Here is a 144179-nt window from a genome sequence, read left to right as displayed (position 1 = left end):
GTGCCAAAAACTTGCGACACATGCGATGAACACTGACAAAATTGGTATCATTTGAAAAGTCAGTCTCTCGGACGACAAATATCCAAAAATTGGCCAAAAGATTAATTCTTTGACCATCAACTGGGCCCTTTTTTACACCTTTTTTTTTTTTTTCACCTTTTCCTCCTTCGCATTACAGGTTCAAGCCAGCCTGTCTGCCTGCCTACTATTTTTTTTTTTTCACACCTCTCTCCACCTGGGTTGCCAACTGCATCCAATTTTTTTTTTTTTTTTTTTTTCAATATCCTTACTACACCACCTCTCCACACCCAGGCAATGCCAGGTACCCCCGCTAGTAGATAATAAACTTCTTCCCAACCAACAGTATGGATTTAGGTAAGCTTATTCTACTGCAGATAATAATCTTTGAACGTATATACAACACATTAAATAAGGCAGGGGAGGCTATGGAAGTAGCCCTAAATATATCTAAAGCCTTTGACAGGGTTTGGCATGAATGTCTTCTCATAAAAATGAAATCATATGGTATTACTGGACGAATACTTAATATAATCAAATCCTTCTTAGACAAGAGAAATATTCCAGGTTGTTTTCGATGGTCATATGTTAAAACAAAAATGTGGGTGTGCCGCAAGGTTCAATCCTTGAACCTTTATTATTCCTGGTATACATAAATAATCTTAGATAAAGTTGTCTCAGAGATGGGTATATTTGCTGATGACACCACACTCTATAACAGACATGAATAGAAAAGGAATGTATACATATCTAAGGCAATGGTTGAAACCTTAGAGAAAGGTTTCCAATCCGTAGTAGAATGGGAATGTAAATGGATATTTAATGCTGCTAAGACTAAACTCCTTTCCTTTAACAATTACCTTCTCAACCACTGATTACCATGACTAATAATACACTATCTGAAAGTTCTTCGTTCAAAAATTGAATGCGTGCATGTAAAAAACAAACATGGCACCCAGTGAAAACAATATAGAATACAGATCCGAATACCCTTAGAAATCAACTTTTTAAAAGGTATATTCTAGCGCACACTGACCATTAATTAGATTGATAAATGAAAAATCCTTTAAAAAAGGTGTACTTGTTCTCGTTGAGTGGTTCCAATATAAGGGGATCGATTTATTATATTAGAAATTGCGCACACACGCAAGTATACCAAAGATTTTTTTCGTGTTAATTTTAAAATTAACAAAGTCAGGTGACCAAACTTGAAGATAACCATCGGCCAGAACAAATCTTCAGCAGAGACATTTCATAGTAATCAGTTTTCAACATGTATGCGTATGATGTACATGCAAGCTTACATCATAATTTGCCCATCTGCACACATGCAATAAAGGAACTATGTTACGTTTCACGCAGTGATACAACAAATAGTTTGAAATGTTCTAGAACACAGGTATATAAGCTTTTGCTTGCAAAAATCAAATCAGTCCAGGATTCAGTTCTATGAGTAAACATCAACGCTGCTCGACTCCATCTTATGGGACGTTAAATCACCAACATGACTTCGCGTGTGTCATGCACCTTAAATTCTCAGCATGGAAAGTTACCATATCGAGCGAGAATTAATTTTTTTTCAACAAGTTATTTCAAACTGTTGTTTCCATATGTAATGAACAGACACATACACACACGCAAGCCGTATTTTAATGCCCATTTTCTTTTCCCTCCAGAAAATAACCATAAGAATAATGTCCCTTTGTTCATAAAAATCCATAATCATAAACTTTTTGCCTTTTCTATAGGACATTTATTAGCAAAGACTTTCTAATGAACATTTGTGGCAAAATCTCTTAATGTTAAAATGATTTGAATTACTGTTTCTTAAACTTGTTAATAAATGTTATTTCATAGTACAGCGATCTCGAGTCTTTTGTCGAATGTCGTTATTTTTCCGAAGTTATTCACACCTTTTTAATTAACGTGGATGTGGACGTGACTGAAATCCTTCTGTAAATCGGAGATCTTGTTAAATTAAATTGTTAAATTTAATGGTCCCAGTGATACTCTACCATTTTCAACTTCTAAATATTCCTGCATCTACAACTTTGATCTCTAAAAACGGCAGATTCCGATTATGAATTGAACAGACTTGAACCATATATCCTATAAGTAGTGACTCCACTGGAAGTCCTATAGGGTATATCTCAAGCGAAATTTTAAAAATGGTTAAATTCCTGAAATTTGGCTTAAAATGTCACGTGATCTAAAATGGGTGATCGATTTACTAAAACGTTGCATTAGAAACTGAGCACTCACAACAAATATTAAAACATTGGGTGCTTCTACACAATTAGGACAAAATTCCGGGAATTGTAATACTGAATTTAACATGAACACAATGATATCTACGTATTCTTTGTATTTTTAAGATGATTATATCCAAAAATTAGGAAAATCGATAAGGTAGAAAATTATTTATCAAAGAAAATAAAAATAGAATTTGGAGAAAACGATCGTAAAACACAAGAGAGTTCAAAAGGGAGGAAATTTTCCGTTTGAATTTAAGCAAGATGGCCACAATTTTTCATCTGCTAACATGATTAGTTTTTTTTTTAATAATTCAGTAATATTCAGATAATTTCAGCTGCATAATTTGAAAGCTAACATTGTAATTTATTAGAATTGACAAAAAAAAATCAGTAGAAACCATTGTTTTTTATCTGAAAACTCCATTTATTGACTACAATATTTTGTTCTGATAGTGTAGAAGTGCTAAATATTGACTTTTCCATTTTTGTTTTGTTGAGAATCTGAGATTAATGTCCATTCGATAATAATCCTCTGAAAAAAAAAAAAAAAAAAAAAATAGGGAAGGGATACCGCTCATACACGTGCACCATGATAAATAATGATTGCCCAAAAATAATTAAAATTTTTAAATTCCAAAATTTATCATTGATAATTCCAAAACTCGTTTCAATTTAAATAATTTAAGCAACTTAAATTAACCAACTCGAACTTTAGTGTCACCCATAATTCCATGATATTTACTAATAAATTAAAAAAAGTGAAAACCTTGGCCGACTCGCCCCACCTCACGGCGGCTTGAGCAGCTAGCTGTGATGTTCTTGTTACATAACATAAGGTCATTACTGCGTTGAAGCAGGTTGGCTGCAACAAGTCCCCGGGGCTTGATGGTCTATCCTACTAATTCTACTTGAAGCTGTCGCCCATGTTGATCCCTATTCTGAAGGATGTATTCAACCATTGGTTTGCTCAGGGTTCCATCCCTGGACAGGTGACTAAAGGAGTGATCACATTGCTGAAGAAAGGTCAACGGCATGGTGGGGCAGAAAACTTTGATGATTTTAGGCCCTTGACTCTGCTAAACACAGAGTTAAAGATTTTGGCAAAAATTCTTGCAAATCACTTGCAGGTTGTCGTCACTGACTTTATCAAACCGGACCAGAGCTATGCTGTGAAGGCGAGATAGATTCAAGACAATTTTCATCTGATCTGCACGATCATAGAGGGAATAGAAGAAAACACTGGAGCCGCGCTGATCAGTTTAGATCAGTCCAAGGCATTTGATAGAGTCGACCATCGGTTCCTGGGATCTGTGCTAGAGGTCGCCAGTTTTAATCCAGACTCTCGTAAGTGAATCTTTGTCCTGTATGACAGGCCGACGGTAGCGGTGCAGATTAACGGTAAGCTGTCGGAATCATTCGCCGTCTCTTGGTCGGTGCGTCAGGATTGTCCACTGTCGCCTCTTTTGTATATCCTGGCGTTGGAACCCCTCCTTCACAAGCTCAGGGACGAGGTGGCTACACCAGACCTGCGCGAAATTGCTTTACCTGAAGGCACACGAGCCAGGGTTTCCGTGTTCGCTGATGACGTCACCATGTTTGTGTCTTGCCCCACGGACATTCAAGCGGTGACCGAGGCGCTCGCCCGATACGAATAAGTAACAGCAACCACAGCAAGTCTGTCGGCCTGTGGTTGGGGACCTGGATCAGAGTAAATTCGCTTCCAGGCATCTTCAGCTGGACTGATGGTCCAGTCTGTATTCCTGGTGTCTGGTTTGGATCGGGATTTCAGCTGGAGAAAAATTGGTTGGAAGTACAGAGAAAGGTCAAATCTATGACCTTCACCTTCACCGAGGTGAACGATTTATATGACTTTCACCGAGGTGCGCGACTTGACACACAAAAATAAACCGCCTCTTAATCACCTGCTAACGCACGCGTCACTGTAACGTCCAATGACAACAACAACAACCTTCTCACTCGACCTGCCTTTATACCACTATCTCAATCCCTTCTCTTGCGCATGCGCCTGTAGATTTCTGACAACCTCGAGACTTCCGCTTATAAAAACCCAACTTTTGTTGTCGCGCATGCCTATACAAGGCACAAACACGAGGGCGTTTGTTGTGTTGGTAAGTACTACACTCCCCCCTGATCTGATGATCACATAGAGTGCACTCCGGGGGTGGCCTCTTAGTTCGTTGGCTTCTGCGAAGGGTGGTATTTACACTCTCGGATTCAGGTTCTGGTTCTGGTTCTGTGTGAGGTTCTGGTTCTGGTTCTGATCCTGCCTGATCAGACGAACTACAACTACCACTCTCTTGCTCAGTGACCTCACTCATTAGCAACTCATCATCTGATGATTCATCGCTCTCTGTAGTTGTGGGATGTACTTCACTAGCCGGGCGAAGATCGCGCACATGGCATGGGGTTCCATCAACAAGGACCGACTGCTGGCTGACCACTCCAGATATTCGTCCTCGCTTGAACTTGGTGGTGCACCGGTTTCCAGGGGGTCTAACCCAAACTGGATCCCCTACCTTGTATTTGTTATGACTCTCCTCGTCGATTGGTTGGACAGTGTCAATGCCCTTTATCCTAACACGGTATTTGTGTATGGCATTGGCCGGTGCTGTTGTTAGTGTCTTCCCATCCTTTGGTGTGATGTTATACCAATACGTGGCCTCCGTAATGGTGCATTGCTTTCTGGCAGCAATTCTCTTGATGCTGCGATGGCTCCTCTCAGCAATGCCATTCCCTGATGGCACATGAGCACATCGCAGTCGTAGTCGGACACCCCACTCATTCAACAACTGCCGAACTTGGTGGCTACAAAAAGCAGCATCGTTGTCCGTCAATATCTCTTCCGGCGCACCTCGCTCAGAAAAGATAGATGACAGTTGGCGGACAACATTCGCTGAGTCCTGCCTGGTCATTTGCCGCAACACCGCAAAACGAGTGGGTCCACAGTCGATAAGTGTTAGAAAGGGCTTACCACTGTAAATGGGTAATATCCATCGCTAATCATTGCCACACATGCTCAACTTCCAATCGCCCCTTCTGCCATTGCTCAGGTGCAGGATCGATAGACTGGCATGCCTCACAGTGCTTGATGATCTGCCTGACATCCGCCCTTGTCACTGCCTGGTCCACACGCCTCGCAAAATACAAAGTTCTTTTGATACCTGGATGTCCACTCTGCACATGAATTCTTTGTATTTGGCATGAGCTAATCGTGCCAACTGCGCAAGATCGAGCAGTGAACTCTACGCCTGTCTTCACAGCTTCATACCATTTGTGAGGCACACGCGTTAGTTGGTCTGCACGATTACAGTGTGATGCCACGAGCGTTACACTCACCGACAGGTCATATTCTGATATCAGACTCTTCAGGGTGTTTCGCCTCCGCCGGATTAACATCTCACTGGCTGCCTTAGTACAGACTCTTGTTCGTCCCGAGAGAGTGTCGGACACCCAGTGGTAGACGCAGAGAGAATCCGTGTACAAGTGTAACTTCTTCGACTGCCATTGCAGTGCCAGATTTAAACCCTTCACAACAGCACCCAGTTCCGCCAGGTTGATGTGTTGAGCATCATTCACGGGTCGCAGCCAGCATGCATCTTCAATTACATTTCCACGTTGCTCCAATAACACTCCCAATGCCAAAGAACTAGCGTCAACCCACACATTCACAGTGTCCCCATCGACACACCATTCTCCACGGGCAGGATCCTCCTTGTTAACTCTCTCTAGGGTTTCTGTCGTCATCAGAGTTAGAAGAGCATCATCAGATACATCATCCCAACCTGTAGTTACTAAACTTGCCCTGCGTTTGATGACGCCCACAGCTGCTCGGAGCCAGCCACACGCTGGTAAGTGACCAATAAGTTCCCCACACAAGGAAAAAATAGTCCGCCGCGTAATAACATCAGGGATGGTTGGAATCTCACTGCCACGCCTCCATCGTAAGGTACCGTCTTTCCTGCAAACGTCCAATCCTAATACCCGTGCTCCATCCCTCAGACGTTCGGGATCCTTGCACTCCAACCCGAATTGAGCTAACTTTTCTCTGACGTGCGACGCAGATTGTACGTCTTCATTGACATACACATCATCAATATAGGCCTATGTTGCGTCCTCAGTGGTCTTTTCCTGGGACAACACTGCATTTACGATGGTCTTCATGATTTGCGGTGCCACATTCAGCCCAAAGCCAAGCCGAGTAAGGCAGTATCTCTGACCCCGGAACCACACTGTCTGGAACGGCCACAATGTCTCATCCACACGCACCTGCAAATAAGCCTTCCGCAAGTCTACTATAGACACATTGGAGCCCTTCTGGTGCCATTCTCTCAGCTTGCTGGCGCACACGTCAGCATCGGCAGTGTACATCTCAATGTATCTATTGAGTTCACGACAGTCCAGCACCGGACGAACTTTTGATTTCTTATGCTGGACTACAGCCATTAAGGGAATCAGACTCTTGGGTGGTCCCAGCTTGTTGGGGTAGGGGATAAGCCATCCATCCTGGATCCATGCCTCAAGTTCCTTCTCATAATCATTACGGGCCTCGTCGGGTATCGAGTACTCTGCAATGCTATTCTTAAGTTCGGTTGGCGCCCTTCCTTCTGTCCACTTCCACGATGCAATCCATGCTTTTTGGTGAGGGTCGTAGTCCACCTTAAAATCAGGCCGATCAATGTGAACTGCAGCACACACTGGGGTTTCCAAAAATCGCACAGTCCCATCTCTTCCGATAACCACTCCCCCCAGTGCCTTAATAGCATCATATCCCAACAGTACATCGAACCCCAGCAAATCCCCTCGCATCACCAGCACATTAATGTTTGCGGCCACACCAGAGTCTGTGTGGACTTTGACGGTTCCGGCTCCACAGCAAACTTGCGTATTGCCACCTATTGTGGTTACTTTGATGTTCTGCTTTGTCCAGTTTCGACACAACTTGGCACTCATGATGGTGTGTGAGCACCCGGAGTCGAGAATAGCTGAACAAAGCACTTGGTCCACGTACACATTTATTGTCGGTTGCGCCTCAATTAAATCTTGTCCGGGGAACAGGGTGGCGCTGACGTCCTGCCCCCTGATGCATTTCCCACACAATTTTGGGATAAATGTCCATAGCTACCACATTGGAAACAGCGCGGGCGCCCCCGCCCCTTGTTAGTACAATTTCTTGCGATATGGCCTCGCTGGCCACAGCAGAAACATCTCCCATTGGTCGTGGGTCTCAAACTGGGACTCTTTTCAGCATTAGTCTTGGCTGCCTGCACCATCATTACAACCGGTTCCCTCAGGTCCTCCTCATCTCTGATAATGGCTCGAGCGCGTTCTAACAAATGTTCCATGGGCATTACAGATATGCTGGTGGAAGCCCTCAACAGTTGCTTAACATGGGTGGGAAGGCCGGCCACAAACGCATACGCCAGTGTTTGCTCTGACACTCCATTGCTAAATAGAACTGCAAGTTTCTTCAGCTCCGCGAAGAAGACGTCCACGGTTTCTCCTGGCATGAGCTTCCTAGTGGCAAATGTTTCGTAGGCCGTACAGGGATCCATGGCAAATGCCTTGTATAAAGCATTTTTTATACAGGTAATATCAGCCTTCTCCACAGCACTCAATTACTGATATACACTTAGGGCGCCTCCAGCCAATCTTAGGGGAATCACGGTATGCACCCCCTTTACTTCACAGAGGTTGCAGTCGACAACAGAAGTGGATCCGTCGAATTCGGGTATCAGTTTTAAATCAAACTTTGCCCCAGCCATAGTTGTCCAGGAAAAGAGACAAAATGAAATAGCCGAAATAGCTTATGACCTTCACCTTCACCGAGGTGAACGATTTATATGACCTTCACTGAGGTGTGCGACTTGACACACAAAAATAAACCGCCTCTTAATCACCTGCTAAAGCATGCGTCACTGTAACGTCCAATGACAACAACAACCTTCTCACTCGACCTGCCTTTGTACCACTATCTCAATCCCTTCTCTTGCGCATGCAGATTCCTGACAACCTCGAGACTTCCGCTTATAAAAACCCAAGTTTTGTTGTCGCGCATGCCTATACAAGGCACAAACGCGAGGGCGTTTGTTGTGTTGGTAAGTACTACAAAATCGTCAGTTAAGACTTGGATTAGAAGGAAATTGTCCTTGAACAGTCAGGAGGAGGCGTGTGCTACATACATCTTTCCGCTCATCCTTTACCGATTGTCTGTACTTCCTTTCCCTGCAGGACGCCTAACCCGTTTACAAAAGCATCTCGACTCACTTCTGTGGGACAAGGGTAAGCACTATGTCTGCAGAGAGGTCTGTGTTCAGAGTCCGAGTGAGAGAGGCCTGGGACTCCCTAGTCTCTTGTGTCATAAAAACGCTGAGAGATTGGCCTTCTTGGGTCGTTTGCTAGAGGAGAACGCTCCTTTGGTCCCTGCGGTTGAGAACTCGTTTCCCCAATTTCAAACCCGATCCTTCGGTAGAAGGTCATCATAGACCGAAGGGGGAGCACAAGATCTTTGCCGAATACCAAGCTGCACTTAGAGCTTTGCCGGGGACCAGTGTCCTCGAACAGCCTAGCAAGAGACTTTACCAGGAGTTAGTGGATGGCAACGTGAAGGATTCTTTTAGGAGGCAGATGGGATGGTCGAGGGAGGAGATCCGCTCTCAGTGGAATTGGGCGCCGGGACGCGATTTTCTGACTAATTCGGAATTTTCCCTTACCTGGCGACTGGTCTGGAATGCACTGCCCCTTTTTGACGAATTCAACATGTACAAAGAAGAAACACAGGTATGGTATCGTCACTGCAACGAACGCAAGGTCAAATCGGTCGGCCATGCCTTTTTTCATTGCAGCCGACTTCAGATCCTACTAGAGTACGTCAGAGAGGTAACAGCTCGCATTGACATCTGTTCCAGATCAGGATTTGATCATTTACTTTAAACATCTGCTTAAAGTAAAGATCAGATGCGATTGAAGAGGGTTGCTTAGAGTGGACTTTAATAAGAGGTGGGTGTACAACACTAGTTTGTGCATCCGTCGAGGAGCCAAGTTCGAATATGTGTTCCCTCCTTGAGCATGGCACAGGCGGTGCTGGGTCCTTCGAAACCCATCCCTTAGAAAATTAAAGAGACTCTTGACTGGTGGTATAAATGAGATCCTGACCCTGTTTTTGTTTTTTGGTGTTAGAGAACCAATCCCTTGCACCACTTGTTTATCTTTGCTATCCCCAGTCATCCTCAACTCGGTGGTTACCTTCTAATCCCTCCCTCCCCCACATTGTTTTCACTCCCCAACTCCCATAGCTCCCCAATTAGAGATTTTCCTGCTTGTTTTCGGTACCCCGGAAAACAGTGGGAAATCTCTTACATAAATTTACTAACACACCCCACTAGGCTGTTTTACTTTCATTTCTGTACAGGAACATTTTCTTAGATTTACCCAATACCAACCACAAACTTTTGTACATAGCTACACTAAATTTAAGACTCTTTATTAAATGAAATTGAACTTTTTTTATCTTTACACACACACACACTTTATTTCTTTATAAAAAAAATTTTTTTAAATGCATGCACACACACATAAAAACAAATTACTTTTACAATCTTTTTTTTACAAATGTATAGTTTTACAAAAACGCTAGGGAATCAAGTAGGGATGACTCCACAGAGTGAATGAACGAGGTATTATGGTAAATGTTGCCAGTCAAGAAGAGTAAGTCTCCAAAGACTTCATTATAATTTTAGTTACTGTAGTCACAAAAGACCCTGCACCCTCCCCCTCTCTATTTCTTAGAGGGTCTTGTGCTTAAATTTGTTGCATATTTTTTTTATTTTTTGGAATTTTTCAAATTGTAAAATTTACTGCAATAAAATATATATCTAAGTACATTACATAAAGTAAAAGTAGGATCTGGCCTTCGTGCTAAGATCACAATGTAGTATCTGTTCTGATGCTAATTTGTCCTTAGTCAATGGAGGAGTAGTTACCCCCCCCGCCTTGTTCTATATTGACCATTTTTATTTTTGCCTACTTACAGAGCGGCCCTTTTTGAGGTAGCTGCCCCTCCACACACACACATTAAAACGACCGTGTGTCACATTCTGCTTTCGTGGGGAAATGGGTTTATATTACTATGTAGATGTACGAAAAAGTTGTCAAAAAAAAAAAAAAACAAACAAACAAACAAATACATAACAAATGTTAAAGGCAAGAATAAATAACTAGATAAGTTTTTAGTGTTTTTATTTAATATAAAACGTTGGTTATTCAGTTCTAAAAATGAGTAACGGTAAGTAAATAAATACTAAAAACAAACAAACTTGTCGAACTGAAGTAATAAATTTTCTTTGTAAGTTTTAACTTTTTAAGATTAAAGTGTAGACATTTTCAAAACAGCCGTTACAGTTTCTCCGGGACCATAAGATTTGATTTTCACGTTTTCGTAATTTTTACCAGTATCGTTCTGAAAACAAACGGTCTTCAGCACAAAATAAACGAGATTCGAAAATAAACATTTTAAATTAACACACACAAAAAAAATAAACAAATAGTATGTCGACAAAGATTAGTTAACTTTCAAAACTGCCGCAACTAATTTGCGTCGCTAATATTTTACTTTTTAAGTTAATAAATATTCTACTTTAACATAGAATTTTTAAAATTACTTCAGAGTGAAATAAAACTCAAACGTAGGAAGTTATTAAACTTGAACACTTTTTTTTTTTTTTTTGTAAGTTTGCTTTACTGTTTTTTAACTTTAACGTAAACGAGTCTTAAGCTTAAAACCGCGTTTAAAAATTGATTACAAACAAAAATAAAACATAAAAATGATCCTACCGTAAATTTGTTACATGTTAATTGTGCCGTGGTGGAGTGTGACTCATTCAAAATAAAAAAAAGAAGTTTTTTCTTTATTTTTTTCTTTTCCTTTTTACCGAAAATTGTAAATTAGCGCGGCTGCGAGTTGGTGTATCACGTGACAATGACAAGTACCTGCCAAAACCAGGTCGCGATTCATTTGAAAATTGTCGAATCGTTAACTAAATAAATAAATAAATAAATAAATATAAAAAGAAAAGAAAATACAAACAGCTAGAAAATATCGATAGACGAATCCAAAATAACTTAACTTTCCCGGGTATATATAAATAAATGAATAAATAAATAATCAAATAAATAAATGATATTTCATTATCTGGTTCCTCCTCCTAGCCCCCCCCCCCAAAAAAAAAGCGACTTACAAAATAAGAAAATGTAAAATGTTCACTTGTGTCTGCAACTGCTAAATTTGTCCTTTTAGCAAGGTCCAACAGACCTTAAGTAACTATAAAAAAAAAAAAAAAAAAAAACATTAGAGAGCATCATCCAGACCGCCACTGGAAGAGCGTGGAGAGTACTCAAACTCAGGCACTAAAATTCCCGAGAAAAAAAAAAAAAAAAAAGTAAACGGATGTTATTAACGAGAACCTAATGGTAAACGGCAGTTAAGTAAAACAAGGCGTTGAGTACTCGAAATACGGGGAGACTTGTTCTCACTCAGATTCTAAGTGATCACTATGCAGAAACTTTGCCGCTATGTATAAACGACGGTTATCCCGCGGATCATAGTTACCAAGGTACTAAAAAAAATGTAACAATAAAAACAAGAAAGAAGCAAGAAACGACTGCCTAGAAGACAAAATAATTTATTGAGAAAAAGAAAGTAAAAAAAATGACTTACAAAATAAGAAAATGTAAAATGTTCACTTGTGTCTGCAACTCCTAAATTTGTCCTTTTAGCAAGGTCCAACAGACCTTAAGTAACTATAAAAAAAAAAAAAAAAAACATTAGAGAGAGAGTGAGGAATAGAAGAAGAGAAGAAAATGAGATAGATGGAAAGAAGTCACTGAAACGCTTTTTACAATGGATGACCATATCATCTTTTTACGAAAATAAGTCAACATAAGTTACTTCTTAATCGTCGCAATATCGCTTTTTTACTTTGGGTAAATAAATCCATGTTAGTTCTTTGTAGATGACAAAAATAAAATCACGAATGTTCAAAGTTCATTAGGTAATTCCCGTAATTTTGTCTCTTCAGCAGCTCAGTTTCCACTACCTTGCTCGGCAGAATTTCCTTTCTTATCCTGCACATCAAAGTTGACTTTCCATTTGTAATCTGGCTAAACTTAGCCCCGCAGCATTTCGACCTCATGTATACTATTAAACAACTTTTCCATTCCTAGAAGAAATATTCTGTCTTTTACCCTCTGATGCATGAATGTTACTGATTTTAATGTCTTTCCTAACATGTCTTCTTCGACTTTTTATAGTCTAGTCACAACATCTGAATAAACATAACCTTCACTTCATTAACTTATTTCCAAACTTTCTTGATTTCTAATTGTTTTAAAGCCCAGTAAAGACTATTTCTAATTTTTACGTTTTTTTTAATGTAGACAAAGTTCACACGTCCTACACCAGTGGACGCTAAAACCTCAACGGGCAAAATAACGTAAATCTTCAAAAAACAAGCTGGAACTTCCCAAGTCAATCAGTGAGTACAATTCAGTCACATGATACAATCATCATCATCATCACATCAGAAACAGATTAAAAAAAAGTAAGAAAGAAGAGGAAAAAGAGAGGAATAAAGATTAAATAGGAATAAAATTCCAACACCGAGTGAATAAGAAATAATAATAATAATTTTTGCGATAATAATATATAATAATGTGGTTTAAAAATACAAAGACATTAATTTGCATATGAGAGGAATATTAAGAAGGATAAATTGTGGGGGACCAGGAGCCAAGTGTTTGGCAGCTGGGAGAATACATCAAAGTTAATAGTTTGTACGAATTACCAAGTCAATTTCTCTTTAGATTACAAGCTATTTCGGCTAGAGAATAATGTTGATGCAATTTGAGAATCGGATTTTCTAAAAATTGTAGTCATCATATTATGGAGAAAGAATTGTTAAGTACAATTCAAAAGTTAGACTATTTGAAAGTTGGCATCGGCATGTTATGGAGAATTGTTAATTATGATTTGAAAGTTAGACTTTTTGACATTGTGTTTTTGTGTTTGGAAATCAACATGAATATGAAAGGCTAATTATGCCTGGCCATGTCTGAACAGCTAGTTGTGTCTTATCCTATATGGAAGGGTAGTTATGTCTGACCGTGTACAGAGGGCCAGTTGTGTATGGTTGTGTATGGCGGGCTAGTTGTGTGTACTGAGTTTTTTGTGTTTGGAAGTTAACAAGAATATAAAAGGCTAGTTATGTCTGACCGTGTACAGAGGGTTAGTTATGTCTGGCCGTGTACAGTGAACTAGTTGTGCCTGGTTGTGTATGGAGGGTTAGTTGTGTATGAAGGGCTAGTTGTATCTAGCCATGTAATGAGGGCTAGTTGTATCTGACCTTGTAATGAGGACTACTTAAGTGTGGCTGTGTATTATATAGCTGGTGTGTGTGTGTAAAACAATATTGTCAGTGTATATATAATGAACCTCTTAACTTATAAGTGTTAAACGATTCGTGACGTGATTCATCTAATGTATATTTCTAACGGTACATATAACATTTATGATCATCTTAACCGTGTTGTGATATGTGGATTGTTTAGTGTTTTCTCTTGTGCGTTGATGTGTGTATACATATATTAAAAGTTTATCAACAGGGTTTAAATAAAAGACGAACATTATTGTTGGTGTGAACACCAGCAAAAGACACATTCCGTCAGTCTTCCTTTCATATGTCCTAAAATCAAAAGTGCTTTTTTTCCGAGAAGTGAAAATGCCAAGGCCAGAATTATATATGGATATTTCATTTATTCCTACTGGATTCCTTTTCAGAGTTGGCACACTTCATACAGGATTACATTTTGCTGTCCCCTATTTTGACTTCCATGGGCGTCAAAATCCAAAACCCTTGTCTGTCCGCTAAAGCGTCGTGTATCAAACTGATCTCCCTCATAACTAAACTGTCATATCTCAAATTTGTCTTTTCCATTATGTCAACCTTGTCGGGTTTTTGTCACTTATCTTTGGTTTATATTATCGTTAGCTTAAATTCCATCTATCAAGTTAACATAAAGTTAATATTCCTGGGAACTATTAAATGTAAATAAATATTTATTCTAAATATTTTTATTATTCTAAAACATATTTTAGCTGACAAAATTTTTTGCCTTGAATTGAATTAATTATCGACCAGCACACCTTTCGACATGGTCAATATCCAACATGTATGAAGCACTAGAGATGTAAGTGCCGATCTGGGCATGTATTTATGTGATGTGAAATGACCTTTAAGATCATGAGGCATGTTGTTTAAAAATATAAATGCATTAATTTGCATATGAGAGGAGTAGCTATGTAAGAAGAACGAATTGTGGAAGATGACAAGCCAAGTGTTTGGCAGCTGAGGGAACACATCAAAGTTAAGAGTTGGTACAAATTGCCGTGTCAGTGAAAAGGAGTACTGTCAGGAATCTGCACAGAATCCGTGACGTAACAGCTAAAGTATTTGGTGAATTCAGTTGTAAGTCACATTCTTCTGGAGGTTGAATTTCAATCCTCAGTGCAGGTGCTACTCAAAATACAATTACAAATTACTTGGGTCTTTACTCGGTCATGCCTCACGGAACAAGAGCATGCTAACCCACGTTGATTGAATAAATAATCCCATTCGAAATTTCATGCAGCTTTCCGAGTTCAGTAAGATACACCTGAAGAAAATGGAATGCTAGAACAGAGCCTGAAACGTTGTGAAAATAACACTCAAGATGAGAATAGTACTCCAAATAATCCAAATATTGACTTTAACTGAGGTATCCAATCAGAGAGGGAAATAAGATAGTGATTTTTAAGTTTCAGTAATGATAAATCACTTTTAGAAAACTCACCATATTACAGAAGCATTGAGTAGTTTTTTTTTATCCCTTTAACATGTTGTAACCTTTCCCACCAGTAGAAAAATAGTGCCCCCCCCCCTCTACATATATATGTATGATATACATGGTGCATCCAGTAAAAGAAATAGCAGCTGTTCATTCCTGCATTTCTTCAAGCTATTACTTGTCTTTTCTTCAGAGTCTTTGTGCATCCGGATCAGTCTTTTAACTACTCATAGATTTTTTGTTTTGTTTTGTATTGGGGAGGGGTGATATTTAATTTATTTGAAGTTTCATCCATGTCTACATATTCAAATTATCTTTTTTATAATATTTCTTAGAATTAGAACTTTTTTTCTTTTCCTTGGGGGAGGGGGTCACCGTTTATCAGGGCTCAGAGACCATTCTAGAATAAGGGTTAATGAGTGTCAAGTAGAGGGTGAGAAAACACCATAATGATCAGTAATGGTTGAACTTGGGCAGGGTTTTATTATGTAAGAGGATAAGATGTGTACGAGCGTTGCATGTTTGCCATTAGGTCAGGAGTCACCAAAATCTTGAATAAAAAGACATGAAATCTCATTCTAACGTTTAATAAACAACTTTATTGATTATCTTCGTTAGTAAGGTATAGAGAGAAACAGGTTAGTTGTTAAAAGAGTTTCTGTTGATGATTATGCAGGTCTGTTGGAAGAGAAAAATGTTCAGTGGATACATGTTGAAGTTGATAGTCGAAGCATGTGTCCATGTATGAACTGGAACAAAAGATTAGAGAGTACTGTGATAAAGAGAGAGTATGTGTGTGTACCACATGTTAGTTTGTTTGTATACCTTCATAGTCAAACTCTGAGCCCGTAGGCCAAGTGTTGGCTTGTTGAGTCCCAAGAGAGAAATTGGGGCAGCAGGTCTGTTCCACGTAGAGTTGTTGTCAGTTTGCGATATGGGAAGAAATAGAGAGAGTGTGTTGCCAGCTTAATGTTTTATAAACACGATCATGTGACTGAGAGCTGTCTTCTGATTGGACAAGCCAGGAAGGAAGTATGTTCGAAATCTCCAGCTGCGAAAATTCACTCCTGCTTATGTTTGTTGCAATCATGTCTTACCAGCTATTTTTTACCAGCTAACGACCAAATCGAATTTGTTTCACAGGTCAAAATTCCCTATATATCAATTTTCAAGTGTGTGGACCAAAAATTGATGAAAGAGTTTGGTAGAGACTGTTCCTCAGACAGACAGTGTCACTTATATATATATATATATATATATATATATATATATATATATATATATAATATAAACCTGAATGTGTATGTGTGTGTGTGTGTGTGTGTGTGTGGCCACAAATAGGCTCCTATATGGTTGACTATTTTAAAAAACTGATTACATATAATGATAGGAGATGTATCAAGTCACAGGAATGGATATGTTTGATCTGGCAGAACAGTGATTCATTAAAATTGTGGGGTCTGCGTTCGCACCTGGTTCACAAGGTATGGAAATAAAAAATTTTAAAATTAAAAAAAAAAACGTTTACAAGTGTTTTTGATATAGATGTACATAAGAATACTTTGATAAGTATGTTTTAACTTAAATAGGGATGGTATAATAAAATTGTGGGGTCTGCGTGCGTGCCTGGCCTCCATAGAATGGAAATAGGCACAAACTTTAATAAAGACTTTTCATATCTATAGTATACTTTGATAATTATGTTTCAGTTTGAAGAAATATAGTATAATAAAATTATGGGGTGTTCGTTCATGCCTGACCTCCATAGAATGGAAATATGTCACAGGTTTAACAAGGTTTTTTAATATAAATCCACAGAATATTGTGATAAGTGTTTCAGTGTGACCAGGTATGGTATAATAAATTATGGGGTTTATCTATTTTATTTTTACTTTCATCATATTTTGCTTTGGTTTTGATACCCCCAAATTTGAAGCTATCTCTTTACAACCCTTTCTTTTCATAACCTATCATACTTTCATAAATCAGAGTCCATTTTCTGTGGGCTGTTTTTGAACCCAGTCAACGACAGGTACTTTTGCTAGTATATATATATATATGATGATTGCAACGTCTTGTCAGACGAGTGCCACTCCCTCAGACATTTAAAATCCGTGAGCCCAAATGCCTGAGGGAGTATCTATACAAATATGATGTTACAGAGTCTTAGCTTTGTACGACAGCTAAGTCTCTCTCTCAGTTCAAAATGTTGAGATCCAGCAACAAGCAAGAGCAAGATAGCCAGCAACAAATTAAACTGCAGACCAGCTTAATGCGGGTAATGGTCTTCCGCTTTATGGTTTTTTAAATCAAAGATTTGCTTCTCCTAGAAAGGTTGCCTTCACCACGGCTTACAGGAGCCCTCTCCACCCCAATACACATACACACACACACACAAATATACACAGTTGGCCGTTGACCCAGAAAAAGAGTTCATTCGCCCTTTTTTTTTATATGTCAGGTCATGTCATGTGCTACTGGTACCATGTAACCCAGTACTACCTGCCTCATGGTCGGGTTACCGGCGACTAAACTGGTTCCCCCACCAGACTTGTTTGGTGAGGAGGGCGGCTAGTCTCCCTGAAGGATTAAAAACAAGACCTTCAAAAGGGCGAATGAAATATATATATATATATATATATATATATATATATATGTTGTTTGGTTTGGTTTTAGTGATATGTTCTGAATTAATTCAATTATTTACGAAAGTGCATTTTTACCTAAATGGGAGTTGGGAATAATTTTCCCTTTAACCAATTTTGTACCCCCACATGGGGAGCGGTATATTATTTTTAAAATATAATTATTCACTTATATATATATATATATATATATATATATATATATATATATATATATATATATATATATATATATACATTATCCACATACAGTTTTGTTTCGCTGTATCACAGCTCATCAGTGCGACTAGGCAAGCAACTACCTTAAGCCAGGTTTGAAACTCAACTGCTTCGACGATGAATATATATATATATATATATATATATATATATATATATATATATATATAACGTTGGTTTAAATTCGACAGCCATAAATCATAAAATTTTCTGATTACTAATCTATTTTAAACATTTATAATTCATAACTTAATAACTATTATTATTATTATTATTATTATTATTATTATTATTATTATTATTATTATTATTATTTTTAGTATTATTATTTTATTATTTTTTTACTTGGTATTTTATTACCATTATTTTCTATTTTTTATTTTATTATCTATTTTATTTTAAATTTATATGTATTTTTTATTAATATTAGTACTATAACTATTATAATTAGTATTATAAATATTATTATTTAATTACTACTACAAAGATTAATAGTATAACTATTATGGACTTTATTAATCTTACTATGTTTAACCCATTACAATAAATAAATAATTCACTTTATAAATACTTAATGGTTATCTCCCTTTTACCGATAAGGTTTTTTTTTTTATTTGAATGTAATTTTTCAAAAAAAATGGCAGTTATCTCCCTTTCTAAATTAATTATAATTTTAAATTCAAATATAGCGATAATAAACTGGCAATAATACATTTATCAGCGTTTCCTTTAAAGTAATATGAATAATCATTTCAACCATTCAGAGACAAATTTTAACAACATTCCAAGGAATAGATGGACTGAAATAATGACAAACTTTAAAAGTAGGCGGAAAAAAGGTAAACATTTTTTATGAGAAATATTAAAAATATTTTCTCTTAACCTTACTTTTCACCCTATTTTTATTTTATTCATCAACATGATTTTTTAAATATTTCCAGGAATATCGGCCTTACTACAAAAATGCTAGTTTTATTTTATTTTATTTTGGTGTCTTTAAACCTCCACCCCACATTTTTGCTGGTGAGGAGACTTTGTTTAAAAAAAATCTTTTTATCAAATTATTGTTCAAGACCTTTTGTCTATTTCAAGAAAAACATAATTTCTGAAACGAACATACAATCTATTGATTTTGTTGTTTTTCCTTTTGAAACTGATTTTTAATTCAAAAATATATATGGCGATTAAGCTACACTGAATATTCGGCGTTTCATCCACTCTAGGACTCCTCAGGCTTATGCGCATAAGCCTGAGGAGTCCTAGAGTGGATGACATGCCAAATATTCAGTGTAGCTTAATCGCCATATATATTTTATAAATTACTAACTAGCTCTACCTATGTATTGAGCACGTTTGAAGTAAATACTTAAAGTTTACGCATAAATCTATACTTTCGTATATTAATTTTATGTGAATAAATTAAGTAGTTATATATATATATATATATATATATATATATATATATATATATATATTGTTGGAATCTTTTTTGTACCACTACTGGTGCATCCCCCCCCTGTTTTCATTTTTTATTTTTTATCTGGTTCTTATATATGATTTTCTGTATTTCATATCCTTTATGATCTTTAGTTTCATATATTTTGGGTTTGTACGAAACTCCCTTAAATTTAGAAAAAAGAGAAATGCTAGCTCCGTGATGACGTCACGAACCCAGCGCGAGATTCTTCCTCTTTTGAAATTTTGCTGACGTGGAGATTGAACGTGTTGTTCATTGCTCGGCGCTGAAAATGGAATTTTGACAGGCCTCCTTCAAAGAAGAAAACCCGGCAAGAAATTAATACCCGGAAACGTGACGAGACATACTTCTGGAAACTATTTACGTGACTACAGTTTTACACATATTTTAGAAGGAGTGAAATTATTTTAAAGAAAATACCTTTTTACGTGACAAGGAATTTTGGAATCTCCTATCCGGACAAGCGACGCGGTCTTGCTCCTGAAATTCATCTGTGTGTGTCTACGGTTTGCACGCAAACATGGAGGGAGAGAAAATTCTAAAAGGACTTTAAATAAAAAAAAAAGAAAAAGGCACATGCCTGACTGGCTTTCAATTTGTGAGTACGCTCCTAAAATTAATTTCATATGCAAGTGTGATTAGGAGATACTATTTTGAATATTATCATTGTATTTGTTAATGGATACACACATCTTTATAAGAACCAGTGTTATTTTTTTCATAGCATGTTACCTTGGCGTTTCATAAGTTTAATGCCCGCAAAGGGAAAAATTTTCAACTTATTATTGTAAATAAAATATCTTCTTCATTTCAAAGCAAGACATTTATGTTTTATTTTTTACCCCCTCCCCCTCTTTTGTTTCATGCTGTTTTTTTTTTCAGGTTAGTTACTTTAGTGTCGAATTTATCTGGAAGCAAGATAAATTCCGACAATATATGATATTAGATGAAAGATGAGGAACAAAAGTTATATATAACATTATTATATCATTAGAACAATAAGGAAAAGTTGAAGAGAAATTTAAGAAAAAAAAAACGTCTTTAAGTCATGGCATTTCGAAGCTAAATGCTTCTCATCAGAAGAGAAGAAAGGCCAGAATCATGCAAAAATGCAAATATAGAAAAAAAAAACTGGTTTAATGACATTTAGAAATAAAATGTGAATCAAGGAATAGGATAATATGGTAAAAAGTAATTAATGTTTTAATCACCTTTTACCATATTATTCTTTATAGTGTTGAGGTTTTCTAATCTTGATAAGTTTTGCTTTCTTAAAGATTTACTCTTTGATAACATTATTACTACATATATATATATATATATATATATATATATATATATATATATATATATATATATATATATATATATATATATGCCCAGTGTCTATTGTCTCTTCATATGTATATATTGTTATTTAACCTCTACAAACTAACCCAGTAACACTAACTAACCATGTGGGGTCGCAGAAATACCTGGATTAGGACCCAGACGCAAACCCTCTCAGTGTTGACGGACCCAGTAGATCTTCCAAGATCATCCATCTAGGGGAAGGAAAACTCTGAAACTAAACCAAAGGGAGGGAGGCCTCTTCAGTCTTGGATGACAACCTTCCTAGAGCTGGTGACTCAAACAAATTACCGGTTTGCAAACCTAAACTGCTTAAGGAGTAGATAGGCTCTATCTATCACCCGGTTTCCATACTCCTTCTTTGCCTATTAGTAAGGCGCAGAGACGATATCACAGTGATTTGACAGAAACACACAGTGGTAGATCTTGTTTCTTGTCTAGGGCAATGAACGCTGTTTCCCCACTCCCGACACATCCCACCCTTCAAAACTGGGCACTTGGGAGTGCTTGAGTACCACATATGCCTGTGCAATTAGATTGGATTGACTTTCTTCTAATGGGTTGAGGGTACCGGATTGACAGTTCCTGGCTGCTGTTTCCGACTGGTAGTACAGGAGCCGTAACTCTTTGGTAGCGCTTAGACCGGCTGCTCCATCAACAGTTGTATAATATCAGGATGTTTGTAGTGCCATGTCGTGCATGAAAAAGGACCCTGCACTTATCCTCGGTGGGCTTTTCTGAGGCCACAATCCTAGTTGAAGAAAGGTCAGCTGATGGTCTACTTGTGTTGGATGTGTGATACTCTGCATAACCTCCTGTTTAGCTCCCCCTTACCTAAGCTGAAACTCTTTAAAAAATATGATGACAGTACAATCTAAAAATAAGCTTAAACCAGGCTTAGGGTCAAACAAATCCAACTTGCCTCCTCCCTTGAGGCTTGCATTCACGAACATCCGTGGGCTTAGAAATAATTTAGCTGATGTAGAAGCATTTCCCCTAACAAATACCCCGGATATCTTAGCACCAAGTGAGACTAACCTACACCCCTTCATCCCCTCTAACTACTTTAACATGACTGGATATTTCCCACTCTGCCGTAAGGACTCTGACAGACATATGCATGGACTTGGAGTCTACATTCGTAATACCCTCCCCTTGACTAGAGAAACAAACCAAGAATCGGACGATCAAGCCTTTATGTGCTTTAGACTTAACATGCAACACAACATTAGCTACTTTTATTTTCTCTACCGCTCTTCCTCGACCCAGGATTGCACCATAATAAACAAAGTCTCTGACAGCATAGACACAGCACTCTCCCTCGACACTAGCGCACAAGTACATGTATTTGGTGACTTTAATGTCCACCACAAAAACTGGTTGGGATTCTCGACTTACACAGACACAGCGGGCAGCACAACACAGTTTCTCTATATCTCACGCCTTATCACAAATGGTTACATTCCCAACCTGTTTCCCTGACCAGGAAGAACAACACGCATCAATTCTAGATCTGTTTTTGACCACAGTTCCCGATGATTGTATAACAAATGCCCACAGCCCACTTGGGAACGCTGATCATGCAGTGATAATGGTTGAAATCGCCCTAAACTCTAGAGCCAAAACTGAAGAGCCAGTGCTCAAAATGAGATATTATAAAAAGGCTGACTGAGAAGCCATCAGAGATGCCCCATGGGAAAATATTTTTCTCTTCCTGCTGAACAGTACGCAAATGAGACCACTGAATGGTTCAAAACTGCAATTGACGCACATGTCCCCATGCGGAAATTTTATAGCAAGCCCCACTCTCCTCAATGGTTTACTTCGACTTGCGCAACTGCCATTGCTCAAAGGCAGCATGCATACCGCAGATTTAACCGACATAAGTCCAGTTCAAACAGACAGAAGTACATAGAAGCTAGAAGTAACATTAAGAAAGAAATAGCGACAGCTAAAAGAGAATTTACTGAAACCACTAAAAAACGAAGCACAGAAATAAGGAACTCGTGACTTCTGGAAAATCTACAACAGTGTAGTAAATAATGGGCAATCAACAATTCCCCCACTACCCAACAATCACGAGGTTGTTTGCTCAGCAACCGACAAGGCTAACATGCCAGTCGGTTTGCCTCAAACTCCACACTGGACCCTCTCAACCACCTCCTACCTGACTTTCCTATGCGGACAGACGTCACGCTAGACGATCTGAAAATCACCCCTGCTCAGGTGCATGCTATCATAAAAAACCTTGACACTTCAAAACCATGCGGACCTGATCTCATCCCAGCTGTGCTATTAAAAAAGTGCTTAGCTGAAGTAGCTCCAGTTCTCTCCAAACTCTACAACAGATGCCTTAATGAATCTTGCTTTCTGGGCTGTTGGAAAACTGCTTCTGTGGTACCAGTATTCAAGAATTCTGGCGAAAGAATGGACCCATCTAATTATCGCCCCATTAGCCTCCTCCCACTTTTTTCCAAAATATTTGAGACCTTAATTAACCATGCTCTAGTCCATCACCTTACAGATGCTAAACTTCTGACTGACCAACAACATGGATTTAGACAAGCACGTTCCACAGCAGACATCCTAACTGTAATCTCTGAACGTATATACCACTCACTGGACAAAGCCGGGGAGGGCAGAGTGGTAGCTCTAGATATATCTAAGGCTTTTGACAGGGTATGGCATGAGGGTCTCCTCAGGAAAATTAGATCATACGGTATCACTAGTAGAATACTAAACATAATTAAATCCTTCTTAGATAAGAGAAAAATCCAGGTTGTCCTCAACGGTCATACATCTAAACAATATGATATAAATGCGGGAGTGCCCCTTAGACCTCTGTTGTTCCTAATATTCATGAATAACCTCCCTGACAAAATTGCCTCTGAGATGAGTATATATGCTGATGACACCACACTCTATAACAGGCACGACAGGAAAACAAATGAACACATATCTAAAGAATTGGCAAAAACACTAGAGGATGACCTTCAATCTGTAGTGGAATGGGGACCAAAATGGATGGTCACGTTCAATGCCGCCAAGACTAAACTAGTTTCCTTCAATAATTACAAGAAACCTTCTCTACCACCAATAGCAGTGGTCAACAACACTTTATCTGAGAGTACATCTTTCAAACTCCTTGGCCTAATGTTCACAGGAAACATGAGTTGGAACAATTACATTGAAAGCATTGCCAGGGTCACTGCAAAGAAGGTAGGCTCTCTCTACCATGCTAGAAAATTACTAACACCCGAAAGTATCTTGTACCTCTATAAGGCCACCATTCGCCCATGTATGGAGTATTGCTGTCATATTTGGGTTGGTGCATCTGCTACTAGTCTCTCGCTCCTAGACAAGGTTCAAAAGAGAGTCGCCAATCTGATAGGCCCTGGACTGGCATCTAAGCTTCAGCCTCTATCCCATTGATGAAATGTTGCATCCCTCTGCCTGTTCTACAAGTATTTTAATGGAGAATGCTCTGACGAACTGCAAGCACTTGTGCCCCCACGTAAACACCCTTGACAAACCCGACAGGCAGCTAAATCTCACCCCCATACAGTAGAGATCCCTAGATGTAAAAGATCTTTCTACTCCAGTAGTTTCTTCCCCAGAACCGCTAGACTTTGGAATTCCATTCCAGGTCCCTGCTTCCCCAACTGTACTGACATGCAGAAGTTCAAGTGTAACGTGAACAGACATCCCCACATAGTACCCCAGTAGATGTTACCCCTGATAGTAGCCCCCTACACCAAAGTAGCAATGTGCCTTGTTTGGGGTGAAGATGTAATTAAAAAAAAAAAATGATTGTATTGTTACATGGGCCGTATCCTCTTACATGTATATATACTGTTATGTTCAAAGGTGTAACAATTAAAAATATGGACGATATGAAATATGGTTTTCGAAAAATGATATTTTCCTTTATTTTCAACAATAACAAAATAAACAAATAAGGTGATTCACAAATATTTACAACAATAACAAAACAAACGAAAAAAAAGGTCAGTTAACAAAAATACCGTTATTTTGGATTACTACTATCTATCACAAATTAAAATACGGCTTGTTGAAACTCGAGGTCGAAAACTAGAATGACGAAATGGAGCGTTACGAGGGTAAGGAAGAAGAGGAGTCAAATAAGAACTGCTAACCAGCTAGTCTTAACGTGGCTATTCACTATATTAACAACGAAATTCAATGACTCTAAAATTTCTTTTGGTTTTTCTTTTAAAGGTTTAGTCAATGAGAATATTACAAAAATGTATTTACCACTAGTCCAGAGGACTTTTTATGCAACTTTCCGTGGGTCGGAGGGATGTATTTTTTTTTCTTTGTCTGTTTTGGATTCTTTCAGCTGGACGTATCCGTGAATCATAGACCGGAGTTATCTTGACGGGTTCAACTTGATAACTGATTTGTTTCCCTTTCCACTTTTATTTATATGACATCTTAACCCATTCTAGATTATTGCAGAACCCTCTGGGACTTTCCAGATACTTCTAAAACCTTCTACTCTTTCTATTACTATACTCTGGCCTTTAAACTATCTCGTGAATTAAAACTTTTGAGGTTTGATCATTAGGGGTGCCTAGAATACAATAGCACACATTTTAAATGGTTTTATTGATTTTTTTATTATTATTTTATAGAAATGCTCCCTTGTAACAATACATACACCCTTACATGTCTCTGTGCGGTATCTATAAATATACGGATTGTATAGTCTCTAAATGTATGTACAAATGTGCTTGTGTAAACATGTAAGTGTTAGTGTCAATATCATCAAGTGTGTATACAGTGTTCAATAATTTGCGTAACCTACATTGCAAGTGCGTGTGTGCACTGGTTAAACATTAGACATATTCTCATAGACAAAGGACAACATACCTTCTTTTATTGTTTCCTTCTTTTCTGGTGGTTGAAATGCTGTGAACGAAGGTACTTCCCTCCGATGGAAACACCATGACAACAGATTATATTTTATTTCTTTGATGTTCCTTATCTCAGAGTTTTCAAAAATTTCTAAAATACATTCATTAGCATTTACATGGACGTAAAAATGACAACCAATCACCAAGCCTGAAACCTTGGTAAACTAACTGCTTTTCCGAAAACTCTAGATGTAACAAAACTATCATTTCTGTTTACATCCTCCTTACATCAAAAGGTCAATCCTTTTTTATTGTTAGCTGTAAATATTATTCTAACATTATTTTACTGAACCAAATTCTAAACTGTTATTGTTTCAAATATTTCATTTTTATTACAACCACCTTTGTTTATTATAAATATTTTAACTGGCTTTAAAATATTTGAACCACTGCAAATTTAAATTTGCTCTTGTTTCAAATATTTATCTTCTTACATTCTTTCTGCTATTGAAATATTTTATATTTTATACATTAGTTCGATCATACATCGATATCTGCAGTTTCATAGAAAGAGTAGAAATCTAGCCTGTAAGCCTCAAAGACTATCATGCAGAGCTCTAAACCCCATATTTCTATTTTCATTCTTATTTTTTTGATTTCTATAATTTTAAATTTTCAAATCATAAAGAAAAGTAAAACATAATCCTTGTTGGTTATTAATAGGGCTAGGACAACAGCATATTCCTTTCATTGTTTTGACTCTAGAGTTTTTATCTGTTGATATTTTATACGCTTTTATATAGAGTGATGTGGTTCTCGGTTGATTAACTGTGTCGGATATATATACTCGAGAATCAAAACAATGAAAAGAATATGCTGTTGTCACAACCCTAGTTATGGATATTCAGGGAGGTAAGTGTAGTGAAATGAATACTAGCAAAGACTGACGATTGGATGTGCTGTGTTCAAATCCTGTCAGATCCAGAGCATCACTTTCACTATGGATATTGGTAATCTTCATGTGGTCCTTTGTGTGAGTACATGAGTAAAAAAGAAATCAGAAAAACCAATGCCAACAACAGAATGAAGTAGGTTAAAAAAACAACAAAAGAAGAAATAGATTTTCAGCACATACACAGATGCTCCCCATCCAAATATCATTGTAAAAAATTTTAATATAAAATTAGATGCTAGTCCATAACAATCTAAGAAAAAAAAAATCTTTATGATGTACGTGTCCATGACAGAAAGAATTGTACATTATAAATCACATAAATTGATCAAGTAGTTTTATTTTTATGAAAAAATCATTTTTTAGTGAATTTGTTTTTCCAATGGCCCTCTTCCACATGTTAAAAATAGCTTTCTAAAATCTCACAAAAGTTTGAATTATATGTAATGAGATCATCAATTGCTGTTTAGCCATAAAATTTGATTTTCATTTTTTTAAATCAAATTACTTGATCAGTTTACGTGATTTTTGGTGTACAATATTTTCTTTTAGTCACAGATAAGTACACCATGGAGATTTTTCTTTATTTCTTGTATTTTTGGTCTTTTGGAGGAGATGGGTGGAATTGCACCAAAAATTAATACCACTATTGAATTCCTCATAAAAAGTTGTTTGATCTTGATATAGAACTTTTTTCAATTGTGTCCCTGAATGGACAGACAGCCAGAGACACCACAAATATAAGTGTAAATTACTGCACTAATATTTAACATAATTATTTGAAATATATCATCTCTATATAATAATTTTTGCTATGATTATATTTATAGAACTATGATACAAATCAGTCCAAAGGTGGCGTTTTTGCTGTCAGACCGCTATTCTGTTCAGTTCTAGGACGTCCACCCTCTCAGGGTTTAACCATCTCTTTGAGAAAAAGTTAGTTCATTACTAACTTCCTGGAGCACCCCTAACAAGGAATGCCAAAAAAGGCCACTTAGACATTTTTTGTAGGTTAGAGTGTGCTGGATTCTGAAAATCACATTTGATCTTGTGTCTAACTTGCTGGCAAGGAGGTAAATAATAATGTTTTGATGATTAATTGAGAATTGGAAAAATCAGAACTTTTGGAATGCGTATCGGAATCATAAAAATGTGTGCCAATTTTCCAATGCCAAAAATGATACTTTTAATTTTTTGTTTTTGTTTGGTTTTCAATTTTTCGATTGCTGGTACTAATGGTGTGATGATAAATATTTATTAATCTTAAACTACTAGTAAAACTAAAATGTATATATATACGTCCCAACTAATGTAATTTTGAATTTACAAAAATATATGCACATATTATCTGACTGTTTACAATAATCTGAAAATAAAATGAAATAACAAACAAGAACTCTATAGCTAAACATTTAAGGGTTTTAAAAGAATCGGAATCAGTAATTATATTGGAATCAGGAATTTAAAACAGAATCAGTAATTGTATCCAAATCGGAAAAAATATTGGAATCGTTCCATCACTGGTAAATAATACGTCCATTTCTTAAACTTTTATCACTTAGAAGAAGCTGAAAAACGAAACATGTTAGTAGAATAAATTGCTTCAAACAATTTGGATTCTCATCCATTCTCTGACTATTGATCGCATCACTTAATGAATGAAATAAATGATTGTCGATAAAAACAAAGTGGCATTCAAGTGGTGTTTTATTTCCATTTTGAGACTATATAACCACTTCATTAAAATAGAATTAAAAATCTCTGAAAATATGTTGTTGCCTTTTGCATTTTTAAGTTTCTTTGTAAATGTAATCTATGAAAATAATGAATATAAAAGTCCCATTCCATAATGTTCTATAAGAAATAACAGATCTTTTTCATAAAATATATTTTTGTGTTTCTATGTTTTGTTTCCTTCTCAGAATAAAACAAAATCTTTCTGGTTGAGTTTCATATAGCTCACAAACCTGCAAGAATAAAAAAGAAAAACGGATATTTAAGAATCAAAGAAACATTGAATTTAAATGAAACATTTAACTATTGGTTGGCTGAATTAATGGAATCACCAATCAAATGATGAATGAACAACAAAAAAGAAGCACATAATATTATCATTTCTTATTGAAATCTACTCTTGTAATAGATAAGAAATAATATTGAAATTATTATGGAGTCTTTTGTTACATGCCCTGTGATTGGATGAAAAACAACCAATCACGGGCTACCTTTTAGAATCTCCATGGACCCCCACATGAGCGTTTTTTTTTTTTCAAAGTTTCTTCCTTTTTTGCTCTTAATCTGCTGACAAGTAAACATTACTACTGCTACTTCCACTTTCAACACAGTAAGATACATGCGAGGCTTCATATCAGCATCCATAGCAAGGAATTGTGGTGGCTAGTGGTTAACGATACAGACTGATCACCTTGGTGTGCCAAGTTCGAATTCAGTTCATTCAACAGAAACATTTTCACTTGGGGACATTGACAACCTTCACGTGGTCCTTGCCATAAGTACCCAGTATCCTTCTTGAAAGAACTCTTAATAAATATCAGGAAAACGAATGCCAACAAAATCATCATAAATGATTCTCAACAAACAAACAAGCATCTGAAACACAGGGAGACAAGACTTCCTATTTCTATACAACACTGAAACTACCTTAGAGAATTGGAAAATTAAGAACCATTAAAAAGGTGCATCTTCAGAGCTAAGACAATGTATATCAGTTATTTGCAAGATGTTTTCTTCTTTCTTTCCTCTGGCTTTTTCCAATACAAACTTTATTACACTCTCAGCTGTGTTATGTTTCTTTCCTCTCACTGGCATCAGAATATATTTTACACCTTTTATAATTTTGAAAATCAATAATAAATAATGGAAAACAATTTCTAAATTCAGAACTCCAATTGGACAAGCAAATTATGTGATGTGTTTTCATTGAAGTCTGCATAGACAGCCAATATTATCAAACTGACATGTCAGGTGTCATCACCTATGTACACATACAAATTCAAATGATGATCTTGAAAAATAGATTTGAGTTTCTACTCAATAAAATTTCTCCTGCTTAAGTAAAATCAACCAGCATAAAGCCAAATTTCTACTTATATATAAAAGGCACTTTGTCTATGTAGGTGTTTGAGTGTGTGTCTGTGTAAGTTTGTTCCTATGAACTCTGAAATGGCTAAGCTGATTTTTTTTTTTAATTCCATACAAACGTACTTTATGTGTCTGGGAGTGTTCTTAGATAGGTATCGTATCAGAACACCTCCGATAAGTATTGAAAATCGATAATAAAAAAAAACCTGATTAAAACAGAAACACTCCGATTTTGACCAAAGCTAACACCTTAGACAGCCTCACATCATAAGTGCATTTGAGAAGTTTTATTACACACAAGTGGAAAAGCCCAACATATAAAATTAATAGTAAGTTCTTTGATAAGAAAGGGCACATTCAAAATGAATATTTTTGTTAAGAGCACAATTGAGCCATATTCAAGCTATTATATAAAAATAATTTTATAAAATCAACAGTAGGTTCTCTACAGTGCAATGTTGACTACAATGTATTGTTGACTGATCACTAAAGGGATGCATGTGAAGTTTCTTCCCAGTGCATCACAGTGAGTCCTTGACTAGAACAGGCAATCAATCGATTTGTTTGAAAAATGAGCGATTTCACTGATTTCAATGACAATAAAAGTATTGGAAGTGTGAAACATTCACAGATCATCATTTAGTCCTAGGTAACGTCGGGTTTCCCTGCTAGTTATCAATATATAAGATGAAAAATAAAATTTAATTAACAAGAGAACTGAATACAATCATTAGGCAAAATGAAAAGTAACCAACATCATTTCAGATTGGTATGATACCATGGAAATAGTTCTATTGTATATTGAATGATAGAGAAAGTGAGCAAGACTTATATAGATGTGATGTCACAAGTGAGAAGTAAATGCTGGTCTTCTTTTTTTAACTATCTGGTACTTTTTAGGATATCGATATTGGAAAAATTTTTTTGCCTGTTTTCCAATGCCAAAAACGATTATTTTAATTGTTTTTTTTTTTTAAACTTAATTTTCCAATTTTGGTATTACGGTAATAAATATTCATTGATTTTAAACTACCAGTAGAGCTAAAATCTATAGATCAAATATATTTTTACATTTGCAAAAATATATGCACATATTACATGTGTTTTTACAGTAACCCTTCTCCGTCAGACACACAAGAAAAAAACAATAGTTAAATATGTAGAGATTTTAAAAGAATTGGAAAAATATATAAAAAAAAATTCTCTTTAAATTTTGCTTGAGAGAAGAATAAAGATTATGAATTGAACAAATGAGAAAAGAGCCCAGTTACCTCCCTTTAAAAGGAAACCTTGTTGAATTATTTTCATAGTCGTTAGTCATAGGCCTTAGTCGTTACTATCTAATAAGATTTTAGTTGTCTTTTTATATGGCAATTAAATTCGCTCTTCTTTATTCTGTTAAATTATATTTGTTATGTCATGTTCTGTTATTAAAATGTGTCAACAACATTGTATAATGAACATATTAGGAAGTGAAGTGAAGATGTTAGAAGTGTTGTGGGTACTTTTGATATCATTCATAATGTTGTTAGCACATCGTCACACCATATATATATATCTATCTATCTATATCTATATATATATATATATATATATATATATATATATATATATATATATATATATATATATATACAGAGAGAGAGAGAGAGAGAGAGAGAGAGGTAAATTGTTTTGAATTTTTAATGGAAATATTTTTATTTTAAGACCAAATCAATTTACACACACACACACACACACACACATTACAATAGAAAAATGTGAGTATGAAAAGTAATATGGCTAAGCTTAAACATGGAAAAGTAAAGGACTAGTTGTTAAAACTTGAAAAGAAAAATATAAAATATTCTAGTAAAAAATATAAATTTATAACTTAAAATATTGCAGCATTAAGAATTGATTATATAATATTATAAATTGAATTAAAAAAAAAATTCTTAATGCTGCAATATTTTAAGTTATGAATTTAATTTATTTTTTACTAGAATATCTTGTCCTTTTCTTTTCCAGTTTTAACAACTAGTCTTTTATTTTTCCATGTTTAAGCTTAACCATATTACTTTTCATGCTCGCATTTTTCTATTTTAATCCATGATTTTTCCAGGCTTCTAATAAATTCACTTGTTTAATTTCAGTCTTATATTTTTGCCCTCATAAACACATGTAATAACAATGTATGGCACTCGTCTGCTTTCAATAAAATTACCCCCAATTATCTCCCTTTCATTCTTTCATTCTCTCTGTTTCACTTGTTACTTCTCTTTTCGAGACAGCAGTGAATAAGTAGTCACTGAAGTGACGTGGTTGCTATGGAAACCAGTCATAAAAAGCGTCGCTCACCTCCTTACATATTTTTACGATTTTGAACACCAGAAAATTCATCATAACTTTTGGTTTACTGAACGAAAATTGAAAAAGCTTTTTCACAATATAGCTGAGAAGGTGATCTATAAACTGTAATAGTTGTTTGAAATTTGGTCCAAAAATAAGTGAGCAGTGAAGCTTTAAAGCAGTTCTAAATGACTACACTTGCCACTTAACCATACATTCAAACACGGTAGTGTTTGTAATGATATATATAAGTGGCTTATATGTTTATATGCAATTTAACTATTTGGGACTTGGGTTAGTGATTACATATGAATAAATAACATAAAATTCTCATTACATTGGCTGTGAAACTTTTGTAATATTGTTTTATTTCTATGCACTGATGGAGCCCAAGTTGTGCAAAATTATAATTTAATAAACAGTTATATTCCTTTATCCCAATTTTTTTATTTTATTTTACTTTTGTTAGTTTGAAGAGATCAAGGGGCTCCTTCCTGGGGCTAACACTTGATTCTATTATAATTTAAATTTATATCCGAGGGCTCTTTTAAGAATAGACACTGTTCTCTTTATGGCTGCTATCTGTATTTCCTTACAGCTTGGTTTTCCAGGGATTGCTTCTAAGTATTTTTGAAGGTTCTTTTTTATTAGGTCAGTTGCACCTGTCACAACTGGTATGATGTTTATTTCTTTCAGAGACCATGTTGCTTTTAGATCATTTTTAAGGTCCTGATATTTTGTTATCTTTTCCCGTTCTGCTCTATTAAGACCGAAGTCGTTTGGAACTGTGACATCGATAATGAGTGCAGTCCTTTCGGGCTTGTTCCATATTACTATATCTGGCTTGATGGCCTTGTCTTTTATGTATCTGCCTGCCTGTATGTCTTTGTCGTAGAACACTGTCACTTTTCCATTTGATGTTATCGGTGGTGGTTCATGTTCCCAGATGTTTGACGACCTATCTAGTTGCATCTCTCCACAGATCTTCCAATGTAAGTATCCACATACTTTGTTGTGGTGAGCAGTGTAATGACCATCGGCTAGAAGGATCTTGCATCCAGACATTAGGTGGCTTGAGCTTTCAACAGCTGAGTGACAGAATCTGCATTGGTCGGTTTTTTGCAGACCAGCCATTTTCTTAAATCCATTTGTGAGCAAGCCTTGGTCTTGTGCAGCTATAATTAATCGTTCTTCATCAAATGGAAATTTGTCACTTTTAAGCCATTTTAGTCAGGCCTCCTTGTCAATGTAGCTCTGGTTCAGTTCTTCCATGAACCTGCCTGCTCTCTTATGTTGTTGCCATCCTTCTAGTCTTGTCTTCAGTTCCCTTTTAGTATACTCCTTTCTCTTCTTTCGGGCGATTAGGGTTGCTGGGTTATCATATTCTTCTATTGTGTTGTCCAGTGTGTTACCACTGAAATTTTCACCGAGCTTTGTAGTTGACGTCTGCTGGGGCAAACATTTGGTGTGATGTTCATTCACCATTTTTATTTTGGGGTCAGGTACGCAATGTTGTGACCAATAAAAGGACAACTTTCTAAAAATGAGTAAATTCTTGTGTATCTATCCCTATTAACATGATATCTTTAAAAAAATAAAATCTGTGTGTGTGTGTGTGTGTGTGTGTGTGTGTGTGTGTGTGTGTGTGTGTGTGTGTGTGTGTGTGTGTGTGTGCTCTGCTTATTTTTAGAAGGTACAATACATTTAAATAGCAGTATCTCCTCCAGTTTTATGTCTAGCACATTGATTTCCATGGCTAGCAAAAATGGAGTGCTGAATTTAAACTTAATGTCTATTAAAAAAAATTAAGGAGCAATATATACTTAGTCATTTCATTCTCTTTTTGAGGATATCTCTTAACATATGTCCATGGTTCGCTTGTTTGCAATTTGTGGTACCAGCCATAATTCTGAGCACTTGTCACAGGATGTTGATATAATTCCAGAGGCCCTGAAAGACAAAAAAAAAATTTTACTTGTTATAATTCTGAGAAGAGTAATTAATATATAAACAGTTGAGCTGTTCAACATTGTTTGAAATTAATTACATTAATGTTAATATTATATGTCTAATATTTGCATTGTGTGTAATGATATAAGATCCATGTTTAATTTAATAGCAATATTAGATTAAACATTGATCTTATAAATATTGTATATTTAAGCATGGATCTTATATATATTATATATTTAATATTGCTATTAAATCAAACATAGCTCTAATATCATAGCCCATGATGCAAATATTTGTATTTTTTTCAGACTCATGCGATCGTGCCCATTTCTTTTTATTTTCTTAAAAAGTTCCTACTTTTCTGAAGAGTCAGTATGAGAAATATTCAAAATCAACATAATTATATGATTGTTTCCGCACTACGAAATAGATGCTGTCAAGAGTAGACGTTTTGATATGTTGGAAGAAATAAACAGTAATATGAGTAACACGTTGGAATTTGAAATATGTTTTGTTATCTATTTGTATATGCTCTGTAGTTAAATTTAACATACATCGAACTTCATAAATAAAAAGATTGGTATAAATAAAGGGTGAAATATAATTGAAAAAGCATATCTTTCCAATAAACATATATTAAAAATTTGTCTTTTTATAGTATCCCCAAAGTTTCATAAGACAATAGTAGTCGTCACAAGTAACTTTGCTTCGACTCAACATTTTGTTGCGTCTCGCAGTTACTTGCTTGACTAATATATATGTATAATTATTTCCACAATCAGACAAACTGCAGATTACACAAACCACATATTAGGACGACACAAAAATAAAATATAGGGCAAAGTTGCTTCCCTTGTCTCAGTTGAGAACTTAAAATTCTCATAACTTCTCACAAGATTAATGACCGGTGGGGCAAGCAAAAGTGACTATTAAAATGAAAGAATGAACATCATTCCCATCTGTTTAAGCTATAATACTCAGGCTATTTCCTTCATCATGTGCAACACACACACACACACACACACACACACACACACACACACAAAAAGGTTGGATAAACTATGGTAAGATGTTTCACGTTATATTAATGATAACGCTCCTCACTGTATAACAACTGGCTACAAGAAATTGGAAAAAAAAAAAAAAAAAACCAACTAAATAAAAAAAAATGTTTATCTCCAAAGAAGTTCTCAAACAAATTTTGGCCCAGCAACAGGAACAATTTGAGAAAGCACAACTGAATTTAATAACATTAACTCAGAAATTTCAGCACCAATACCTTGGAATTCATCTAGTCTCCAGCTTTTGAACATAATTACAGAATTTGGCTGCACATTCAACTCAGTGTTTACACGATGGAAAAACACTTTTTACCATGAATTCCCTAACAATGATGAAGACTGCAAAAAAAAAAAAAAACGCCTGGTGATACAGAAGTTGGGTACAAAAGACAATGAAAGATTCATAAATTTTATTTTACCCAAACGATCTTCTGATTTGACTATCAGTATCTTTCACTGTGACTATCAGTATCTTACAGACATTTTCGGGGGAACAAGAGTCCCTACTTAATATTCGGTACAACTGTTTTAAGCTTACAAAAAACAGTCAGACGATTTCATCACTTATGCTGGATGTGTGAATCATGAGTGTGAGAGATTCCACCTCCAAATACTAACTGAGGACTAATTTAAATGCATAATTTTTATAGCAGGTCTACAGTAACCAAACGATTCAGAAATACATTCCCGACTGCAGGTAAAGCTTGAAACAGACAAGAAAGTAACCGTCCAGGGTCTGACAGCTAAATGTAACAGGTTGTTAAACTTAAGAAAGGACACAATGTTAGTCTAGCAACAACCCACACTACCTTTACAAATGTCACACATCAGTTCAATTGATAAACTCAAAGGTTTGAAAAAAAAACACCATCTGCATACTGGTCTTGTGGTGAATGACACTATGCACGTTTTTGTCCTTTCAGAAAACACAAGTTCCAAGTGTGTCATAAACATGGTCACAAAGAAAATTTTTGTCACCCTCCTAAGCCCAAATTGATTTCAAATCCTGCAGAAAATACATCAGTGTCAGATTAAACAAGACTCCAGTTCATTTCCAATTCAACACCGCATCAGACATCACTCTTATCTCATGCAAAACATCGACAAAAATTGGCAAACCGAACCTACTAAAAACAAACCACATCTGGAAATGATATTCAGCTTACTGAGGAGGGGAACTAAATTGTTGTTTCCTTCCAAGAGTATTTACTGGAACTTGCTATGTGACAGATGCTGATCGGTTTGGACTGGATTGAAGAACTTGATCTCTTCACAGTCCCATCAGGATCTGTCTTCAACACATTTTCTTTAAAATCAGCTCAGGACACTGAAAAACATTCTACTCAGATGATGAAATCTAAGTTCAGTGATGTTTTTGGAGAGGACAGGATATTGCATGAAAATCAAAACCACTCTCAAGTTGAAAACTAATAGCAAGTCAATATTTAGACGTAAATGTTCTGTCTCTTACGCAGCCCTCAACATAATGGAAAAGGAACTGAATTGCCTCTGAGAATCTGAAGTAATAGACCCAGCAACTACTCCAGATGAGCAGCTCCTATTGCTGTGGTCCAAAAGCAAATGGTAAAGTCCGCATTTGTGCGGGTTATTCCACAGGACTAAATAATACACTAAATGCATGCCAATATCGCTGAAATACCTGAAGACCTTTTTGCAAAGTTAAAAGGTGGAACCTGTTTTGCAAAACTCAATCTTTTTAATGCATCCTTACAAATCGAAGTTGATGAAGACTCCAAGGAACTCCTTACAATCAACATTCACAAGGGATTATTCCGATACAATTGTCTTCCTTTTGGGGTCAAAACTGCCCCATCTATATTCCAGCAGTCGATGGATGCCATGCTGACAGGCATAACAGGTGTGCCACTATTTCTTTGTGCCACTGTTTCTAACACCCTCCGCAGCATGGCCGAGTGGTTATTTGGCCATGTACGTAGAGATACAAAGAAACACCTTCCCATAATTCTCTTTCCTAGAGCTCTCACTCTTTCTGTTCAGGCCGTCATGAGGTGAGCACCATAAATTTTGTCTCTCCGTAAACAAGGAGGGGGGAGCACCCCCTCCCTCAAAACTAGTTAGGGTAGATTAGTTAGCTTTGAAAAGCCTATTGTCCAGTTTTTAAATTGTAAAAGTTTTTATTGTAATATATATTGTATTGTATCTAATGTAAAATAAAATAGTTAGTTATGTTCCATATATATTACAATTGTGTCGCGTGTCGTTTTTCTTGTGTTGGCCATAAATGCCTCCATAAATGCCTTCATTGAACAACGAAGCAGTCCAGAAAATGAAGAAAGAAAATTCCAGTCAGAATGCCACCAAGGGTGAAGAGGTCAAGACGTTTCCTAGGAGAAGAAGGAGCCACACAGCACATCCAACATATCAGGTATTCTTTTCTTCTTATAGACCCTAACGACGACCATCTTCCTATCTTCCTGAGACCACTTTAAGGCATTTGCTATAACACGTCTGTCGGTCGCACGTCAGTGACCGGCTGATTGAGGTATACAGGAGCTACAGCATTTATTGATCACATCGTAATCTCTGGCACATCTCAGGATGGACTCCTACAACATCTGATCGCCATACTTGATAGGACCCAACAATATGGTTTCTATGTACACGCTAAAAAAGGTAAATTTTACCAGACATCAATAAAATGTCTGGCATTCATCTTTGACAAAACAAGCCAGAAACCCAACCCAGAGAACATATCAGTCATCAAAAGCATACCAGCTCCAACAGACATCAAAACTCTACGTTCTTTACTTGGATTAATAAGCCATTACAGCTCATTTTTGCCAGAGTTACACCGCATCTGAACTCTGAATAATGATGAAAAAAACGATTGCATTATTGATGTCTAATGCTGATTGTTAAAATTTCGTGAAAATTCAAAGAAAATACCTCTGAATTTTCATGAATACCATCCACCTCCTTTTTACCCCTTTTGCATAAAATAAATTAAACTAAATATAGCCCGCATTTGGACTCCTTTGCACCTAATAGTTGTGCTTCAAAATTCATAATGATCAGATAATTAGCTTAGTAGTGAATTCTGTACATACAAATATATAAACATACCTACCTTTATGAAGATACATATGCAGTAATCCTGGAAAGTGTTTTGTTCATAGGAATTAATTCCATAAAGCCTTACTGTGTTTATGCAATAGTGCTCAATAACAAGTACAGCAATATATATTTTTAGTATTATATTTTATTTATACAAACATTTTAAGGTATGTATCTGCAGACATGTTTCTGTTATAGGCTTATGTAGATTAAATCTCTTCAAGCCACATCAATAGTGAAGATTAAAAGACAAATGATTTGGATCTTATTGTAATGCTTTGATTTCTTAAACATTCTTTTTGCATGAGCTCATAAACAATAAAAGTCACTATTAGCATGGAGTATTATTGTCACATATGGGCTGGTACATCAATCACTAATCTCAACCTTTTAAGTAAGGTCCAAAAAAGAGTCTCTTAGCTAATAAATCCCACACTCTTTACCAAACTATAACCCTGTTCTATCACTGCACTGTTGCATTCCTGTGTTTGTTATACAAGTACTTCAGTAAAATGTGCTTGCTGTTCTGGTTCCTCCTTTATGCAAATGCACCCGACCAACCCAATAATCAACTAAATCCCATCCATTCACCATGTAGGTCACCAGGACTTTCAACTTTAACAGCTTCTTTCCTTAAACTGCTAGCCTTTGGAATTGACTGTACCAACATCAAGAAATTTAAATGTAATGTAAAATACATCTTGCTGCACAACTCCTCACTTAGAATGCCTTCCTGTAAAGCTGCTCCTCAATTCATAGTAGTCCCTTATGTTTCAGTGGCAATGTGTCTTGTTTGGGACTAAGCTAAAGTTTTTAAAAAAAGTGGTTTGGTTAACATTTAAATTGATTTTTTTTACCCTTGATTTTTGATGTGAAATTCCAACTCTGTCCTTGGTCAAAAAAGAGAAAATCCTTCTTGAGTTAGGAGGGAAGAGTGAGGGGGAGAGAGGGGATAGGAGAGAGAGAGCGATAGAATGACAGACTAGAGAGTGAACTTTTAAAAGTAAAATAGGTTTTGTTCAGAATTCCCCTTATATTAACATACAAAAATAAAGAAAAATCTGTCTGATGTACATACCCATACGTTTAAGTAAGAGAGAAACAACCGTTTCACGTCGTCATCTTGAAAATGATTTTAAGAAACAAGGGAGATAACTTTATAATAGTTCAAACTGGCGAGATTTTTGTTGTAATATCTACAAATTCCCATTAATCGCTTAAAAATGTTTTTCCTTGTAAAAATAATGCTTGATCAATTTACGTGACTTTTGCAATACAATATTTTCTTTCCGTCACAAGGTACATACATCACACAGACTTTTATTTAGTTTTTTGTTTTTTAATAAAGGGGAATTGTGGACAAGCACTGTTTGATTCTTCTATTTTTATTTCTGGTATTTTTTTAAAGAAAATTTTTATCCGTTATATCCCATGGAAGGTAATTCTTCTTAGCTTTATACCTGCAACATTCATACAGAGAAAGAAACATTCAAAGGAGAAAAAATATGAAAAAAAACAAAACAAAACAAATTGAAAGAGTTATCCATCTGGTTTGCAAGTGAAATCCTTGTATCATAACATTTTCAAAAGGGTAGGACAGGGAGAGAGGGAAAGAAAGAGAGAGTGAAAGAGAGAGGGAAGGTAATTCAAAGTTTGTAAAAATCCTTTTTAGAAAGTGTATAAGTTTCTTATTTTACCCAGAGTCTTTTTTAGAAACAATCGTCGCCATCTTTTTGTTTTAAGAGATTTCTGTTCTTCCATTAGACTGCATTAGCTCCTTTAGTCAAAGTTTTTTGCAGGTTGCATTTTTATGCGCGCAATCACAACACTTTCAAATCATCCGAGCCAAGTAACTCTGACCACAAGACGAATGATCCTTTTGCAATCTCTTTCCCAAAGAGAAAAGACAATATAAAGTTCACATTTCAGAGCTGAAATCTGAAACAGGGTTTTGGGTAACTAGAGACTGCCACAACAAATCCTGTGTTTTTCTTTTTCTTCAAATTCGTCGCATATTCCAACTATTTTAATGTCTAGTTAAGACAGAGAAACTGATTCTTTCACAAATTTTCCTGGTCTTAAATTCGCCAGAGACTTATTTCAATATGTCAGGTAACTTTGACATAGAGGTTCTCATCTTACGGAGTGGAATCAGAAAACTTCTTTCCTTTCAACTATTTTAATGTCTACTTAAGACAGAGAAGCTGTTCACTAAGTTTTCTGGTCTCCTTTCCTTGTCCGAGATCTCAACAAAATGTCAGGTAACATACATATTCAACACCACCAAGACGACATGTCAGTAAATTCCTTAATCTATATATATAAAAGGCAAAATGTGTGTGATCATTTTGTGTATGTCTCGCAAAGGCTTTTTTCGCAGACAGTCCCGGGAAGGGGGGGGGGTTACTATCGCTTAGAACTGTTTATATATCCCCTAGATAATAATATCTACGATTTGGGAAAGCGCATAGTGTCTAGATTTACTTACAGCGACTTTTACAAAATTATTGCTATTTCAGCCCGTCTTGTGTTTGTTCAGCTTTTTCGTATAAAAAGCGAAACTAATTCAAAGCTACGGCCCTGTTCCCGGCAATCGCACTGGGAAACGTCCAGAAGCAATCAGCTTTGATCAATGTGGGGCCAAACTCCTTATATCAGACAATTGCTATTCAATCTGGACAATGGAGAGCTGGTTTCCGCCTTCCCAACATCTTGCGGAAAAAGCCAGTCATAGTTGGGTAAACAAACCCAAACGCTGTCCTGCAGCAAAAATTAACTCAGTGACTTCTATTTGACCTCATTAATGAGGTCAAATAGAAGCAGTAGAGTTAACTTTTATTGCGGCTACGTGTCAATTCTGTTTTTAATACTTAAATAAATAAATTCAAACATGTTTCCGTTGTATTTCGTGGTGGTCCAGTGGTTAACGTCGCACATTTTTTTTTTTCACACTTTAATTTCCAACTTTGCCTCAAGGGTTCCAGTTCAATCCTCATACTCACCCATCAAAACTTTTTTTTTTATTTACCCCCCCCCCTCCTGGAGTTTTGATTTGCCCAAAACCACACACACCTCCAAACACCCGGGCAACGCCGGGTACCCCCGCTAGTACTTTCATAAATCAGAGTCCATTTTCTGTTGGCTGTTTTTGAACCCAGTCAACGACGGGTACTTTTGCTAGTGGAATCTAAATAGCAACTCTTTTCTTCTTGGCATCCAAACAGCAGCTGATTGTTTTTTTTCAAAATGTCTCCCAAGGAAGATTTTGGTGGGCAAAGAGAGGCTTGCCCAATCAGCAAGCAGAACGGAATCATGTGACGTAGAAGAGGAGGAGGAAGAATGAAACATAGTGTGAGAAATTCTACAATTATAAGCAAGCCCCTCACTGGCTGATTTGTCACCTACTGTCTTTGTTTAGACCAATCAGATTGGTCGAGATTTTAACCGCTAACTCTTGGTCTTAGCGGGATTTTGAATGCTTTTTACTTTTTAGTTCCAGACAAACAGCCGTAGGAGAAAGATGAGACTCAGCTCTCTTTGGATATGAGCAATTTGGGCACCTCTACCCTTCGTCTCCGTGATACTTTATTTTTAAAGCCTAAATGATTAGTTATTATTATACATGTCTCTAAGAGACTTTTCAAGATCAGAATTATTGACCTGTCTTTAATGATTTTTTCTTCAATTGAACATTCTTTATGAACTTCTGTAATGTCAACTGTAGTCAAGAATTGAATCTTTCATCAGAAGACATCATATCAACTCTTTCAAACACCTGCAATTATTCCGATCTTCAAAGAGTGGTGAACCTGAATTCCAGTTCCTGATGAAGATAAAAAACTATTACCTTTCGAGGTTGTTACCAGCTCTATATAGAGGCAAAATAGGCATTTCTTTTTTTTTTGCAAAGAAGACCGAATAAAATTTGTGCCGAATTTTAAAGGTATACTTTGTTGTAATTGTTAATTTCAACCCCCCCCCCCACTGTCTTGGAGCAATAGCAGGTGAGAAGATAATAGAGAGGGAGAAGGAAGAAGAAAAGAGAAAAAGAAAAGGACAAAATAAAATAGTGGACATATTTTCCACATTTTTTTGCTTTCTTTCCATCACTTACCTTTATTATTCAACTAGCGGGGCTACCCGGCGTTGCTCAGGACCGTATAAACAATAAAAAAATTGAATTTGGTTTTGTAATATATTTATTATTCTTATGAGAGAGGAATTTTGTATGTTTATGTATCATTTGCTATTTCGAGCAAAAGAATATTTTACCTACATAAGACGGGTATTACACATATGAAATAATTGTATCTTACTTAGGGTAGGTAATTTACAGCATGTATATGCAAGGACAGGTAATATGCAACACATTTATCTCATCAAATCCCAAGCGATGTCAGGTATTTTGCTAATATATATTCTCACCTATTTCATTCAATCCCAGGCAACGCTGGGTGTTTTGCTAGTATATATCTCAATCAATCTCATGAAATCCTGGGCGACGCAAGGTATTCTGTTAGTATATATTTCAATCAATCTAATTCAATCCAAGGCAACGCCAAGTATTCTGCTAGTATATATTTGCATCTATCTCATTACATCCCAGGTGACCATGTATTCTGCTTGCATACATTTGCATGTATCTCATTGAATCCAGGGTGACTCCTGGTAATCTGTAAGTATATATGTTGACGTATCTCGTTGAATCCCATAATTCTTGGATTGTTACACATTTCGACAATTTAACCCACATTATCGCTCACCTGTCTAAAATAATAACATAAAGACATTGTCTTGGCTGGTTTTTCATTACAAACACATCATCCAAATAACTCACATTTAATTATTTTTCATAATTTTTTGATATGTTACTAATTTCAACAACCATGTCACATGATTTAACTTACATTATCGCCTCCACTCTTACTAAAATAAAAACTTTGATACATAGGCTATGGTATGTTACTAATTTCTGCTATCGTTTTTTATGAGTAAATCCACATTATCGCCCCCTCCTATCACTATAATAATAACTTTTAGACATTGTATGGCTGGTTATTTCATTACAAACCCACCAACAAAGTAACTCACATCATATCATTTTTCATAATTCTTGGATATGTTACTAATTTCGACGATTATTTTTAATGAAGTAACCCAAATAATCGCCACCTCTTGCTAAAATAATAACTTTCATAAATTGTCTGGTATGTCTACTTCATTATGAATATACCAATCAAATAACTCACATTTCATCATTTTTCATAATTTTTGGATATGTTGCTAATTTCAAACGTCATTTTTTCTGAGTTCAATCACATAATCCCTCTCCTCTTACTAACATAATACCTTTGAGACATTTCTAAGCTGTTTATTCCATTGCAAACACATCAATAAAGTACCTCACATTTCATCATTTTTCATAATTCTTGGATATGTTATGAATTTCGACAATCAAATTTAATGAGTGCGCACATATAATCGCCCAATTCTTATTAAAATCATAAATTTGCTACATTGACTGGGCTGTTTATTTCATTATAAACACACCAATCAAATAACTAAAACTTCATTTTTCATAATTCTTGGATATGTTACTAATTTCGACAATAATTTTTCAAGAGTGAATCCACATTATCGCCACCTCCTATTACTAAAATAATAACTTTCAGACATTGTATGGCTATTTTTTTTTTTCATTACAAACACACCTATCAAGTTACTCACATTTTACCATTTTTCATAATTCTTGGATATGTTACTAATTTTGAGAATTATTTTTAATAAAGTAACCCAAATAATCGCTCCCCCCCCGCTCATTAACCGACACGATCCCGTTCCTCTTACAAAAATAACAACTTTGATACATCTTCTAGCCTGTCTATTTCATTACTAACACACCAATCAAATAACTCACATTTAGTCATTTTTCATAATTCTTGGATATGTTACTAATTTCGACATTGTTTGTGATTTAATCCGCATAATCGACCCCTTTTTACTTAAATACTAACTTTCAGACAATATCTGGGATGTTTATTTCATTATAAACGCACCAATCAAATAACTTACATTTAATAACTTTTCATAATTCTTGGATATTATACTAATTTCGACAATCGTTTTTCATGATTTAACCCACATAATCCCCTCTCCTCTAGCTAAAATAATAACCTTGAGACATTGTCTCTGGTTATTTCATGAAAAAACCCCAATCAAATGACTCACATTTTATTATTTTTCATAATTCTTAGATATGTTACTAATTTTGACAATCTTTTTTCATTATTTAACCCACATAATCCCCTCTCCTCTTGCTAAACAATAACTTTGAGACATTGTCTTGCTGGTTATTTCATTATAAACACACCGATCAAATAACTCACATTTTATCATTTTTCATAATTCTTGGATATGTTACTAATTTCAGAAAATTATTTTTCATGATTTAACACACATAATCGCCCCTCTCTTACTAAAACACCAACCATGCGACAGTCTGGGGTGTCTATTTCATTACAAACACACAAATCAAATAACTAACATTTCATAATTTTTCATAATTCTTGGATATGTTACTAATTTCGACAATCGTTTATAGTGATTTAACCGACACAGTCTCCTTCTTCTTGCTAAAATCATAACTTTGAGTTATTGTCTGGGGTGGTTATTATATTACAAACACACCAATCAAATAATTATTATTCAATGTAATCCATTATGTTTTTATTAGCGATCATGTTTTTCCCAACTGAAAAGTATTAATGTGCAGTGCATTTTGCATGCGTATTACGAAACACCCCCTCCTCCCCATGTTGAAAATGGCGAACGCCACTGACATATATCAAGTAATAAATTGGAAAAAAATGTCTTAATATCCATAAAAAATACTTATGTACGCTAAATTTGAATGTGATATCCGTTTACAGCATACCCGAGAACCTATAAAAGTCGTCATTTTTAAGGTGAGTTTTAAGGCGGAAAGAAAGTAAAAACTTACCTAAATTATTTGTTGTTAGTTGTTTAGAGAAATAAAGCAGATGACGGTTATCGCATACCTTCGGATGATCTGATATGTTTGGTTTTTCGTCGTTTCATTTCTATTAAGGAATCTTGGTGACCTAAATCCGGTTCCTGGAATGGATCTATATCATATACTGCGTGGGGTTTCTCACATTCAGCTTGGGAAGATTTCTTTAGCAGAGGTGGCAGAGCTAAATAACCAAGTTCTCGATGCGAACGCAAAGGATCGTTTTGGGACAGAACAGAAGCATCTTTGAAATAATTTTGCGTTCCTAAAAAGGTTGTCCCCAAGAAAGACATTTCTCTTCTTTTATTTTTCTTGTTTTCAAAGTTTGCACTTTTTGTTGTAGTTCCTGTATTTTTTTTTAATTTTATTATTTTTATTTTTTTTTTTTGAAGAAAGATTTTTTTTCTAAAATGTACGAAAAGGATGAATTGCTGTTTAATGATTAAAAATGAAATTTTCCGTTTTTCTAAACGCTCCAGTTGCTAGGTTACGCGTTTACGACGGCGAGAACTTGCGAGATCTCGAATCAAGCGAAACGAGAATACAAAGCGGCCATATTTACTAAATTGAACGAGGAGCTCGTCGTTCATACTAATCGAATAGGCATTTGTTCCTCGTGTTACAATCACTTCAAAATCCTGCAGCATCTCGATCACATCCTGATCAGTCATGACTGCAACAGGGTCCTTAGCCTTCGATGAATATGGGAGACCATTTATTATCCTCAAAGATCAGGATTCGAAGACACGTCTTAGCGGCATAGAAGCACACAGGGTGAGATTTGCCATTTCATGCTGCTTTCATATATCTTACATTTTTTTCTCTCTTTATTCAAGCAGCGATCGCTCATCTTGATTTCATAAATTATCAATAATAAATATTTTATTTTTCTTTATATTTTTGATAGTTACAATTATTAAAAGTATTCATTATTAAAGACATTATAAACGCGAGAAAAAAAAATATTGCTTAGTAATGTTCTGGTACTTTCCATTGATAGAATTTTTTCCTGTCACGTGTGCACTGCTAATAGAATATATCCTTATTTTAAAAAATCTACGATTAAAATGTACATTTTTAAATTTTAATATAGATATGATGATTTAAGATCTAATTTAAATTTTTAATATAGTGACTGCATTAAGTCGATTTTCAATGGCATGACTTGATAGGGTTTTTTTTTTTTTTTTAATGTCTATGGATTTAATAATTGTAATTTTTTAAAAAAGTTTCAAACTAGACGAAGTTGATGTATAAATTACACAAAAATGAACATTTCAATTTCAAATGATGGGATAATTTTATCCATGTCAAAATGATTGGAATCCTTAAAATACAAAATAAACTTATTGAATTAATAACTTTTTTGGTACTAGTGTAGAGAGAATAACGTTATTTTAAAAGCCATTCTTAACATGGGGAGGGGAGGGTGTTTTTTGTACCTATTCTATACTTCAACCTTACAATTGAATAAAAAATATATCATAAAACTTTAATTAAACTTGGAAATACGATTTAAAAAATAGCGTGGATCACTCTCTGCATTAGCGCCTTTTTTTTCTTTTTTTTTTTTTCTCTCTAAAAATTGTCGGTCATCCGAGAAATAAAATTATTTTCCTCTATAAAATTGTATTCTAGCCAGAAATGACCTTTTCTAGCATTTTAAAGGCTTCCGAATCTCTACAAAAAAAAAATCTTCCCAATCTGCAAACAATTGGAAGAACCGGTGTTTTCATCGTAGTCATTGGAAAGTAATTTCTGGCTAGAATTAAAGCTTATGACGATTGTGTAGAATAGTTAACGACAAAAATGGTAAAACAAAAATAACTTTTAAACGCAATAAAATATAGGTTTCAAAGTAATTACAAAAAAAAAAAAGAGGTTTGTATTACTGTACACATAGATTCGAAAAAGTTGACAAAAAACAAATATATAACTAAGAAATGTTATCAAAGGTAAGATAAGTTACTTTTCTTCCAAACTGGGTATATTTTTCGCGTTTTTATTCAATGTAACATGTTTATTCAGCTCGAAAAACATAGTATTGGAAAATTCAAAATGGCGCCTGACTTTCTCTTTAACACGGTAAGTTTGGGAAAAGGTGTTATAAATAATAAACTAGACAAAATACTATTAAAAACCCACCGAATATATGTCAACCTATGTCACGGTAACATATATTGAGCGAGTTTCTAACAGTATTTTGTCTAGTTTTATATTTATAGCACCTTTTCCCAAACTTACCGTGTTAAAGAGAGAGTCGGCTGCCATTTTGAATTTTCCAACACATATTGGTAAACACAGTATGTTTTTCGAGCTAAATGAACATGTTACATTAAATAAAAACACTGAAAACATATCCAGTTAGGTAGAAAAGTAACTTATCTTGCCTTTGATAACATTTATTTGTTATATATTTGTTTTTTGACGACTTTTTCGAATCTATGTGTACAGTAATACAACCCTCCCCCCCCCCCCAAAAAAAAAAAGAAAAAGAAAACTTAATCCTACTGGCAACCAACTCGGACTTAGGTTTGCACTAAATTTTTTTGAAACCTGAAGTTAGGGAGCAGCTTACAATACATACAAATCGTCACCATTTTGAAATATGATTCGAACGATAGATTAAAAGTGACGATAGGCTAAATCTTACAATCCGTGAAACATATAAAATATTTTCGCATGATTGATATTTATTGGAGTATTTTGTTTAATTTTCGATTTTTTTTTTTTTTTTTTTTTTTTTTTTTTTTTTTTTTTGCTATTTGTTTTATTTATTTATTCTATATATATATATATATATATATATATATATATATATATATACACACCTTTTTCATACCTGTCTGTTGAAAAACAAACCCCAAAACTGGTATTGTTTTTTCGTTTTAACTCAACAGACTTGACACTACATTTGTTTCAAAGCAAATAAACGCTTTAAAATACAAAATAAACTTATCCGGGTAGGCACAAGAGTATCTTGCATTTGATAACATTTAATTGTTATTTATTTTTTTTTTTTTTTGACTTTTGTATATAGTGACCAAAAAGTCAATTTTATTGCGTTTGGTAAAAGTTATTTGTTTTGTTTTAAAGCCATTCTACTCCTTTTTATCATTTTTTAGTCAATTTAAACTTTAAAACAATGTTTTCCATTTTGATAAAAAAATCGTTTTCAATTAGTAAATGGGATATTAGTAATGTAATATGAAAGTGTCAATATTATGTTTCAATGTCTTTTCGATTTTGGGGTTTCTAAATATCAACTACTTATGAACATGCTGAAAACCTTGACTGTGCTAATTTGCATGTGTTAAAATAAACCTCATCAAACTCAGCGATGGGGTGGGGAATAAGGGATCAACTCGCAAATTTATTTTCATTTCTCTCAACCGAAAGTATAATTGCTAATGCAATACCGACTTCAAGCTGCACAATCCTTAGCAATATTTAAAACTGTAAAAAGCACTTTTATCTTCTCTTTCCTGGAGTTGCTGGCTTTGGAAAGTGTTACTGGTTGACCTGCTGATTTTTTGTTTTTGTCTCAATTACTTCTGAAAAATAGATCTTGAAAAGCATAAAAAAAAATATTCTACTTAAGTTTGAGACATTGCTGACAGTTATTAAAAAAAAAAAAAAATTGGTAAATGTTACTTTTAACTGTAATACAACGCCAACCAATCTAATTCGTGATTTTAGGGAGTTTTCGAGGCTCCTGATTACGAATCCAGCATTTAAACCTCTATAACTTCCAACGTAGACTCCCCCCCCCCCCACTACCATGTCTCCTCCCAGATCAGGGGTCTACGTTTCAACCTTCCAGAGGTTGAAACCTAATTACAGGAGACGAAACCAGACCTATTCTTCCTAAGCGACACTGGCATTGGACCGACTATTTCTCTAGATGAGTTCGTAATCAAAAGAATACTCTTATTTAACTTTCAAATCTGACCCCCCCCCCTCCCAGATCAACATGGAATGTGTACCTACATTAAAGATGGCTTTCTATGTGGTAGGGACATCTCCAGAGAAGATCCTAAATTCACTTATATGTGTTTCCGGGTTGCACTTGATCATACTACTGCGTTTATATTTGCTCTCTACCGCCCCCACAACAGCAGAGTTACTATCTTTTAAGAGCATATCTGAGAAAATTGATCACATCCTGTCTGCTCATCCTTTGGCAAACATTCACGTCTGTGGAGACTTCAATGTTCACAATGTGGAATGGTTAACTCACTCAAACAAGACTGATAAGGAAAGGTTCTGTCAAAATTTCTCCATTGCTTATGACCTCCCTCAGATTGTTCACAAGCCCACTCATATGCCCGACACTGACGGTCAGTATGCAAGTCTCCTCGACCTTTTTCTCACAACTTGCCCTGAGCTATGTTCATCTTCCGTTCTGTCTCCACTGGCATCTTCTGACCACTTGGTTGTCTGTTAAGATAAAAACAAAATGTAATAAGTTCTCAGACGTGCCTCTCTATCGTACAGTATATCGATACTCTATGGCTGACTGGGATAGCTTCTATACATTTATATCAAATCTACCTCTGCATTCCATGTTTAAAAAGAATGTGTCCTCTATTGTAAAAGACCTGACGGAATGGTTCATTATAGGTATAAACCACTTTATACCCTCGAAAAAATTCCAGCAAAACTTAACAGGCAGCCGTGGTTCTCTCCAGAATGTGCTGCTGCCATTGCATTCAAAAACCACTTTTTCCATTGCTTCAAATGTAATACATGTACTAAGATTAAAGCCGCTTTCAGGACTGCCAGCAACCACTGTAAAAGAGTAATAAAGAATGCAAAAGTTGTAGTCTCGGTCCGTCAAGTCCAAAGTAGCTGAACAGCGGCTTGGTTCCCACCAGTTTCGCAAACAGCAAATGTGTGCTCTATCCCAACTTTCATCAATGAACCCGAGGTAATCTCGTCAGCATCAGACAAAGCCAAACTCTTTGCCAAGAACTTTGCAACTAATTCTATGCTATGCAACCCCCAATATTTCCTCCTGCATCGGAAAAACATGCTATACGACATACAAATATCTGTGGCTGATGTTGCCAAGCTAATCAAAAACCTTAAATCCAGTAAAGCAACTGGTCCCGACAGCATTCCTATTATAGTGCTAGAAAAAGCTTCAACCAGAACTAGCTCCCATACTTACAAAGCTGTTTAAGCATTGTCTTAAGGAGAATTGTTTCCAAACATCCTGGAAAATCTCATCAGTATACCCTGTATTTAAGAATTCAGGTGATCAGTTGTCTCTCTCTCAGTACAGACCAATAAGTTTCCTGTGCATCATGAGTAAGTTGTTGGAATCTGTTAAATAGAAAAATAGTCAACCACCTCAGCAAAAATAAACTTCTTAGTGACATGTAATATGGTTTCCATTCTGCTAGATCTATATCTCGTAAGATTAGCAAATCTCTCGATGGAGGCTTCCTTTCTAGGGCAATTGCTCTTGACATATCAAAGGCCTTTGATAGAGTAGGACATAAAGGTCTACTTCACAAGATCTCCAGCTAAAGTATAGCTGGAAATATCTTAATTATTAAATCATTTCTCTGATAGATTCATAAGAGTAGTGGTTGATGGGCAGAAATCAGAAGCTCACATCCTGGGCCCAACTCTGTTTCTGGTCTACATCAATGATCTGTTTCTGGTCTACATCAATGATCTTCCAAATCACATCCTTAGATCATTCATAGACATTTATGCTGACTACACTACCATCTATGGCAGCACATCAAAGGCCGTAAATGACAAATTCTGTCTGATTCTCGCTCCTCTGATCTTGAGCATGTGGTAGAATGAGGAAAGAGGTGGCTGGTTATTTTTAATGCATCTAAAACCAAACTTCTATCTTTACATCATCAACGCTCTGATCCCCCATCTGGCATCAATTGAAATGAATAGCTCTTGTCTTGGGGAGGCTTCATGTTTTGACAAGATTCTAGGCTTGATCTGAAATGGAACACGTACATCAAATCTGTTGCCAAGGTCGCTGGTGGAAAAATGGTGGGATCCTTCTACCACTCCAGTAGATATCTCACTGCTGATACAATTCTCTATCTATATAAGAGTCAGATACATGCAAAGATTGAGTACTGTTGTCACATCTTGGCAGGAGCTGCTAGAAAGTTCAAAAGAGACTGTAGCCTAGTAGGAGATGCCCTTTTCTCTTTCCTGCAACCTCTTTCTCACAGAAGAGACGTTGCGAGCCTGTCTCTGCTTTATCGTTATTTTCATGGCAAGTGCTCGGTGGAGCTCCAATCTGTGGTCCCCCTTAGCCAAACTTTTGCGATTCTCGCTTGTCTAGCTGAAAATACTATCAATAATTTCCCCTACTCTTTATCTGTTCCTAAACGTAGATTTCAGAAACAAAGCTTCTTTCTTAAAACTGCACACCTGTGGAACTCTGTCCTGTTTCTCTGCTTTCCAGCTGACTACAGTATGGTCCAACATAAACAAGTTCTTGATGAACTTTTAAGTAATCCAATTTACCAAATTTCTACTACTAGCAATTACTATGAAATTATTCCATTGACTACTGTACACTTATTAATCCTTATCCTCGAGTGGCCTCTGGGCCTTGATAAGTGGTAACTCCAATGTTAAAAAAAAAAAAAAAAAAAAAGCTGTTGTGCATGCGCCCCCTCCCCATCAAAAAACTTCCATGTTGTCAATATCTCTCTCACCACCACATGAGTGCATGACTACAAAAAAGATAAATGTGCAGCATCTTTCCACTCAAAAAAACCCTGAGGATCACTCTTCTATATGTCTTTAATGTAAAATAAACACCCACTTTTTTTTTTTTTTCCTGTTGGGAACGTAAAACGAGTTATTGTGGCCTGGTAGACCAACACAGAACCTACCTTTAAAAACTTTTTTTTTTTTTTTTTTTTTATAGGTGTTTTCGGGTGTGCTGAAAAACGAATATCGCATTTAAATTTTTCACAAATAAGCAGTTTTCCAGATATTTAGCAATGTAATTCTTTGTTATAAGTGGTGGCCATTGGTGCACGTGCATATTTTTGTTGCACACGTGCAACAATGGCCACCACTTATAACAAAGAATTACATTGCTTAATATCTACCAGGCCACAATTACTCATTTTATGTTGACCAACCCTCAAACAAAAAGTGGGTGCTCATTTTATGTTAAATTAATATAAAAAATGATCTCCCACTTTTTGAAAACTATAATTTCTTCATATCTTGGAAACTACTTGTTTGGAATTTTAAACGTTTGGTATTCAGCACCTCCGAAAATCTACAATCGTGGTAATTTTAAATGATTTTTTTGAGGGTGGAAAAATGCTGCACCTTTATCGTTATTTGTTATTTTTTGCATAGTTACCATGGTTGAAAATGTGTATCCACGTGCAATTTTTTTTTTTTCTTTATTCATGCGCTCACGCAGTGCTGGGGGAGGATATTAACAGCATGGCAGTTTTCCGTTTCTGCTTTTGGTGGGGAGAGGGCATGTGCGCAACAGCTACAAAATAACGGTTATCCGTAAGAAAATATTTCCTAGAAACAGGTTTTTAAAACAGCAGAACAGTAAATATGCGACTGGTTTAAATGCCAGATTCGTTTTCAGCAACCACAAAAACACAAACTAGAATGGTCGACGTAACATTTACCAAAAATCAATTACTTTCCCAAGTGGGGCATTATGGGCCACTTTAGATTTTTACTGATGGAGAGGGGGTACTGATTTCAGCTCCCCTGTTAACGAGAATAATCAGTAATTTTAATAGGTTTGTACTCATAAGCTTGTGTTGTGTAAGATTCGTGTGTTTGTACTCATAAGCTTGTGTTGTGTGTGATTCGTGTGTTGAGAGGATATGAAATAAGATAAGGATATGCTGCTTGGAAGCTTGTTGGACATTTTTTGGACTCTATTCTATATTTTGCCTAGTTAGATGTTCTGTATTTTTTTGTTAATGTTGTGGAAGCTATAGGTAAATATTTTTTTTTATATTTTATTTTTTTTTACAAAGGAAATATAAAACTCTCCAAGTACTTGTTGCATGTGGAAACTGCATATCACTTTTTATTTCCACCAAAAATGTTTATTTATTGAAGAGATGGTGGCAGATTGTGCCTTTCCATCTAAAACAATTTTACCAATTTTTATACAGTTAGCCATTATATTTTTGCACAATGTGATACAATTTCAAAAAACAACTCAAAAACAAATTAATTACATGTGTTCTTTTCATAAGTATTAATATGAAATTTTCCTTTCAAATTCTCCCATTATGCCCCACCCACTCAAATCTTTTTCAAAATCGGTTGAACATAAATAAAAATCACAACTTTTCAATGAACATTTAGTCTAATTGGTGTGATTTTTACAGTAACGGTCATCTTCATAGTCCACATTTCAATACTTGCTTCTTCCATACTTATTACATTGCAAATCAAGCATTTTGCCTTCTTTGTCTATGTTTTCTAAACTATCTCACAAACAATACAAGCATCATCTTTGTCACCTATCTCCTTTATAAAATCTCTCTACAACTTTTTGTGCTTGGAATTCTTGGAGTTGCTTCATCTTGCAACCTCTGCAACACAAGGAGCATTATTAGTGCTTTTCTCTTTCTCTCTCACTCTCTCTGGCTAAAACTTGCTTTTACTTTTTTTTTTTTTTCATATCCAGAGTTAGGGTTGTATCTCCTGAAGGTGATGGTGCCATAACATAATTGCTTGCTTTAGAGCCTTTTTGAGATGTCTGGGCATGTCTCAGTTACATCATTAATAATGCATTTCTCAATACTAAGACCAATTTGAAAGGTCAAAGGTTTATCTTTCTGAAATCATTTACCAAATGAACAAACTATATTCGTTCCCTCAGTTTTTTAAGGAGTGCTGGAAAAGAACTTTTTTTCAAGTGCATTCTACTTTCCTATCAGTAAACTCTGGTACTTGGTTGAATACAAATAATGATTGAATTATCCATGGCACATTCAACAATGTGGGCTGGTTACAAACAGAACAAAAGAGTAGTTCCTATTGCTTGCCAGAGAGAATGTCTTTATTTGTCTGTACCATGTAGACGTAGCTAGAATGGCTGTTGCAACCTGTGCATGGCAACCAGCTATAGTGTAAGACCTGAAAAATACATCCCCTTTAGATCGGAGTTGATATGACCTCTGTTGTATTTTCTCTTTGAGTTTTCAACGTCATTGGTGGCAGGGTCCACCAGCTGAAAAGTGCATGCTGCATAAAGAGCGACATGCATTAGACAATATCTGGGCAATAGCACTTCATCACAAATCCACTTTCAGCAGGAAAAGAAACTTGCAAGAATCCCGATTTCACCAGAAAAATGACTGATGTAATCCATAATGGTGGCATTTATTTGTGAAAATGCATAGATTTGTGAGAAATTATTAGTAACCTAAATTACCCTGACTTAACCTATCATTGGTCAAAATTCCAAAATGGTTGTTGCTGACATTGTGGAAATCACTGAAGTCTGATTTCATTTTTTTTTTTTTTTTTTTTTTTTTTTTTTTTTTTTCAATTAGGCAGTAAATTAAATTTTATTTGGAACAGTTATTTGTTGTGTATTTGTATTTTCACACCAAAAGACAAAAACCTATCAATCAAACATTAATAATTTTTGGAAAGCCAGTGGCAGCCATTTTTAAATTATGACTTGAATGATCCAACTTTAACGGTATCCATAATTTGCACAAAATGAAAAAAATAAATACTTTAAAGCATGCACAAAAAAACATACAGATAGGTAGACAAGGAATCTTGTTTTCCTGATTGCTGGAAAAATGCTTCTGTGGTACCAGTTTACAAAAACGGTGGACTAGAGCTTGATTAATTAAGGACTCAAATATTTTGGTGAAAATAGGGAGGAGGCTAATTGGGCGATAATTTAATGGGTCAGTTCTTTCGCCAGGTTTTGGGTTGGAATCGTGGTGTAAGATTTTTTTTTTTTTTTTTTTTCAATTTTTTAAAATTTGAATATTGAAGCAGGGTTATTTAAGCTATTTTTCACGTAACGTTTGTTTTTTTTTTTTTTTTTTTTTTTTACTTCGCTTATCCACCCCCGACTGCACACCCAAAAACACCCGGGTACCCACCGATTAATATCGAAACAGGCTTATTTAAGCCATTTTTTACTTTTTTTCTCTCCAGGTTTTTCTAAAGAAGTTTTAACTTTTGTTTTTCCGATTTTTACATTTAATGTTGTATCCCTCTGCCTGTTTTACAAGTATTTTAATAGTGGCTGCTCTGATGAATTACAAACCCTTGTACTTCTTTGACGAAAATACCCCCAATAAACCCGACAAGCAGCGATGTCCCACCTCTACGCAGTAGAGATCCCTAGATGTAAGAAAGCCTTCTACTCTAATAGCTTCTACCCCAGAACTGCTACACTTCGGAATTCTTTTCTGGGTTCTTGCTTCCCCAACAGTACTGACATGCAAAAGTTCAAGTATAATGTGAACAGACATCTTACTGCTAAACTCTCTACATAGTACCCTTGCAACTTAGGTCCCTGATAGTAGTCACCTACACCAAAGTGGCAATGTTCCTTGTTTGGGGTAAAAATGTAATTAAAAAAGTATATATATATATATTTAACATAATTAAAAAAAATAAAATATTGTAAAATCAGAAAATATTTAAATCTTTCTGGCTTTCAGTTATTTTTGTCACTCCTTTCCTCAGTTACACTATAGCTGTTAGACCTGTTTGCTTTGGTTGCATGTATATTAAAAGAAATTTTTATTTTATTCCAGTCACATATTTTAGCTGCTAAGTCTGTATCCGACATTTTGAAAACATCTTTGGGTCCAAAGGGACTCGATAAAATGTTGGTGAGTGCCGATGGAGAAGTAACAGTAACCAATGATGGTGCTACCATTCTCAACATGATGGATGTGAAGCATCAAATCGCCAAACTGTTAGTCCAGCTTTCAAAATCTCAGGATGATGAAATTGGAGATGGAACAACAGGAGTTGTTGGTAAGTTGTTTATATCTTGAGTATATTGAACATGATTTTTTTTTTTTTTTTTTTTTTTTTTTTTTTTCTCCCAAAAAGTATTTGTTTGGTTGAATAATAATTAGGATTTGTTTAGAATAAGAAAATTGAAAAAAATAAAACAATCTTTTATTTGGCCCACCGAAAAAGGTGGGATTGGACCTAGTAATTTATTTCCATTCACTTGTTCACACTTTTCTCAATAACAAACACCTTAGATGTTTTGAAATTTTGCACGAACATTAGTCATAGTGAAAGTAAATAATTGCCAGAACGGATTTTCTGGGATAACCCTGGTTGCCCCCTAGGGGGTATTATAGGGGTAAAATTGCCTTAGAATCATGTTCGCACTTTTCTCAATCTAGAGAGTAGACAATGCATTCCAGCTGACTACAATTTACACTTTTGGTCAAGATCAAAGTGTAGTGTCTGTTCTTCAGATGCTGCACTTCCATTTCTTGTTCTTTTTCGGTGAAGGAGAAATCCTTCACGACTGAGACAATTTTTATTTTTGTACCTTTTTTCCACGTTAAAAAACGACCCTGGTGTCTAACTCTGTCCCGTGGGGAGGCATAGTAAATAGGTACAATTTGGTTGTCTTCAGGTCCAATATAAACAAATTCCTGATAATCCGTCCCTTTAAGTAATCTAATTTCCACTACTAACGATTACTACGATAGTCCCATTGCCTACTGTACGCTCATTAACACTTGTACTCGAGTGGCTTCTGGGCCTTGATAAGTGGAGACTCCTGTGTGAAAAAAAATTTTTTATAAAAGTCTTGGATTTAAAAAAAAAAAAAAAAATTTGCACAAACATCAGTCATGGTGAAATTTTTCACTCATGGAGTGGGGACTCCACATACTAGTTTTTTTTTTTTTTTTTTTTTTTTTTTTTTTTTTTTTAAGGCAACCTCAGGTGCATTTTATGATGGATAGTTCTGTCAAAAGCAATGCTATGTGCATTTTACATGGTTATATAATAAATACAAAACAGAATGTTTGATTTTTTTTTTTTTTTTTTTTTTTTTTTTTTACATCAACCAGATTCAAAATCCATAGTGTTCAGCAATTTAAATCTAATCCAGTGAAAAATATGAAATATGAATTTTGGCAAATCATTTACATTGTCTTAATCCCCCCCCCCCATCCCCACACAAAAAATAATTATAGACATGTGGGGTTCAATTTTTTTTTTTTTTTTTTTTTTTTAACACAATGGATTAGAAAACCTTTTCAATGGTACTGATCAGATGTCTGCTATAAAGGTGCTAATGCCTACCTCCAAATAAAAAATGCAACAATAGAAATGTTTCCTTAACCATTCCACATAGGAACATAACAGATCTAGGGGATTTTTCTTTATTGTTGTCATGCATACTTATTTGATCTCTATAAGTTTAAAACCGCATTTATCTTTTTGCTGTCTCAGTATATAGTCTATTTACTTTATTTTAAAGTTAATCTGAGATTGTCTTAAACTATCTTTTTTGGACAATTGATATATGTTCATGAATAAAAATGCTTTCTAGTCAGAAATTTTGGATCCAAATAAGAACTTGTTAAAAATAAAATTGTTTGTTTTTATAATTTTTTTTTTTTTTTTTTTTTTTTTCCCTATCCTCAGTCTTGGCTGGATCTCTGTTGGAACATGCTGAAAAACTATTGGACAAAGGTATTCACCCAATCCGTATTGCCGATGGTTACGAAATGGCTGCTAAAGTTGCTGTTGATCATTTGGATGAAATCTCTGAAGTCTTTGAATGTGGAGAATCTAACAAGGAACATTTAATCCAATTAGCAATGACTACCCTAGGTTCAAAAATGTGAGTTTACATCATTATTTTGAAATTAATATAATTAAAATTATAATCTGCCTTATTGTAATATACACGTAATAAGAAATGCTGGCCATTACATGCAATCAAACTTTATTAAACTCTGAAGAAACTTGTAACAAAATGGAGATGATGTGTCCTGCTTACAGAAGCCAAATATATACATGTAAAACTATGCTTGTGTTAAACTTGACTTTTTACTGCTCTCACACTTGTCATATCATTTTTGTATGATTAAATGTACAAATTGAATAGATCTATTGATATCGTGTTTAAGAAAACTTATCAGATGAAATCAATCCAATGTCTTTTTTTGTAAATCATTTTACTTGGTGGTAGCTTTTTCCAAATTACCTAATTTTACAATGCTTACTATATGTTAAAAAAATATATACATGGTATGAATCTTCTTTACCAGCCTCGTAATTAAAAATAGAATATGTTCTATTTAGGATTTCTGATAGAAAATTCATGAAAGCTCTTTAAAATGAATGACTTGTAAAATGGCAGTCTATAGAGATGATGTTTTCTATCCGTGTTTCACCTGAAATCATTTGATTACGACTTTATTTTCTGATCTATTTAAACTGCTTTTTAAAGTCAATTTATTCAATTCATTTATCCGATGAATTCAATTTTTTAGTTAGCTATCTTGCAGAATTGCAATTATGGGTTATCAAAATTTTTAACTAATAGTTTTTCTAAACCTTCAGCATATTTAATAGTTTTTCTAAACCTTCAGCATATTTAATAGTTTTTCTAAACCTTCAGCATATTTAATAGTTTTTCTAAACCTTCAGCATATTTAATAGTTTTTCTAAACCTTCAGCATATTTAATAGTTTTTCTAAACCTTCAGCATATTTAATAGTTTTTCTAAACCTTCAGCATATTTAATAGTTTTTCTAAACCTTCAGCATATTTAATAGTTTTTCTAAACCTTCAGCATATTTAATAGTTTTTCTAAACCTTCAGCATATTTAATAGTTTTTCTAAACCTTCAGCATATTTAATAGTTTTTCTAAACCTTCAGCATATTTAATAGTTTTTCTAAACCTTCAGCATATTTAATAGTTTTTCTAAACCTTCAGCATATTTAATAGTTTTTCTAAACCTTCAGCATATTTAATAGTTTTTCTAAACCTTCAGCATATTTTATTTAAAGTTTAGCTAATTGTAATCCTTTGTCTGGTCTTCCTCTTATGGGGGAAGATTTTGTAATCATATATATTTTTTGGCAATTTTATCAATTTGAAATCTCAGCGACTATTGATCAGATGAAGGCTTGTTGGAAAGCTAATGACCTGAATTGTGTAGTAGGCTATGTGACCTTTTTCCTTAAGGTCGCACATGAAGAGGATTATCCATCATCCAGAGCCTATTTTTTATACTTTTTTTACAGCCATAAAATGTTTCAATCATAGTCATTTGTTTTCCTAATTTTGCATATGAATTACAAAATATCTGATATTTCTAAAAAACCTTTGGCCTTGATGGAGGGAAGACTAAAACTTAATGCTATGGTTTTAAATGATCTGCAATAACAGCAAAGGAAGACTTGATTCAAAATATTTATCATGTTTTATCTCCCCTCTTTGGTTTTCATACATAAAGTAAATTTCACAGTGTATAAGGATTATTTGATACTAGAGATTCATAATTGTACCCTATTTCCAAAAGAGGGGAGATATAACATATGAGAAATATTTGGAATCCAGTCTCTCTTTGCTGTTATTTCAAATCATTTTGCAATCATAACAGCAAATTTTAGTCTCCCCTCGATTAAGGCCAGAAGTTTTGGGGAAATATATATGGATATATCTATATCCGTAGCCAAATTAAATATTCAAATGCTCATATCTTTGATTCTATGGGACAAAACTCCATGAAAATTTGCAGGCTTTATATGGTTAAAATTTTATGAAAATTAGTATTAAAAAAAAACTATATTTTCAAACCAATAAAATATGCTCAAATTTACCTATATTTGTGTGTATATATATGTGTTCTGCAGGCCAGCTTCAGTTTTGCTGCTTCAGTTGTCTCCTCTGTGGACTTGCTAGGCTACTAATAAACTTATAATTTGTATAGTAAATTGTATTTTGAATGTCGCATTGTTCTATTTCAATAAATGGTGTTGTAGTAAACTAATATACATATTTTCTCAGTTTTGACTTTAATTGCAATCTTAATTCTATGGAAGGAAGGAAGAAAAGGAGAAAACTAATCAATAGCTATCTTTCCTATATACCTGCTTTCCCATATAGACTTAGACACAAGGTTGGTTTGTTAGTGCAAGAAAATCCAGTCCTGCATAAACTGGCACTCTTAAATACCTGTATAATCTTTTCAACATTCCCTGACAAATGAGACCATCTTGGGGACGAGCAATAAAGTTACTTGCCTCTGAAAAGGAGGAGACAAGACTTGTACAGCTGGCCTCTGGAGACCAAATAGATGCTATACTTGTATTATAGGCTTAATAAGCAAAATTCTTTTAAACTTTGTTTAGCATGGTACGGAATTCCCTTCTGAATATCACATGTCTGTAAGGATCAGAATCCATGCAAAATCAAATCTTCTTTCTAATACTCATCTCATCACTGGAGTTCATCTTGTGTTTGTTTTGGAAAGAGACATTCAATATACAATTTTTTTTTTTCTAAAATGTTTTGAATTTTAGAACATGGTTGCTGTGAAATGACTTTTACGTTTATTTCAACTAAAAAAAAATAAGTATTTAATCTCATATCTCAATCACCTTGAGAAACTGGCGGCAAATGCTAGCATCCATATTGAATTCTAAAATAAAACTCCATGTAATACACGCTTTTCATTTCTTGTAAGAATTATATTTCAATAATAAAATACAAGTGATTAGGAATTCATTTCCAATTGGTCTGTATGTATTTTTGATGCTTATTTTAAAAGTAAATTTTAGTTGAATTGTTATTTGTCTTCTATTCCCCAAAGGCTAGAACTATTTTTAACACTTTATGCTAGCATGTCTAGTAAAATATAATTATCACTTAATTTATAAATGGTTTGCCGTGAGTCAATATGATCACTATTCTGATAAATAGATTTAAGATTAGGTGGGGGGGTAGCGTTTTAAAACAAATTCTCTTCAGAAAGATAAAATTCAATTTGCAGCTTTTTCTTTTGTTAAGCATGGTACGGAATTCCCTTCTGAATATCACATGTCTGTAAGGATCAGAATCCATGCAAAATCAAATCCTCTTTCCAATACTCATCTCATCACTGGAATCCATCTTGTGTTTGTTTTGGAAAGAAACATTCAATATACAATTTTTTACATTTTTATTTTTTCTAATCTTCTAGTGCACTTGCTGTAGAAATTGATTGTTTTTGCAACTGAAATTCTTTATATATTTTTTCATCTGATCTATTATATACTTGCATTCCCATATGACACAAGGTTGGTTTGTTAATGCAAGAAAATCCAGTTCTCCATAAACTGGCACTCTTAAATACCTTTAGTCTTTTCAACATTCCCTGACAAATGAGGCCATCTTAGGGACTAGCAATAAAGTTACTCACATCTGCCTTATTCCTCAGAAAAGGAGGAGACGAGACCAAATAGATGCTACATTTCGATTATAAGCTTAATAAACAAATTCCTTAAAAGTTTGTTTAGCATGGTACGGAATTTCCTTCTGAATATCACATGTCTGTAAGGATCAGAATCCATGCAAAATCAAATCCTCTTTCCAATACTCATCTCATCACTGGAGTTCATCTTGTGTTTGTTTTGAAAAGAGACATCTATAATATAAATCTCACCTGTCGGTTTAAATGTATGTATGTTGGTATATCTGCCTAAAACTTTTGACAGAGGTGACACATTTTCACAAGATTGATATCATTTTGAAGCTTGACTCTTCAGACGACAAATATCGAAAAATTGACTAAAAACATTAATTCCTTCATCCTCAACTGGGCACTTTTCTACAGGAAGGCGTCTTTTTTCTTTTTCACCCATAGTTTCGAAAGTCATCCCCTCTTTTTGATTGGCTAGCCTTAATTTAAACCTTCACCACTTCCAGTTTGGTGATGGACACTACGGCAAAAACGTCACTCCCCCCCCCCCCTGTTTTCCTTCTTTGCGGTACGGGTTCAAGCCTGCCGGCTTACTACTACTACTTTTTTTTTTTTTTTTTTTTTTTTTTTTCTCAACACACCCATCAAACACCTGGGTACCCAGACTAGTTCAATATGAATTTTTTAGAATTTTTTTTTTTTTTTTTTTTTTTTTTTTTTTTGTTCTAATCTTTTGTGCATATGCTGTAGAAATTAATTTTGTTTTTTCAACTGAAATTCAACTATTTTTACTTTTATCTTATCTATTAAGCCTGCATGTTGTAGAAAAATAATTGTTTAAGCTTAAATTTTCATGGTTTGGTTATGCATACATTCGCTCACTCACTCTTTCTCTCTGAGTCTAGAACAATCATCCAGATAGATGAATTGTTTTTCTCACAGACTGAAGCATTATCGTGGAAAGGGGTACACACAAGCTACTATGGGTGTTTAGCTTGGTTGATACAAGCAGTAAGTCTGCAGTAGGATATATAGAGATAGTCGAAAAAAAAGAATAAAGAAACCTTTTTACACATAAAAAAAAACATTGTTTTACCAGGAACGACTATTCATAGCAATGAATAGAAAGCATATAATACGGTAGACTGATTTGGGATTTTCCCATTACACTGTAAACGATTTACGTTATTTTGTAAAGCCAAACAACCAAGTCCATACACATATAGAAAGCTATTGGAATCGCCATGATTTATTAAATCAATGCTTGATTGTAGATTTCACTTAAATTCATATCTGAAGGAATTCCTGTGGCATGAAAGACACTCAGAAAATACATTTTTCAAATTGTGTGATACCATTTCTGCACAACATCCATTTATTTAAATGTATTTTGTTTAAATGTTTTGTTACATTAAAAACTTGTATTTAATTTGCCTTTGTGGAGAAGTAGGCAAATAGCAAGTTTTTTTAATAAAAAATAAGTTATAAAAAGATTTGTATCTTGTGATACTACGCTTCATCTTTATAAAAATAAATTATAAAAAGATATGTGAATAAAATATATTTTTGTAATTAAAGAAAACGTAGCTGCATCAGATCCCTTATGTATTTGCAAATATATTTAATAGATTTCATAGAATTGCAAAGTTAAACATTTATGTGAGCATTGCATGTCTTTGAAAGTAAGGAAGAGTAAGGAACAATCCACCTATTGTCAACTTCATGCCTGCCAATTATAGTTTTAAAGCTGCCATCTTCAGGTGATCTTCTGTATAGCCATCCTCATTAAACTGAGTTTCAAGTGGAAAGTTTTTAGAATATCTTTTTGTACATTGGCCATCAACCATGCAAAGTGAATTTCTGTAGATATTGCCACAAGGCCCATGCATCCTGTGACTCTTTACATTTTTTTTTTTTTTTTTTCTACAAAGGAGTAATCACTTATCAAGGCTCAGAGGCTACTTGAGGATAAGGGTTGATGAGTGTACAGTGGTCGAAGGGAACATGTTGTAGTAATGGTAAATTGGCTTCCTAAAGGGTATGCTTCATCAAGAATTTGTTCACATTGGACTTAAGACAACCATATTGTATGTAGTCAGATGGAAAGCAAGAAAACAGAACAGTTCCACAGGCATGCAGTTCTAAGAAAGAAGCTTTGTTCATGAATCTACATTTAGGTTTAGGCACAGATAAGGAGTGGGGAAATTATTGATAGTGGTATCAGCTAGACGTGTGTTTTTTTTGTGAAAGTCAGGACAGGGGGAACCATATATTGGAGCTCAGATGAGCACTTGCTATGAAAATAACTATAAAGTAGCAATACATATGAACAAATTTAAATGGCTTAAAATATCTGAATGGCATATATAGAAAGAGCTTGATGCGCTAAGAAAAAATCTTTTTAAATTTTTTTAAATCCGATTAAAATTAAGGAAGTTATGACTATTTTATGCCTTGCATGTTTGGATATTTTCCCCTCTGTAAGACCATATGTGTTTTGTCACATTTTTTTAAGTAGTTTTTCAGTAAAAATGCTATATCTTTGTTAAAACACAACATTAAGCAATGAAATTTGCCATATAAGTGTGTTTTTGTGCTAAGAATCAGAATATGCCACTGAAAATCTCAAGAAATTAATAGTTTTTTAAATAATCTATAGTAAATAAGCATAAATATGCTGCAATTTCTTAATGTCCTCAATTAAAAAAGTTAGAACTCATTTGATTTTATGTACAAGAAACTGAAATCGAAATCTAGGACTATTTAAAAATGAATATATTGCAATATTTCTTGGCCATTGTAGATTAACACTGTCTACCCCCCCCCCATCTGACCATCTCTCCAAAATATGATTCTACCTTTTTAGGCAATTACAGGTGAATAGAAAGATAAACAAAAATTATTTAAGAATTTTATGTAAAATGATTCATTTTGGGCCATTTTAGCATTTTAGGGCAGTTAACCGTTTTTTTCTATGGGAGATAAATCCTTTGTTTTTTATAATGATTGTAGTTTTAAGAGGGTCTTTGTGCAATTATGAAAGGATTCGGAGGCTTGCCACTCTAACTTTGGGTTAAGGGAAATTATGTGAAAATACTGAAAACTTTACAAACAAAACAAACAATTTTAGCAGTTAGAATGAGTTAGTTTCACAATGTAAAATAATTCATCATGTCAGGGCCATTCTAGCGTTTTAGGACAGTTAATCAATTCAGTTTTTTATGAGATAAATTGTGAATTTTTAAGGAAGGATTTTTTTCTTTTTTTGAAGAGGGTGTTTGACACTCATATTTACGGTTAGTGGTTCATAATTATTGGCTTTTGAAAATGTTATGGCTTAGATTTTCAACATCAAATTACTTTTAAATATGCAAACTTAGATAAATGAGGGTGTGAAACTTTACAAGAATTAAGATAAACAGGCAAAAGTTCATTTATATACTTCATGAAATCGACTCCGAGTATGCCAAAGTAAAACTCAATCTACCTCATTATTTAATTCTTTCATTTATTTAATCTTGGCCTTTTGGGTAGGATCAAAGTGTAGTATCTGTTCTGATAGTACATTTCACCTTTTCTTTTCTCAAACATTGGAGAAGAAATCTTTCTAGACTGAGGCAATTTTTTGTTCCTATCCAGAGTGTTTGGAGAGCTGGATTTTTCTCGCATTAAAAACTGACCTTGTGTCTAACTCTGCTCTTATGAGGAGGAACTAAATAGAAATAATAAATGAATTGCCATCTAAAATATAATTCCTTTCCTCCTCCTCCTCCTTTCTTCTTCCCACCCCCGGAAACATAGTTTCAGTAAAATAATTTGTTTGGGAGTATTGTCAAAACCAATTTAGGTGACTGAAATAGGATTTGATCAATATTTTAATACTTCATGATAAAAAAATGGAAGAGTTAAACTAAACACTAGTGTTGTGCCGATGAATCGGAATCGGTTAAATCGGTAATTTTCGGGGAATCGGCATCGGAATCGGAAAAATTTGTGTATAATTTCCGATTCCAAAATCGATTCTTTGAATATTTTTCAAAAGTTAATTTTCAATTGCTTGTACCGATTATAAATATTTATTTCTTTTAAACTATTAGTAAAACTAAACTCTATAGATCTACGTACTCGTTATAGAATGAAGTTCTCATAACAAAATCACGTAATTTCATTAAATAGTTTTTGTTTTACGCTCCCTTGACTAATTATCGCAGTTTTTTTAGGAAGATTCCGAATTTCCCAAATCGTTTTTATGGCATAAAATAAAAACTATTTGATGAAATTACGTGATTTTTTTATGAGAACTTCATTTCATAACGAGTACGTAGAATATATATTTTTTTTTATTTTTCGTTTTTTAACATAGTGTAAACTGCACAAGCACCCTTTTTTAATACGTGAAGACAGTTTAGAGCTTCATCCTAGATCTAAAAATAATTTGGTTTTTAGTGGGTTTACAAATATCGTCCAAAAGTAGAATTTCAATGAGGGGGGACTTTTAAATGTAAATATAATTTCTTTTTCAATCTGAAAAATTTCTAAATGTTTTCTCTTTATCTATTTTATCCAGATTTTGATAAATTCATTGTGAGATATTCATGTATATTTTTAACTTTTCCGAAACCCGAGAAAAATGCGACGGTGTCAGACAATGTGGCTCCAAGAAAATAAAATAAAACTCTATTCGTTTGAAATCTTTTCATATTAAACTCCTTGAGAAATTTGGCAAGTGGGTGTGAAAAAGTATTGTTGTCGAAACCAACGGCATCGAAGGTGTTAATTACCCCATAATACTTTAAACTCAACTTTTGAGTGAGATTGGCGGGCTTCAGCGAAGCCTCCGTGATCACGGAGGCCTCGGCTTCAGACGGCATTGGCGCCGTCGTAGCAATCCTTAAGTATAAACATAAACAATACCGGCAGAATCAAAGAAAATCACACTGGAAGCATATTTCAAATTAAATCAAAGGCCAAGCCTTTTCACAATTTTGCCCATTCCTTGTTGGTCCCCCCGATTTATCGGAGAGGGACTATAGTTTTCAGTGGCGTTCGTCCGGATGATTCCCGGATAACCGTCCATTACTTTTTTCTGAAATTTTGCCACAAGTTGTACTCCAATACGTAGATGTGCACAACATCGAGTTTTTTTTTTAAGAAAACTCTCGTTGCTCCCCCAGGGCTGACAAGGGGTCAAAAATGCCCAAAATGGCAAAAATGACACTTTTGGCCCCATAACTTTTTTCACGTCCATTAGATTTTACTGAAACTTGTCCAAAATGTGAAGGCAATTGTTGCAAATGTAAATTCAGTATCGCTGACCCTGGCAAAACTCTGGTTTGCGCCCCCCCCCCCCCCCCCCCCCCGGGAACTTTTAGGGCTAAAAACCACCCCTTTTTTAGGCTCTTTTTTTCATATTTGTCTAAAATGTGATTATGTATCTCTATTTAGTGTTTTTTTTATGGTGCTGAACTCAAATTTACATGTCTTAAGGCCTGAAACATAGCTGTTTGTCCATTTTTACAAGTAATCAGCTCCCCCATGGGGGCAAAAGAGGTAAAAAAAAATACCTCAAAATGACTCTAAATAGACAAAATTGACATATTTTTCAGAATAACTTTTCATCCATTCATTAGATTTTTCTGAAACTTGGCAAAACCATGGGCATACCTGATATACACCTGATGGAAGTATCACTGACCCTGGGAAAAATCAGAGTCACAAGCCCTGGAGGTTTTAGGGCTAATATTGGGTGTGGAGCAAAAGTTGAACTTATTTTTCTGAAAACTTTTGAAAAAATTTTTTTCACTCAAAATTGTTTTTTTATCAGTTATGTATCACTTTTTTTATCACTTTATTCGATCCCCCCTCCTCACATAGAGGGGGACCATGCATGCACGGCTTATTATATTTGTCAATACCGATTGCCGAGTGAGGGAGCAGCAAACATACCGACAAAACCCAACACTTTTATATTCTACTTTTCATTTAATTAGCAATAATGTTTGATATTATTTTTCTGGGCAAAATATTTCTTTAATTTTAGACAATTCTTTCGCTACTTTGAAAATAAACTGCATTCTTCTAAAGGTTACCTAGCGAATTTTCGCAAAGTTTCAATTTTTGTTTTGTTTATTTTACGCATATAAAATAAGTTTAGATCTTCTTTAGTTTTACTAATAGTTTAAAAGAAAGAAATATTTATAATCGGTACAAACAATTGAAAATGAACTTTTTAAAAATATTAAAAGAATCGATTTGGGAATCGGAAATTAGGCACAGATTTTTCCGATTCCAATACCGATTCCGATACCCCCAAAATTACCGATTTATCCGATTCCCGATTCCGATTAATCGACACAACACTAATATAAAACGATTAGGAATTTAAAATAGACGGTCAGTTTCACAAATAAATATAACGTAACATGAGCTGTAGTGTGTTACCAATTTTAAATTATGTGCGCTTATTGGGGATAGGGTGTCTACTTTTTAAGCGATTACACATGGTTTTACAACGTTGCAAACCGAACTTAATTTAGTGGGAAACACTTTAGTTAATATCCATAAAGAATTAGGATGGCCAGAAATGATGATCATTTTACGTTAAATTTATATTCGAAACTGATCTTACACTCTAAATTCTAAATGATCGCTTTTCTTTCCGCCAATTAAAAAAATGTTCTAACACGTAATCTATAAAAGTAATATTTCATTTTGGAAGAGGGATTTAGCTGCGAGAGAAAGCACAGAAAGCTCACGCAATCTCACGTTAAAAATGGTTTTCATAATAGTAATATTATTATTTAGAAATTCGTTCGTAACAATGAGATGTGGCTTTGCTAAGTGGCGTTGTTAAATATATTGTTCTTACATCGTTTTCTTATTTTGCCTACCAATCTTCGAATATTTTCCACTGTTCATGTAAGTAGCATGTTATACAGTAAATACGAACTGGTACAATATAGCTTTGTTTTAAAATCAAAATAAATGTTTTGTTGTGTTACAATTTTTAATCAATTACAAGGCAAACATTTGAGATAAAATATACGCGGACATTAACCAGGGGTTTATGTAATAATTTGAAAATTTACGAAAAAACAAACAAAAAAAATCTCTAATTAAATATGTATAAATTTTACAAGAATCGGAATCGGATCGGAATCGGAAATTTTGAACGGAATCGGAATCGGGAAAAATTTTGGCATCGTCCCATCACTACTAAACACATTAAGTAACTTTGATATTAAAAAAAAAAATCAGTTACTTGAAAGGGACAAGAACACATACAGAAAATAATATTAAATAGTTTAATCCTTCCATTTTTTTATCATAAATTATTTGAATATTGGTGGAATCCTATTTCGGTCACCTAGTTTCAACATTACTCACAAACTACATATTTTTTTATAAACTATTCTTTAGTTAAAAAAAAAAAAAAAAAAAAATTAAAAGCCATTCTATGAAAGCCAGATAGACCCCATAATTTTATTATAACCACACCTGTTCAAACTGAAACACGCTTATCACAATATTCTTATGTCTGTCTATATTAAAAAAAAAAAACCTTGTTAAACTTTGTAACATATTTCCATTCTATGGAGCTCAGGCACAACGCAGACCCCATAATTTTATACCATATTTTTAAACTGAAACATAATTATCAAAATATACTTGCGCAGATATCAAGTCTTTGTTAAAGTTTGTGGCCTATTTCCAGACCCCACAATTTTATTATACCATCTCTGTTCAAACTGAAACATTTATCAAAGTATTATGTTCATCTCTGTCAAAAACCCTTGTAAAAGTTTTTGTTTTTAGTTTTTATGCTTTGGGGACTGGGCACATGCGAAGACTCTACAATTTTAATAACCACCCCCTATTCAAAAGGTAACATACCTCTTCTATCATTATATGTGGTCAGTTTAGTATAATAGTAAACCATATGGGAGCCTATTCGTGTACACACAAACACATACAGACGTTCAGCTTTATCATAGATTATATATATATATATATATATATACATATATATATACACACACACACACACAGGGCGACCCCAAAAAAAAACAGGGCCCCCAACTCTAATTAGGGCCCGTTTCTTAGTGTTTTGTCTGAATGAAATGAAACTTTGGTCATAACTAGTTTATTGTATTCAAAACATCACATCAAAACACTAGGGTCTTTGGCCTTTTTTTCTCTATTCTACAGCATATATTCTAGATGGCCTCCATTTAGCTCGTTTTTTTTTGGGGGGGGGGTCACCCTATATATATATATATATATATATATATATAAAAACTCATCTCTGTTGTGAATATCATCTATGTTGTTGCAAACTATCTGAAGGCATTTAAGAATCTGATATGAATGGGAAAAGTTAATTTAAGATTTCACAAGATTAAAAAAATCTTACCAGTTATTTTCATCTTATGACTGACTACTTTAAGTGTTCACCTGAAAATACCTATTTGAAAATTATTTTAATTTTAAATAATTTATTTCTATATTAGAGCAATATAAACATTTTATAGCCCTAAAAGTATAAGAATTTTTGTAAGAGAGCAGTCTTAGTGGAAATGATGTTTCCTATCCGTGTTTCACCTGAAATCATTTGATTACAACTTCGTCTTCTGATCTATTTTGACTGCTTTTCATGTCAATGACTTGAATTCATGAAGTAAGTTTTTAAATTAGCTATTTTTTTGGAATTTCAATTACAAATGTTAATATGTATGTTAAAAGAAATAGTTGGTAAAAGCAAATTTTGTAAATAATGTACATTCTTATATGAATTTTTAAATGTAGGTAAACGTAAATTTTGATTTGAATTGTTATTTGTCTTTTATTCCTCAAAAGCTCAAACATTTTTAAGCACATTTTGCTTGTAGGATCTTAAATGCAATTGCTACTTCAAATGTTTTGCAGTGAGCCACTGTTTCTGAATTTTTCATGGGTGCCTAGATGAATTAACTTACATTAAAATAAAAATCCCTTTGGAATGATAAAATCAGATCTGCATCGTTTTTTAATTTATTAGTTTAACATGGTAAGGAATTCCTTTCTGAATATCACATGTCTGTAAGGATCAGATTCCATGCAGGATCAAATCCTAATACTGATCTCATCATTTGAGTTCATCTTATTGGAAAGAAACGTTCAATATTAATTTTTTTTTAACTTGTTTTAAAACTCTTTTCTTAATAAATAAAGAATATTTTTCAATTCATCTTTAAAAAATATATATATGTATCTTTTATCTCATTTTTGTATCCTTTAAAAATTGAAGTTTTCTTTTATCATTATAAATATCTGCTATATTTATCACAGTAATTTAATGTAAAGACTTGTGGTATAAAGTACATAATTTTTGTAATTTAGATTTATATGCAGATAAATTATAGAACTATATCATTTTACAATAAAATGCTTAAATTAAAAAAAATTATTTTAACTATTTTCGTCTTACAATATCTTGCTTAGACTATTGATGAATTATTTTAATTTAAAAATTGTTTTCTCATTCTAGTTGAAATCCAAGTATGGCAATCTAAACATTTTCTACTCCTAAAAATATAAGAAAATTTGAAATAGCAATCTCTAGAGATGTTTTCTATTCATGTTTTACCTGAAATCATTTGATTATAACTTATCTATTTCGTCTATTTTTCAAATCAATTTACTCTCTTTATTAATTCATAAAGTCAGTACTTTATGCTATTTTGCAGAATTCATGAAAACAAATTTGTATACCATGTATGTTAACTAAAATATAGTTTGTGGAAATATCTTAGTTAATTGAGTTTCTTTGGCAGGCATAACATGCCTATAAGAATCAGATTATATGCAAGATCAAATCTTAATTGTTTCTTCACTAGGGTTTATCTTATGTTCGTGTTGGAAAGAAACATTTAATATTTCTTTTAAATTTTTGTTTCTGGTCTTTAGAACATTACTATTTATACTGAACTTTTCATATAACCATGTAAACTTGACCCATTAGTGTCTTGCAAAATCTCTCGTTTAAAGATTTCAATGTGGGGAGTTACTTTTCTATTTAGAAGAAAATCCATTAGCATTTTAACATTTATTTTTAAATTGGTCTAATATGTTAATGCTTCATGAGAATATCCAATACACATTTCAGAAAAAAAAGCTTATGGAATAAACATCACACACATTATAATAATTAAATACCTACAGACACTAGTGTTTCATCCTTTTAGGAATCATCAGTGCAGGATGTCACAATTAACACTAGTCGATAATCGAACCTGGCAACAGAAGCCATCCCTGGCTTCATTTTTTAATTAAAAAGAAAAAAAAATTAATTTGCAAACTATGCCAATTTAAAACTTGTACACCACCGAAATGATTTTAACTAAAGAGCAGTCTATAGAGATGATGTTTTCAATCCGTGTTTCACCTGATATCATTTGATTATTACTTGATTTTCTGATCTATTTGACTGCTGACTTATAATCCTTGACCTTAAATTGCTCTTCAGCTATGTTTTTGTAAACACTTTGATAGTAGCCTTCTATAATTTACATTGTGAATTGCGTTTAGAATGTCACATTGTTACATCTCAATAGATGGCTTTGTGCTAAGCCATTGTATATACTATGTTTTGGAAAATGGGTTTCAAGTTTAATTCAAGGGAGGAGGTACAAAAATCCAATCCAATCACTAGCTATATTTCTTATTAAAGTTAGACATAAGGTCAGTTTTTAATATGAGCAAAATCCAGATCTCTGTAAACCAGCACTCTTAATATGAACAAAATATCTATATAGTCACATTGACTTTTACGACTGAAAAAGGAGAAGGTAATGCTTGAGAGGATGATTCTCTGATACCAGATATTATACTTCATCTTACACTTGATAAGCTGCTTCTTTTAAATTTCTTTTTCTTTCTTTTTTAAACACGGTACTGAATTCCCTTCTGATGTGTGTTTAAATGATCTTATGGTTGCATTGGGGAAAAAACACTTGATTTCTTTCAGACTATTTTGCTATTGGCATTGACTAATGAACATGGTTTGTACTGTAATCAGTATTTCGTTCCAATCTAGATTGTTCAAATAATTTTTACCAAATTATCTTTTCATATGTTGGAATTTATTTGCCAGGATTGAATTTTTGAATTTTTTTATTCTGGTTACATTCAGTCTGTTTTTTAGCACTTTTCTAAAAAGAAAAATTCTTTTTCTTGTTTTCAGTATTAATAAATGCCACAAGCAAATGGCTGAAATTGCTGTTGAAGCTGTTCTTTCAGTTGCTGATTTGGAAAGAAAAGATATCAATTTTGAATTGATCAAAGTTGATGGTAAAGTCGGTGGCAAACTGGAAGATACAATTTTGGTCAAGGGTGTCATTGTTGACAAAGACATGAGTCATCCACAAATGCCTAAGGTAAGATTTAAAATAAGTAATATATATTAATTTCAATTTAAGAAATGTTCATTATCTTTGGTATTGAAACTCTATGCATGGTACGGAATTCCCTTCTGACAGGACATGATTGTAAGGATCAGATTCCATGCAAAATTAAATCCTTTCACTACATATTTCATCACTAGATTTAATCTTGTGTTTGTATTGAATGGAGACATTGAATTAAAATATAACTGCAATGAGAATAACAGTTCAAAATTTAATGATTATAATATTCCTGTTAGAAATTCCTATCATGTTATTCTTTTGAGTCAAGAGAACAACCAATAAGTATATCTAAGTAATTGCAATAACCAACATGTTAGAAATACAATCTTTTATTTACAAAGAAATATACAAAAGCAAATGGCAAAAAATTTTAAATGGGAAATACTGACCATAAAATGTGAAAAAAATTTTTTTTTTTTTTTTTTAATGGAACTTGAAGCATTCTCATGTACTAAAATTAATATCTGAATATGTTTGGTTTACAAATTAAAGAATATTAGTCATCCTTATGTTTTTATTCACTGTTAATGAAGCTGGTTTTAAGTTAAAAACTAATTTTCTTTTTCATAAAATGAATTCTTTCAATGACTGAGTTCTCTATTTTATAAAGAACTATGCATTATCATTAATGCCCACCAAATAAGAGACAAGAGAATTGTCTTTTCCCCTTATTTAAATAACATGAGGGAAAAAATCCCTCATGTTATTTAAATAAGGGATAAAAGTTAAATTAATACTATACCTTGATTTTAGAAATAATCCAGATGAAAGGAGATAATTCTAAGTTGTGCGCAAGAATTGCTCTTCTCAACCTATCTAGGATTCTTATAACTTGGCATTAAGTTACAGAAGATTTAGGAAACTCAGCTAATTTCAAATAGAATATTTTTTCCTAAAGTTTAACAAATTTCTTTCCTTCCTCTTCTCTACCTGTATACTGAATATTTAACTTTTGATCATTTCATCATTTCTCGTAATTGCTGACAATGTGTATGAGATTGATGTGAAGAGTTTAATATCTGCTCAAATGGATGTTCAAATCTAAAAAACATTTATAAAAACATTTAAAAACAAAGCAAAAAAACTTAATCCCCTTTTCTCCTCTTATTTAACTTGGTATTAATGCAATTCTCTTGTATGGCTTCTGTTGGCAGTAATATATTTTTAAAATTAAGTGTGGATAAATCTTAAGAACAGAATGAGTGTTCAGTTCTCTCACCTCCACATGGGGTAGAGAAGTGATTAACTTGATTATATAATAGATTGTAATAAGAATATTTAACTAGACATTAATTTATGACCCAAATAGATAAGGATGTTTAGACCTGTTAAGTGGTTCCATCTACATCACTTAAGAAATTAGCTAGTTAAGATGAATAAAATTTATTTGCAGACTTTTATCCTCATCTTCATAGTTGTTTTTTCACCACGTGGTGAAACAAAGATGAGGATAATCTGCAAATAAATATACAAAAATTACTTATCTCAAAGGACTCCAATTAAAAAAATGAAATAATATAGAATTAAATATAGTTTAACATAAAAATTGGTAATTTCTTCATGAATGCACTTGCCTCCTAGGAGAAGGATCTAAAGAAAATTTTCATCCTTAACTCACAACACTAATGAACAACCAATGGACCAAACTGTCTCTATGATAAAGTATGCTTTGATTAAGCCTTTAGATGGTAAAAATTTTGCAATGCAAATATGAAAGAAATGTCTGAAAATTAAATGGATGCAATATGTCTAAAGAGGGAAATCTCTTGGGATTTGAAAAATGATATGCCACAAAAGAACTAAACTTTATTCTACTTTTAAATCAAATCTGCTTTTAGTTCTTTTCGGTTGTAATTAAACCTACTCCTGATGTTTCAAGAATCTAATAAAACAATGTGTATATTTTATCATCTTTCAGGTTGTTAAGGATGCTAAGATTGGCATCCTGACATGTCCATTTGAACCTCCTAAGCCAAAGACCAAGCATAAGTTGGATATTACATCAGTGGAAGATTATAAGAAATTAAGAGCTTATGAAATGGAAAAATTTGAAGAAATGGTTGATCAGGTCAGTTTTACACACTTCTTTCCGTTTTACCAATGTAAGAAATTTTAATTTGTATAAAGATTAATCTTATACACCTAGACCTCATTGTCACTGCTACTTTAATATTATACTGGACTTGAAACATTTTTATGCCAAATTGGTGACTGAATATGGTTAAATTTGTACCCATTTTTGCATTTAATATTCATCTATTTTCTAATCGTACATTAAACCGATACCATAAGGCTTAGTTTGCTATTAAGTTTCATACAAAATTTCAGCCAGATTGGCTCATTGTCCATTCTACTTTTTCTTGGAAACAGACAGAAATATGAGATTCAGCTATAGTGCCGAAGAGATGAAAAAGGTTTAACGGCTTATTTGGTTAGCTTGTAACTTTGTGTCTGATTTCCATGAATAAATGTTGTCTCCCTTACCACCAACTTTTGTATCCTGCTTAAAATGAAGGAGCCTATGTGAATATTTGATTCAAAACAAATTTCTTGCAATTTTAATTAAGAAATAGCATATCCGTCCATGCATGAGTAATGGGATTGATATGTAAACCAGCCAAGTCTTGAGCAGAAGCACTATATTTAAATGTTTATTAAATGTTACATAAAAGAAATGTTAATTGTGTGTTTGTATCAGTTTTTCATTTATTTCGATTCATATTTTCTAACATATTGAAAATCTTTGTATCAGGTTAAAAGCACTGGCTGTAATCTTGCTATTTGTCAGTGGGGTTTTGATGATGAAGCAAACCATTTATTACTGCAAAAAGAACTCCCTGCTGTCCGTTGGGTTGGAGGACCAGAAATTGAGGTACGTTTTTTTTTTTTTTTGATTTTTTTTTTTTTATGTGTAACAAAAGATTTTGATGGGAGTGCTTGGACCTCTCCTCCGTCCTGATGATTCAATCGGTCACAAATCGTAGGTACAGAAAAATGTAATTAAGATGAATAAATTATTGTATCTTTGTATGTATTACCTACCCACTCACTAAAATGCTCCCGAGACCGCTTACTTTGGCAATTACTGAAATTATAAGACATTTTTCACTAACTTGTAAATGAATATTCAAACATGTTCTTGTTAAATTTACTATTAAATCTCCATATTACTTATTTTAACTTGATTTGATCATTTGCTAATTTGTCAATTGATTTTAGTTTTAAAAATATTTTCTTTCAGCTTATTGCTATTGCAACAGGTGGCCGTATCGTCCCTCGTTTTTCTGAACTGACAGCTGATAAACTAGGAAAAGCAGGAAATGTGAGAGAATTAAGTTTTGGAACAACTAAAGACCGTATGCTGGTGATTGAAGAATGTCAGAATTCAAAGGCTGTCACCATCTTCATTAGAGGTGGAAATAGAATGGTATGATGCCCTGGTTTTGTTTGTTTTATATTTTATTTTTGTATAAAATCTCCATATTTATTGTCAATTTTATAAAAAAAAAAAAAAAAACTTTTTCAGATGCAATTCACATGAAATATTTTAAATTGACATTTGATTTTAATTATTGAAATTACAAATTCTTATTTGTCTTCAATTTTTATTCCAGATCATAGATGAAGCAAAGCGAAGTCTTCATGATGCATTGTGTGTCATCCGTAATATCTTAAAAGATAACAGAATAGTTTATGGAGGTGGTGCTCCAGAAATAGCTTGCTCATTGGCAGTAGAGAAAGTGGCTGACAAGGTAGGAAAAGATCAGATTTTTTTATATTTATAAACAAGTTGATCTCATATTGGAATTGGATAAAATGGATTCATTCAGATTGTTTTTAACAAATGTTTTTTTTTTTTTTTTTTTTTTTTTTTTTTTTTTTTTTTTTTTTTTTTTATCACTACACTAAAAAAATTTCTAAATTGTTTTCAATTTGAAAAGAATAACATTTCCATGTACAAACAGAAGCAAAACTTGTTTCTGGGTCATTTGCATGCCTGCAGTAGGACATTACAACCTTGACTTTTCTAAAGAAGTTGCAATCATTACTTGCATATTGACAGTTCATCTTATTTCAAGGCTTTCAAAAAGATGATTTCAGTTTAGAAAAGCCGTCTATATTTGAAAATACATAAAATGTCTGGTGTGTGTGAAGACAACCCTGTATATGCTTACTAACTCCAAACCTATTTCTGATTTGAATTTCTATAAGTCTTTACTCTTTATGGATAGCTATTACAAACACAAAAACCTATCATATTATACATTTGATCGGAATGAAATAGACATACTGTGACTTTAATGTCATATAGTTTTTTTTTTGGGGGGGGGGGTCTATCTCAAATCTTAGCAAGAATTTGAACACACAAAATTACATTATATCTATAATATATTTTGCATATTACAGCAATAAAAAAATATTTTATCACTTTTTTTTTTTTTTTTTTTTTCAAAACAGCAGTCTCTAGAGATGATGTTTTTATCCGTGTTTCACCTGAAATCATTTGATTATGATTTGATTTTCTGATCTATTTTGACTGCTTTTGAAATCCATTAACTTCAACTATCTTGTAGAATTCTCTTCTGAATATCTCGTGTTTATAAGGATTGTATTCTATACGAGATCAAATTCGTCTTCATTATGGGAGTCCATGTTGTGTAATATGTACCTCTCTTTAGAAAAATAAAATAGTTTGTAGCTTTTTTTTAATAACTTCATTTAGCATCATTCAAAATTCTCTTCTGAATATCACACATTTGTAAGGTTCAGATTCCATGCAAGATCAAACTTTTGTCCTTTAGTACTCAGATTCCATGAGCAATAATTTTACCCAGGGAGAAAATATCTTTTGAGGTTAGCTGTTCTGAGTAGATGTATAGATTTTCAATCCTCTCATAGTATTCATCATTTAGCTGTCGATCTGTCCTTATTTTAATCCTTATCTTTGAGGCTTTTTTCTTTTCTTTGTCCTAAGTGGTGACTCATTAATAAAGAAAAAATTACTTGTAAAATTGGTTGATGTAATTCTTAGTCACCTTGAGAAACTGGCGGCAAATGCTAGCATCCATATTGAATTCTAAAATAAAACTCCATGTAATACACGCTTTTCATTTCTTGTAAGAATTATATTTCAATAATAAAATACAAGTGATTAGGAATTCATTTCCAATTGGTCTGTATGTATTTTTGATGCTTATTTTAAAAGTAAATTTTAGTTGAATTGTTATTTGTCTTCTATTCCCCAAAGGCTAGAACTATTTTTAACACTTTATGCTAGCATGTCTAGTAAAATATAATTATCACTTAATTTATAAATGGTTTGCCGTGAGTCAATATGATCACTATTCTGATAAATAGATTTAAGGAGATTAGGTGGGGGGGGGGGTAGCGTTTTAAAACAAATTCTCTTCAGAAAGATAAAATTCAATTTGCAGCTTTTTCTTTCGTTCAGCATGGTACGGAATTCCCTTCTGAATATCACATGTCTGTAAGGATCAGAATCCATGCAAAATCAAATCCTCTTTCCAATACTCATCTCATCACTGGAATCCATCTTGTGTTTGTTTTGGAAAGAAACATTCAATATACAATTTTTTACATTTTTATTTTTTCTAATCTTCTAGTGCACTTGCTGTAGAAATTGATTGTTTTTGCAACTGAAATTCTTTATATATTTTTTCATCTGATCTATTATATACTTGCATTCCCATATGACACAAGGTTGGTTTGTTAATGCAAGAAAATCCAGTTCTCCATAAACTGGCACTCTTAAATACCTTTAGTCTTTTCAACATTCCCTGACAAATGAGGCCATCTTAGGGACTAGCAATAAAGTTACTCACATCTGCCTTATTCCTCAGAAAAGGAGGAGACGAGACCAAATAGATGCTACATTTCGATTATAAGCTTAATAAACAAATTCCTTAAAAGTTTGTTTAGCATGGTACGGAATTTCCTTCTGAATATCACATGTCTGTAAGGATCAGAATCCATGCAAAATCAAATCCTCTTTCCAATACTCATCTCATCACTGGAATTCATCTTGTGTTTGTTTTGGAAAGAGACATTCAATATACAATTTTTTTTTTTTTTTCTTTTTTTATCTTTAGTGCACTTGCTATAGAAATTTTTTTTTTTTTTTTTTTTTTTTTTTTTTTGCCTACTGAAATTCTTTAACTATATATTTTTTCATCTGCTCTATTATATACCTACATTCCCATATGACACAAGGTTGGCTTGTTAATCCAAGAAAATCCAGTTTTCCATAAACTGGCACTCTTAAATACCTGTATAGTCTTTTTGACATTCCCCGACAAATGAGGCCATCTTAGGGACTAGCAATAGTTACTTATCCCTGCCATATTCCTCAGAAAAAGAGGAAACAAGACTTGTACTGCTGACCTCCCGAGACCAAATAGATGCTACATTTGGATTTTAGGCTTAATAAGCAAAATTCCTTAAATGTTTGTTTAGCATGGTACGGAATTCCCTTCTGACTATCACATGTCTGTAAGGATCAGAATCCATGCAAAATCAAATCCTCTTTCCAATACTCATCTCATCACTGGAGTTCATCTTGTGTTTGTTTTGGAAAGAGACATTCAGTATATAATTGTTTTTTTTTTTTAAATGTTTTGAATTTTAGAACATGGTTGCTGTGGAATGATTTTACCTTCATTTCAACTAAAAAAAATTTATAAGTATTTAATCTACAGAATCTCATAAAATATTTAAATAACTCCAGTTTAACTTAAGAAATATATACTAGTAGAAAAACCTGCTGTTCATAATTGAGGAATTTTAAGCTCTTCATTTACCGGCTTTATAACACCATATATATATATATATATATATATATATATATATATTACACCTTTTTGTAATGTACTATTTTGTGCTCTTTGGGGGTGGGGTGTCTGAAGATGTGCTCAGCATTGATTGGGCGTTATAGAGGTTATAAATAGTGTTTGTTTTTTTTTTTTGTTAATTTTTGTAAAGTTATGGTCTTTAATCTTGTAGTTTCTTAGTGAATGAAGACCTTGTGTAGTTTTTTTTTTTTTTTTTTTTTTTTTTTTAAACCTAAAATTTTTGTTTTGAAATTTTAGGTCTTTCCTTTTAATGGATATCCAATACACTCCATATTATATTCTCTTTGGTCAAAATAAAATCTACTTATCCAATTACTATGGCTTTAGTTTCATATAACTCCAAAAACTTACTAAGAGTTTAAACAGAACTTTAACATTGATCTGCATATTACATTAATTATAAAATGTTTTTTTTCTTTTTTCAAAACGGCAGTCTCTAGAGATGATGTTTTTATCCGTGTTTCACCTGAAATCTTTTGATTATGATTTGATTTTCTGATCTATTTTGACTGCTTTTGAAATCCATTAACTTAAACTATCTTGTAGAATTCTCTTCTGAATATCTTGTGACTGTAAGGATTGTATTCTATATAAGATCAAATTCTTCCAATTCTCTTTTCGTTATGGGAATTCATATTTGTACTGAAAAGACACTTATTGCTTTGTTTTAGAAAATATTTTCTGAACATTAAAACCTGCAAGAGAAATAAATGATACAAATAAGTCACAATGTATCTCTTTGTAATCCTTGTTAATAGATGATTATCAACTAATGTTAAATTAAATATTTAATAATACAGATTCAACAAATCATAGGTGATTTATTTATGTAATGCAAATGGATCCTTCCCTTTTATTTTTTTTTCTTTTCATAAATTTGTGTAATCTAACAATAGAACTTCAGACTAAACCATTCTTGTAATAAGAATGAGTTAAAATTTTAAAAAGAAATTCGTAAAGGTGAAAATTCCTATTTGTGAGTTATTTTAGGTGAAACTTTTTCTCGTATATGTCTATTACAAGAATCCAAACATTTGGTAGCACAAAAGTAGTTTTGTTTTTGTTTTTTGTTTTTTTTATAGATCTATAAAAGTGAACGTGTCTGTATCTGTGTGTACATTTCCTTACGCAATAACTCTCAATTTTAAGTCTACAGACTCAAAATTTGATATACAGGGTACTGGCTGAGATTTGGAAAAAATCTTTGATCGGTTTTCGGCTAGAAATTTGGCTGTTAAGGGGTCAAAGTTCAACGATTTGACCTTTGAGAACTCTACCAAACTCCTCTGCCAATTTTGGGTCTAAACACTTGAAATTTTAGATATAGGTTCCTTAGACATGGATCTAACTTAATAAATTGATTTGAGCCCCAAATAAATGTTAAAGGGTCATAATAAGGGTCAAAGTTGAAGAATTTGACCTCTGCGGTCGCTACCAAATTACTCAGACAATTTCTGGTCTAAACATTTGAAATTTTACATAAAGAGTATTCAGAGAGAGGGCAAGCTTTTTAATTGGTTTGGGTCGAAAATTTTTAGTTACCAATATATAAATGTATGTATGTTTGAATGTCTACCTAAAACTTTCGACAGAGGCAACGGATTTTACCAAGATCACTAGTATGGTTTTGAAGTTCGACTTTTCAGACGACAAATATCAAAAAATTGGCTAAAAACATTATCTTCACCTTCAACTGGGCACTTTTCAACAGGGGGGAGGTCGCTTTTCTCGCCGATATTTTTGAAAGTCATCCTCTCCTTTTGATTGTCTAGCCTTAATTTAAACCTACGTCACTTCCGGTTAGGCGGTGGTCGTAACAGCAAAGACGTCAGGCTTTTTTTCCATTCTTTTCCTCCTTCGCGGTATGGGTTTGAGCCTGCCTTCTTACTACCACTTTTTTTTTTTTTTTTTTTTCTCAACATACACATCCAAACACCCAGGCAACGCCGGGCTCCGACTTTGACCTTAATAGGATTAAAAATCAAGACATTACATGTACATGCAAATTGCAAATGTAATGCGTACAGACTGTAGCACATTATCTGAGGTTTGCTATAGGCCTATTACCTCTACAGTTTCTCGACAATAGTACATTCCTATATTTTTTCCAGTGAGAGTTCACTGCCAAAATCGGTTAGATTCAATGGAAGTTGCAACATCTTTTCTCTCTATTAGATTCCTCCTTTCCCCTCTCCCCATTTGCACCGCAGCGGATGCATTCACAATGAACTGTACGAGGAAACCCACCGGTTTGGAATCGTACAAGGTTACTTATGCCGTTTTGTTTGTTTTTTTTTTGTTGTTGTTTTTTTTGTTTGTTTGTTTTTTTAAATCTTTTTTTCCTGATTTATGCTTTCTGTTTTTCCCATAATAAAATAGAAATTTTCAAAAAATTAAAAAAAAAAAAAATGAAAACGCGATTACTATTTTCTTTTTGGATGCAATCTGCGAGACTAACCGGATTTTACTTCCGGTTTTAACAACTCTAACCGTGAAATCTAATTATGACCTTTATTTATTAGTGCTTTCTACTAAACATTTATTTTTACACAAATATTACAAGGCAACGATATCGTGAATTCACTTGCATTACACTTAAATTAAAACAATTAAATTCATTTAGAATTCGAGAAAACAAAAACATTCATTTAGAATTCGAGTGTGGTGTGACTACTGAAACTAAACCAAAACAAATTTCACTGCGGAATTGATATTTGACCTAATTCACTTTTTAGTTAATTCATCGCTTTTTTTTTTCTTTCTTTTTTTTTTTTCTTTCTTTTTTTTTTTTTTTTTTTCAAACACACGGGCACCGCCGGACTGTTCGTATTGCATCACGTTCATTTTTTTAAATTGTTTTAACATTGTTTGTTTTTATAAGATTTAAACAGGGTTATAACTTCGCTTTGTTTTCGTTTTATTTATTTATTTATATTTATATATATATATATATATATATATATATATATATATATATATGTGTGTGTGTCTGTTTGTGATCCTTTTTCCTTAAGGAAAATTAACAAACTTTACAAAAAATCGAGTACCACGTCTTATAAAAGCATGAGATATCAACGGGTACACACTCAAGAGTCAAAACAATGAAAAGAATATGCTGTTGTGCTAGCCCTAGTAATCCTTCATAAACCAATAGATTAATGGCATACAGGAAATATAAAGAATGACAATTGTTTTTCAACTTTCAAAATCAAAAGGTCCTTAATTTGGCTATTTACTAAATTCCATTTTTGTTTCTCAAAATGTTCTGTTGCTTTCTTCAGTCATATCTAAATGTTCAACTATTATTCAATAATCATTGTAAAAAAAAATAATAAATAAATCTGAATAATTTATTAGGGTTGAATTCTTTTTTTAATTTTTTTTTTTTTTTCATTATTTGGTATTTTTGACTTTTTTAAGTCATAGTTTGTTTTTTTTGTTTTTTTTTTTTTGTTTTTTTTTTGTTGTTTTTTTATGCTGAATTTTTACTTATTTACTTTGATCTTTTCCTATTTGTAGATATCTACTTTGGAACAGTATGCTATGAGGTCATTTTCAAATGCCTTGGAATCCATTCCTTTGGCTCTTGCTGAAAATAGTGGTTTGGAACCCATTCAAACATTATCAGAAATCAAATCTAGGCAATTGAAAGAAAACAATCCAAAACTTGGAATTGATTGTCTCAATAAAGGAACTAGTGGTAAGTTTTAGAAAAAAGCACATTGATATATATTTTGTTTTTAATTATTATTTCTGTTTATGTTCTTGTTCCTATAATATTTATATTTAAAAAAATAGGAAACTTGTTATCACATCTTAGTAGGCTTTTCGTAAGTAAATTAAAAATTATTTGAAAACAAAAAAAATGTCAAGGAAAATTTTATCTCTATATAAATAAAATGAACTCGTTTTTTCCCCGTCTGATTTTGACATTAATAGGATTAAAAATCAAGATATTTCATGCAAATATAATATGCACAAACGGCAGAACAACATCTGAGGTGTGTTATAGGCTTATTATTTCTCAAATTCCTCGATAATCTTAGATTTCTATACTTTTTCTGCTGAGAAGTCACGGCCAAAATCGGTTAAGATCAATGGAAGTGGTAAAATATTTTCTCTAATAAATTCCTCCTCCCTCTGCCACCACTTAACACCGTTTGGGGATCGTTCACAAAGAACAGTTGAGAAGAGAACACCGGTTTGGCTTCGTAGTTCTTTCATGTGAAGTTATTTAAGATCACTAAACTAAGCTGCAGTGCTCTGTGGCGTAGTGGTTAGCATGCTGGACAATTCACATTATATTTTCACGTTCACGCCGACCTACCGTAGTCGTTTTTTTTTTTTTTTTTTTTTTTTTTTTCCCTAAACAACTGGAATGGACTTTTCTTGGTGGCCGAACTGTTAACGTTGCAGATGTTTTTTTGTTTGTTTTTTTTTTTTTTTTGTTTTTTTCACACTTTATTTTCCTACTTTTACTCATGACTCCGGGTTTGATCCTTCCTACTTACCTACCATAACATTTTTTTAGGTCAGGTAAAGGAGTTAAAAAATGTACAAAATCATCTGTACTGAAAATCTACAACACCATGAATATAATAGAAACAAGAAATTACTCAGTGAAACAGTTTCTTATCTATTCAACATGTAAAAAAATGTTATTCATACAATTTAAAATTCATTTGGTTTTAAGTTTAATTAAAACTTTAAATTTCTTGGATAAAGACAATTGTATTGGTTATTTCCTTTTTAAATAAATATTTTCACTACTTTTCCTTTGATCCTGTTGATTTGTAATTCCTTTTTATTCAATAATTTTTAATTACTAGTTATTAAAAATGGCAATTATAAAATCTATTTTCTCTTATTTTTACAATTTTAGTTACATGAAAAGTAGTTCATCTAAATAAAAATGTTAAGTTTCATTTGTTTAAATACCAAATTTTCTGTTTTTTAATTTCACATCTAGATGAATAGGTTACACATCTTTTTAAGTGGCTTTGTAAGCTCTTCTATTTGTTACCTTAAAAATAATTTGATTAATGACTGGGTCCTCTTATTTTCCATTTTTCTATTTTTAATTTTTTTGCGCTTTTCAGATATGAAGGAACAACATGTGCTAGAAACTCTGACAGCAAAGAAACAACAAATTATGCTGGCTACTCAATTAGTTCGTATGATCTTAAAAATTGATGATATCCGCGCACCTGGTGAACAATATTAACCTACCCCACTTAACTTCATTCACGATTTTATTAGCCATGCTATGTGTCGTTTTTTATGGCTTCTTTGTCAAGTGTCACCAACCATCATGTTATGCGATGCACTTCTGGCAGCATCGCGAGTCGGTTAAAATGTAAGTGATTGTCTCACTTTATTGAACAATATCACTTTATTTACTCGATTCTTTGTAACAAGTGGACTTCTCTTCAGATGATGTTTGTATGATTAGAAATAATGTTTTATTATCCCTCTCTGCAGTGGATCATTTTTCTTTCATATAACATTATTTCTGGAATTGTTAACCGAAGAGCTTTTTTCCATTTACATGTCTGAATTGAGATCATTTCAGATATTTTTGTGTAATAATTTAATTTCTACATCTTCACAACCAAAAAATAAATGACAATACATCAACTGTTTTTGCTTTCCTTCCTTTTTTGGGGAGAGGGTGGCGTCAACACTGTGCAATTTAGTCTGTTAAGTTAAAAACATGAAATATCATAGACAGTAACTGTCCAGGAGTAAATGTTACCAAGTTCAAAGTGATAATCAGTCATTTTAATGTGGAGAAAGTTCCCCGTTTGTTTTGGAAATTAGAAGTACAATGAAGTTACAGGTAGGTTGAGAAATAACTAGTTTATGTGCAAAAGGTGCAAGACAATGGGGACGAATGAGAACTGAAATATGGAGAAAATATATTCATGAAATTAACTTATTTAGGTTGTCCAAAAGTTTTAACTTGCTTATACTATTATAGTACAGGGAGAACTTGGCTATGATACCAAGAGTTAAAAGTGAATATAATTGGTTCAGGAAACATTTTATAAAGAAAGCAAACAAATGTCTTATATTTAAAAAGAAAAAAAAAAATCTTTGTTTTCTGAAAAGTATGAAAATTTATATTGTCTGTGAGTTATTTTCACATGCAACCACCTTGTACGAAAAAAAAAAAAACTGCTGTGTTTTCTCTCGCAACCTTTTAATAAAGAGAAAAAAGATCAAGAATACATAATCAAAAGAAAGGGAAACGAAGAACAGTCATTGGTTGTATTCATCAACATATCGCCAGTGTAAACAATTTATTTGACCCATGTCTTTTCTGATGTACATGTCGGCCTCAATTGTTTAGACATATAATCTCTATAGCATTCATCAGCCTGGCTTGTTAGAATGATGCTGCCATTCGAAGTTGGTTGATGTCGCACTGTTAATGCAGTAACAATGCTTTGTTATATTTTAGAAATCTGTAATTTTTATACGCTTTGCCTAGTTAAAAGTAGTTAAAATATATTTTTAATCTGTATGTCATAACAATAGTTCAAAGGAATTTGGTTTCCTTTATTTCTAGATGCATAAGCAAATACATTGTTTCCGTGAGTGCAGTAGAAAAAAGCAAAACCTGTAGTATATACTTTTTTTTTTTTTTTTTTTGTAAATAGTCCAAAAGTACAAAAAAAAAAATTTTTTTTTTCTTTTTCTATTATTTTTGACACTAAAATTTATTGCAAAAAGCTAACCATTCCACTTGAACAAAATTAGAATTATTTTTATTCCTTGTAAAATGTGTTAAATCATATAACCTGCCTTTAATAAAGTAAAATGCTGACATTGCTATTTATGGATGTCGAGCCTTCAATCTGATGTGCACCAATAAGTTTAGTCTTGGGATGACAAGCCAGCTTAGTTTGGTCTGCAGCTGAACGCCTAGAAGACTGAATATTTAACCATTGATCAAAACGAACGTGGCATTATCCAATTGGCAGATTGATCTTTCACAAACACGTCCTCAGTTATCTCTTGTTCAACACTCTTCAATGCCGCCAATATCCTCTGTGAAATTGCTGTGCACATCAATACACCCTAGCTGAACCGGCATTCTTTGCGGCTGCAATCAACAATCATCTACAGTTAAAGATCTACTGGACTGTTGTGAGATCCGTTGCTTTTGTACAGTTCCAAGTGCTTATTGACGTCAAGGAAAGTGAAGCAAAGATTTGTCGTTATGGAAACTATGAGGCTCTGCAATAAGGTCATCAAAACGCTACACCAATTAAAGGCAAGATGAGGGAATCACAGCTCAAATAGTTTGTACTTGTGCTGAGTTCCAATGACATTATTACAAAACTTCCTTTTATGTTAGAAATCATCAGGAAACAATCGAGGAAAGTTGATGAGATGGGCAGATATTCTTCATGATCTCTGTAAAACTGCCATTCAACCGAACCAGGCCTTTGATCGTCACAAGTGGAGATAAAAATCCATTATTTGCGAACTTTGCTATAGTTCAGGATTAATGTATAAGAAAGAGACCATAATACTGACACAACATCATTCAAAAAGGCAAAAAAAAAACATTGTCTTCTTCATAATTTTATTCTAAGTAGTATTTGATCTTCATATAGGACTTTGTCTAAGGTATCTAACTGAAAATGGAGACCCCCCCCCCTCTTCAAATATACAGTGTTCTAAAAGTCTTGGGCACATTTTGACATTGAATATCTCGAACTATTAAGGATATAAAAACGCATCTGGTATACACAGAAAGTTTGTAATGTAGTTTTTTATGGAATGTTCAATGATGTTCACTATTGGTCACACGACACATATCAAGCCAATAGTCTAATTCTTACCAAACGCATCCCAGCATTGCATTGTCAATGGTTGCAACAGCCTTCAGCTCATCCATATCTCTTGGAATGGGAGATACATAAACCAGTCCTCTCACAAATCCCTGCCTAAAAATCACGGAATATGAGATCTTGTTCTGAGAGATCAGGGTATGAGATTGTAATCATCTTGTCCAATCCATCTGTCTAACAGTGTTGGGTTCAGAAACTGTCTAACCCTGAGGCTCCAGTTTGGTGGCACCCCATTCTGTTGAAAAATGAAGTCCTCAGACTCTTTCTCACTCAAGCAGATATGAGGACTTGAAATGTTCCCAAGACTTTTGGAACACCCTGTAGTATAGATACTAGTAGATATATTTGGAATTGTACAAGTTTTAAATATTTGGACTTTACACACAGGTTCAATATTTATTACACCTAATGGAATTCCTTCAAAATCCTCTACAATTTGTAAATTATTTTAAAATACTGATTTCCCCCCCCCCACACTTAAGACTTAAAATCTTAATTTAAAAAGTTAAAAAAATACTAAATTTCTCAAATTTTTATATTTCTTCACTAAAAACAATACAGCTAATTAAATCATTTAATTAAAATTGTTTTCAAAAATGAAATATATTTTAAAATTAACAGGGAGAGGTCCTGTAGTAAATGTGAAAATAAGAAATGGTCTCTCAAATTAGTTTCATTTAATGAAATACAAATTTGGGATGCTAAGAGTTCTTGGAACATACTTATGAGCCAGATCTCCATAAACATCACGTTCGACAGATGATCAAGAGGCTGAATCTTTTGTTGATCAAGCACTTTTTTATTTATTTGTAACACAATTTAAAAAAAAAAACATTTTCAGTGTTATTTATGTTGGTAGTGTAGAAGAAAATGTATGACTGTTTTTAAGAAAGGTTTATTTAAAAAGAGGAAGGCGGTGGGTAAATCGCCGTTGTAAAATGCTCTTATGGTTGTCAAGTAGTAAAGTAGAAAATTGCGTTAAAATAACTTAAACGTAATATGGAAATGAACGATGTAAAAAAAAATGCAGAAAGTATTAACAATTGTTTATTTGGATAATTTAAACACAAAAAAAAAAATTGGGACGCTAAAAACGTACACAGTAAAGCAATACATTTTATTGTCGCATTGGTTATTTAGTAAAATATATATCGTATATATGAAACAGGTCGATGATTATTTGTTATCATATTTTGCGTTTGCTTTTCATATCTTAAATTTATTGAATAAAAAAAACTTCAAGATATCTGCTTTTCTAAGGACGTCCATTTGTTCGAACGAAACCGATCCAGCGATTTGTGTTTATTTGTTTGCGCTGTTATGGGTTTGTTTTTGTATGCATGCGCAACTGGAAGTCGTAAACCGGATGTTGGGTTGCAGCACCCGTTACAAGATCATTTGAGTTTTATAATTATATATATTACTGATAGGTGCAGCCATCAACGTTATTGATGGATTCAAAGTTTGGATTTGCACTTGTAACTAGTGCTTGATGCCTTTTAGAACATGGCTTAGTCTATAATATAAATCTCACTTATCTATTTAAATGTCTGCCTAAAACTTTCGACAGAGGCGACAGATTTTCACGAGATTTGTATTCGACCATTCAGACAACAAATATGGAAAAATTGGCTAAAAGCATTAATTCCTTCACCCTCAACTGGGCACTTTTTTACAGGGAGGGGTCGCTTTTTTCGCTGATATTTTCTAAAGTCATCCCCTCTTTTCAATTGCCTAGCCTTAATTTAAACCTACGTCACTTCCTGTTTGGCGCCGGGCGTAATAGCATAGACATCACTTTTTTCTTTTCTCCCCCCCCCCCCAATTCTTTTCCTCCTTCGCTGTACAGGTTCGAGCCTGCCTGCTTACTACCACTGTTTTTTTCTTTTTTTTTTTTTTTCTCAACACACATCTCCAAACACCCGGGCACCCTGGCTAGTATTACATAAAAGGATAAGTTGTTTGCTTTTATACTGCTATTATGGTTTAATGTGCATGATTGTCAGATGGTCCCGGGTTGGAGTCAAATTCATAACAAATGAAAATATAATAGACATTAACATACATGTACAGTATATATAGATACAAAAAACAAACTTGCAACAAAAAATGAGTATTCTCCCTTGAGATGTAGAATAAAAATCAAGATGGGAAATAGCTATGCACCATTAATTAGAAAATCTATATATATAAAAGGCAAAATGTGTGTGTGTGTATGTATGTATGTCCGCAAAAGGCTTTTTTCCAACGGGTTCTCGAGGCCGTCGCTCATTCTTAAAACTTTTTATATCACATCTAAATGATAATATCTACAACTTAACAACAGGGTCGCTTGTCTATTTAATTTGCCTGACTTTTACTAGCTTGCTGCGTCTTCGAAAAGCAAATGATGGCGTGGGGGGAAACAGTAACTGGCTTGGAACGCAGAGCTAGGTCAAACATCACTCCACTTCCCCGCACCTGTATATTTCACTTTATAAACCTTAACTGAACACACTCATCAATTCCTCTTCCCTCATGGCCGAGATGGTTAAGTGTCTGTTTTTTTGTTTTTTTTTTCTTTCGTTTCCACCTTCGCGTCAAGGCTTCGAGGTTCAATCCTACCTTCCTACTAAAACGTTTTTTTTTTTTTTTTTTTTTTTTTTCTTTTACACCTCCAAACACCCGCCCAACATTTTTTTTTTTCAACACACACCTTCAAACACCCGGACAATGCCGGGCACCCCCGCTAGTAATCTGTGAAAGTGTCTGTCTGTGTACATTTCCCTACGCAATGACTGTCAGTTTTCAGTCTACAGACTCGAAATTTGATATACAGGGTAGTGAGATTTGGGAAAATCTTTCTAATCAGTTTTTGGCCAGAAATTTGGCTGTTAAGTGGTCAAAGTTAAACGATTTGACCTTTGAGAACTCTACCAAACTCCTCCGATAATTTTGGGTCTAAACACTTGAAATTTTATATATAGGTTCCTTAGACATGTATCTAACTTAATAACCTGATTTGAGCCCAAAATAATAAATGTTAAGGGGTCATAATAGGAGTCTAAAGCTTAAAAAAAAAAAAAATGACCTCTGCGGTCTCTACCAAATTACTCAGACAATTTCTGGTCTACACATTTGAAATTTTACATAAAGGGTAGAGATAGAGCAAGCTTTTTAATTGGGTTTGGGTCGAAAATTTGAGCTACAAATATATAAATCTAGGTATGTATGTTTGCATTTGCCTAAAACTTTCGACAGAGGTGACTAATTTTTACAAGATCAGTATCGTTTTGAAGCTCGACCCTTCAGACAACAAATACCGAAAAATTGGCTAAGAACCTTAATTTCTTCACCCTCAACTGGACACTTTTCTACAAGGAGGGGTCGCTTTTTTTTCCGAAATTTTCAAAAGTCATCCCCTCTTTTCGACTGTCTAGCCTTAATTTAAACCTATGTCACTTTCGGTTTGGCGGTGGTCGTAACAGCAAAGACGTCACATTTTTTCTCTGTTCTTTTCCTCCGCCGCGGTACGAGTTGAGCCTGCCTTCCTACTACCATTTTTTTTTTTTTTTTTTTGCTCAATACACACCATCAAACACCCGGGAACCCATGCTAGTACAATTATAAATGATATATTAACAAAAAAAAAAAAACTAACAAAAAAGAATTACAAATAAATAACCAAAATGCATCAAATAAGTCAACAAAATAAAGTTAAGATTTTTAATAGACTAAGATAAATATAAAACTAGACAACTGGATTGTACTACAGATTAATCAAACATCTTTAATTAATGGTGAATATTTGATCCCAGCCATTGAGATTAGATCCTCTTACAATCCTATATGGAACCATGGTAACAGTATATAAAAGAAATGGTTTCTTTTGTGTGTGTGTGTGTGTGTATATACTTAAATAGCAAGTCACTATTGCTACAGATATGATTAAATAAAACAGTTTTCATGTTTTTTAATTTTCTTGGTAATATTAGTTTGGGAAGTTAACACTCACAACTATATATATATGTATATTGATACAGGCTTGGTTAAATAAAACAGTTTTCTCTTTTTTTTTTTTTTTTTTTTTTTTTTTTTTTTTTTTTTTTTTTTTTTTTTTTTTTAAGATATTCTTGATGCAGCAAGCAAGCAAGATTTCTGGTTTTAACTACCACCACCCAAAACCAGAAAGCTTGTTCACCAGTCATAATATTACAAAGAAAACTGTTTTTATTTACCCAAACCTCCCTCTCTCCAAATATATATATATATATATATATAATAAAAATTACAATTGAATTTACCAAAATGATCCAAGATGGTAAAATTAAAGTAAATTATAAATATTAAAGAATTAATATTTATAAAATTATCTCAGCCAGATATAAAAGCTTGATAAAACCAAAAAGGAAATAGAGCTTATTTTATTAACTGTTTGCTCATATTATATGTTAAAAAACACTTTGAAATGAGTTAAAAACATATTTAATCTGAAAAGGAAACACTAGATAAATGGATAGTCCTTAATCTGTGGAGTTTCGAAGAAATACTTTCCTTCTCATCAGAGGGTAGGAATTAGCAAAATGCGGGATCAGATTTTGCATGCAGAAGTATTTGATGAAACAAAAAGTAAGTCAAAGATCTTACTTGAAAACAAAAGAAAGTGAAGCAGAGGGAATATGGTGATGAAAAATATGGATAGTCTGGTGGAAGATAAAAAAATCCAGTGACGGTAAAATCCAAATGTAAAACTTCAAGAAAGTTAAAAGAATTTCCATTTGTACAAGTAAAATCCAATTATTGGATTTCCGTGAAAAAGTAAACATTAAATACTATGCATCTGTCAATTTCTATTTTTGCTGTAAATTCATTGAATTTATACAGAAGTTTTTCAAAGATAATACCATAATACACTCACAGATGCTCAAAATGTTTATGCAATAGATGCAATGAAATTTAAACATTAATATTCACAACCTTAAATTTCCTGCTTTTCTAGGGATCACTCTGTAGTAATCCTAGAAGGAATCCATCTTGGTATCAGTAATGAATAATTTGAGTTATTTATTTTTTTATTATTGTATTTTCTAGATCCTATTCAATGGAATTGACAATAAAATATCCATGAGGTCTAAGTGGTGTGTAGAAGTCTGATGCTCAGAGCTAACTCTTTGATTGTATGTCTCCAGGATTTGAGTTTGAGTGTTGAGAAATGTTATGAGAAAGGCAGACATTTTGAATATTATTGGATGCTATAGTATAGTATACTTGATTCACTAACCAAGAATGAAATAGTCGTTGTCTTAAGGATTTGATAATCTTAAAAGATATTTATTTTTTGGTTTTTATTAATGGCTACAAGTGGATGCTAACTATTCAAGTATATTGTAATCATACAACACCAACTCTTCTTTTTCTTGTCTCATCGTCTTTCTCCTTATAAAAAAATAATAGAAAGTGGGCCTTGGGTTTACTTTTGGCAACCTCGTAAATCTCTTCTTTTAACCACTTGTTTTTGTTTTATCTTTTAGTCCTCCATTCCATCAGTGCCAAAGGGGGAATAATTTCTCTTCTCCGAGTCAGAATCTGTCCATCTTATTATTGGCTAATTTTTACCTTGAAGTGTTTCTTTTTATTTTATTTTTAGCTCCTTACATCATTACAGCAAGTGGCTTCATGCCTTGTTTGAATCGAGTTCTATAAAAAAAAAAGGTCCCCCAGATACACCATTTTCAATACTCTTTTTTAAAATTTTTTTTATTACATTTTCACCCCAAACAAGGCACATTGCCACTTTGGTGTAGGGGGCTACTATCAGGGATAACAACTACTGGGGTACTATGTTGGGATTTGGGCACCAAGATGTCAGTTCACAATACACTTGAATTTCTGCATGTCAGTACAGTTGGGGAAGCAGTGGCCTGGAATGGAATTCCAGACTCTTATCACATTTTGACCAAAAACTAGAAAAAATAATAGATTATCTGTATAGTAATACACTACAGCAGTTTGTGTTCTATCGTACATATATGATCATTAGAACTAGGACAACAGCATATTCTTTTCATTGTTTTCACTTTCAAGTGTGTATCTATTGATATCTTATGTGCTTTTATATAGAGTGATGTGGTTCTCGGTTGATTAACTGTGTCTGTGTCAGATATATACTCAAGAGTCAAAACAATAAAAAGAATATGCTGTTGTCATAGCCCTAATGATCATTTTTCACAAAGCTCATCTGATCACCAAAGACTAACTGAAAAAAGCTAATGTTGCTGTTTGTCAAAATTAAAACTTTAGCGATTTCAAAATGAATCACTCTAAACCATTATAAAATAATTCTGTTATCTCCCCTCAACTTGAAGTTTCACAACTCTTGGCACTCATTCAATTTTAATATATAATTGTTACAGTTTGGAATAAGTAAATTATTTCTTTTAAAATAATTTAAATCATTACAATATATATATATATATATATATATATATATTGTGTGTGTGTATATATATACACACACAGATCAAAAGGTGCAAACATTCAGTTTTTATATACTAAGTAAATCTTAAAAATACACATATCGGCAAAAGAAAAAAAAATATGACCTTCTTGATCAATGTATTTTTTGATTTATTGTTTTTTAAAAATCTTCATGTAATAGTTTTTGTTTTACTTGTGACTCAAGAAATATGGTAGTCTGCTCTGTGTGTGTGTCTCACAAGTAATAGCAATGATGTGGAACAAATTTTTGGATGCCATGATCCCACAAGACACGAGGTAAGTTTTTAGTGTAGGTGTAAAATCCAGCTCTCACAAAAAGGATTGGGAATAAAAATATAAATGAAATTGTCTCCTCCTCTCAGCAAATTGAGAACAGATACTTTGCTTCAATCCAAATTCACAATGCAGGGAAGTAACATGAGAAGAATTATTTTAGTGAACAATATACATATTTTATGTATGCAGAAATGAATAAAAAATTTACACTTATTTTCTATAATAAAGAAATTTGTGACTGCATTTTGGACAGTTGTATTTTATTTGTTAAATTTATTTTTTTACGTGTTTCTAAGCAGAATGACAATAACTACAAAAGAATTTTTGTTTGCTGTGATTTTCTTACATACCTGATAAAAACTAATATTCATTTATTTTAACTTTAGGGAATTCTGTAAAAGTCCTTATGGATTTCAATAAAAATCACTATTAATGCAGAGTTGAACGTATCTTCAGATGACACTGCTACTCATTTGAACAAACACTTTCACACTAGCAAATGCATACATACAACCAGTAGCTATGTCAACTATCCTTAACTGCTTAATTTCATGTAAGTATTCATTGTCAAGCAGATAGGAATTAAACAATTTAGGATAGTTGCTTAACAGTGTTTTCTTGTTTAGCACCACTAATAAAATGTCGAACACAAAAGCACAGCATAAATAAGAGAATCCATTTTAAAACAAAATAATGAAAGGATTTATTTGAGCAGGAGGAAGTAGGATGATGTTTGGGTTGAAGAAGGAATGAAAAGTTCTTTGCCTATCGGTCAGGCAGCCGTTCTCTGTGGAGTCTCGGGTTGGCAGCAGTTGTCTTCTGTGAAAACCGTTGATGCTGCAATGTCGAGTGGACGGACAAGATTTGCTGCAGGTTAAGTTCTCTCTGTTATTTGACCACCAATCCCAAAAGGGGCTAAAAAAGTTCCTTAGGGGACAGACGAATCAATATACCCTGCCAGCTGATTGGTCAGTATGTGGTCGGTTCACTCCATAGGGAGCATTGATTTACAAGAGAAAATAGGCCCTTATGTGTGACTGCTACAGTTGCTATAGTAAACTGTCAGTATAACTGCAGTTTAGTGCCCTAAACATAATACAATGAAAAATTGTATATAGGTGATAAATAGTTTTATCTTGTTTTTGTTAAATATTAGTAAATGTGGAACTATTTCAAGTTAAAATCTATTTAGTATTACACTTGTAATCTTAATAACAACATGCTTGAAATGTGTACATATACTGAAATAATCGCTAAAAAAAACATACAAACGGAAGCCAGAGAAGTAATGGTAATTATTTCAGCATATGAACAAACATGTTAAGATTACAAGCATAATACTACATGAATTTAAACTCAAACTGATTCCACATTTACTAATATTTAACAAAAATAACAATATTTACTGTCTGTACACAAATTTTCATTGTATTATGATCAGGTCACTAAACTGCAGTTTTACCCAACTAACTTTCTTGCTTGAAAAGAAACTTGCTTAATTGCTAATGTGTGACAGTGAACACACACTGACAAAAGTATGCAGAAAACCAGTTACTATGACAACCATCTTAAATTGTTTAATTCCAACTTGCTTACCAAATACATGCAATAAAAAATGTATGCACACAACTCTATCTTGAGTACTAGAATGATTTCCTTGCATACCTGATAAAAAGTAATATTGATTTTTTTTATTTTAACTTTGAGCAATTCTCAAGTTGTGATGGATTTGAATAAAAATTGCATTTCATGCAGATGATTATATGCACTTAGTTTGTGGACAGAAGTATAATTTAATAAGCTGTACCATAAGAATAAATGAATATTCATGAATTTTGAAGCTTGCCTGCACAATGTAAATCTTATAAAACTCAAATCATCTTGCTTGTCCTAAACCGTCCTTCCGGTTTAAGAAATCCGGTTTCATGCAAGCACTTGATACATACAGACAATACAGGTAAGATTTATTAGCAACAAATAATGTTAAGATGATTTTTTAAAAGAAATAAATTAAAAAAATTATCAATTTACGTGATTTTAAAAAGATATTTTCTTTGTCCAAGTTGTGCGTGATTAAAACTAGAACTTGATTTTTAAAACTGTTTTTCAGGTTTGAAATTATTTATTTACGATTATTTTGTCAAGAAGCGTTGATTTAATTTGAATAAATAAAATATGCATCAAATGTGCTTGAAAGCCAAATCACAATGCAATATTAGGAAAATGAACAAATATTTTACTTGCTTGAAATTTATAATTTAAATATATTTCGGAGTAAAACTCCATGGATGTTGTTTTCTTTCTTGCCATGTTGTAAAGTTATTTTCGTAATATTGCGTTGTGATCTGGCTTTTAAGTGTACTTGATGCATATTTTATTTATTCAAGTTAAATCAACACTTCTATAATGGAACTCACACTCTTGACATTAATCTCACATAGCCAATGCTACGTTCCAACATTTCAAAATACAGCCGCTGAGAGACAATGTGCGGATCTTTACAAATGGACTTTTCTTTCTCCAACTTTACAACATGGCAAGAAAGAAGATGAAAGAAAACATACTGAGGATGGAGTTTGACTCCGAAATATATTTAAGTTATAAATTTCAAGCAAGTAAAATATTTTTTCCTAATATTGCGTTGTGATTTGACTTTCGAGTGCACTTGATGCCTATTTTATTTATTTTATTTGTAATTTCATTGCAAGTTGGAATTGTTTTCAAACAAAAATAAGTTTTCTGATGTAAAAATAAAATAACTTGATCAATTAACTCATTTAAAAAAAATATTTGGGTTAGGTTTTTTACGACCTAACCCAACGTAGTTTACCTCCTAAAAGGAAATCAAAATCCACTATTTTTGGGCTAATACGTTTCAACGGCCTTTAAAGATAATATAAAAGGATTTCTTTTTTTTTATATAATTAAAATTTTGCATTTTAGAGGGAGGGATCACTTTCCTATATAAATTTAATGTAAAGAGACCTCACTTCTTGGTGGTGTAGCAAGACATGTAATCGTTAGTATTGTTTTCAAGTTTGGTGGCAGAAGGTGGGGGGGTAGAAGAGGGAATAAGTGGGAGTGGGGTCGTAAGTTCTAAACATTTTTAAAATATGTAGAAATGCTTTAAAATGTGTGTGGGGCGACTTTTCATTTTTTTATTTAAGATTTGATTCAACCTAATTAGTTAATTGTTATTTCCTGATATTTTTAAGGTTGTAAACACACACATAAATAACTAGGATGGACCTGTACAATGCACACTCCCTCCTTGTATTTTTTCTTTTCAATTTTTTTCAATGGATTACATCTCTCTTATAAAAAGGATTTTTCATTGAATCTAAGAGCACTGATGTTAAGATTTTTATTATCCAATGTATTCTGTATTATTTTCACACTGTTGCCATGTTTGTTTTTGTACGCGTGTGCGTTCAATTTTTTCATGTGTATGAAATTGTGTATGTTTACACTGGTCACCACGTTTGTTTTTTGCATGCGCGTGCATTCAATTATTCCACGTTTATACATAAATTCTGTATACTTACTATTCCATAGCTAATTGGAACATATACTGACCCAACAAGTCATGGATAGTCTAGTATATTTTAAAAATAAAATTATTCTTAATATGATATGCAAGTAAGTATGAGAAATAAACAAGTAAACATTTATTTAGAACATAATAAGTTATCTGAAAGCTAACATAGAAAAATGTAGAATTTTTATGAACTACTTAACCAACTGACTGGACAAGGGCCCCTATCTTGAATGGAGGGCACAAGATGCCCAAGGTCATGTTCTATAGCCAATTGTGCCAGGAAAAACAGAACAGAGACACTCTGCATAAGTGCTACAGGGATCAGCTGAAATGACAGCTGCGCACAGTTGACATACCAGAGAAAGACTGACAGGCCAAAGACAGGGACAGTTGTAGGGCTTTGTCAAAGCAAGATCCTGCAGCTTTTGAGATCAACAGAAGAAAAGCTTCAGAGGACAAACATAGGAAGAATACATCATCTGCCCAGAGCCCCTCTTCTCAGAGATTCCCATACCCTAGGTGTCACAGAGTATGCATGTTGAGGATCGGTCTGCAGAGTCACCAGAGGGCATGCCGCCAAGGACAATCTTCCCATTGATCTGAGGAACCAGCCAAGACTTAAGCAACCAATGCTGTGAAGGTGATTAGTAAAAAATGGCCCCAGTTTAACAATGTTTCAAGCTGGAATATGTATATTTTGAAATTTACTATTCTTTTTTATTGCCAAAAAAGCATGGTCTTAAATAAAAGAAAAGAATAAAATGCAGATATTGTAAGACAAGAGCTATAAATGACAAACTCTAAGAATCAGATCAGCTTTTCTTTATATAAAATGTATTGAACATTTTTCTCTGCTGCTTATTTGTTTTTGTTTTTCAGTTCTATTTTTATTTTATTTCATTATATCTCTAACAAAGTTTGTTTTTTCATTATAGAAATACATAGGGAAGCAGTTTTACATTATATATTATAGCATATAATGTTATCTTATGAAATTCTCTTCATCAGACCTAGATAGCATTTCATATGAAAAATTGATACTTGATTTTGCTTACTCACTCTTTCATTTCATTCTATTCACATAATGAAAAAAGGATTCCACTATTTCAACAATTATATATTCTTACCTGCAGTCTATATCCTTAGTAAGAAGTAATGAAAAATTTCCCTTTTCTTATTTACAATTGGTGCTTGGAGATCTATTGAGAGAGATTAGAGTCAAAGTAAGGTGAGGGTTGATTAGGCCAAGAAAAAAATTGCTGAGGACTGACACGACTAAACAGCTAATGATGAACAATATCACACACACACAGAGCTCAACTTAGTTATATCAAGTACTCATCTTGTGTTATTTTATTATAGTGCAATTACAAAGATAATCATCTGGTCACAAAATAATACTTGAAAAAATTATTTTCCAAAAAAATAATTCTATGAAGTAGTACCTTTCTTCCAGTGTTTGTGTATAAACACCATTATTTAAAATCTTTGGTCCCTGAAATACAAACACAAAATCTTCTTGCCTGCACATTGATGAAAGGATATTCATTCTTAGTTAAAATGATATGAACATTTAAATATTTATTATTATTTGTAAAATTAATTTTAAAAACGCAATAATTACTATTTATAGATAGTTAAAACTCCAATTAAAAATACTTTGAGAGTCTCTGCTAGTTCAAAGTAAAAAAAATAGCGGTAAATTGTAAAATTCAATTTTGTCTTTCCAAATAGAGAAAATAAACCAGCAATACTTGTTTTATTTACAAATGGTGTTTTATTATTTTTAGTTATTATTATTTTAATTTTTCAACTTATGTTTAAGTTAGACGTTTCGTGAATGTCTTCCAAATCTGTCGCCATTTCGCTTGTATTGCCTGCCAGGATCAGGTCATCATCAATTGATCTTCTCCCTGTCTTAAGCAGCCTACCATGTGGCTTTGAGCCATTGACATCAATGTGATACACACTTTGAAGTGTTTCGCATGACTATGGCAAGTGACATGATCATATCAATTGAGACATAGTCTCTCATGGAGGCTTGTCAAGTGAGACTAGTAATTCTCTTCATCCAATGTGCTTTAGTTAGGATCGCATTGTTTTGACGTTTCAGCATTGACCATATTTCACAGCCATACAAAAGTACAGGTTAGACATATGTTTTGTCTGCTATCACTCTCTCTTGCATACGATGAGATCCCTGTGTTGTGTAAAATTGTTGACATCTCTCTGAAGACTCTCCATGCAGCAGATATACATAACAATAATGAAAACTAGCAGAACCCGTAGAAATTCCACGGTAGTTGAACATTTTTAAAACACATTATAGTGAATGATTTTTTATTATAAATTATAAAGAAACAGATGTCAATTCATTTGCATGTTTTTTTTTAATTTTAAAAAGAATCTATAATAAAAAAATTACAGTCTTCTTTCAACAAAGGTCACTCGAGAGTAAAAGTTAATGGGTTTGTCAGGCGCACAGTGGTATAATACTTTGAGAATTGGAGATGATAGTTGAAACTTGGCAAAATTCTATTATTTAAAAGGACATATAAACGAAAATTTGTTAACATTGGATTTGAAAATGACCATGTCATAGTCAGCTGAGAAGCAGCCTCATGGTATTGTGTTCTACAGATGGGTAGTTCTTGGAAAGAACCTCTACTCATGGAAATTACATTTAGTTCCTGGTAAAAAGAGGGGAAAAAATGAATATTATTTATTGTAACCAAACGAATTTATGTTGTGAATGTTTTAAGGTACCAGAAATTGCAGCTCAGTTGAGTAGCTACCATGAAAATAACAATAGAGTCAAGAAAGACCAGCAAAATCTTTTCTGTGAGGAGAGGCTGTAGGGAAGAGAAGAAGATGTACCTCACTAGATTTTGTGTTGAGAAATGTTACAACTGATGAAGACAACCACCTACCAAGTATCAAGAATACTTCAGCTTTTTGTGATGAAGTCGATTTTGTCTTCTATCAAAGCAGGAAAGTGTTCCAAGTGTCATCTCTCCAGATGTGACCTGTTACTCTTGGGGAGAAAACAAATTGGCGAATATAACTGGTGCTAAATCTTGGTTGGGAGGTCTTGAAATTTACTTTGTGCTTTTGTCCCTAAAAGGAAGTCGAATAGTCATTTGAATTTCTGTTTTTGATCTGTTGCCGACTTTGGCCCCTTTCTGTTTGCCTCTCAAACTGACTGACTGTGTTCTGATGAACTCTCAACTTTGGGGTGGGAGCAGGAATTTTGTTTTAGGTTTCTCAATTTTTCTGGGCAATACTAGTGTATGAGTCCTGCTAGTTCATAAAAAATAACAATGCTAAACTGTAAAATAAAATATTAATGAGATTGAGTGGATAAACAAAGGTTGCCCTCCAAGGCATAGTGAATGGTGTAATGAAGATTAGCCAGCAGCAAAAGAGATAGGAGAGCAACGTGACTGTACCAATATGCATAACTTTAAATGTAATGTGAACAAACAACTTGCTGTACAACTCTCCACTTATAGATATGACTGCTAATCCACAGTAGTTCTTTATGCCTAAGTGGCAATGTAGCTTGTTTAGAGTGAACAAACAAAAAGTATTTTCCTATGTTTAAAAAAAATCTATAATATAAATCTCACCTGTCGGTTTAAATGTATGTATGTATGTATGTTTGTATATCTGCCTAAAACTTTCAACAGAGGCCACGGATTTTTACAAGATCAGTATCATTTTGAAGTTTGACGTCTCGGACGACAAATATTGAAGAATTGGTCAAAAACATTAATTCTTTCACCCTCAACTGGTCAGTTTTCTACAAGGAAGGGTCAATTTTTTGCAAGCTATTTTTGCAAGTCATCGTATCGGTTGGATTGACTTTGCCTAATTTTAACGTTCCGAACTTCTGGTCGCGTCATGGAGTAGGGGTAAGATGTCAGATTTTCTTTCACTTTCTTTTCTGCCTTCAAGTCAAGGGTTCGAACCTGCCTGCCTGCCTACGACCACTTTTTTTTTTTTTTGCTCAACACACACCTCCAAACACCCGGGCAAAGCCAGGCTAGTTAAAAAATAAAGTGTCATTTCATTAACAATGTTTGCAATTTTATTGAAGACTTAAAAAAACAAAAAACAATTCATAGCTGACATCTACTTTATGAAATAGATTATTAAGAGCAAACAATTAAAAAAAAAAGCTTAATTATAAATGCCAAAGTCATCGCTATCATTATCTATGGAGAAATGTTACAACTGATGAAGACACCCACCTACCAAGTATCAAGGATACTTCAGCTGTTTATGTGATGAGCCACTATACTGTTGGGATTGAAGAATAGATTGCATTAACAATACTATATGTAACAATGTTTTGATTGTGTATGTATGTGTGTGTGCATGTGTGAAAAGGGCAGAATTTGCCACATAAAGTTATCTATATATATAAAAGGCAAAAGTGGCATGCGCGTTTTTCCAATAAAGGCTTTTTTCGAAGGGGTTCTCCGGAGGGGGGGGGGATTTACTATTTTTTAGATCTTTTAGTATGCTCCCTAGATTATAATATCTACGATTTGTTAACGGACATCGTCTCTACATTTATTTTGATCGACTTTTATAAAATTCATGCTATTCCATCCTTTTGCGTGTTTGTTGGTCTATCTTGTATAAATAAAGCAAAACTAATCGAAGCAAATCAACTTGCCTGGTTTTCATCGCCGAGATGCCTCGAAGGCAATCAGCTTTAATAAATGTGGGGAAAACCCTTCATATCAAACAATTGCTATTTATTTGGAGAGCTCCTCCTCCTTGAGAAGAGCTGGTTTTCCTCAACATCGTGGGGAAGCAGAAACTGGTCTGCAGCCAATCTTTGTTTTTGCACCGGTGTGAACTCATTTCTGCAAGTCAACTTTTTAATCGTTAAATTTGAACACTTTTCACTTCCTCTCGCGTCTCAGCGTAGCGGTAAGATCTCAGGTTTTCTTTCACTTTCTTTTCTGCCTTCGCGTCATGGGTTCGAGCCTGCCTGCCTACTAACACTTTTTTTTCCAGCAGGCAATGATAAAGAAGGATTCTTGGCAAGATCGTAGAGACTGAAACCCAGAGAGGTGCGAGGAGTCTCCTGACATTATGTTTCCTTCTGTTAAAGTCAGACTCATCAATATCCACCGTATGGCCTGGGCCTGCTCTGGCGTCTATAGTAATTTGTCCAATATGGTTAAATTCATTACCGTGTACTGCTCCATGATAAAAAATAAAAAATAAATTTTTTTTTGTGTCAATTTATCAAAACTCGTCTGCTTATTATGTGGCTTCCTATTGGCGAATTGCGTTTGTTGTCACTTTCTGATTGGCTGATCAACTTGATCAGTGCTTAGCATATTTCAGCAGTTTGCATAAATTTCTGGTCTAACCCTATTGGATGCGTACAGGAATATGTATTATGACAGGAAGTCAATATGGTAATGAGGCCAGTAAAATCTTTTTCTTGGGTGTCAAATGTCAAATTAAACAGACATATTTTTCATGTTCATTTATCGATGGGAGGTGTGAAAGGAAGAGATTAATATTATGCAATCATCTAGATATGGGATTGGCAACACATTCGACCTTGTGAGACAGATCATGTGTTACAGATTGCAGGACGGACAAAGCCATCAAAAAAAAAATGAAGGAAAATTACATATGCAGACCCCTGTCAACCGAAATATTTAAAACTGTAATGAAAATAAACATTGAAAACAAAAGAAAATCTAAAATTAAAAATCATCCAATAAAAATTAGTTTTCCTCAAAGAAAGTCAAAATACTTTGAAGTGAACAAAATAATGGCAGTGAAATGGATGAAATTATGACACTTATGTTCAAAAGTGTTATTGAAAATTATACTACAAACAAACCACACACACTCACAAACAAAACGAAACACATCTACCCATACATATGAGTACAAATAATTGCAACCATATACATCTACATACATACATACACATGCGGTATCATCCACACATTCATGAGGCATGTATGTATAATGTGCATATGTTTAAATGTCTTAAGATTTCTGCTACCTCATATGTCAGCTCCTCTCTGACCTCGTTCACTTTATTGTTTCTTTCACTTCTATTATCTTTTAATGTAATCAAGGGTCCTAACAAATCCATCATTTGACATTAAACACATGCAATGCGAATTAGTAAAATAAGGCTCATGAAAGATAACTGGCAGATCGTCTAATATTTTTAGTGCATTGAAATCTGTAGCCATTCTATGGAAAATGGCATAACAAATTTCATTTGAATGTCAACAATATACTTACATTGAGAAGTGCTGACAGATCTGCATATTTGCATTTAATAACAAGCATTGAATATGCATCCAAATAATTTATATTAACAACAGATGAATAAAGTAGTGAAAAATATTATTTATTCAATAGAAAACATTGTTAAATCATTTGTTTATAAATACACTAACCTGGGTGCCTGGCATTGCTCGGGTGTTTGGAGTTGTGTGTTGAGCAAAAAAAAAGTGGTAGTAGGCAGGCAGGCTCGAACCCGTACCGCGAAGGAGGAATAGAACGTGAAAAAAAGCCAAAAAAAATATGATGCGTTTGCTGTTACATCCATCGCCAAACTGGAAGTGACGTAGGTTTAAATTAAGGCTAGACAATCGAAAAGAGGGGATGATTTTCGAAAAAACAAAACAAATTGAGGGTGAAGGAATTAATGTTTTTGGCCAATTTTTCGATATTTGTCGTCCAAAGGGTCGAGCTTCAAAATGATACCAATCTCATGAAAATCCGTCGCTTCTGTTGAAAGTTTTAGGCAGACATACATACAAACAAACATACATACATTTAAACAGACAGGTGAGATTTATATTATAGATAAAAACGCAACATTAAGTTATCACTAGGGCTATGGCAAGAGAATATTCTTATTGTTTTGACTCTTGAGTATATATCCAACACAGTTAGACACAGTTAATCAATCGAGAACCGCATCACTCTATCTAAAAGCATATGATATTAACTGATATATACTCCAACCAAAGAATTATTGGGAAACTTGGTGATTTTTATTAAGAGTGTCTCAATATTTGGTTTAAAACTTGTTGATGCTAAGAGCAAGATATTATCAAAATGGTTATTAGTCAGTTTTGTTCTCAAATTACATTTAATTTGCTTCAATTTTTTAAAAAAATTGTTTACATTTTTAGGTATATCCCAAACAAAGATGCCATATTTTTTGTTTGGGTCATTAATTTGAAATACTTCTCACTTGTAAAAATATATTTTGTGTAAAAATCAATTAATGACCCAATGACTTTGGAATTAAATTTTGATCTTAATAGATCGTCCCTGCATTTCTATCAATTCCATTTGAAAACATTTCAACAAGATATGATATTAACTGATATATACTCCAACCAAAGAATTATTGGGAAACTTGGTGATTTTTATTAAGAGTGTCTCAATATTTGGTTTAAAACTTGTTGATGCTAAGAGCAAGATATTATCAAAATGGTTATTAGTCAGTTTTGTTCTCAAATTACATTTAATTTGCTTCAATTTTTTAAAAAAATTGTTTACATTTTTAGGTATATCCCAAACAAAGATGCCATATTTTTTGTTTGGGTCATTAATTTGAAATACTTCTCACTTGTAAAAATATATTTTGTGTAAAAATCAATTAATGACCCAATGACTTTGGAATTAAATTTTGATCTTAATAGATCGTCCCTGCATTTCTATCAATTCCATTTGAAAACATTTCAACAAGAATAAAAAAGCATTGGAAATGCAAAAGGATATAGGGATGGTATGCCAAAAAGTATACAAACAAGATAGCTATGAATGGCTAGGCACATGGAAATAGAATTGCATCCAAAGTATAGCCCTATAGCTTTTCTCCAATCTTCATTCTGTGCCATCATTACGGTTGTAAAAAGCTATAGGGCTATACTTTGGATGCAATTCTATTTCCATGTGCCTAGCCATTCATAGCTATCTTATTTGTATACTTTTTGGCATACCATCCCTATATCCTTTTGCATTTCCAATGCTTTTTTATTCTTGTTAATTAGTATTTTTACTTACAGTCTTATTTTTAAACTTACATTCATGATAGTATTGTCTTTTTTAGGAGGCGGCTCATTGCCGCCTCCATTAGTAGCAGGTCGCTTCCTGCTGGGTTTTAGGTCTTTGGGTTTTGGGCCTTAGGAGTTGCCTCTTGGTCCTCCATCGGTTCTATATTACATAGAGAGTGCTACCGCCTCTCTGATAAAACAGTTAGAGTATTATAAAGTTCTAAAATGTTCATACCTTCACTATTAAATTTTTCTTGGTTCATTCTTTGGCGTTTTGGCAAAGATTTGGCAGTTTTTGATATTTATATTTATAATAGTTTGTGCATGAGGCAGCTTTTTTCCTCTTGGGATCCCTGTTATACCGTGCTTTTGAGTCAGCATGTGAGGCAGCTTTCTTTTTTTCTGGTTTTTTGTTATAAAGAGCACGTGAGGCAGCTTTTTTCCCCTCGAAATCCCTGTTATACCGTGCTTTTGAGTCAGCACGTGAGGTAGCCTTCTTTTTTTCTGGTTCTTTGTTATAAAGAGCATGTGAGGCAGCTTTTTTTCCCTCGGAATCCCTGTTATACCGTGCTTTTGAGTCAGCACGTGAGGCAGCCTTCTTTTTTTCTGGTTCTTTGTTATAAAGAGCACGTGAGGCAGCCTTCTTTTTTTCTGGTTCTTTGTTATAAAGAGCACGTGAGGCAGCCTTCTTTTTTTCTGGTTCTTTGTTATAAAGAGCACGTGAGGCAGCTTTTTTCTCCTCAGAATCCCTGTTATACCGTGCTTTTGAGTCAGCATGTGAAGCAGCCTTCTTTTTTTCTGGTTCTTTGTTATAAAGAGCACGTGAGGCAGTTTTTTTCCCCTCGGGATCCCTGTTATACTGTACTTTTGAGTCAGCACGTGAGGCAGCCTTCTTTTTTTCTGGTTCTTTGTTATAAAGAGCACGTGAGGCAGTTTTTTTCCCCTCGGGATCCCTGTTATACCGTGCTTTTGAGTCAGCACGTGAGGCAGCCTTCTTTGCCTCAGGATTTGCATGATACTTAATTTTTATTATTTCAGCATTTTTCTGATAGTATTCTTTTTGCTCAGATAATACCTTGACTTTGTTTTTTTCATAGTCTATATTTCTCTGAGCTTTTTTACTACGTGCTGACTTTGGCATTTTTTATTAAACGTAAACATATAACACTTATGTGTATCTTACTATAATATCACTTATCTTATAGCAAGACAACTCTCGTAGAATTGAGATACTGCCCCGTCACCAATAGTTAAAGTGTGGAACGGTATATACACCAATAGTGTAGTTGTTATCTTTATATGAAGTCCTAATCAGTGACAGTGTGAGGTTACTTGGTTAATTTATTGTAGTTTATTTTAGAAAACTTACTTGTTTTTATTAGTAGATTGTGTATAGTAGCCACAATATCTAGTTATTTTTGTGGCTAGGGCTTGGATTTTGATTCTTTTTGGTCAGCTTCCAGTGAGTTCTTAGAAGATGACTTTCTTGCAGTTTCTTTTGCGGTTAATTTAACTTATTTCCTTTGGCGTTTGGTGAGTTCTTAGAAGAACTGGTCTGATCTACTTTTCTTAGCGAGCGAAGAGATTCAGCTGCATTTAATAATGGTTGCTATAGTGTATTTTTGCGCATGCGTGAGAATTTCAAGTTTCCTCCTTATTTTTCAATAGTTTGACAGTAGTCATGTGTCTTTCTGCCAAGAGTGACAGACGTCAGTGTTAGCCGTGATCGTCTAGAGGTTAGGACCCCACGTTGTGGCCGTGCTAACCTAGGTTCGAATCCTGGTCACAGCATTGACATTTTGTACATATTTTACAGTCCAAAATCTGAAGAATTATTTGTTTTTATAACATTGTTTTTTGACATCGTACTTGCTGATAGGTTACTCTTATAACAATTTTGATCAACTGAGATAAAGATTTCGTGGTTTCATTAACGCTGGTGGGTTACTGTTTAAAGAAAAAACCTTAACGTTCACCTCAAATATTCAGCGTCCAAGAAATATAGGCCACTGGCAAACTGGAACGTCTGTGAGCATCCGGTGTATTATTTGGAGCTGTCCCTTTTGAGAGAAGTTCCGTGTTCGAAGTGATCTGTCTACATTGGGTATATAGTGTTTAAAACTTGTTATTACACGTAATCTTATTTAATTATGGAGTTAGCTAAAAAGCGATGGGTCACTGCACTTCTCCGTGTAAAGAGCAGTCGATTGATGCTTGAACTGTTGTCAGAGACCGTTCGTACACCGAGATACATCGTCTCAAAAGAAAGAAGAAAGCAGAAGAAGAAAGAAGAAAGAAGAACAATTGGCCATTTTTGTACCCTTTTTTTTTGCTCTCTTTTGACATTTTAACCGACGTTCTGACACTCGCTGGATTCGTAAGACGCTTCTCTGTAAGAATATGTGCTTTTTGAAACTTATAAGTTGATTTTAGTTGAGATTTGGATGGTTTTGTTTTGTAGGCGTATATAGGCGTGTACGGGCCATCCCTATATAGAGAGTGCTATCGCCTCTCTGATACTGTCTTACCCCCGCCCCCTCCCTCCTGTAACAAATTGAAATTATTTTTATGCTGATGAAAGTCAGCAAAATGTGATTGAAAATCCGGGATTACATTCACAAATAACTCTGAATCCTGTTGTTTCATTGCTTGGAATTATTTCTAAGTTGATGTTTCCACAACACAAGTTTTTTTTTGTCAAAAGTTAACAGCGTGATTATACATCTCATTTATAAACTGAGTCTTACGTTGATGTAGTAATTTTAAATGATTCAAATGAATGCTAAATGATAAAAAAGTATGTAGTTGTGAATTATTTGAAGACACCACAGCCCTTCTTCCATCTATAACTGTGTTTGTTCAGCAAAAAAGCTGAACAAACACAAGATGGGCTAAAAAGAAAATGATATAAAACTGAAACTAATTCAAAGCTAAGGCAGCATTCCCGGCAATCGCAACGGGGAACGTCCAGAAGCAATCAGCTTTGATCAATGTGGGGTCAAACTCTTTATATCAGACAATTGCTATTCAATCTGGACAATGGGGAGCTGATTTTCCCCCTCCCCAACATCTTGGGGAAAAAAAAAACAGTCAAAGTTGGGTAAACAAACCCAAGAGCTGCCTCGCAGCAAAAGTTAACTCCACAATTTCTATTTGACCTCATTAATGAGGTCAAATAGAAATCATGGAGTTAACTTTTATTGCAGACACGTGTCAATTCTGTTTTTAATACTTAAATAAATAAATTCAAATGCGTTTGAGTTACTCCTTGTTGCTGGCCGAGTGGGTAATATCAGGTTTTTTGCACACTTTATCTAAAGGTTGTGAGTTCGAATCCTGGTGTGAGATGTCTTTTTTTTTTTTTTTCGATTTTTAAAGGTTTAATATTGAAACAGGGTTATTTAAGCTATTTTTCACGTTCTTTGATTTTTTTTTTTTTGTTTTTATTTTTCAGATTTTTTAAATATGTTTTAACGTTCGTATGTCTGTTTTTTTTTATCACATTCGCGTTTTCTTTTTTGTTTTTGTTTTTCCGATTTTAAGAAATTTTAACATCGTTCGTTTGCCTTACGTTAGTTTTTTTTTTGTTTTTTTTTTAATTTTTTAAGTTTTAACATTTTTTTTATAATATTTAAACGGGGTGATTATTTCGCTTATTCTTTTGTTTTGATTTATCCCACCCCCCTGCCCGAGCACACACACCTCTAAACCCCCGGGCAATGCCGGGTACCCTTGCTAGTCTATATATATAAAAGGCAAAAAGTGTGTGTATGTGTGTTTGTATGTCTGCCAAAAACTTTTGACACACGTGACGGATCCTCACGAGATCGGTATCGTTTTGAAGCATGATCCTTCAGACGACAAATATAAAAAATTGGTCAAAAACATTCATAACTTCACCCTCAACTAGGCAGTTTTGTACAAGGAGGGGTCGTTTTTTCACCAACATTTTTGCAAGTTATCGTTTCTGTTGGATTAAATACACTTAATTTCAACACTCTCAACTTCCGCTTGTGCCATGGATGCATTGGCTAAGACATTACGTTTTTTTTTTTAACAACACCTCTCTCCACCCAGGCTGCCTACTATTGTTTTGATCCCCCCTCCCTGCTACTACCGCTTTTTTTTTTGGCATTCCTTACTACACCACCTACACATACCCAGGCAATGCCTGGTACCCCCACTAGTTAATAAATAATTGAGAGTATAATATTTCCTGAAAGCAAGCTTGAATGCTTACATTAAATTTATTTTTTTGTGAATAAGTAAAGACGAAGAGAACTGATTACATTCATTTGAGTTTTATTTCGAGATTTAAAACATTTCTAACTTTATTCAGTATATTTTCAAAGTAATTAAGCTTTAAAAAGCATGATATATGGTCCGTGTTGAGCCATGCAGCATACCCCCCCCCCAAAAAAAAAAAAAAAACTAGTGAAAGACTTTTGCTTGAGAAGAGGAGGAATATGATAAAATAAAAACATAGCCCATTAAAAGATTCTTGCAATTTACATAAGGTAAGTGGCAGAGGTAAGCAATGAGGGGCCCACTGTTGTAGAAATGAAATAGAAAACTGACTGAGATAACATTGTCCCTTTGAAGCTGTCCCCACCTAATGTCTATCACTGGTTGGTTGGTTGGTTGGTTGGTTGGTCAAATCGGTTTTCAGTTTTTGCTTTGTGTTTATTTTTAAATTTTTTATACTGAAATAGAGATGATTAGGTTTTGATTGTGTATTTGGAGTCATAGTATTCAAATTGAAATTTTGGTGGATCAGAGGAAGATATTAGCAGGCCTTTTGTTGAATTCGAAAGCCTTGTATCTCATGTTAAAAATAGAGTCATTGGTAATCAAATTTGCAGGGTGGTTAAAATACCTTTGTGAACCTTGAGCCTTAGGTTGCTGATCCTTTAGCGAGCTGAACTTACTGTAAAAAAAAACAAAAAAAAAAACCCTAAATAAATCAACAAGAGAATATTATGCATCCTACAGCAAATAATGAAGTTGTTTTTTTACTTGCCTCAATTATTAGTTACAATTGGCAAAGAAGAAAGAAAGCAATTGACACTACCAGAACCATTGTCACAATGTCACAAGGCAATGAGAAGCACTCCTTTTGTGTGGTCTTGGACCAAACTTGGGATTTACAGAGATAAAACTATTTTCTGAACCAAAACATTGTTATACCTAACATAATAAGTCTTTTTCAACTAGAATTCTCTCCCCATGTCAGAGAAGAGTCAGAATTGATGTTAAAATAACCCCATTCATTTAGAAAACTATGGGTTGACAGCTGATGGTGACAAATGCCAATGACCAACTGGAGTGTATGAGCTACAGGGTAAACCACCACAAGGAGCTTTTGTTCTTTCTCTTTCTTTTTTGTTGCATGTCTCTTTCTTCTATCCGTCACGAAAAAGAACAGTTGTTAAAAACTGTCACAGCAAAGAGAGATGCTTCCAAACGTTGGAGATTTGAGAGTTTTGTTAATTTTTTAAATGCAACAGGAAAATAAATACTAATAAAGGATGTCTTGTTCACTTGTTATTAAGTTTTCAATTTTCAAGATAATTCATTCTCTATGGAGAATTAATAATTAATGCCTAATGCAGCCAGTTTATCCTCTCGCTCAGGCAGCTGAACACATGCTATTGAGGATCTAAATACAATGTGAGCTCAAGATAATGATCAAATGATGAACAGGAAATGTGACTATCGGTCAGAACAGTACAGAAATGCCATGTGATGGAGCTGACTACCTACAACATGTCAACAATAATTCAGCTCATATTATTTGGATTCTTCGAAATGTTATTTTCAGTTGATGTAACCTCTGACCTTCTTCATCTGTATCTTATTGAACTCGGGAATCTTTATGCCACACTCAGAAATCCGAACAGAATTCCGACTGGAACTCTTTATTTAATCCACAGGAGTAGCATGCTCTCATTCCGTCAGTCATGACTGGTTAGAAGTCCTCAGTAATTCGTAATGCTATTACAAGTATCACTAGGTCTATCAGAATTTTTGACACCCCTAACACGAAACTGCGAATAAAATATAAAAAACTCGTAATTTCTCTTTTAAAAGTAGGTTGTTTATTTTCTTTATGGATTATACTTCCAAAATAAACTATTAAAGTTGTTTTAAAAGTAATAGAAATATTTTTTTTTATTTTTTAAAAAACAGTAATGAATTTTACGAACTCAATATTTTTCAATTTTTAAACTTTCAAAATCTATCAAAATTTTTCTATTAATTCTATTTTTACGATATTTTCAGGGTCAATGTGAAATTCTATGCTCTTTCCAATAAACCGAATATAATATTTTAGACAAACGTTTTTTTTTAAATTTACGCCCCCCCCCATTTTCAAGTGTCTATTAAAAAGTAAATAATTAATTTACTCACCAAAGTTTTATATATCACAAATTGAAGAGAAAAGGGTCAATAAATAATATATTCAAATTTAAAACAAAAAAAAGTAGTGTTTTTTAGAAATTTAAGTAGTGTTTTTTAGAAATTTAAGTTCGAAGTTTAAAACCTTTTTTTTTTAAACCACGTTGTTTGTTTTTTCTTTTGTTTTTTTTTTTTAATGAAACCTTGGTCCTTGCTCCTTTAATTGAAAAAAAAAATTAGGTCTTGAATTACATTTTTCGAGTAGTTATAAGCTTGGAAAGACAGGGGGTTGAATAATTCACGCCTCCCATTTTGAAATGTCTATCAAAAAGTAAATAATTAATTTACTCACCAAAGTTTTATATATCACAAATTGAAGATAAAAGATCAATAAATAATATATTCAAATTTAAAACAAAAAAAAGTAATGTTTTTTAGAAATTTACCTGTAAAGTCCGAAGTTTAAAACTTCTTTTAAAAAAAAACACGTTTTTTTTTTTTTTTTAATGAAACCTTAGTCCTTGCTCCTTTAATTGAAAAAAAAATTAGGGCTTGAATTACATTTTTCGAGGAGTTATAAGCTTGGAAAGACGGGGTGGAATTATTCACTATTTTTCACAAAATTTCTGACACACCTAGAGTATCACCTGCACTGAGAATTGAACCTTCCACCTTCAGAAGAATGTAACTTTACCACTGAATTTTACCAAGTACTTTTTTCACTACACCATGGATTCTTGCAAGATTCCCGAGTTTGACAGAAAGATTACCAAGTTCAACAAGATACACCTGAAGAAGGTTGGAGGTTACATTGACTGAAACGTGAAAATAACACTCAAGATAAGAACATTAGTTTAAAGAATCCAAATAATATGAAGATCTTGTGTAACTGTGTGCGTGTATTTCTCGCCCAGACGTAATGCTTTGAAGAATTTTTCCTTATTAATTAAATATTCATTAAAATAAAAAGTAAATAAGGAAAAACTAAAACGATTTTTTAAAATTATATTTTAAACCAAAAAAAATATGAGTACTTTTTTTTTTACAGAGGAGTCACCATTTATCAAGACCCGAAGGATAAGGGTTAATGAATGTATGATAGTCACTGAGACAACAGCGTAGGGATCGCTACTGGTTGAAATTGGGTTGAATTTGATTATTTTAATTATTCAAGGGGAAAGCTCAATGAGAACTTGTTTACATTTGACTTGAAGATAACCATATTGTAGTCAGCCAGAAAGCAGATCAACGGAACATAGTTCCACAGACATGCAGTTCTAGGAAAGAAGCTTTGTTCATAGATAAAAAGTGGGGGAAATTGTATTTAGTGGTTGTAATTAGACAAGTGTTTTTTGTGACAGTTTGGCAAGGAGAGACCATAGATTGAAGCTCAGATGAGCACTTGCCATGAAAATAGTGAGAGAGCAGAGATAGGCTTGCAACATCTCTTCTGTGGGAAAGAGGTTGTAGGCAGGAGAAAAGGTCATCACCTATTAGGTTGTTTCAAAGCCGATTTTGACCTCTGTCAATGCAGGATAAAGTGCCCCAAGCAGCTCTTCCTCAGATGTGACAACATTACTCCATTTTAGGACATATTTGGCTCTTATACAGGGAGAGGATTGCGTCGGGAGTGAAATATCTTCTGGAGACTCCACCATTTTTCCAGCAACCTTGGCAACTGACTTGATGTAAGTTTTCCATTGCAGGTCAGTCACAGAAGATTGTCATATATTATGGATTATTTTTCTTTAAATCCTCCACCTGGGCAACGCCGGCTAAATACAACTAGTATCAAAATAAGACAATGATTCTCAATGTTTCGGATAAAAGTATCTGTGAAAATATGACATAGCATCAGTTACAGACAGACAAAATTTATACCTACTTGTCATTGACTATTTTTGTAAGCACCCGGACGTATGCAGAGAATTGGGTGTAAAAGGGATATATTTTTTTTTAATATCTTTTGTTTTTTTTTGTTTTTTACATGGGTGTCACCACTTATCAAGGCCTGAAGGCCACTCAGGGATAAGGGCTATTGCGTGTACAGTAATCAGTGAGATAGTATTGTAGTAATCATTAGTATTGGGGGTTTTGATAGAGTGTCTTACTTAACAGGGCGGTTTGTCAGGAGTTTGTTTATGTTGGACTTGAAGACGTCCAAGTTGTAGTCAGGTGGGAAACAGGCAAGCGGCAGGGAGTTCCACTCGCGTGCAGTTCTAAGAAAGAAGCTTTGCTCATGGAATCTACGTTTGGATTTAGGCACAGATAAAGAGTAGGGAAAATTATTGACAGTAGTTTCAGCCAGACGGATGTTTCTTGTGAAAGATTGGCGAGGGGGAATGAGGGATTGGAGCTCAGACGAGCACCTGCCATGGAAATAACGATAAAACAAAGACAGGCTCGCAACATCTCTTTTGTGGGAGAGAAGTTGCAGGGAAGAGAAAAGGGCATCCTCCACTAAACCACAAAGTCTATTTTGTACTCTGTCAAGACAGGATAGGCTGTTTTTAGCAGCTCCTTCCCAGATGTGGCAGCAGTACTCCATCCTTGGACGTACTTGGCTTTTATACAAATAGAGAATTGCATCAGTAGTGAGATATCTTCTGGAGCGGTAGAAGGATCCCACAATTTTCCCAGCATCCCAGGCAACAGATTTGATGTACATGTTCCATTTCAGATCAGAAGTAAAGGTCAAGCCCAGAAACTTGTCAAAACATGGAGCCTCCCCAAGACGAGAGCCATCCATTTCAATTGATGCCAGATAGGGATCAGAGCGTTAATGATGTAAAGATAGAAGCTTGGTTTTGGATGCATTAAAAGTGACCAGCCACCTCTTACCCCATGGTACCACGCGCTCAATATCAGAGGAGAGAGAATTAGAGAGAACTTTGTCATTTACGGCCTTTGATGTGTTGCCATAGATGGTCGTGTCATCAGCATAGATGTCAATGAATGATTTAAAACTGTGTTTTGGGAGATCATTGATATAGATCAGGAAAAGAGTTGGGCCCAGGATGAACCCCTGGGGGACTCCAGCATTAATACTGTGGGCCTCTGATTTCTGCCCATCAACCACTACTCTTATGAACCTATCAGAGAGAAATGATTTAATGATTGAGAAAACATTTCCAGTAATACCGTAGCTGGAAATCTTGTGAAGTAGGCCCTTATGCCATACCTTATCGATGGCCTTTGATATGTCACGAGCAATTGCCCTAGAAAGGAAACCTTTGTCAAGAGATTCACTAATCCTATGTGATATAACCGTTAGCACATCTGCTGTAGATCTTGCAGAGCAGAAACGATATTGCACGTCACTAAGAAGGTTGTTTCTGTTGAGGTGGTTGACTACTTCTTTATTTAATATGGATTCCAACAACTTACTCATGACACACAGGAGACTTATTGGTCTGTACTTAGAGGGAGATGACTTTTCACCTGAATTCTTAAATACAGGGTATACTGATGAGGTTTTCCAGGGTGTTGGAAAGCAATTCTCCTCTTAAACAGTTTTGTAAGTATGGGGGCAAGTTCTGGTTGGAGGTTTTTCAGCACTATAACTGGAATGCCGTCAGAGCCAGTTGCTTTACTGGAATCAAGGTTCTTGATTAGCTTGGGGACCTCACGCACAAATATTTGTATGTTGCATAGCATGTTGTCTGTTATAGGAGGAAATACAGGGAGTTGATGGTCATTGTCGCATAGGGTAGAATTAGCTGCAAAGTTCTTGGCAAATAGTCTGGCCTTGTCTGATGCTGACAAGATGACCTCAGGTCCATTGATGATAGTTGGGATAGAACGCACGCTTCTGTTCAAGATCCTGTTTGCTATTTGCTATTCGTATATCCTACAAAGACACAAGGATTTTTAAAAAGTTTGGCAACTTTGCATTTAACTACTGTCCAAAATTTAACGTTTTGGCAGGAATCCCCACCCCACTTCAAGAACGGCTTTCGGAATAAACACTCCCAACCTCTCCATGTTAAGAACGGCTTTCGAAATAAACGCCCCCAAACTTCCTTTTGTTAAGAACAGCTTTCGTTATTTTTGCAATTTTTTCAGTGGACATTTCCAAATCAATAATTTATTATTGATTGGACACTAATATATGGTGGTGATGGGGGTGATTCTCGTTCATGTCCGCCATTTTCTTTAGAAATTTTTTACTTTATTTTTGTTTTATTAAAAAAAAAATATGTACTTATGTAGAATATGTAGAAGACTAGGATATAAATACCCTAACTCGCTACAAGAAAAAACAATGAAATGAATGGAAAGAAGGAAACAAAGAACCCAAATGCTGGAATAAAATAAACATGTCGTTTATTTTCTGTTGAGAAATGAAAGTCTTGGGTGTACACGTATTCATTCAGCCGTTGATGACTACGCGCATGGAAGGAAAGGGGAATGCAATAGAGAAACGCGAAGTGGCAAGCCGGCCTGTAGAAAAAAAGGGTTAAGCTCAGTAGAGCGTCGCGCACATGTCTGTTTTGATGGACCAAAGCCGAAGGGGAGATAGAGTGAGAAAGTCAATCCAGGTTATGGAGATAGAAAGCGTATAAAGTGTACGTACTGTTTGTAAGCTCGTTGTCCCACATAGTAGCAAGTGGTGTGAGGTACGCGCGTGCGCTCGCCTGCCAAAACGGTGGTGGCTGGTGTGCCGACCAACCACCTCGGAAGGCAGGTTGGAAAAGGAAGAAGCCACTTATTGCTCTTTCTTTTATAGGTGTTTCCGGTGGTCTTTTGCACATGTGTGGATTTTCTTTGAAAGGGGAAGTGACGTTGTCCTTGTGTGCATATGTGTGCGCGTGTGTGACTATACACGTGAATGTGAGTGTATGTACGCGAACGTGAATATATGTACGTATGTGGACGTGGGCGCGTATGTTTGTGTGCACATATGTATATGACAAGTAATATAGCTTGAGATGTGAACGCGTGTTTTTGTGTGAGTATAGAAAAGGCTCGCGCAATGCTCCCCTTCCTAGGAAAAAAAAATATATATGCAGTGTATATATATTTTTTTTTGTAAGTAATTTTTTCGTCCTGCTTTTTGCTGTTGGTGTGGTTGTTTGAAACAAAACGTCAAAAACGGAGTGTGTTTGTAAAAAAAAGTATTTACTTACGCGTGGAAAAGGTGTTTACTCTTTTTTAGGGTGATATTTGTTTGGTTGTTTTTTTGTGTGCTGACATGTGCAACGAGTTGCTTGGACAGAGAAGTGAATTGTTCGTTTGGAAGGAAAATTTTTGTTTTGTTATTGACGTCATGTGTCAAGTTGACGGTATCTTCGCAAGTGAATCTGCGGTAGAGTGTGTCTACATTGTTTGGACAAGCGCTAGTTGCACATTCGTTCGGGTCGAACGGGTTTCCAGTTGCCGTTGTCTTCGCATGTAAATCTGTGGTAGTGTGTGTACATTGTCTGTACGTGCATTTGTTGTGCATTCGTTCGTGGTTGCCGGCTGTCAACGAAACTTCCAAGTTGTGAGTTTATCAGCGTGCGTGATGCATCTGAACTCATATTGTTGATTCAACTTCTTCCTATGTGTTGATAGGGATGTCCTGTAATTGTTTCTTTGTTGTTGCGTCTGCTGTGCGGGAGGGAATGTGTATAGGCCTATGTGATTTTGTTCCTTGCGTTTGTTGCAGCGTAATGTCAGGAAACCATGAAAAATTTTTGTCGAGCTCGTTGAATTTTTTTTAAAATTCGGTATGAAGTCGAGTGCTCCGTGTTTGTTTTCTGCCGAGTCTGACGAGGAGTTTCATCATAGTAGTCCGTAGTTGTTATTTCTGTCGGTAGTAGTTCATTTGTTTTTCTTTGTTGAAAAGTTCATTTTTTTCTTTATCAAATAAAACGCGCGTCTCGCTCAAAACAATTAATTTCAAAAAGGTAGGGTCGCCATGCTTGTTCGTTTCGCGTCAGTCGGGCGCCAGTTTGTTGTGGTGGTGAAAATTAGGACTAATGAATTGAATTGAGAAAGAGACGAAGTACATGTTAAATTGAATTAAACGAACTAGGATTTATTTTGTGAAGAAACAAGCGAAAAAAAAAGGTACAACACGTGTTTAGTTTGGCGTGCGTCTCTCGCTGTTAACTGGTGAGAAAGAGTCTTTAGTTTGGCATGCATCTCTCGCTGTTAAAAGGTGAGAAATAGTCTATAGTTTGCCGTGCGTCTCTCATTGTTAGCTGGTGAGAGGGAAAGTTTATTGTTGTAGAGAGAGAGAGAGAGAGAGAGAGAGAGAGAGAGTCTGTGTGTGTATGAGTGTTTCGTTCAAACTCATCCATTCCATTTTTAAATAACGAGGTCACCATTTTCCTGTAAAAGACTACGATATAAAAACCCTCACTCGCTACAAGAAAAAAATAATGAAACGAATTGAATGAAGGAAACAAAGAATTCAAATGCTGGAATAAAATAAACATGTTGTTTATTTTATGTTGAGAAATGAAAGTCTTGGGTGTACACGTGTTCATTCAGCCGTTGACGACTACGCGCGTGGAAGGAAAGGAGAATGCAATAGAGAAAGGCAAAGTGGCAAGCCATCTGTAGAAAGAGAGGGTTAAGCTCAGTAGAGCGTCGCGTACATGTCTGTTTTGATGGACCAAAACGAAAGGGAGATAAACTGAGAAAGTCAATCCAGGTTATGGAGATAGAAAGCGTATAAAGTGTATGTACTGTTTGTTAGCTCGTTCGTTGTCCCACATAGTAGCAAGTGGTGTGAGGTACGCGCGTGCGCTCGCCTGCCAAAACGGCAGTGGCTGGTGCGTTGACCAACCACCTCGGAAGGCAGGTTGGAAAAGGAAGAAGCCACTTATTGCTCTTTCTTTTATAGGTGTTTCCGGTGGTCTTTTGCGCATGTGTGGATTTCCTTTGAAAGGGGAAGTGACGTTGTCCTTGTGTGCGTACGTGTGCACCAGTGTGAGTATACACGTGAATGTGAATGTATGTACACGAACGTGAATATATGTACGTGTGTGGACGTGGGTGCGTATGTTTGTGTGCGCGTATGTATATATGTATATGACAAGTAATATAGCTTGAGATGTGAACGTGTGTTTTTGTGTGAGAATAGAAAAGGCTCGCGCGAATACGAACCGTGCGGAAATAAGAACGTTATTATTTAGAAACCCATTCTTAACATGGGAGGAGAGTTTTGCAATTGCCGCCATCTAACAATAAAAAAGATATCGTAAAAATTGAATTTAACTTAAAAATTGTAATATATTGGACAGGATTATCTCCCTTGCACTTCAATGAACTACCACTAGAGGGCGCGACAGTCTTGAAATCTTTTTTTCTTTAGTAAATAAAAGGACCGGTGGACGATCTTTCCCTACGAGACGTACCGTCTGCCGATCTATCTATAATGTTATTTTGTCTTGTGCATTTTTATTCATTATGCATTGTTAATGTTGATATACTTCAATTGGCGACGAGGAACGAATAATGCGCAGGAGTAACAAGGCAATTTAAAATTAAAAGCGAACACCCACAACAAATCGAACGAGGAAAAGTTGCCGAGTAGCGGATAAAAATGGCTTTATTAGGCCCCATTGGAGAATGGAATAGTGCGGAAGAAGAATGGTCGCACTATATTGAGAGAGTAAAGTTTTTTTTTACTGCCAATGATGTGTTGAATGAAGGTAAGAAACGTGCTATATTTTTGTCGGTTATTGGGGCAAAAAATTATGCTATTCTCAGGGGTTTAGCCGAAAACAGGCCAGAGCAGAAAACATTTGAAGAACTATGTATTCTGATGGAGAGGCACATCAGGCCGGCCCCCAACGAGATACATGAACGTTTCTTATTCAACACGAGAGACAAACAAGAAGGTGAGTCCATTAGTGAATATGTGGCCACACTGAGAAAAATGTCGGAACATTGCAACTTTGAAGAAAAAGTAAATGAACACATACGTGATCGTTTGGTTGTGGGAGTGAAAGATGAGAAGATACAGGAGCGCTTGCTGGGCGAAAGAATGCTAACTTTGCACAAGGCCATTGAAATAGCAGTGTCTATGGAATCGGCAAGGAAATATTCCAAGTTGATGTTGGGAGCACAGACGAGTGGAAGTGAAACGTCCGTACACAGGTTACCATTAAAACGAGAGTGTTATCGTTGTGGAAGCACTGGCCACCAAGCGGACAAGTGCCAGTTTAAAAACAAGGAATGTTTTAAATGCAGGCGAATAGGGCATACTCGTCGGAAGTGTAGGCAAGAAGAGAGCAGGCCTCCTAACTCCGAAAAACGAGGTAAGGAAAGCAGGATGGTGAACAATGTGGAGGAAAATTGTTGTGAAGAAATGGAAATAAATATGGAAAGGCTAGACTTGCACACAGTTGCTAACCTGCGGACACCACCAGTATTAGTGGAACTGCTAATTAATCAAGAGAAAGTGGTCATGGAAGTGGACACTGGAGCTGCATGCACAGTAATGAGCCTAGAAAAATTCAATAAAATTGGCCAAGTTCGTGATCTAAAGGAAAGCCATGTCAAGTTGAGAACGTACACTGGTGAATTAGTGAAACCACATGGGACCACAGACGTGGAAGTAATCCAGGAAGGGTTAAAGCATCGACTACCTTTGCTGGTGGTGAAAGGTAATGTACCGACACTTCTTGGCCGCAACTGGTTGAATAAGGTAAAGCTGGATTGGAGAAGCATGTTTCCTTTATACCAGGAAGATTCCCCTTCGAGGTTGGAAAGGCTTTTAAAAGAATTTGATTCGCTGTTCAGTGAAGAAATGGGGTGTTTAAAGGATTTTAAGGTCAAAATACCCATTGATAAAACGGTGAGTCCCAAATTTTGTCGAGCAAGACCAGTACCTTATGCCATAAAAGCGGATGTGGAAAAGGAGCTAGATCGCCTGGAAAACCAGGGAATTTACAGAAGAGTGGAATACTCTAGGTGGGCTGCCCCCATTGTACCGGTTGCCAAAAATAATAATGAAGGCATCCGGATCTGTGGAGATTACAAACAAACAGTAAACCGGGCATCACCATGTGACTATTACCCTCTTCCTTGGACAGAAGATATATTTGCTACTTTGAAAGGGGGTCAAAAATTTAGCAAGCTCGACTTGAGCCATGCCTATCAGCAGCTGGAATTGGATGCAGAAACCCAAGAACTGCTAACAGTAAACACTCACCAAGGATTGTACCAGCCCACCAGACTACAATTTGGGGTACACAGTGCTACAGGGATTTTTCAAAGAGAGATGGACAAAAGATTGAAGAACATTCCTTTTTGCAAGGTGCGTGTGGATGACATCCTGGTTTCAGGTAGTGATGACAGTAGTCATCTGAAGAATTTATACAGTGTATTTGCTGCTCTAGATAAGGCCGGATTAAAATTAAAGAGAAGTAAGTGCAAGTTTCTCCTTCCTGAAGTGACATATCTGGGTTTCAGAATTAGTAAGGAAGGCATAGCGCCTCTTCCAGACAAAGTAGCCGCCATGACAGAGGCACCTCGACCGCAAAACATCACAGAATTAAGAGCCTACCTAGGGGCACTTAACTATTATCATAGTCATTTGCCAAACTTATCAACTATACTTGAACCGCTTCACAACTTAATGAGGAAGGGTGCTCCCTGGGTATGGGGTGCTGAACAAACCAGGGCTTTTGAAGAAACAAAGAAAATGCTGTGTTCTGCACCTCTTTTAACTCATTTTGATCCATCTAGACCGATTCTGGTGCAAGTAGATGCTTCTCCCTATGGACTTGGAGCTGTAATGGCTCACAAAATGGAAGATGGAAGGGAGAAACCAGTATGCTACGTATCACGAACGCTGTCTGAGGCAGAACGGAATTATGCGCACATTGAGAAGGAGGGGCTGGCCCTAGTCTTTGCGGTAAAAAAGTTGCACCAATATCTGTATGGGAATAATTTTACGTTGTTCACTGACCACAAATCGTTATTAGGGTTGTTTGCTGAAAACAAGCCGATCCCTTCTCTTGCTGCTGCCAGAGTTCAACGCTGGGCCATATTTCTGGCTGCCTATAATTACAGGTTGGAGTATCGTGCCGGGTCCCTTAATGGAAATGCAGATTGCCTCAGTTGTCTTCTAATCAGTGTGCAGGAGCAAGATGTCACACCTAATTCTAACAGGATACACATGATGAACTTGGTTGATGCTCCAGTAACTGTGGCGGCAGTAAGATTGGAGACAAGAAGAGACCCTACTTTGAGTCGGGTGTACGAATACATCCTGAATGGCTGGAGTAGGTGTATTCCAGACACGGCAATGAAGCCCTACTTCAACAAACGGACAGAGTTGACATGTGAAGATGGTACCGTATTATGGGGGAGTAGAGTAGTAATTCCGGCTATACTCAGAACAAAAGTGTTGCAGCAATTACATCAGACACACATAGGGATCGTGCGAATGAAGGCCCTTGCTCGCAGCTATGTGTGGTGGCCAAATCTTGATGCAGATATTGAGAGAGCCGGTAAAGCTTGTGGAACCTGCATACATTATCAAAGCAATCCCGGCAAGGCTCCCATTCATTGCTGGGAATATCCAAGTTCACCATGGGAGAGAGTCCACTTAGATTATGCGGGTCCATTTTTGGGGCACATGTTTTTGATAGTAGTGGATGCTCATTCAAAGTGGACTGAAGTTTGCATTACAAAATCATCTTCTGCTATGACCACAATTGAAAAATTGAGAGGGATCTTCACAACTCATGGACTACCGGTATTAATTGTGAGTGACAATGGTCCCTGTTTTACAAGTGAAGAATTCAAAGCATTCATGAATGCTAATGGAATTCGGCACATTTTCACAGCTCCTTACCATCCTTCCTCGAATGGACTAGCAGAACGCAGTGTACGCACCTTCAAGGAAGCGCTTAAAAGGATGAATACAGACGGCAAGGCAACACTTGAAACCAAAGTGAACCGATTTTTATTCACTTATAGGATAACTCCAAACTCATCAACTGGGGTTTCTCCTGCCGAGCTGATGTTCAAACGGCAGTTACGAACAGCGTTTCATTTGGCAAAGCCAGACACGTACAAGGCTATGGATGTAAAAAATAAAATGGAAAGGGGGAGCAAGGTAATGGTGCCGCTCCGTGAATTTAAAGTAGCCGATCCTGTGCTTGTGCGTAACTATGGATCTACTCAGCGATGGATTGAAGGTACCATTACCAGACAGTTGGGAGCAGTGAATTTTGAAGTGGAAACCGGTAGAGAGCTAGTAAGGAGGCATGTGGACCAGCTTGTGAAACTCTCATCACCAGTAGCAGTGGAACTTACGCCTGAGATACAAGCAGATAATGCTGCAAAGAATCTTGAGAGTTTCGGCACACCTGAAGTTTCCAGCACACCCGACAGTCCTGAGGAAAGTTTAATACCCGAGAGCAGGCATATGGAAGAGGTTGCAGAGACTCCAGCAGTGGTAGAAAAATCGGCATCACCACCCTCTCGCAAGTCAGGGCGTATTCGGAGACCACCAAAAAAATTTGAAGACTATGTTCGTGATCCAGAGTAAGATTGAAGGGATGTAATATATTGGACAGGATTATCTCCCTTGCACTTCAATGAACTACCACTAGAGGGCGCGACAGTCTTGAAATCTTTTTTTCTTTAGTAAATAAAAGGACCGGTGGCGGCGGTGGGGTGGACGATCTTTCCCTACGAGACGTACCGTCTGCCGATCTATCTATAATGTTATTTTGTCTTGTGCATTTTTATTCATTATGCATTGTTAATGTTGATATACTTAAAAAATCATATTTATAAAATAGCACAAAATGCTTAAATACTAAAATAAAACAAAAATAAACAAAAAACATTTTTTAAACAAATTATTATTTCTAAATATGATTTATTAACTGAACCAAATGAACTAATTTAGTTAAGAATGCTGTTTTCCATTTATCTTTATAAGATTAAAGTCTTTTAATACATTTGCTAAGAATTTTAATCACTTTCTATTCGACTGTTAAAGTCTTCCAAATTATTTCATATTTTGACGGGTCACGAAGTCATTTATTTTTTTTATATACTATTAACAAAAGGTTAAAATGGCTGATTTGTTTGCGAATGAACTGAAATGCATTCTGGTAGATTTAATTCTTTTTAAACATTTTTCTTTTTTTTAGTTTGGTTAGTATTTTATGCGATTTCATATTTGCAATAAATACTCGCTTAATAGTAAATAAAGTGTAAGTCACATAGAGACGAGAAACAGGAACAAGACGTGGCCACAGAGTTTTGGACGATGGGCAAATTAAACAAAACCGTTCTAGCCTTAGGTCCACGTGTTAGAGCTTTCATAGTGTCCGTTTTTATCCGACACGTGTTGAAAGGGAACTAAAAACGTAATCGGATAACAACTATTTCCAAATAATCTTTTAAAACCTATCTGTCATTATTATAATTAGAATCTCGAATAAAATAAAGCTTGCCACCTTAAAGAACTAAGTAGAATGATGCGTTATCAAAACAATTTGCAAGTTTCAAATAGTTGTAAATGTAAAGAAAACACGATGAAGACGTTCAAGACGAGATCATAGAAACGTGTAAAAAAAACAAAATAACGTCCCAGATTGATCAACGGGGACTGTTCGTTTGTTCATGCTGTTCGCCTACCTTGATTTGTTTGTCATAAAAATTGAAAGTAAATTAACTTATTTACTTATAGCGAAAGCAGATTTTCAATTTTCAGCATTTATTGGACAGGTGTGGCCTCAAAATCAATTCGTGACTGATCAATCGATATAAGATCAATAGAGAGAGAAATAGTGACATAAACCACGACCTTCGTAAAGCACAATCTTTTCGATGATAAAAATAGAAGACATTTTATTTTGTAAATGTACTTAATATATGGCCCAACAAATTATTATTTTACTTAAAAACCATAGCAAAAATAAATAAAATAAAAACATAAATCAAGCAGGGAGACAACTCAAAGTTTTACAATAATAAAATAGTAAAAAGCTGTTATTCTTTGTTTTTGATTACCTATGGTTAAACGCAATTTGCAAAACCTGTTCCTCCCTTACTAGAAAATACTATCGATAAATAATAAAATAAAAAAATAAAAAAATAAAACGAAAAATGAAACAGAAAACTTGGAGTTGTCTCCCTTTTCAGCTGTATTTATATATAGCCCATTTTTTCCTTTCACAATCGTCGTCACAGAGTTTTAAGTTCGTAGACAATTAAACTTATAACTTACTGGTTTTAGTATTTAATGTTATTTTTGTGCTCACCCCTTTTTAAATTACAAAAATACGGTTTTAAATAATAATAATAAAAAAAAACACTACGAAATCCATTTTATAGTGAATATTATTAAACGATCGCACATTAAGAAATTAACGTTTTTTTTTTTATTTAATTTTTTATTGGATAATTTTTTTTCTTTTTTGATCGGATGATAACCAAACTATTGCAAACAAATGTTGTGCTTGTGCATATATGAAATTACTTATTTTTTTTAATCATTATTCTTTAATGAAAGAAAAATTACGAAAGTAATTCAAAATGTATATAATATTAGAATAGCTGTGTTTTTGCGGTGTTGTCCGGTTAAAGGATTAGGGGAAATATAGTTATGTTTACAATGAATAAAAAATATGAGAATCGTTTGATTTTATCAGCTATTTAAATAAATATTCAATTAATAATAATAATAAAAAAAAGGTTAGAAACATGCGCAGACATTGCTTAATAGTTTTGAAACAGACAGCGTCATTCCGAGAACGATGACATTTTAGTTGGAAGTTACGTTTTAACACTAAAACAGAAACTAATAAAAGCGTCTGTCCAATTTTACGTGTTAAGAAGCTAGTCATATTTACCGTTTAATTTTTGATTGCAATAAATATTAATGCTAAATTAAAAATAATTTATCAAAGCTAAATAAAGGCGAGAAAGCACACAGCCACAGACAGTAGACACGTCTAATAGCTTCTTAGAGCTAATTTATTGAATTTTTTTTATCCACTTACAAAAATAAACAAATCCAGAATTTACTTCCTAATACTATTAAATTTTGGACTAAGTTGATTTGTGTTCAATTTCTTTTTATATTTCTGTATTTTGCATCTGAAAAATTTATACCTGAAGTATATATATATATATATATATATATATATATATATATATATATATATATATATATATAAGGTTAGAGTACCTCAATTTCAAATCTGTTTTTTTAGCCATTTTATACCTTTCGACTTTATTGTATTATTTTACCCCCCCCCCCCAAAAAAAAACAAACTTAGTGATAAAAAAGAAATAAGTTTAAACGTAAAGTTTATCGTTAAAAGAATAACTTTTTATTTCGTACGATTATAATTCTAGTAATAAGATACTTATAATAAGTAACTTATTCTTCCAGCTTTAAAACGAATGTTTTCACTAATTATGAATTCAAACTCGTCGTTAAGAATAATAAATAATAAAAACTTAAACACTATAAATATAATTTAGAATACGTGACTAAATCGATATAATAATTTTGAAATCATTTCTTTTTTGTTCTTTTAAGAGAAAACTGTTTGTTAGAAAGAGTCAGGAGCGCGGCCATTTTTAAAAATAGAAATCGCTTAAATAATTGTTCCTAAACCCAACGAAACAGAGTTTAAATGTAAAACGGTACAATATAAAATGAACAAAATTTTAAAACTTAGGTTAATATATAAAGACGAAGGTTTGCATATTTTTGATAAGGTAAATTAATCGAAAATTTTTTCTCAAAGTATTTAAATAAAATTGCGTACGTTCTGCTCGAATGGTTACCGGGAACTGATTACTATCGTAGTGATCGTTTACTAATTTTAATCGGTTCTTATTAATAAACCAACCCAAGATATAATACATTTAAAATTTGTTGGAGGATAGAAACTTTTAAAACTTGTTCAAGGAGAAAAACGTTGTATATATTACACACACACACACACACACACACACACACACACACACACATATATATATATTTTTGTTTTTACTAAGAGAACGAAAAAAATACATGAAAATCTCAACGAAAGGGCAGATAATTCAGTATTAGTTAAGTTCTTGTTAACTTCTGGAGATCATATGAAATTTGAATCGCCCGTCTGTTATTAACTTCTAGTATTATTCAAATTTTAAAACAATTGTTCAATGGAAGGAAAAATTTTATCCCCCCCACACCCAAAAAGGCACTTCAGAAATTTGAATATGATTAAAAAAAAAAAAAGAAAGATACTTCTAAAACTCACACTAGTATTAAGAGCATTAGCAACAACACCAAATGCAAGTTACTAGAAGTACCTTCCGAAAGTTCGAATCGGTCTATAATTTAAAATTCCTATTTTATTTTATGTTAGGAAATCAAGTAGGTAACGGTTTGATTTAAAAACAAAAATATTAAACCTTAGCAATTTATACTTATTAACGCATTCAAAAGGTGTCCAATTCCCAAGAGGTTTACTTTGGCCTGGTAAAAAATGGTTTTATTTTATTTTTCTATAAATGTAAAGAACCGTTTTGAATAACATTTACCAAGCGATAGAATCAAAGTAATTCAACAATTTGAACTTGAAAGAAATTAAAAAAAAAAAAAAACTTGATCCCTTATTTGTTGATTATACTAATTTTATTTATTTTTAATAAATAAAATAAACTTTTTATTTATTTGTTTGCAGTCAACTAAATTTTAATTCAATAAGACTTTTGCTACAATTGATTGTTGCATTAGTAAATCTAATGCAACTTGTTAAATAAAGATGTTTATTTTACACACTTTGAGCGGATTGAATGCTTAGGAATAACTAGTTTTCACTATAAACTATATATGAATAAAATGTTTTGTTAGCCGTATTCTCCGCATGCAATGTTTTTAGAGAAACTTATCACTTAATTAAAATAAAATAAATTAACTGGTGTTATTAGTATAATTTTGAGTTATCTTTAACTACAGTGATAAGACTACGTACACATGCACCCACGTAAAATAATATTTTTGGCAAACATTACATATATATTATGTAAAATAATTTGATAATTAAATATATATTTGAAAGATTATTTTTTAAAATTTGAAAACATTCTTTTTTTTTACTTTGCAAATTGTCATCTCAAAAATTGTAGTTATACGCAGAAGCTTTCTTTTTTTTCTATGCTCTATTATTTACTAATGGAAGAGTTACACATTAATGCTGTATCAATTTATGAAAATTTGCAAAAAATAAAATCCGAACGAAATGAATAAAGTACAAGTTTTTTAATATTAAAAAACTAGAAAATCCAGAATTTTAATGCCATTAAAACCTAAAAAATCTACCGGATGCAAGGTTAGGAACTACATTTCATCGCGCAGTCTTACATCATTCGATTTCAAAGTTTTATGTTTTCTTCTATATTGTGTGTGGCGGTGATGCGGCCCAGTGCTTCGTTCGATGCTGGGCTCGAATTTTTTTTACTTTTACCAATTTACAAATGACTCTTCGAAACCAACTTACTCCAAACATAAAACAATATTATATTAAATTTTAGTAAATCTGCATTTTTTACCGATGGTTCGTAACCACTGGATACATTTATTACCAACTTATCGCGAAATAATAGTTGGTAAGTATTTCTTTTTTTTTTTTTTTTTTTTTGTAATCTCCTCCTTTTTTGGGTCATGCTTTTTTTTTCTCTTTCCAACTGTAATCACGTAAATTTGTAAGCAAACAGTGGGAATATATGTATATATAATAAATGTACAACAATAAATAAATAAAACTTTATTTTATAATAAAAGTATAAGTATGCTTTTCTTTAAAAAAAAATAAGAAAAAAAGCAAACTTCTAAAATTTAAAAATAGTTGAAATCAATAGAGACAATATATTTCACTTTAAGGGGCAGTGCTTGAAGGACCACCAAAATGGAAAAAAAATAAAACAAACAAACAAACAAACTAAAAAAACAGGTAGATTGTATTATTTTAACTAAATCTACTAAGATAAAAAATATTTTCATAAATCTACTTATTTTGAAATAAAAATATTTCTTGTTTTTGTGTATATATTTTAAGTTTTATGACATTTTTAAAACTAATTTTCAAAGCTACAACAAAAGTATATGATAAAAATAATACTTATATAATTCTGTCTGGTAATATTGATTATTTGGTAGAGTTGTACATTTCGTAATTAAAATTTATTTAAATCATTAAAAATATTAAATGTATGTAATCGATATTAAAAAAAAATCCTACATATCTGATTGTTTAATAATAATATATATTATTGTATTGGTTTGTATATTTACACATTAAAATTGATTAAAATATTCAATTTAATTTAGAACGCGTCTATTATTTCTTTGGTGTTCATTTATTTATCAATTTTTATTTATTTTTTTAATTTAACAGTTTTTGTTTTTTTTTATATCTTCCAGGAAAACAAAATATGATCAAGAATGAATTTTATATTGACTATGGATTGTCGATAAATTTGGATATTTCTCTGGATTCAGAAAACCGTTTCGGATTATCTCTACAATTTGGAAAGGATGTTTGATATCTATTTCTTGTGAAGGCATTTACTACTTGTTTATTTTTAATTTTTTCTTTTAAAGTATTTAGTTTGTCATCTGGTTTCTTGCCGGATGTTCATTAATTAACAACATTTTAATAATTAACTTTTCTTAAAAAACGGTCGTGTGTGCGCCATCTCAATGTCTATGGTAAACTATACGAGAAAGCGTCAGAGAAACGGCTGGCCATTTCTTCTGTTAAAACGGGCCTCATAAAAACCGACCCCCGGTTCGACTAAATGTCCGGTAAGTTATTTAAAATGAAAACATAACAAAACTATTTTTATTGCATTTTTTTTTTAACTCACTTGTATAAAACAACACTAATAAAATTAACATTTTGAATTTAAGTTTGTTTAAAAATTGGATACTGATGCAGAATATGCTATTATTTAAAAAGTTTGAAACCCATTCTTAACAAGGGGAAGATGTTTTGAAAACACCCTCCTCATGTTAAGAATGGATTTCTGTTTTGTAACTATACTTTCACTTAATTTAGCGAACAAAAATGACGCAAAAATTGAATTTAGCTTAAAAAAACCTTATATATTAAAGATAACACTGTATTCTGCTTAAGTATTTATTAAATGGAGACATAACACCTTTTAAAAATGTTTTAAATTCTGAAAACCAGCATAAACTTTAATTTCGTTATTTAAGATAGAATGCTAAAATTTTAATCTATGGCAGACTTGAGTTTTTGGTATTCTTTTCCTTTAAGGCCCATTTGACGGCAAAAATACTTGCATCCTTTATGGAATCCTTAGGGCACGTACACGCAACGTCGCAACACACTCTTGTATAATCTTTTCCGTCGCAAAGAAATAGTTTTTATAAGATGAAGAAATTACTTTTTCAGAAAATTGAGATCACGTTTCTATATAAATTTAAAATAAGTACCCACTTTCTGGCCATCTAGTGATATTATTATTTTTTTTTTTACTAAATTTTTTACTTAGTTTCCACCTTAAACATAAGGTTTTGGAGGTATGCTGGAAACGAATATCGCATTTAAATTTGCTACAAACAAGTAGTTTTCCGGACATTCTTTGTTATCAGTGGTGGCTATGGCAATTTCTTAGTTAAAAATATACCCCAAAAGCACACGTTTCCTTTACAAATCTAAAATAAATTAAATCTTTATGAATATTTTTCTTGAAGACATCTTGGTACATATGTAGACTATTGACCCTAGTGAAAATAACATTCAAGAAACCAATTCTTAATATGAGGGTGTTTACTGTTTTGTAACTATTCTGTATCTTCACCTAACAATTTACAAAAACAAAAGATGACCGTAAAAATTTAAATCAAACTTGAATATCCTATCTAAAAATAGTACAGTCCGTATTCAACAAAAGTACCGACATCTTAAATTGCAATGTAATTTGAAATCGAATGGACGTCTTTCTGAAAAAGCAAATTTGGGACGCTATAAACGTACACAACCCTCGCGGCCACCATCCGTACACCGGAGAGCAACACTTTCATAGCTTTATTTTTATTGCTTGCTTAGTTTTTTCACAATAATTTCTCATTTTATTTTTGCCTAGTTATTCTGCATATTCAATGTTTGTTAAACTAAACTCTTAAGAAAAGAATCGTATAAAAATACTACTACTAAATTTACATTCAATATGGCTACCGGTTTTTTTTTCTTTTTTTTCTCTAAAAACCGTCAAACATAATTTTGAAATTAAGGCGATTCGGACTCTTTGTTTTTTCTTAAATTATTTATTCCAACTATTTCCTTTCCTCATCAAATTAGGGATTCTACAGAATTTGAACCGAGCCAAACTAACTTTTGCCAAAGTAAATATAGAGTAATAAAAAATAGTTCAAGAAATTTTATGCTTGGAAAGAGTATCTCTTAACACTTTCGGGGGGGGGGGAAGATGAAGTTTTTATTATAAAATCGTCAGACATAATAAAACATTTATTTCAATAATAATAATAATAATAATGATAATAATAATGTCTAACAATATTAGATTATGTCCCCTTGATTTGCACCGGAACTATTAATGGCGACTTTGTCTATTATCACTCTCTCTTTCCTCAAATAATGATCACAATTTTATCATTAGTTCTCTTTTATTTTTTTAGATCTTATTTAATCTTTAGGTACTTGTGCAGTTTACGAACCGTTCTATTTAAAAAAAAAAAAATTACAATTTAAATTTTTACGGTAGCTTTTGTTTATTGAATTGTTAGATGAACGCACAGAATAGTTAACCAAGACCCTCCCTTTCCATATTAAAAATGGTTTTCTTAAGGTTATTTCAGCACGGTCCGTAAAGGACGAATCTTTATATTAATAAAGTTGTCTGACATTTCTTTCGTCTGATTTTCTCGCTTTTACATAACTTGTTTTTTATTTGCTATCGATTATTTATTAAATGTAAACTTAAAAAAAAAAATATATATTTTAATAATTATTTACGAAATTATAGCCATCTTGAATGCATTTTTTTTTTAAACAAATCATCTATTTTAATCTTTTAAAAAATTGAAAATAATTTGAACGCCTCTAAATTGGCATTAAAATTTTTGGCGAATTCTATATTAAACGTTTTTTAAGCTATGAATACATTCACAGTCATGGCTTAAAACATTAAACAATAACGTATTGATTACATTTAAGTTTTAAGATCCCATCCAAACAAAACAAACGCCCAAACAAAAATGAAACTAAAGTTTAGTTACAAAACCGACTCGGAGAACGACGGTAGTAGTGATATATCGGTTCTAAGTGATAATATTCTGGAGTTCAAGCCTTACCACAGATATTAACTAATAACATAACACCCCCCTGGCCGTTGTTGAAAGAAGGAACAATCGGTGCTCACCGACGGTGCTGGTGCTCACTTATTGATCCGTGCTATTTTTTTAAAATAGTATTTTTGATACCTCGCTGAAATAATAACAGGTACTTGTACAGTTTAGTCTAGACATTAAAAAATGAAAATATCGAAAAAGGTTATATTGCACGTATCCGTTATGGAACGAAGTTCTCCGAAAAAAAAAATTCACTTAATTTCATTAAGTAGTTTTTTTGTTTTTTTTTACAGCGAAAAAACAATTTATATTACCGAGCAAAAGGTTCGATTTTTAGGAAGAAAAGCTAGAATTAAAAATGGAGTTATCTTCCCGTGGCGTGTCCAGTAAATTTCATAATTTGCTGACTTCAACGCGCTCTCATGAGAACGTGTTTTTCCGCTGTAAAAAACAAAAAAACAAAAACTACTCGATTAAATTAAATGAAATTTTTTCGGAGATCTTCAGTCCAAAACGGATACGTACAGTATTACCTTTTTTCGATATTTTAATTTTTGAATGTCTTGACTAAATTGTACAAGTACCTAATAACGTTATTTCGAAAGCCATTCTTACCATGGGGGAGGGAGGGTGTTTTGTAACTATTCTGTGCTTCCACCTAACAATTTGAGAGAAAAAAAGATATCCTAAAACTTGAATTTAACCAACCCGAAAAAAAAACTATTTAAAAATAGCGCGGTACCAAAAATACATGCACCGTATTTTCAAGTTTAAAGTTTTATGATATCTGTTTTTATTAAATTGTAAAGTATAGAATAGGTACAAAACACCCTCCCATGTTAAGAATGGCTTTCTAAATGTTATGTACACTGCTCAATAAGTGCACTGCACTATCGAACAATCTACCTTTGTGGAAAGAGTCCAGTTGGAAACCCTATCCCGGTTTCAGAGTTAAATTAGATTTCCATGTTCGAAAATATGCACATCGTCTGAAACGTTTGTGAATATAAAATGCAAAAATCGCCAAAAGAATCCAAATTTATCAATCCTTCTTTTAAAAAATATAAAAATAATGGTTACTGTTTATTATATTTTGTTTACAACAGATTTTATTTGAATTTTGGGCGCTATTTTTTAAATCGTATTTCCAAGTTTAATTAAAGTTTTATGATATATTTTTTATTCAATTGTAAGGTTGAAGTACAACACACCCTCCCCTCCCCCATGTTAAGAATGGCTTTTTAAATAATAACGTTATCATTTACGTCCGGATCACTCTGCACTGCAGTGCAGTGCAGAGTGCACTAGTACCACTGCACTAGTACCGAATTTTGAAATAAAGTAAACAATTCAATTGAGCATGTTTTAACCTTTTATTTCTAAAACCAAATAATTTTTAAGATTGTTTAATACTGAATTTAAGTGAAATTCCCTATTTTTACTAATTTAAGAGAACGAATTTAAATTAGCGTCTATAGGGACCTCCAACGCGCAACAGTACACAGATTTACCCGCCCCACGTGACACGATGTTTTGTATTATTTAAACGAAGTTTAAAATAAACTAGTAATATTTAAAAAATATTTTACAGCATACGAAAATAATGAAAATGCAGAACTAAAATCATGTTTACATTATCGACGCCTTAAAACAACGTTCCTATGATTTGCGTAAACACACACCGTGTTTAAAAAAGAAAAAAAATCAAGCAAAAGGCAACTAATGCTCACATTTTCATGAAATTTTCGATACTTATTCATTTTTCAATTAACTTTTACAGGGTGGAGTGATAAATTTGTCACCCTAAAGAAAACAAAACTACAGCTTTATTTTAAAACTTGTATTAAAAAAATGAATTCAGGTAACTTGATTATGTGGTAGAGAGCTGACATCTATTCAATATAGCCGCCTTCAGTCTCAATCACCGCCTTGATACGGGTCCGGAACTGGGAGCATGTCTTTTTCACAAGCGCCGGCAGGAGCTCGCCGACCGCCGATGATCAGTAGGTACGGGCAAAAATAGGGGGACCTAGTTTTGAAAGCCGATTTATCATAATTTTTTTGTAGGATTCCGACTTCTTTTTGATTGTATTTGAAAGATTAAAGATTAAAGTTAATTTCCTAAAGGAAAAAAATACTTGTACACGTGAAAAAAAAAAGTTATGAAAACTGTTTTCACGGCGAACTAACCAATTCAGCTAAATTTTGAAGTTAAATAAATTCATTGTAAAAATCCTTTAAAAGATCAATATTAGTTTTCTGGGTCTATTTCAAAGATAATTAGTAAAGTCCTAAGATATTGAATTAAATAAAAAACAAAACAAAACCTTGTTTGTGCAAAAATAATTGGATTAGCCCTCAAAAAGCAAGTAATTTACCGTTCGCCCAAACCATAACAAACTAAAATTTTGTAAACACAATTATAAGGAGGCCCAAAATTTCAGCCAATCGAAACGCTGTTTCAAAATGAAGTCATGATAGTAAAAGGAGGTAGGGGTGTCAGATTCCCCCCTCCCCCCAGACGTGCATCCATACATTCCTATTCTGAACGTTTGTATACATTTTTATTTTTTAATTTAATTATTTTTTATGTTCCTGTTTTTAAATTAATTTTTAAAATTATTTTTCGAGATTATATAAAAATTATGTTATGGCGAAAGTTTCACATTCTTGTGAGCAAGGAAATTATTATTAAAATCTTGCATATAAAAATTATGCAAAATCTCTAATTTAAAAAAAAAAAAGTAGAAATAGTTTTGCTATTATAATTTTTTTTGTATGAAAATATTAAATAAACAATGCTTAATTCAATGGTAATATTGGTAGTTCGAGAAATTCATTTTTATTCATTAATATGGACGTTAGGGGCTTTTTTCGTAATGTTTCTGTAAAAATTATTTTTTTTCTTATTGTTACAAATTACGATTCTTTATTTAAAAAAGCAAAAATAAATTCTTGCGTTTTTTATTTACTACTGAAAACCAGAACTTTAGTAAAGGTATTTTTTGTTTAAACAAAATAATACATTTTCACTCAGATTTAAATAAAAATAATTAGTTCATTATATTCTTCGATCATTATTTGATAAATACTTAAAATTTCATTAAAATTGGTTAATTTCCTGATTTTTGGTGAATTTTTAGGTAAAGGGGTCAAAATGTTTATACATTTTGAGCATCGGCATTCGTTTTATCCGTGCCTAGTGATCAGGCTGTCTTCGTTGTTGTGAGAGGCCATATTGGTAATGAACTCGATATATAACCAAACGAAGTAGTCCAACTGGCTCAGGTTGAGGGAGGAGAGGGGGACCAGGGAGAGAAGTGTACAAAGTTGTAGCACTCCTTCTGAAGCAAAGCCTGAGTCTCTTTGGACTTGTGGGATGGCGCCAAGTTCTGCGGCCACCTGATTGCATGAGGGGATCACCACACTCTTCAGCACATCCAGGTACACTTTGATGTTGACTTTCAAGCCGGCTTTTAAGATATGAGATGGCATGATGTAACCTTCACTTGAAACCACACCAAAGACCATAACCGTGGCTGGAAACTTCGTTGAGCTGTGCCCCCAAGTGTTGAACTGTTCGGATTTGCAATTTTGAGGATGCTGACCATGGCCTTGTTATAAGTTGGATCAGTAGAGAGCATGAGTTGTACAGCAGCGCATCTTCAATCTCGCTCGTTGAACATTGTGTCACTTTCAGACATGATAGAAGGCTCATATCACTCTTGGGATTTGTACACAACTGACAAACTAATAGATTGTCTAGGTGTGTCAGAATCTTTTGGGAATTTTTGACAGCATTAACACAAAACTGCGAATAAAATATACAAAATGAAATATACTCCCAAAATAAATTATTAAAGTTTTTTAAAAAATAATAGAAATATTATTTTTTATTTTTAAAAAGTGTTTACAAAATGCATGCACGCTCATGCAGCCATTTTTTTCTACGTAATGAAATGAATTGAATTTTACAAGTTCAATTTTTTTTCAATTTGAAAAGTCTATCAAAATTTTTCTATTGCTTCAATTTTTAAGATATTTTCAGGTTTAATGTGAAATTTTATGCTCTTTCCAAGAAACTGAATATAATATTCTAGACAAACTTTTTTTACCCCCCCTCCTCCCATTTTGAAATGTCTATTAAAAAGAAAATAATTTTCTCATCTAAGGTTTATATATTACAAATTAAAGATAAAAGATCAATAAATAAAATATTCTAATTTAAAACAAAAACAAAAGAATAGTTATGTGCAAATTTACATGTAAAGTCAAAAGTTTAAAACCTTTTTTAAAAACATGTTTTGTTTTTTTTTAAGTTAAACCTCACATTTTGAAAATATTATCCTGTAAAAGTTGGACACCTACATCAATTTTTTCTATTTCATTCAATGTTTTTTTTTTTTTTTTAGATTTTTGAAAAAAAAATTCATTGCATAAAGGAGAAATAAAATATATTGAATCAAAAACTCATGTAATTCTTTAAGAGAATAAAAAAAAAAAATGGAAAATTTGTCGGTGGGTTTTTAAAAAAAAAAAAAGTAAACTTTGATGAGTGAAATGTAATCATTTTTAAAATACGGTGACCCATAATTGACTAATTTGATTGTTGACAGTAAACATATGTCAGAAATTCAAAGGGGAGATAAAACATATCAGCACTTCAAATGTTTGTTTCTTTATATAGTTACTACCGGGAAATATATTTGGTCTAATGTGTTCTTTTTACGTTTTTAAAATAATTATGGCGCTTTTTGGCCTCCATATCTGTCAAATGGAAGAAAGGGAAGCAACTCCGCTCTGCGACACCTGTTATTAGATTTTAAAATCGCGGTGTTTTCGGATGCTTGCTTAAGAAATTCTTTTATTTAAAACGTACATGTAATATATAATATAAATATGGACAAATTCTTATAAATGAAGAATGGAAGCGCCCATTGATTAGTATTTTTTATAGGTAAGTGATTTTTTGGAACTTATATATATTTATTATATTTGGAGTAAGTTAAAATTCTTTGAATTTCTTGAAATCTTTTTTAAAGAAAACCAATTAAAAAAAAAATATTGCATATTTTCTATCAAACCTTTTATTATTTTAAAATTTGGCTTTTGCTCCTTTTATTGAAAAAAAATAGGGTTTAAATTACATTTTTCAAGTAGTTATAAGCTTTGAAAGATAGTGAGTGTAATTATTAAAATTTTATCACTCATTTTTAATGGCGACATCTGACACTGCTATAGATTGTCTGCAAAAAAAAAAAGTTTTCATCAAACGAAAATGAAATCATGTCTTTTCTGGTGCGACAGTTTTATCGTTCCGCTCTATATTTTAAAAGCTGTTTTCGTTAAATATGTGAGGCTCTACCCACCCCCTATCCATTTCATATTATGTTGTTTGTGTTATGTTACTAAATGATGTATTTCCATTAAAAAATCCAGTTAGTATTATGCATCTAAAATTGAGAAAAGCACACTCGACAAGTGTCAATATTCTGTAAGCCAAAATCAAACAAAATTGCCACCGAATTCCACCTTATATCGTGTTTATCTAATAACGAAACTGAGTGAAAAACTGCTTTTCTCAATTTTAGATGCATAATACTAACTGGAATTTTAATAGTGTACAGTAAAACAAACCCTAATTCCTTATTTAGTAAATATAAGAAAAACATTACAAAATTACTTTTAATGCTCAGACAGATTTTCTCGTGTTTTATCATGATCGCAATCTTTATAAATTGCTAAGACCTCGAAATTTAATATTTGTAAAAACAACAAAAAACTCAATGATTATTTAAGTTGTTTTATTGTATTTTTTCTTGTAAATTTTTGCTATTTTTCGTGATTGTTTTCTAGTTTGCAACAATAAAAAATCAATGCAACTGCAACGATAATAATATCTGTAAAAAAACAAACTGCAATGTAAATAAATCGGTGGGGTTCCGTATCAAGAACACGAATTTAATTTTAGGCGATCACTTTCATCTATTAAAACAGAATGTGATAAAAATTCGGTAAAATTTTACTTCAAGGCCCGTCTCACGTTCGTATAGAACAATTTTTTTTTTTTTTTTTTGTAGAGTTCGGTGTGCTAAAAACGAATCTGCAAACGGTTTCCGGCGCAAAAAAAAAATAGTTTTCATGATATGAAGAAATGACTTTTTCGAAAAGTGGGTAATCACTTTTCCATATAAATTTAATTTAAAATGAGCACCCACTTTCTGGCCACCTGAGAGAGGGGGTATTTTTTTGTGTTTTTGGGTTTGTATTACTGTACACATAGATTCGAAAAAGTTGTCGAAAACAAATATATAACAAATAAATGTTATCAAAGGCAAGATAAGTTACTTTTCTACCAAACTGGATATATTTTTCGTGTTTTTATTCAATTTAACATGTTTATTCAGCTCGAAAACCATACAGTGTTTACCGATGTATTGGAACATTCAAGATGGCGTCTTATTCTCTCTTTAACACGGTAAGTGTGGGAAAAGATGTTATAAATAAAAAACCGGATAAAATACTGTTAAAAACTCGCTCAATATATGTTACCGTGACATAGGTTGACATATATTCGGCGGGTTGTTAATAGTATTTTGTATAGTTTTTTTATTTATAACACCTTTTTCCATACTTACGGTGTTAAAGAGGGTGTGAGACGCCATCATCGGTAAACACTATGTTTTTCGAGCTGAATAAATATGTTACATTGAATAAAAACACAAAAAATATATCCAGTTTGGCAGAAAAGTAACTTATCTTGCCTTTGATAACATTTATTTGTTATATATTTGTTTTTTTGACAACTTTTTCGAATCTATGTGTACAGTAATATAAACCCCGCACGAGCATAAACAAAGGCTGTTACATGTGCACTCGCGTACCAAACTGCCTTGTCATAGTGTAGTATTGGCGAAAATTTAAAATTAGATGAAAAACAAGTAGTTTTCCAAATATTAAGCCATGAAATTCTAGATAGTATCATGGGTGGGCATTTTTGTATGTGCAAGCGCGTACGTGACGAGCGTAAGGCTGTTAAATGTGCACTCGCGTTCCAAACTGCCTTGTCACAGCGACACAGCGTAGTGTTGGCGAAAATTTAAAATTAGATGAAAAACAAGTAGTTTTACAAATATTAAGCCATGTAGTTCTGTTATCACTGGTGGCCATTTTTGTACGCGCATAATTTTACGCGTGCGCACGACGCCTTCGTTTATGCTTGCGCGTAGCGTAAATGAAGGCTAGGCTGTGAAATGGAAAATAGTATCAGAGTTCAGGAGTTAATACCATGCAAAAGAAATCATACAAAACACTTTTTAGCCAATAAACACAAAATTGGCCCCTCTCTCAGGTAGCCAGAAAGTGGGTGCTCATTTTAAATTAAGTTTACATATAAAAGTGATCCCTCCACTTTTCGAAAAAGTAGTTTCTTCATATCATGAAAACTATTTTTTTGCGACGAAAACGATTTGCAGATTGCACACCGAAATCTATAAAAAAAATATTTTGTTCTATACGAACGTGAGACGAGCCGTAAAGTAAAATAATACCAAACATTCTGTATGCTTATATGATTGTTTTATTAATTTATTAATTTTTTAATATTATTATAAAGTCTTGCATTGCTCATGCCGCCATTTAAAAAGAAAAAAAAAAAATTAGGCATAAAAATTTTAAAATGTATTCTCCCCCTCCGTAATACTACATTGATTTTTAACCACAAAACCTTAACTTTCATACGAATTTTATTCGATTTTTTTAAGAACTTTTACCCTTGATTTTTACCGGTTGATTTAGCAGCCGTAACTTTTATACACGTTGAATTAATTTTTGAATTTGAAAATTTATCGAAATCAAAAATATAAACAAGAAAAACTAAATTGGATAAATTAGAAAAAAGCGAACAAATTGTAAACATGATATAGTATATAGATGTATTGATTTTGAATTATTTTTCTCTGAGGTCGTGCAAATGCAGTTAGCTTAATTGCTTAAAAAACATTGGTGCTATATATTTTTTTTTAAATAGTATTTTCGGTGCTTATTTAGTTTGACACTTATGGCGTATTTTCAAGTTTTCGATATCTTTTTTTTTTTTTTTTAAATTGTTAGTTGAAAGTACAGAATAATTACAAAACACCCTCCCCATGTTAATAATAACGTTATTACTTCATTACGGTAACATAAATGCATAACATTTTTTCCTATCTGGTATTCTGCAAGTGGTTTAATTTAAGAAATCCAGTTAATCTGGCCATGAAAAAAAAACCTTTTTAGTGCACGTGACTCTTCTCTTCCCTCAAGCTTCACAAAGAAGCAATCTAGAAAGAAAAAGGAAAGAAACCCCTTAAATGTACCGGAAGTGACCTGTAATATGGAATTCTTTGTTTAAATTTTGATTTCCTTTTTTAATATTATCTTTTTATTTATTTTTTTAATTGTTTACCATTTTTATTGTCTTGATTTCAGTTAGTAAACAAAATTAAGAATTTACAAAACGCATTGTTTAATTCGTTTTAAGGTAAAGGGGTATTTTCTTTTTTCTAGGTATCTCCTCCGAGAAATATATACGTTTCTAAAATACGCAAATGAAGCGAAGCATACTTCGGCACTTAAATTTTAACCAGATATTTATATATGCCGATAGAATGGCTTCAAAATCATTTTCGTATATCAAATTGCGTAAATATTTTATTGAGCAATGAACCTTTTTTTTTTCTACATAATATGAGGGGGGGGGCGTATTTACAGAATGTGTGAAGGACACAATTCCATTTTTATATTTTCAAAAAAAAAAAACTGATAAAAATAAAACCAATTTCACTTCTGAAAAACAATCGTTATTTAAAAAAAAATATGTTAAATTTTACGACGTGCTACAGTGCTACTGCTAGTGCTACAGCGTATTATAAACACCCCAACCTCCCCATGTTAAGAACGGCTTTCGGAATAACCCCCCCTCCAACCTCGAAAGCCGTTCTTAATATGGGGTGGTTGGGATGTTTATAGTACGCTGGAGCAGGTCGTAAAAAATACCAAAATTATATCGAGAAATCTACAACTTTCCTTTTGGATAGGGGCAAAGTAAATATCTATTTTATTTAACCTGATGCCGCATTTACTTTTTTCAATTCTCTGTCAGTAGGGACTGCCAAAAGTCACCACAGAATTACCCCACCCTATATGTAACACGATGTAACTATTATAAATTAATATTATCAGTATAACTTTTGTACCATGTAAAACAAGGGCAAAATAAACCAATAATAATTAAAAAAAAATTTTTTTCATCGAACGAAAATAATGAAATTGCGAGATAAAAATCGTGTTTACATAATTGGCGCTTTAAAATAACGTTCCCATGGTATTCCGAACGTGAAAACCTACCCATATTTAATAAATCTAGCAAAAATCAACTAATCGTCAGATTTTCGTGAAATTTTCGATACTTATCCATTTTAGAATGAAATTACATATAAAATGCAGTTATCGTAAAATATACGAGGGGAAATATTTTTTTTTATTGCTTGTCCCCCCCCTATTTACTTTTTCGAAATTTGAAGAAAATATATTTAAATCTATCGAAATTTCTATTTATTATGAAACATAAGAGTTCAAATAAGTAAAAAATATTTATTTTTAAAAATTTAAATGCACATATTGACCAAAAATTTACCTAGAAGTTGCAGTTAAAAAATTGATATAAACTTAATATTTTTTTTTTAAATAGCGGTTTTTCGAATTAATGTATACTATAATCAGTTGAATTGCTAAGAAAAAAAAACTTCGTAAACATTAATTTTTAAAAGATTAAAACGATTAAAATTCCATTATTTCAAAATGTTCCGTGACAAAATAGATTTTTAATTAATTGCTTAATTTTTTTTAAATATTAAGTTTCAATATAAACATGACTTTTGTCAGCTATTTTATCGCCAGATTAAAACCAATTTGAAAATATTATTGCACAAATATCAGCATTTCGTAGACCCCCACTCCCTCATATTTTGTTTGTCTCTTTTTACCGAACAAAATATGGAACTCCGTAGGTAACCAAAAGAACATTCAGTAAAATCGTATTTCATATTTAATATTTATAATATTATTAATCATTAAACTGTGTAAATCTTAAAATCTAACAAAATTATAACAAAGATTAATTATTAATTGCAGTTTGAAGAAGATAAACAAAAGTTTAAAAAAAATCATTAAGTCGCTTCTGCTTTTCCATAGTTCGTATAGTTAACACAAATCTGACGTCACGGAAACATGCGGTCCAATCTTCACAATCATTTGGCAATCCCTATCGGTCAGAGGCAAAGTTTATTTTTGTTTCAATGTAGAAGGCTTCTTTCACCCTATCTTGAAAAACAAACTTGTATTTGTTTTAGTAAGGAGGCAAGTAAATAACTTTATTGGCTACATAATTTTTTATTATTATAATTTAACATTATTTTACGCGAGTACCCAGCGTAGTATAAACACTCCCGACCTCCACATATTAAGAACGGCTTTCAGAATACCCCCCTCCCCCAACCTCGAAAACCGTTCTTAACATGGGGAAGTTGGGGTGTTTATATTACACTGGTTACTCTTGTAAAAAAAAAAAAATACCTAATTTAATTTCGATGAACAATTTTTTCATTGGTTATGTTACTTTAGTGTATTGGCGAATTCATCGAATCATTTTGAATGTGAAATCTAAAGGATATTTTATATTTAGGACTTCCTCAGATCAACTCCAGTCGAAAGCAATTTCAGTTGGACTTTTACTTCACGTTTATTTAAATACATTTCACAGCTTCCTAGGTTGGCTAGTTAATTCTAGCAGGTGTAGAGCTAGGAGTGTCAGAATTCACCATTAAAAAAGGAGTGATTACTTAGACTCGCTATCTTTTGAAGCTTATAACAATATGAATAATGTAATTTAAACCCTATTTTTTTTTTTTTTTTCAATAAAAGGAACAAAGACCAAACTTTAAAATAATAAAAGGTTTCATTGAAAAATATACAATATTTTTTTTTAAATCAGTTTTCTTTAAAAAAGATTTCACGAAATTCAACAAATTTTAACTTAATCTATAAATATAATCGAAACATGACTACCTTTTGCTCTGTATCTAAAAAAATACATGAATATAAAATATAAATATGGACAAATTCTTATAAATGAAGAATGGAAGCATCCATTGATTAGTATTTTATATAGGTAAGTGATTTTTTTAATATATATCTATTTAATAGATATA

General features: G+C 33.6%; 4 protein-coding genes across 22 annotated transcripts in view; 2 read left to right on the top strand and 2 right to left on the bottom strand.

Annotated features, from left to right (window-relative positions):
* Positions 1–11306, bottom strand: part of LOC145297647 (uncharacterized) — a 40796-nt gene extending 29490 nt beyond the window's left edge. Inside the window, exon 1 of the mRNA XM_080143784.1 lies at positions 11124–11306. The gene's annotated coding sequence lies outside the window, so the exon portion shown is untranslated. The remainder of the gene's footprint in view (positions 1–11123) is intronic.
* Positions 11307–28382: 17076 nt separating this feature from the next.
* On the bottom strand, positions 28383–45736 carry LOC145297649 (uncharacterized). Its single transcript, XM_080143786.1, has 3 exons — positions 45295–45736; positions 33950–34076; positions 28383–28660 (listed from the first exon to the last, which is right to left on the bottom strand). Exons 1-3 carry the CDS (start codon positions 45557–45559, stop codon positions 28612–28614), a joined length of 441 nt encoding a protein of 146 aa, XP_079999912.1. The 5' UTR covers positions 45560–45736; the 3' UTR covers positions 28383–28611.
* Positions 45737–45768: 32 nt separating this feature from the next.
* LOC145297648 (T-complex protein 1 subunit epsilon-like) lies at positions 45769–85642 on the top strand. Its single transcript, XM_080143785.1, has 10 exons — positions 45769–46040; positions 56051–56276; positions 57921–58119; positions 72913–73105; positions 75054–75203; positions 75888–76007; positions 76377–76562; positions 76750–76887; positions 83524–83704; positions 85104–85642. The coding sequence occupies exons 1-10, from the start codon at positions 45936–45938 to the stop codon at positions 85226–85228; spliced, it is 1623 nt and encodes a 540-aa protein (XP_079999911.1). The 5' UTR covers positions 45769–45935; the 3' UTR covers positions 85229–85642.
* Positions 85643–128962: 43320 nt separating this feature from the next.
* The window catches only part of LOC145297646 (histone-lysine N-methyltransferase 2C-like), a 276096-nt gene continuing 260879 nt past the window's right edge, over positions 128963–144179 (top strand). For all 19 annotated transcript variants that reach the window (XM_080143768.1, XM_080143763.1, XM_080143779.1 and 16 more), the window contains exons 1-2: positions 128963–129200; positions 130015–130398. In XM_080143768.1, the coding sequence (XP_079999894.1) occupies positions 130392–130398 (7 nt within the window). In that variant the 5' untranslated portion in view covers positions 128963–129200; positions 130015–130391. The remainder of the gene's footprint in view (positions 129201–130014; positions 130399–144179) is intronic.

Source organism: Euprymna scolopes, chromosome 18, assembly GCF_053919585.1.
Source record: "Euprymna scolopes isolate OS-2025 chromosome 18, ASM5391958v1, whole genome shotgun sequence".
In the NCBI taxonomy this organism is placed as follows: domain Eukaryota; kingdom Metazoa; phylum Mollusca; class Cephalopoda; order Sepiida; family Sepiolidae; genus Euprymna; species Euprymna scolopes.
The sequence above is the reverse complement of the archived record's forward strand: the minus strand, read 5'-3'. Positions and strand labels throughout refer to the sequence as shown.

Excerpts from the sequence above, each read along its gene's own strand:
- LOC145297649 (XM_080143786.1), bottom strand. The coding sequence starts at position 45,559 with ATGTCTTTCTTGGGGACAACCTTTTTAGGAACGCAAAATTATTTCAAA. Across the intron at positions 34,077-45,294 it reads ACATATCAGATCATCCGAAG|GGCCTCTGGAATTATATCAA; the intron begins GTATGCGATAAC and ends TTTGTCTTTCAG. Across the intron at positions 28,661-33,949 it reads AAAGAGAATGAAATGACTAA|GTTTGTGAGCTATATGAAAC; the intron begins GTATATATTGCT and ends TTATTCTTGCAG.
- LOC145297648 (XM_080143785.1), top strand. The coding sequence starts at position 45,936 with ATGACTGCAACAGGGTCCTTAGCCTTCGATGAATATGGGAGACCATTT. Across the intron at positions 46,041-56,050 it reads GCGGCATAGAAGCACACAGG|TCACATATTTTAGCTGCTAA; the intron begins GTGAGATTTGCC and ends ATTTTATTCCAG. Across the intron at positions 76,563-76,749 it reads TTAGAGGTGGAAATAGAATG|ATCATAGATGAAGCAAAGCG; the intron begins GTATGATGCCCT and ends TTTTTATTCCAG.